Source organism: Squalius cephalus (genome assembly GCF_949319135.1).
Source record: "Squalius cephalus genome assembly, chromosome: 23".
In the NCBI taxonomy this organism is placed as follows: Eukaryota; Metazoa; Chordata; class Actinopteri; order Cypriniformes; family Leuciscidae; genus Squalius; species Squalius cephalus.
Window position 1 is genome coordinate 4,081,095 of NC_137144.1, and position 141,406 is coordinate 4,222,500.

Genomic DNA, 141,406 nt, shown 5'->3' on the forward strand with positions numbered 1-141,406 from the left:
GTAATCGACCTAAATGTTTTAGACAATTTTTAATGAGGAGAAGTAAAGCTTCTATGTAGGCTAATATTTTATTATCCTCACAGCGCGTTGGTTATGCGGTGATGCGCTATGAAATTGTTGCGTTTAATTTAATTATAATTAAATTATAATAGCCTATCAGTTTAATAATAAAAGGAGCCTTCCCTAATAATAATAATAATACAATAATACTAGCCTACTAATAATTTAATATATAAATTGGAAATGCTAAATCTTCTTGATATTGATAGCTGATGCTTGTTTTGACAATATCTCTGGATAGGCTACATGATATCGTCCATAGGCGCAACCCGGCATGAGGATTTATCGTGCTGATTCGCGCATATTTCACACGTATAGTGTGAGCAGTCAAGTCGCAGCTCGACGTTCGGACCGTACAGTGTGAGCACATAAATCCTGAGCTTTGGCTTTACATCGCATGCGATCTACTCGTTCAGTGTGAGTAGGTTCCTTGCTGAAATCGCACAGACATTGCACAGTGTATGCTCGCCTTAAGTAAAAAAAAAGTTTATCAGTATTAGAGAGGCCGATCCCATTTGTTTCCAGGAGTCTGAGTAAAGCTGAAGAAAACTATGCTCAGATTGAGCGAGAAGCGTTGAGCATTGTGTTTGGAGTGCGCAAGCTTTCTCAGCACATTTTTGGAAGAAAGTTCACGTTGCTAACAGATCATCACCCACTCACTGCAATATTTGGTCCACACCATGGCATTCCCTCTCTTACTGCCAGTTGGATGCAAAGGTGGGCTTTGTTACTATCTGCTCACACCTATGACATCAAGTACCGAAAGTCGGAATTGCACAGGAATGCGGACGGTCTGTCCAGATTGCTGCTGACTGACAGGGTAAAACTGGTAGCTGAAATTTTCTACTTCAGTCAAGTGGAAAGGACCCCAGTAACAGCCGCGCAAGTACGCAAGGACACACGCAATGACCCTGTCCTGTCCAAGGTCATGGATACCGTCATGACAGGCAGTGGTGTGAGCTATGACCTGGAGCTCAAACCGTATATCTCTCAGCATCATGAACTTTCACTGCAGTCAGGCTGTTTGCTGTGGGGAAGGAGAGTGATTATTCCACCGGCACTGTGAATCAGTGCTGAAACAGCTGGAATGATCCGCATGAAAGAGATTGCCAGGAGTTACATCTGGTGGCCAGGAGTAGATGGCCAAATTAAGTAAAAAAGCAAGGACATGTACATTATGCCACAACTGGCACACTGCACCAATGGGAATATCCTGAGAAGCCATAGCAACCAACAGCATTTTGTCCTCGACTGGGCCTGCAAAATCAACAAGAGTGCGAACTCTTGTTGATTTTGCAGGCCCAGTCGAGGACAAAATGCTGTTGGTTGTTGTTGATGCACACAGTAAGTGGCCTGAGGTGGCTATCATGAAATCAACCTCAGCTGAAAGACAATTGAGAAACTGGGAGAAATCTTTAGTAGATTTAGACACCCGTACAGTTTGTCTCAGACAATGGCCCCCAATTTACATCTCATGAGATGTCCACATTTCTACTAGCAAACGGGGTTCAACATATCACGTCAGGATGACCTTACCATCCTGCAACAATTGTGTTAGCAGAAAGGTTTGTTCAGACCATGAATCATGCTTTGAAAGCTTCGCTTGGGCAGGGCACATTTCATCAACAACTTCATGCAACAACTTCTTGCTGTGCTAGAAGCTAGAAGCAAGAAACTGTCTTATGACAAAAAGAGAATCAGGTACAGCGACAGAAGCTGCGAGCCAAAGACAGAACCTTTTTGACAGGCTCACCAGTGCTGGCCCAGAACTATGGCAGAACTATGGTTCCGGCTACTGTGGAGGCCCAGACGGGTCCAGTGTCGTATAAAGTCAAAACTGCTGGAAATCTTTCCTGGAGGACACACTGATCAGTTGCTTAGTGGAGCCAATGCATTCACAGATTTTCCCAAAGTCACTGACGTTACTGACTAAATTAGTGACAGTACACCAGCTTCAGTAGTATTCACTTCTGTGCCTACTAAGATAGCAAACTGCCCATCTGCTAAGGGACCGTCATCACCTGTTGTTCTGACAGAAAATTAAAAACAAACAGGCCACCTACAGTATATCCAGTAAGGGAGTCGCACCCACCTCAGTGTTTCTACGATTATACTTAGTCAGGGTTTACCCTTATTGCTTCAGGGCAGAATAATCCCCTAAGGCGAGCTAGGGTTTGAGGTAGGCTACTCTCATTCCCACGGAATTAGTTGTGTTCATATACATAAGGAATTCAGCATGAAGACTGAATGTTCTGAGTAATAAAAAAAAGTCTATGTTTATAGAAATGTTAATAAGAGAAATTGATTTTCATTATTCATGACAAGGTGGTAGAGTTTAATTTGTAATCTTTGTGTTATACCTCAAAGAGTAAGAGGCGCAGAAATGTTATGTATTTTGTTAAAGTTGTTTATTTAACTACATTTCCCATAATGCACACTGTTACGTGTGTTTCCGGATGTTCCGGTGTTATGTCTGACAGAGCAGTCACGCTATTGTCTGTGTGTGTCATACTTTTCTATATGAGCCGTAATATTCCCTCATAAGATACAATAATATTTATGGAAGGTCCAGTGAATTTCACATGATCGTTGATTGTTTATTATTCATTTATGTTTAGGATGGGAAATGTTTAATATCTGACAATAGTATATTTATGTCTACTTTGCATAATTTGTCATTGTTTTAGACTACACTCACCCTAAACTGATGAATATGAACAAACCTCATCTCTCCATTAGTCCAACTCTTCTGACTAATTTCAGAGAATAAAGTGTCGGACAGAGAAACTCATATTTGCATCATCAGGGTGATTGTGTTCCTCTCAGAATAGAGCAGCTCCATCAGCAGATGTCCAGCGTCCTCACAGGAGCTTCATGTTACTGGAATACACTACTTCTCTAGTTTCTGGAGATATACTGGGGTTACAAACCATCAAATAAAGTCTAATGTTTCTGTAGAAGACTACAGAATTACTGACATTCATCTCCTTTTCAAAGAACATTAACAATAATGCCATTTTGCTGAGAGTCATGAAAATCATCACTACAGTGTCATTTCCATCACATCTCAAATGTTTTGTTGTGTTTTTAATAGCATTCTGCCATGGAAATTACATTTTTATAATTTTTTTGTAATAAATGCCAACTTGGTATTGGTCTTGGCCCTTGGTCTTGCCAAAGGCTAATTCCTGTTAATATGTCATGCATCCTAAACACACACAAATAAATTATATTTTCATACTTTACCACACAGCTCAGTTGTAAATGGTGTATTCATATTCTGATATTTACTTTGACTTTTCTTTATTTTCTTCACTCATCAGATGTCTCATATTTCATCTCGAACATCTTCACTGACACTGTTGTCTTCTTGTAATTGTTCGGTGTGATGGAAATATTATATACTTTAATATTCTAAAGTCTCTTTCTGGGACAAGGGTAAAAATAATTCAATCTGCATAAAAAGAATTAAAAAATAAGCAAATTGGACCTTGTTATAACAAAAGAGGGGGAAATAAACCAATTGTTCATTCAAAAATTCTGATGTTTAAGAAACACCTGTGTATTGCTGAAATAATTCCTCAAAAGCAGGTTATAAATGGAGATGAAAGAGTTTCAGGTTTAGTGTTTGTTAACAGCGGGGTTTGTCTCTCTCTGCTGGTTTGAAGATGAACAGTCGCAGGTTTCGCGTTTGTTAACAGCGGGGTTTGTCGCCCTCTGCTGGTTTGCTGTTGAAGAGCCTCTTGAGAAAGCGGAGCTGCAGGAATCCAGCAGTGATGATGACGAGACTCTGGACAGCAGACCAGCTGTTCACATAAGTGGAGTTGGACTGAAGCAGGTAGAAATCAGCTCCTCGTCTCATTCGCTCGTAATTGTAGTGACGCCACATGTGGAAGACAAACTTCTGCAGTCTGACGCTGCTCTCCTGTATGCAGTGCAAAGCTTTATTCAGTCAGGTGTGGAAAATATATATGTGAAATAAAATACATCTCTTTATTTCTCTCAAAAACATAAAAATCTGTTGAATATTTCACATTGTTTTTAAAAATGAAATGAAAAAATGAGAAATTGAAACATAATTAAAAGCAAATCATGTTACAGTAAGGATGTGTTTGTTGAGACTGCAGTTGTTTATTACCTCAATGAAGGACAGTGTACTGTTTATCTGTTTCATATCCTCTTCTTTCTTTTTCTTCTCTTCTTCCTTTTGTTTCTCGATGTTCTCTTGTCCCTCGTAATACACACCAAAGTTCAGGAAAACCTGCATGCTCCCAAAGCGATTGTGGAAATTGCTGAAGCACATCTGATAAAAACCTGCACAAATACGCATGATTATTTATTGATTAATTTATTGTTTAATTTATCCAACTTTTATATTTTTTTTATGTTTGGAATTTGAAAGTGTGAGTTTTATTATGGCACTTTGATGTTAATTAATTTAGTATAATGTTTTTATGATAAAAACAAAACAATATACACATTTGGAACAATATGAATTATCATTTTCTGGGTGAATTATTTTGTGTCTGAAGATGAGACTCACCAGTCTCCTCAACACTGAAGCCAATCTGACCACTTGCATCATCAGCTTTGCCGACTATTAAGCTACTCGGTGCATTAACAATCACAGACAGGTGTCTATCAAGGGCCACACCGGTCACCAGCTGGACCTGAACACACACACACACTGAGCTGTAACATTCGAAGGATTCAAGTGCATACTAATATTTAAATGCAGAACAATGTCTTACCATGAAGTGTAAGTAGAAGCGCTCTCCATAGTGAGCAAAGTGCCAGAAGCACTGGAGGTCTCCGGCGCGCAGCATGATGGCGAAGTCATACTGATCCGCTCCCCAGAAAAGCTCCTGATCTGAAAGCTCTGGATGAGGGTCTTTCAACTCTCCACTGTTACTCAACCCAAACAATAACAGAAGCCAAACAAGATAAATGCCATTCTGTAACATTTCAGATTTGAAATATGACTGGCAATAAGCTAAATGAAACCGGAGACCTATTCAGTTTCAGTGCACTGAAGTTTCTGATGATGATTAACTTTGAGTCTGACGTGTGGCTCTAAAATTTGTTCAGCTCTTCACAGGTGGGAAAATCCCAGCTAGGCCACAGGTGCCCTGGAAAACATCTCTGAAGTATTTTCAAGAGACTAGAAACAAACATTTAAAAAAAAAAACAATTCTACTGTACTTAAACTTAATAAAAAAATTAATTAGTTATTTCACTGTGCTGTAACTATGTAAAATCTCAACCATTTACATACAATAATTATTACTTCAATAAAATAATAATAAATTATTATTGTTATTACACAATATATTTTACATTATAGATGCTTTATAGTTAATGTACAGTTATGTATTGTTTTTTTGTTTTTGTTTTTCATGTTAACCCTCTGGGGTCTGAGCTGTTTTCTGGCCCTGGAGGTGTTCTGACATGCTCTGACATTTGTGCTTATTTCTGTTACTTGTGACATTTTCATGGCTAAAGTCTAATTACACTGTATTCAGCACAAACTCTGCTACAATAATATATCAGCAGTATGTATGTAAAAGTTTGTAGTTTTGAGATAATGACATTTATGCGTGGTTTGTGAAAATACAAAAACAAATTGTCACTGAAATAAGGTCATGAAACCCCTACTGATTATTTCTTCACAAGACTTTTGAAAATTGTATCACGTAGCCTAGAATATTTGCTCCAAAACTATGTGAAAATCACCCTGACTGCTCATTCAGAGAAGACAATATATTGATTTAAAATTTCTAAGACGTGTTTTGTGTGAGAAAGCTTTATGCGAAAGGGGCGTGATCATCTCATTAATATGTAAGCTTTTCACACCTGAGAAAGACAAAGACACTCCCTAATGGCCCTATTTTAGGAGCTATCAGGCCCTATCATTCTGAGCAACCTTGCACAAAGAATGAGTAGATTTAAAAAAGAATGGCTTTTTGATTGTTTGGATTTATTTACAACACAACATAATCCAAATTAAAAAGCACACTAGTGAAAACAATGATCCAAAGACAGAGACCTTTGTGCCATTCCTAAATACATTGTACATACCTTTCATTTCCAAGGTGTTTGATTTTCACTTTACCATGTTCATATACAGAGTCTCATGTGAATGTTGAAGTCAGCAGGACTCAGTGGCATCTGGGCCCTGAAAAAAAAAAAAAAAAGGTGAACATACTGATATCAAGAGAAACTATAGTGAATATAGTTCTAAAATTTATTGGGAATACATTTTAGATTTTTCTGGTTAAAATTGCTTTTTAAAATTCACAGAATACACACACACACAAATGTTTCCAACAAATATATGAACACCAGGTTTGTTGTGCCTTGTAAGCATAGGCTATGCACAGTGCTGCATAAAATAATAATAACAATAACCTATAGCAGCATATAAATCTTCCAAAAGATTTCAGTAACAACTACGCTAGAGAAAAATATATTGATTATCATATGTTACTTCAAATGTTTCCATTCGTTATGATGATATGAAATGAGATAATAGTAAAAACATAAAGCCTTTGTTTGGTGCGTTTTGCTTTTCAAACGCGATCGTTTCAAACGCGATCGCGATACATTTAAAACCAGAGCTCGCTCCAAAATATTAAACATGGTTACCATATTATACATATCTACGTTTGAGCAGATATCCACAAACACAGTAACAGTAAACACGGGTCCAAATATTATAATATTCACCATATATCTAGCAACAGTTCAACTGCAATGTGAAGCAACAATAACATGAACTAATAATTAAGAATTTCTTACCTTGCATCTTTCTTGTCTTCAAATCGCATTCTTCTTCTTCTGGGGTAAATCCAATGTAAGCTCACGGCACGTCTTTCAAGCTTGAAGAAAAGCAGAGACGTGAAGTTTGTTGGTGCTTTGTTTTTGAGGTAATGAGCACGTTCGCGTTCCATGTTGAGATTTGCATGTGAATCTCTTTTGCGCGCATGGGCGTGGTCAAATAAAAAACAATTAGCAAGCTCGTGAGAAGCTGGACATCTTGTTGTTTTTTTTACAAATTACTTAAGCAGAGAATATTTGTTTTCAGTTTGAATCCGATCATTTAAAAGTACACACTTAAATGTTTATAAAGGTATATGGCTCATAAATGTGTGACAAGTATTCGCTGAGTTTTGTTTCAGTTTATAGACGTGCTCAAGAAAAAAAAGTTCACCGCGACGGAGAGGCAGAACGCACACCCTGTTTATTTTCTTTATTTTACAAAAGCACAATGTTTTGATTCGATTGTAAGTGGACACATACAAAAGTAGAAATATCACAGATTCTTTTTTCATATTTCTTTTTTCTGTATGACCATAAATGACGGAGAAATTTAAGTTTATTGTACTACTATGTGAAGAAAATCCAGCAAAACGCGCCGGCGCGTTTGTCGACCTCAGAGGGTTAAAACATGTCAGTAAAAGATGTCATTAAAGATGTTTGAAAGATGTGGTCAGTAAAGATGACCATATTTATAAGGTGTTTTCATTTTGAATCACTCTCTGTTTTCAGCTCTATTTGCAACAATCACTTGTTTTTGCAATCTGTTATTGACATGCTAGGCCCTTTTTAGGGGGGCTTCAGCACGCAAATTTGTGATTAACTGTACACTAATTTGTGATTCAAATTCGCTTCAGTCCCCTTTAAAACATATGAAACCGGCAGAGCACACGTCAGAAACTACGGTGACGCATTGCTGCCACATACATATACATAAAATTGACAGCCTATCGCGCCTTTATCACACGTTCAAAAAGCTTAAGCAAATATAGAAGCCCCCAATCATGCAAAATTAATCAATGAGGCCCTTTTTTGAAAATATATTTTATATAGGCTAGGTTTTTTTATATTTTATATATAAGTTTTTTTTAATATGATATATTATATAGGCCTAATAAGATTTATTTTTGTTAATATGCTATATCTTCATTACCTAGAGATATAATTAAACAAAAAGTAGTCAAAACACATCTAACAGAACATTGTCAGGCTTCTGGGTGGATGAAGTAGGAGACGAACACGAAGATGAAGAATTCCAAGGTTTTAATTCTCAATTATAACAGATAACACAAAAACAGGGAGCGTGTGCTCAGAACAAGACTACCTAACATGAACATTGACCGACAAGTGATGAGTGAACAGAAGGAACTTAAATACACAGACAGATGAACAAGACAGGTGATGCAGATGATGATGACGAACAGGCGGGTAATGAAGGGAGTGAGTTCAGGTGTGGAAACAAGGAGGATTCTGGGAACTGTAGTGCAGACAGGACGATGACAGACGGTGAATGTGACATTACTCCCCCCTCCCGGTAGGCGCGTCCTCGCGCCGTAGAAAGACCAAAGGGGTGGGAGGGTGGGCGCCCTGGAGGCTGACGGGGAAGACAAGGCAAGGGAGACAAGGCAGGAAGCCTCCAGGGCGGAGCAGACTGTGGGTGTGGTCACGGTGGAGCAGGCTGTGGGCGTGGCCAGGACGGAGACGACCCCTCGGGCGGCCACGGCGGTGAGGACCCTTCGGGTGGCCACGGCGGTGATGTCCCCTCAGGCGACCACGGCAGTGAGGACCCTTCGGGTGGCCATGGCGGTCCGGACCCTTCGGGTGGCCAAGGCGGAGAAGACCCTTCAGGTGGCCACGGCGGTGAAGACCCTTCAGGTGGCCACGGCGGAGAAGACCCTTCAGGTGGCCATGGCGGAGAAGACCCTTCAGGTGGCCACGGCGGTGAAGACCCTTCAGGTGGCCATGGCGGAGAAGACCCTTCAGGTGGCCATGGCGGAGAAGACCCTTCAGGTGGCCACGGCGGTGAAGACCCTTCAGGTGGCCACGGCGGAGAAGACCCTTCAGGTGGCCACGGCGGAGAAGACCCTTCAGGTGGCCATAATGGTGAGGACCCCTCAGGTGGCCATGGCCCCTCGAGTGGCCAGGACAGAGCCCTATGGCCCCCCCCCAAAAAAATACTTGGGAAAAGTCCCGGGTACCAGAGAGGGCTCGGTGCTGGGCAGTGAGGAGGGCTCGGTGCTGGGCAGATCCAGCGACGAGGGCTCGGTGCTGGGCAGATCCAGCGACGAGGGCTCGGTGCTGGGCAGATCCAGCGACGAGGGCTCGGTGCTGGGCAGATCCAGCGACGAGGGCTCGGTGCTGGGCAGATCCAGCGACGAGGGCTCGGTGCTGGGCAGATCCAGCGGTGAAGAAGGCTCAGTGCTGGACGGGACCAGCGGTGAAGAGGGCTCTGGGCTGGACGGGACCAGCGGTGAAGGCTCTGGGCTGGAAGGGACCAGCGGCGAAAAGGGCTTTAAGCTGGACGGAACCAGCTGTGAAGTGGGCTTTGAACTGGACGGAACCAGCTGTGAAGAGGGCTTTGAGCTGGACGGAACCAGCGGTGAAGAGGGCTTTGTGCTGGACGGGACCAGCGGTGAAGATGGCTTTGTGCTGGACAGGACCAGCGGCGAAGAAGGCTCTGAGCTGGGCAGGACCAGCGGCGAAGAAGGCTCTGAGCTGGGCAGGACCAGCGGCGAAGAAGGCTCTGAGCTGGGCAGGACCAGCGGCGAAGAGGGCTCTGAGCTGGGCAGGACCAGCGGCGAAGAGGGCTCTGAGCTGGGAAGGACCAGCAGCGAAGAGGACTTTGAGCTGGGCAGGACCAGCGGCGAAGAGGGCTTTGAGCTGGGCAGGACCAGCGGCGAAGAGGGCTCTGAGCTGGGCGGGACCAGCGGCGAAGAGGGCTCTGAGCTGGGCGGAACCAGCGGCGAAGAGAGCTTTGAGCTGGACGGAACCAGCGGCGAAGGGAGCTTCAAGCTCGGCGGAATAAAAGAAAAAAAAAGCTCTGCGGGCATGACGCTGTCTGTCACAGGTGCAGCGGGCATAACGCTCACAGTCTCAGGGGCGGCGGGCATGACGCATACTGCCTTGGCTTCGGCAGATCTGGCGTGAAGTGCAGGCTCGGCTGGACTGGCGTGAAGTGCTGGCTCGGCTGGACTGGCGTGAAGTGCAGGCTCGGCTGGACTGGCGTGAAGTGCTGGCTCGGCTGGACTGGCGTGAAGTGCAGGCTCGGCTGGACTGGCGCGAAGTGCAGGTTCGGCTGGACCAGCATATTTGAAGGCTTTCCTGACCGACATGAAGGCTGGGTCAAACATCTTCAAAGCTAGATCTGCGCTATTAGACACCAGCTTACGAGCTCGGGGCCAGAGGATCCCCGCAATCAATCTCCCCATAGTCTCTTTATTCTTTTGGTCGGTCAATCTGTCAGGCTTCTGGGTGGATGAAGTAGGAGAAGAACACGAAGATGAAGAATTCCAAGGTTTTAATTCTCAATTATAACAGATAACACAAAAACAGGGAGCGTGTGCTCAGAACAAGACTACCTAACATGAACATTGACCGACAAGTGATGAGTGAACAGAAGGAACTTAAATACACAGACAGATGAACAAGACAGGTGATGCAGATGATGATGACGAACAGGCGGGTAATGAAGGGAGTGAGTTCAGGTGTGGAAACAAGGAGGATTCTGGGAACTGTAGTGCAGACAGGACGATGACAGACGGTGAATGTGACAAACATAGCCTAAGTTGTTTATTTTTTACAACATTGTGTTCTTTTTGTTTAATTAACGAAATGTCAATCTTCGTCTTTATAACAGAAGATACAATACAATACAAAAATCTTCAAGATAACGGATTGTCACCTTATAAACAGTCATTTTTTAATGGAATAATACACCCTTATAATAAAGAAAAAGCTTCAGTGATAAAGAATATGAACGCAATGCATTTAATTATACATTAAGCGTTTTCCTTCCATAGAAACCCTTTATTATAAAGAAAATAGGTGGCTCTTAACGTGTCTTTCTATGGGAGGATGGCATTGCGGTGCACAGCAAATATTCAATGCATTCAATGCAAATATTCAATGGTATTCAATGCAAAACAAAAATGAAAAATACAAGTAGCCAATAAAATAAACAAATTATTGTGGCATTAATTAGCCCATAAACAATATTTATTTTAAAGCCTAAACGAATTTGTTTAAAGAAAAACACCAGCGTTGGGCATTTATCTGTATAGGCTAAGTGTTTCAGCGGCCCTTTTCAAACTGCCGCAATAAAATGCAACAGAATTTGATTAGTTAAACATGAAGAGGATTATCCATCTGGCATGGCCGCTCGCTCTAACGTTAACCTAGATAAATGTTTGCTATTATGAAGCGCATATCCAAGTGTTTGTGCGGAGTGTGGAGCGCGCACTATGACATGGATGGAGGCGCCGGTGCCATCACTCGCATTTTCCTATCAACAGTGGAAACAACTTAAAATACTCCATCATTTCTGGTCATACAGAAAATAATAATACATCAGTCCCAACTACTTTTATTTGTGTAAACTCACAACAACAAGAAAACGGTGTGCTTTTGTAAAATAAAATAAAACAAACAGGGCGCGCTTTCATGATCTCTGAATTGGAGCGCGCCTCAAAAATGAACTGAAAAACAGTGTATAGACAAGCCTCACAGACATGAGAAATATAAGTATAACGTTTAAAAAAAAAATAATGTCCACCAACGAAAAACAAATCCAATCGAAAGCAAATACGGTACCATCTGATAATGTAATCCTGTCTGTATGAAAGGCGCATCTAGGCTACATTACAGCGGAGATGTATGGAGATACAGTGCAGGCAGCCTACACTGAAAAGACTAGTTCATTAATAAACAATTAAAATGCTTCGTTATTTTTTTCAGATACATTTATTATATCATTAGCCTACTTTTGCCGGCGCTTTGCGGCAAGTTTAATGCTTGCGCTTGAGCGCGGAATATAGGCTATAGCCTACATGCACCCAGCATTGAATATAAACGTGCGATTAGTCCTAATTGCTTAAATGAATGACTACTAGTCTAGAAAAATCCTTTAGTCTATGGCAACTCTAATCAATAGCCTACAGTTAATATTTGACATTATTTCATTAGTAAATAGTATCCAGCTCTTCACATTTAATTAGTTGAGCTAGCATAATTAATATATAATAATATATTAAAAAAAACTTATAGGCCTATTTAAAATATTTTCCAAAAAGGGCCTCATTGATTCATTTTGCATGATTGGGGGCTGCTATATTTGCGCTATAAAGGCGCGATAGGCTGTCAATTTTATGTGGATAAAGGCATATTTTGTACATGACTACACGTCCTTATAAGGGCAAAAAAAGATGTCGTTTTAACGACATAACATCTCGTTATTATGAGAAAAAGATGTCGTTTTAACGGCATAACATCTCGTTATTACGAGAAAAAGATGTCGTTTTAACGACATAAGATCTCGTTATTACGAGAAAAAGATGTCGTTTTAACGACATAAGATCTCGTTATTACGAGAAAAGATGTCGTTAAAACGACATAAGATCTCGTTATTACGAGAAAAGATGTCGTTAAAACGACATAAGATCTCGTTATTACGACATAATTGATGGGAAAAAATAATATGTATGTGGCAGCAATGCGTCACCGTAAGAAACAGAGAACAGGGTGTGTGTATGTTCATCTGAGTACATACATTTTTCACTTGCCCCAAACTGGCCTCATACTGGTCTTCCCTTTTTTACTTTCTTTCAGTTGCTTTGCATATTTCTCTCCCTCCTTGTCCTATTGTTTCTATCTTTGGTGTGTCTGTTTTCTCTTCTCTTTTCACAAAACAACAAGCAGATGTTATTGCTTTTGGCTCCCTGGTTGCTAGATGATGTATTTTGCTACATTGGAAGTGTCCAACTCCACCCCCAACTAACTCTTGGTTAAAAGATTTGATGTTATTCCTTTCTCTAGAAAAACTGAAGTACACTACCCGAGGCTCAGCTGTTAAATTCTACAAAACTTGGAACTCCATTCTAAATTTCTTTGATTCTCTAACCTCACTAGATTTTGATTAAGTTTTTTACAGAGTGTGAGCATGTTAACATTTATGTACAGTACAGTACAGTATGGTTGTGTGCGCATGCACGTAGATATGGCCTACTTATGTAAGAATATTTGTGTTTTTCTGTTTTTATTATTATTATTATATACATTTCATAGAGACCTGGGGCCCGTTCTTCGTACGTTGCTTAAAACATCCGAGATCAAATGAGACATCCAAGATGATATCATCGTGGTAATCATGATCTGGCTAATTAGGTTCTTCGAACACACCTGCCGGTTATGATTAGTATAGCTGGATTGAGTTAGTGAGATAATTGCGCGTTCATGCGCTGGTTTAAAAGGGGACATGTATCGATAGTAGAAACATTGATCAGCAACGCTGCTATTGGCTGCTCACCATGGCCAAAGAGCGCGCTCAGTTTTTGACCTCAGCAGAGCAAGAATTATTACTGGAAGGGTATGCTGAGTTTGAAAAAATAATTAAAACGCCAGGGTGTCACGGTTTAGAAGGAGAGAACCCAATCGCAGACCATTTGCAGACATCTCAAGGGTTTATTACAGAAAAACAGGGAAAACAAAACCCACGAGGGGGCAAAACAAGACAGGGTAGATATTAGACAGACAAGACTAGACTAGGACTCAGACTCAGACAATAAACTAACAGCTAAGACAAGATCAACTCTTCACAAGACTTTCAACAGGTTACTCACGGTAGATATCACATTGATTGAATAACAATGAACCGGCACAGGACAGCAAACACAAGGGGATTAAATAGGGAGAAACTAATGAGGGAAACAGCAGGACTCAGTGGCATCTGGGCCCTGAAAAAAAAAAAAAAAAGGTGAACATACTGATATCAAGAGAAACTATAGTGAATATAGTTCTAAAATTTATTGGGAATACATTTTAGATTTTTCTGGTTAAAATTGCTTTTTAAAATTCACAGAATACACACACACACAAATGTTTCCAACAAATATATGAACACCAGGTTTGTTGTGCCTTGTAAGCATAGGCTATGCACAGTGCTGCATAAAATAATAATAACAATAACCTATAGCAGCATATAAATCTTCCAAAAGATTTCAGTAACAACTGGAACAGCGCTTGCAGTAGCGGGCTCTGGAACAGCGCTTGCAGTAGCGGGCTCTGGGACAGCCTGAGATGAAGAACGAGAGGCTCCCTTTCTCCTCTTCTTTCTCCTTGGCCGCGGAGCAGATGCCATGGACGGACTGGTGACAGGAGAGGGAGGTGAAGCAGGAACTGGGGAGCCCAGCACAGGCAAGGAGGACTCCGGGCAGGAAGACTCCGATGCTGACTCCCACGAACAGGTGACACAGGTGAAGCAATAATGACAAAACGAGGATAACAAGGGGGCGGGGCTGGGTGACGAGACAACACAAGCACAAGGCCCAAACAAATGGCCATGTGCTTGCACATAAAACACGGGTCTGTCATGATTCTGCCTCAAGACTAAAGAAAATCAAGGACATGAGTGCAGAATCATGACACAGGGAACACCTCAAAGTGTGCAAAAGCCAGGAGAGAGGGCTGGCAAAATGTAGCAGACAAATTAAATGCGTAAGTGTTCCATATTATGGTTATATCACTTATTACAGTATATATTCTTGTATTTTAATAATTTTATAATTGCTTGATGTCAGAGCCAGCTCAGGACACACTAGAACATGGGAACAAGTAAAAGTGAAGTACAAGAATATTCTTTAAACTGGTAATCTTTTCTACTTCTACTGTTTAGTCTCTGTTACCAAAAACATTTTAAATGATGTGTTTGTCTGTTTATAACAGCAACCAAGAAAAAGGCTGAGATGAAAAAAACAGGTGGTGGTCCTGCACCCCCACATTATACTCCGGCAGAAGAGCTGGCCCTTGGGCTAATTGAGAACCGACCCATTGTGGAGGGCATCCCTGGGGGTAGCTCTTCCTTCGACCTAAAGCCAGGGACCAGTAACAGCAACACCTTAATTACAGGTAAATGAGTTTTAAATCATCTTGCTACACTGTAAATAATTTGTTGCTGCATTAAATTAAGTATGTCTATAATCCAAATGGCTGGTACAGTCATTTCAACAGATAAATAGTGAGTCAATTGCATTAACTTGTGAAGGTGAAAACTGCATAACTTAATGTAAAAATATTTTGCAATATGTTATTGATCATATTTTTTTTCTAGTGTAGTTCATTGTAATGCCATTGAGTTCTCCTCTTTTGTGTAGTTTTACATAATACACCAACACTTTGACCTGTTCCCAAGAAAGTGGCTGAAGCATGTGCAGTAAGTGGATTTTTTTCTAAATTTACATCAAAAGGGAAGAAAGTGCAACACTTTGTAATACCCATTTTTCTTTTGCACAGGACAGTGAAGAAACCCTCTCAGATGACTGTCCTTTGGAGGAAGTACTTGTAAGTGCATAAATAACTTTATTTAATTTATAGGTGTGTATATATTATTTCTGACTGCAATATGAGTTGCAGGAGGAAAGGCCTACAGAAAGGCCTACTGCACAAAGTGATACAGAGGTGGGCAGTCTACTTTTCCTTTTTATTTCTGTTGCATGAGGCTTGTGTTTTTTTTTTGTTTTTTTTAATGGCACAGGGTGATATCCGTACCCTATATAAACAGAATCTTCAACAGAAAATTGAGTATTTTGATCTTAAAAAACAAAAATTAAGGGGAGAAATAGAACTTGACACCTTAAAGAAGAAAAAACTGACACTAGAGATTGAGTTGCTTCAAAAAGAACTTCAGAGTAAGTGCTAAAACACTATTTTTCACACAGTACTATTGCTGACCTTGCATAACAATATCTCTTATTGCAGGCAAAAGATGACCATCACTGGCTTTTCTTGAGAAACAATAATTTAAATAAAACTCAAGGAACTAAGCATGTTGTCTTGTCTATTATTCATTTAATGAAGGTTTATGTGTGTGTGTGTGTGTAAAAAAAAAAAAAAAAAAAAAAAATTGGTGTTCCACAATTCGGTCCCGTGCAGCTCTGCCACTAGGTTGGTCCAAGTGCACTGGCTGGAGGTCATCAGGCTGCACCTCCACCACAGGGGTCCTCTCCTTTCTGATGGTGGCAATATTGTGGAGGATGGCACATGCAACAATAATGTCACAGGCCCTGTCAGGTGCAACCCTCAGACCCTTCAGACACTGAAATCTTTCCTTTAGTTGCCCAAAGCTCATTTCAATGCATGCCCTTGTCCTGGCTAGAGCTGTATTGAAACGGGTTTGTGGTCCAGGGTTTGGGTCAGGGAATGGTGTCATGAAGTACTGCCTGCAGGCATAGCCCCTGTCTCCTAGCAGGATCCCATCGTAAGCACCTGAAAAATGCAGTTTTGTTAGGCTCAGAATGAAATTATGTAATACAGTGAGTTTGAAATAAAAAAATTTCCTACCACGTTCAAATAATGTGCATAAATGTGACTCTCTGAAAATCATGGAGTCATGCACAGAACCAGGCCATTTGGCTTCCACATTTGTTATGTGGAACATGGAGTCACACACCATCTAAAATATTTGTAATCAGTCAACTGCATACTTTTTGATTACTTTTTTTTATATATATATCTAATCTGGAATATTAAGAATCGTAATAGTAATTTACCTGCACATTTACACTGTGAAATCCCTTTCGGTTCACAAAATCCCCTTCATTGGGGCCAGGTGGGGCCTTGATGGGGACATGTGTGCAGTCTATGGCACCAATCACGTTAGGGAAGCCTGAGGAACAAATACTGTAAAGTCCTAGGCTACTTTTTGGCATAATCATGGTTGCATGATCTTCATTAACAATTATAATGTACCTGCAATGGCAAAAAAATTCTGCTTCACAGCCTGTGGTCTTAAGTGGCTTGGAAATACCACAAAGCCCCCTAAAAACTGTTTGAGTGCCAGATAAACTTTGCGAATGGCACGACATACAGCACTTTTCCCCAAGTTTTCTGCATCTCCAATAGTGTAAAGGAAAGTGCCACTCGCAAAGAATCTCAAAGCTATACAAACTGTTTGTGCAGTTGTTAAAGCCCGACTCCAACGAGTCGAACATTTAACGTGTGGCGCCAACAAGTTGACAATGTAGATGACACCCTCCCGAGAAAAACGATATCTCTCAATCAGTAGATTATTGCGCTGCGCTAAAGGATCCTGTCGATCTCGCAAAACGCAATTAATTCGAAAAGCTCTTCGAATTATTCTGGCACCTTCAGCAACAGGTTCCTGACGTAAAAACGGACAAGACATGGCTGCGAAAGACTTACCGTATCACCTCCGCTTATAAAGCCTGGATCTAATCCTGTTAACATGAAATAAGCCTGCTCCCGAGCAGGTTTAAGATTGCGCACCTGTTGCTATGACAGCAAGTCCAGGATGAGCGTCGAAGAACCCCAGGCTGATTAAACATCAAAATTCCGAATAAACTTCGACTATTAGTTCTTGCTCTGCTGAGGAGAAAAACTGAGCCCGCTGTTTGGCCACGCTGAGCAGCCAATAGCAGCGTTGCTGATCAATGTTTCTACTATCAATACATATCCCCTTTAAACCAGCGCATGAACGCGCAATTATCTCAGATAACTCAATCCAGCGATACTAATCATATCCGGCAAGTGTGTTCGAAGAACCGAGTTAGCCAGATCATGATTCGCACGATGACATCATCTTAGATGTGTCATTTGATCTCGGATGTAATAAGCAACGTACGAAGAACGGGCCCCAGGTGCGTACGTCGCTAACTCAGTTAGCTGGATTTGATTGTTGACGATTTGGCATGATCTTGGATTGTTTGGTTCTTCGAAGCTCATCCTAGACTTGCTGTCATAGCAACAGGTCCGTAAGCTTAAACCTGCTCGGGAGCAGGCTTATTTCATGTTAACAGGATTAGACTGCGGCTTCATAAGCGGAGCTGATACGGGAAGTCCAGCGCACTTTCTGAGATATATATTTTTCTCGTGAACTCGTGAGATTGTCGTTTACATTATTAATTTGTTGGAAACGCACATTTATTTTAGACTTGTCAGAGTCAGGCTTTAACTACAGCACAAACTGTTTGCATTGCCCTAAAATTATTTGCAAGTGGCTCTTTCCTTTACACTATTGGAGATGCGGAGAACCTGATGGAAAGTGCTGTCTGTCGTGTCATTCGGAGTTTACCTGGCGCTTTTAGGTTTAAAAAAACAGTTTTAGTTTTTTTTTTTTGTGGCATTTCCAAGCCACTTAAGACCCAATGTTGTAAAGCAGTTTTTTTAAAGCAGGTTTTTTTAGGCTATCATAATTTTTTATGAAGATCATTCAATCATGACCATGCCATATACTGTAATAGTATATGTCACTCAGGCTTCACTAACGTGATTGGTACCATAGGCTAGCTAGACCATAGACTGCCATCAAGGCCTCAATGAAGGGGATTATGTGAACAGAAAGGGGGTTCACAATGTAAATGTGCAGCCCAGTTACTATTGTGATTCTTAATATTCCAGATTAGTAATATTATATCAAATTTAAAAAAAGGCAGTTGACTAAAATCTTCCATATCACAAATGTGAAAGCAAAATGGCCAGGATCTGTGCATGACTTAAGCATTTTCAGAGATTCACATTTATGCACATTATTTGAAAGTGGTAAGGAAAGTTCCAAAATAAAATATCAAGCTCACTGTATTACATACACTTATGCTGATCCTAACAGAACTGCATTTTTTCATAGGTGATTATGACATGTTCCTGCCTGCAGACAGCTGTTTTATGACCCCATTCCCTGACCCAAACCAGTTAATATGCAGCTCTAGCCAGGACAAGGGCACACAATGAAATTAACTTTGGCTAACTAAAGGGAAGATGTCAGTGTCTGAAAAGTCTGAGGGTTGCACACCTGACAGGGCCTGTGACATTGTTGCATGTGCCATATTACACAACATTGCCACAAAAAAAAAACACTTTTCATTAAATGTTTAATATAAGACAAATATGCTTAGTTCCTTGAGTTTTATTTCAATTGTTCTTTGTAAAGAAAAGCCAGTGGTCAAGTGCCTGCAACAAGTGATATTAGACACATGCCTCATGCAACAAATAAAAAGAAAAAGTTGGCTATACACTGCCCACCTGTAGGCCTATGTCTCCTCTGTGTGTGCAGACTCTTCTGTAGGCCTTTCTGTAGATGTGGAATCCTGCAACTTATATTGCAGCCATAAAGCATACAAGTATAAATTAAGTAAAGTTATTTATGCACTTGCAGGTAGGCTAGTTCCTCCATATGACAGTCATCTGAGAGGGTTTATTCACTGTCCAGTGCAATGGAAACAAATGGACATTACAAAGTCTTATACTTTCTTTCCTTTGGAAAGTTAGAAAATGTCCACTTACTGCACATATTTCAGCCACCACTTTCTTGGGAACAGATACAAGTGTTGGTGTATTGTGTAAAATTGCACAAAAGAGGAAAACACAATGTCATTACAATAAACTATACTCTGGAAAAATGTGATCAATAACTCATGGCAAAATATTTTTACATCAACATAAGTTTATCAGTTTTCACTTTCACAAGTCAAAGCAATTCATCATTACTAAAGATTTAACAGTTGAAATGACTATACAGCCTTGATTTAATTTCTTTTTTTCTCAGCCTATTTCTTGGTTGCTTTTATAAACAGAACACCATTTATTTAACAGTGCCTTTTATAAAAGAGACTAAAATATAACAAAAAATTACCATTATGTAGAATATTTTTGTACTTCACTTTTATTTGTTCCCATGTTCTAGTGTGGTGACTCTGACATTACAATGAACAAATTATGCAATTATTAAAATACAAAAATATAGGCTGATAAGTGATAAAAACATGGCTACTTCTAACGGATTTAAATTGTCTGCTACTTTTTGCCAGCCCTCTCTCCTGGCTTTTGCAGACTTTGAGGTGTTCCCTGGCGTTTTGATTAAACATTACAATTCTGAATAAACTTCGACTATTAGTTCTTGCTCTGCTGAGGAGAAAAACTGAGCGCGCTCTTTGGCCACGCTGAGCAGCCAATAGCAGCGTTGCTGATCAATGTTTCTACTATCGATACATATCCCCTTTTAAACCAGCGCATGAATGCGCAATTATCTCAGATAACTCAATCCAGCGATACTAATCATAAACAACAGGTGTGTTCGAAGAACCCAATTAGCCGGATCATGATTAGCACGATGATATCATCTTGGATGTCTCATTTGATCTCGGATGTTTTAAGCAACGTACGAAGAACGGGCCCCAGGTTTCTGTTTAGATATTGCAGTGTCTTGTTAATCCTCCTGAGGGGTTTATGTGTGTGGGGGTGTTCTATAGTTCTTTTCTGAATTCACTCTTTTCTTTTTCTCTTCTTCCTACTGTTTTGTTTATAATCCAGAGTTAAATGTGGTGATTAAAAAAGTGCATATAATGTTCCCTTGACTGTATTGCTGTTTTTTGGGGGGGTTTTCTTTGTTTTTTTTACTGTCTGTGAAATAATAAAACTTGTGGAAATAAGAATATGGAAGCTAGTGATGAATATAATTAAAGCCCCCAAACTGTATAGATAGTCAAATTTGATGGAATTGGGCTTTTTGACCAGGATTAACTGATTCAATGTTTCTATTATTATAATTTTTTTAATGGCATAGTCAGGGTGAAATATTTATACACTGATGTAACACAACATTATGACCAGTCACAGGTGAAGTGAATACCATTGATCTATGGAAGCAGATTAGTCTCAAATATAATTCACGCAATAAACATGATTCACAAATGCGTAGACAATTTCACATGCATGAAACCTAATTCACGTGCACACAAAAAAATCCACGTGCGTGAAAAAAATATATATTCACAAAAAGCAATTCACATGCGCAAAATAAAATTATATACTCATAAAATACATTTCACAAATGCAAAACACAATTTGTAGATATACAACTGTGCACAAAAACCTTTGAATGTTTCAAATGTACGAGTGTATTCTTGCATTTGAATGTGCAAATCGTCATTCACGTACGAATCGCCTTAGATATGTGTGTGTGTGTGTTTTTGAGACTTTGCTGGCAGCATAACACTCGTAACACAGAGCAGTCGTACTCTTTAGCCAATCAGATTTAAGCTTATCAATCGACCAATCAGTATCACGTGAGGGCGGGCCTACCTATATGTTACATCATCAGCTTTCGACCAGTTCATGGCTGAGCAGAGGTAAGTGCAGTTAATCGTTCATTTCTGTGTTAACTGACGTTAATAAAGTTTGAGATCAGTTGAAGCAATAGTTTATGAACTATTAACTGATGTAAGCAAGTGTTGTTGTAATCAGATGTCCCATATCGTGTCAAAAATGAAGAAGAATGATGCTTGTTTTGTTGTATTTTAGCTGAAGGTACAGACAGCTCTCACAGCTTCAATCACGCTAATGATTGCAAAACAATCATCTGTGGCCAATACCCATCGAGATTGTTCTTTAAATAGTGAATAGACCTATTTTAATGAGCACCCAGTGTTTTTTGCCATTTGTGTATGATGTTAAATTATTATTAACACTTGTTTCCCTGCATTTTATCAGGATTACTCACCTTTGGTGTGACATCTGGATAGCAGTCACGAACATCTTAATTCATGTTGTTTCTTAATTCTCTTTTATACTTTTTTTTTTTTGTATTTATGTCTTAATTGGTAACACTTTATTAAAACGTTTCATTAGTTAACATGAACTAATAATGAACTGCACGTGAACAGCCTTTATTATTTTTTGTTAATGTTAACATTTACTAATACTTCATTAAAATCTTGTTAACATTAGTAAATGCACTGTAAACTAACAATGAACAGCTGTATTTTTAACTAACGTTAATAAAGATTAACAAACACAGCAACAAATGTATTGCTCATGGTTATTTAATACATTAACTAATGTTAACTAAGTTATTGTACCTTATTTTAGAGTGTTAGCAATATATTCAACATGCATTTCCTTATGTTTTGTGCTGTATTGTCATCGCAAGGTTTTTAAATAAGGTTTTTTATTGTCATCTTAAGGTCTAAGGACAATATTGTGAAGCATTAATTTTACTTTGCCTAGTAAAATAGGCAAATCTGATTTTATGCTGATAAGACAAAGCTGAGTATGCTGAGTACTTATCATAGAGAGGCAATTAAGATTATGCGACTAAGATTACTCAGTAAACTCTATTCAAATACCATCACTTAATTCCCCACGTCCTCTGTCTGCACCTCTTGTACTATAGGGTTTTAGTACTTTAAATATCAGGACAAAATCTTATATGTCCTAACAGAGAGGTCTACTGATGACCGGACTGAACACAATTCATTTTTTAACTTTTCACTTGATGTATTGCACTTATATTTATATACTCTAAAAGCAAAGTACACTCTGACTGGATCTCACAACTCCTGAAGAAACGTATATTTCTCTGTACTGAATATTGTGCTTCACAGTTTAGACTGTCAATTCATGATCTTCATATGTAACAGGAACATTAATCATGATCAAGTCATTTTATATATTTTATTCCCAAAGGATTCAGAAACTTTCAAATTAATAAAACGTGTACATCAAATTGAACTATGTCTGAATCTTTTAATTCTTACAAGAACATTTAATAATGCATGCATAGCAAGGCTTTATTCCTAAAGCGTGTACATATAGTCCGCAGGAGACAAATTAATACAGTAACAATGCATCACTTTCAACCACTTGTTGAAACAACTGTCAAAATGGATGGCTTGCAACATGACTGTTTTCAAAGAATTACAGTAGAAATGGTAAGATCACAGTACTGGTTGTCTGCAACTTCATACATCATCTGTCTTGGAAATCTGAAACAATAAAACTACATAATATATGCAGATCAAAACATGTCTCCTATATATGCACGTCATTACATACATTATCATAGGTTGAATGTGTGGTGGACAGGACATGAAAATCCATCAATACTAAAAATAAATGTTTATATTCACATGTGGACTAAACAGCAGTTAATAAACTATTGCTTCAAATGATCTCTAACTTCTAAACACAGAAATGAACGATTAACTGCACTTACCTCTGCTCAGCCATGAACTGGTCGAAAGCTGATGACGTAACATGTAGGTAGGCCCGCCCTCACGTGATACTGATTGGTCGATTGATAAGCTTAAATCTGATTGTCTAAAGAGTACGACTGCTCTGTGAGTGTTATGCCTGCCAGGAAAGTCTCAAAAACACACACACACATATCTAAGGCGATTCGTACGTGAATGACGATTTGCACATTCAAATGCAAGGATACACTCGTACATTTTAAACATTCAAAGGTTTTTGTGCACAGTTGTATATCTACGAATTGTGTTTTGCATTTGTGAAATGTATTTTATGAGTATATAATTTTATTTTGCGCATGTGAATTGCTTTTTGTGAATATTTTTTTTCACGCACGTGGATTTTTTTTGTGTGCACGTGAATTAGGTTTCATGCATGTGAAATTGTCTACGCATTTGTGAATCATGTTTTTTGCGTGAATTATATTTGAGACTAATCTGCTTCCATATTGATCATCTCCTAACAAGGCCACATATTAAGGACTGGGTAAATTAGACGGTAAGCACTGTTCAGTTCAGTACGAGACAATAAACAGTTTAGTTCTCATAATCAATGTGCTGGATGCAGGAGAAATGGGCAGGAATAAAGATCTGACCCAGTAACCTTGCCATAATAATTTGACCCTTGTCAGAGTATCTCTGAAACAGCAAGGCTTGTGTGTTACGGGGTTAGCTAGGCGGGGATATAAACATGCAGAAGTATAATCTTGTACGGATATATGGACACAGGAGAGGAAGATGGATGGTGAATGGTGATGTATTGATAAACAAAGGATGTGATGAGGTGAGCAGGGTAGTGGAGTCCAACGGGTGAAAGAGGAAGGTGCTGGAGACTGGAGATAAGTCCACATAACACACATGAACATGAACAATCAGGGTCGGACAAGGAACTGTGGTGAGGAGTGTCTTTAAAGTGTTGGTAGTGTTGGGTCCGAGTCCACCTTTGTCAAGTCTGAGTCGAGTCCAAGTTCTTTACAATCGAGTCCAAGTCCGAGTCCAAAGAGGGCCTTGAGTCCGAGTCCACAAAGATTTAAATGATTTAAAATTGACCTTTCACAAAGACCCGTCCCTCTTAGTTATTGTTGCTACGTCCGACAAGCCATTCCGCTCTTACTCCGCAATATATTTTTCACTGTGTGAGAACATGTGGAGCAAAGAGCTAGGCGCGTTTCCATTACAGGAAATCCATAACTATTGTCGTACAATGGAATTGCTGTAAGGACAGCGTGAGATGGCTTGAAAGAGGACCACACAATAGTGCAGCAGGCGAGGCTAGGGAGCAAGAACCCTCTTTAATACCGACCCAAGCCGGGACACAGTCACTGAGCCCGAAATGACTCTTAAACCAGAACAATGTAGAGCAGGGGTTCTCAATCCTGGTCCTCGAGGGCCACTTTCCTGCAGAGTTTAGCTCCAACCTTGATCAAACTCACCTGCCTTTAGCTCTCTAGTAAACCTGAAGAGCTTAATTAGCTGGTTCAGGTGTGTTTGATTAGGGTTGGAGCTAAACTCTGCAGGAAAGTGGCCCTCGAGGACCAGGATTGAGAACCCCTGATGTAGAGTGTATATTTGCTGCCCAGTAGTAAAATAAGAAATTAAGAAGGGCCCTCAAGCTCTGGTTTCTTAAGTATTTCTCTATGAATTCTGGCTGGTCCTTTGTTCCAAAAAAAAAGATGAGATGTGTTTTTATTTAGAGTCTTAAAAAAAGATTTTGGTATAAAAATTGGGACACATTGAAATAAATACAGAAATCTAGGTAAAACATTCATCTTCACCAAATTCACGCGTCCAGCCAATGAAAGGGGAAGGGCCGACCAGCGAGTAAAATCTTTCTGGACTTGTTGGAGGAGCGTGGTAAAATTAGCCTTGAAGAGATCTAAGCACTTACGTGTAAATATTACTCCTAAATATTTAAAACTATAGAAAGCAATTTTAAACTTTGAGGCACTCGTTGGTAAATCAGAAATTGGAAAATGTATTGGATATAACTCACTTTTATTTATATTGTATTTATAACCGGAGAAGATGCTAAAGGAATTAATAATTCTCAAATTTCGGGTAAAGAAACATCCGGATCAGAGATAGAGAGTAACACATCATCGGCATATAATGAAATTTTGTTAACAGCACCAGCTATCCTAATTCCCTGTAGGGCCTGCTCACTACGAATGGCAATTGCCAAGGGTTCAATTACCAATGCAAAAAGCAAATGTGAAAGTGGGCAGCCTTGTCTAGTGCCACATTTCAAGGGGAAAATAGAGGAGGATACTTAATTGGTCCGGACGGAACATATTGGGGAGGAATATAAAAGTTTTATCCAGGATATGATAAACCGAATTTCTGTAGCACATAGAAAAGGTAATCCCATTCCACCCGATTAAAGGCTTTCTCTGCGTCCAGAAGAGCCTCTGATGGGTGAGAATTAGAGTAATAAATTATATTCAATGCCCTTCTTATATTATGAGACAGTAGTCTGTTTTGAATAAAACCAGTTTGGTCGTTGTGTATGATTGCCGGTATAAAATCAACTCAAGACACTTTGCAAGCATTTTAGCCAGTATCTTTACATCTACGTTCAAAAGACTGATTGGTCTGTACGAACCACATTCGTGTGGGTCTTTGTCTTTTTTCAAAATCAAAGAAATACAAGAGTGACGGAGGGTTGGAGGCAGGCAGACATTATTAATGGAGTCTAATTGCAGTGAGGGTTGGGCAGGTTTAGTGGATGAACGATCTAGAGAAGGGTTCAGAGAACAATTAAAATCACCTCCCATAATAAGATAGTGTGAGTTTAGGTCAGGGAGTAGATCGAATATTTTCTGAATACAATTTTTATCATCGTAATATGGTCTGTATATATTAGCCAGAGTCACTGTTAAACTATAAAGAAGTCCTGAAACAATAACATATCTACCACCGGAATCAACTAAGGTTTGTGAAGGAGAAAACGGAATACATTTGTTGATAATAATTGCCACCCCTCTAGATTTACTGAGAAATTTAGAATGATAAACTTGTTCAATCCATTTCTTACAAAGTCTGACATGATCTGAGTTTTTTAAGTGGGTCTCTTGCAAAAAAACAATATGAGTATTTAAATGTTCTAAATGTGACAACATCTTGCAGCGTTTGATTACATTGTTTGACATTCCAACTGGTAAAATGAACACATGAACCACCGGACTGAGCATTGAGTAAGCTAGTGGTCATTGGCTGCAACAACAACAAAAAGTGTAAAAGTGTGACTTTCTTTTGTCTTGACATATCTGAGAATCTGAGATTAAGTGAAAGTACAAAGAAAGCACAAAAGGAAAGTCAAAAGGAAAGAAAAAAAGAACATGTACTACAAAAGTAGAATGAACATTACTCATTATCACACAACACAGTCTTAGTCGGAGAGAGCTCCGTAACAAATTGAATATCTTAAGAAATAGGGAACAAAACACAGTTCAAAGACCGCATATGAAATTGTAAATAATAGAAAATCAAAGTTGCATGGTCGGTAAATGTTCATAATGCAAAAAGTCAATAGTCTGATACAACGCAGAACTTTTAATGACATTACCAATCAATTACCTATACGACTGCGCTCACATAGGCCTACTGCCCCGAGTGGAACATTGTCCAAAAATAATCTGTCATTTATCTGTAACCACAGCAGCTACCTCGCTTGACTGTTTGGGTTTAACCACGGTGGTCAGGAACGTAGAAACAGCATCGGGGGTGTCAAAACTGTGCGATTTACTGTTGAATGAAAGGAGAAGTCTGCAGGGATACAGCATCATGAATTTGACACCGACTCTGTGCAGTTCAGCCTTAAGTGAACTGATCCCGTCGTTTCTTGAATTCCGCAGAGAAGTCAGGAAAGATAAAAATCTTGGAATCCTTATAGTGCAACTCTCCATGCTCGTGTGACAAACGTAAAATTTCTTCCCTGGGTTGGAAGCGAAGAAAGCGTACGATCATATGGGTCTTGGTGGTGCGTATCCCGGATCGCGGTTTGGTTGCGAGGGACCGTTGTGCACGCTCAATCTCTGGTGTCTGATGTAGTTTATCCCCGAAAAGTTCCACGAAGAACGATGTCATGAAGTGAGAGGGCTTGGACGTTTCAACATTCTCGGGGATACCTAATATACAGAGATTGTTCCGCCAGAGTTAAGAGCTGGAGTTAACCCTGCGGCCATGTTACCAGCGTCGTCAGCTTCATCAGGAGCAGAAGAAGCATGTTTAGATTTAGGCATTGCAGCGATAATGCCAAGCTCCAGCTATCAATCAAAGGTTCTTTGTAGACGTTGTCTTAAAGTATTAAGAATATTAAATGTTCCTGTTGACTATTGAAAAGAAATAACATTTACGGAGCAGCTCCCGGACGCGCCTTACTCACTCAACTGCATGCCGGAAGTCTGTCAAAAATTTCTGTTGACAATTAAATTGGAATTTCTCTATCCAGATAGCACAGAGAAAGAGTAAATATTGTTAATATACATATAACAGGTTGAAAATCTGCGAACTTACACTTTAATAAATGGGTATATATTTTCCATAATAAAAATGGGTCTGAAATGTACTCCTATCACTGACTTCGATTATCAATTTAAAATTAATATATTTAAGCAAAATGTTTTTCTAAAGATTTCAACAGGGGTGGCTGGCCAATAGTGGTCTCGTTTAAGCTGCGTGTAGGCTATATGACAGGTCTCCTGCAGATTGCTGCCTTGGCAAATCGCGCTATACTACCATTCTCGACATTACCAGTACATTACCTTTGTAAAAGTAGGGATTTAGCACTTACTAGCATGAAGAACAAATATAGACACAGGCTGTGCATGGAGATCTATATACGTAAGATTCAAACTCACTTCGATACAAGTTCCTGTGTTTAATGTTGATCACATTATATGAAGATCCACACGATTGCAAATGTGACATTGATTTTATACAACAGTTCAACAAACGAAATATTAATATTAAGTGATGTTCATTTTCAACATTTTTTACAACAAAATAATAGCTCCACAGCAGAACTGCAGCAAACAGCAGAGTTTGTGAACGAATATGTGGCTTTGAATGAATCATTAGAGTCAATGATTCAATGATTAATTCATAAATACAGCCACTTGCTTCGTTACTGAATGAACGACTCGATGACTCACCACCTACTGGCGATTTTAATTTAATACTTTTTATTTAAAGTATTATTTATTTTATAAAGGTATTTGTAAAGGTAAAAATGCATGGGGGCAAATATTGTCCCTTACTGAAAAAGGTGTGACTGAAGAGTGGGGGTACGCAGAAGGATGTTAAAAGCCTCATGGGGTACAACTCTAAAAAGTTTGAGAACCACTGGGACAGGGTTAAGGAATAGAACAAAATAAACATCAACATCAAAGCACAATACACATACCAAGAGCAGAAAGTAGGCCTAATATTCACAGGTCACTTACAAAGTTAGGTTAAAGATGCAAACAAAGAGGGATTCAAACAAATAGCATATCAATAACAATGTAGAATTTACAGACTGTGAGCTGAAGAGTAATATTCAGATAAAAAAGGTGTTTTTGAAGGAGAGAAGGGTGGATGTTTGACGGAAGTCTTGAGGAAGAGCATTCCACAACCTCGGAGCCACTACGCTAAAAGACTCCCGTGGTTACCAGACTATTGAAACCAACTGAAAATGATACAGCCCCACCTAAGATATTTTTCACCAGCCGCCACTGGATTTCGAACAGTGTGTGTGTATGATTTGTAACTTCCTTTTGATGACAATGAAAAACCATAAATTGAGCGTCAGCGTCAGTTCTGGCAGGCCAGGTAGTCAAGATGCTGCTAATGCTATTTGCTAACAACACTGTCCTGTCAGCTGATTTGCTCCAGCTGAGCTGCATTAGCTCGTTAACTCCCCTCGCTGCTCAATGGCCAAGCTCAAACAAGGCGCCCTATTTAAAGCACATTCAGTTTGATCATACATGCTTGCTGCTCGCTTCTGCTGATCTGTACGCTGGTAAAAAGCTGTTTAATTCCTTCATCTAGCTTGTTTCTCAGTCATCTCTTCATAGCGCTTACACTGTAGACTGTCAAAACAGTTCAAAGACAGATAATTCTAGGTAACAGCATGTTTTAGCAATTGCAGTCTTGAATAGTCATTTCAGTAATTAATCATTTTTACCATAATATAAATTGCTAAATTAGGGTGGCTCAGACGACACCGTTTGAGACACTCAATTTCTGTTTTGGGGGGATAGCTCATCTAGTCAAATAACGTGAGCTTGCTGCTGCTGCTTCCCCTCATGCTGATAATGCTGTCCCTATATGCGGCTGCTATCTCCTCATACTGCTGCTGTCCCCTGACTTCTGCTAATTCATGAATGGTCAGGGGACTCATCTGATCAGAAACAGACTGCTGCTGCTGTCCCCTGATTCTGCTAACTCATGGGTGGTCAGGACTCATCTGATTATAACATATTGCAAATTATCCGTATATATTCGTAGATTAATAAGCATATAAATTGTTAAAATAAAATCATCCTCTGTTCTCAGAGGATTGCCAGGTGTGGTTTTGTTTGGGGGGATATTTTAGCTCTCACAGTCCTAAACTGTGAGCGTTCCCTATGCTGCTGCTGTCCTCTGACTCTCTGCTATTTCATGGTGCTCATGAAAGGTCAGAGGACTCCCTGAACAGAGCCATACCGCCAAATTTCAATTCAGGAACATCAACTTGTTTGCAATCTATTCAATAAAAATTCTTAAATTATTTTTATTGTCTGTGTGTTCTTGACTTAATGGACCTGACAGAAATTGAGCGTCAGCGTCAGTTCTGGCAGGCCAGGTAGTCAAGATGCTGCTAATGCTATTTGCTAACAACACTGTCCTGTCAGCTGATTTGCTCCAGCTGAGCTGCATTAGCTCGTTAACTCCCCTCGCTGCTCAATGGCCAAGCTCAAACAAGGCGCCCTATTTAAAGCACATTCAGTTTGATCATACATGCTTGCTGCTCGCTTCTGCTGCCCGCCACCTCCCCAGCTCCTCCTTATGCATAATGTGGCATTTGCTTTATGTCATTTTGCCTGCTCTGTTCACAGGGGGATATTTTAGCTCTCACAGTCCTAAACTGTGAGCGTTCCCTATGCTGCTGCTGTCCTCTGACTCTCTGCTATTTCATGGTGCTCATGAAAGGTCAGAGGACTCCCTGAACAGAGCCATACCGCCAAATTTCAATTCAGGAACATCAACTTGTTTGCAATCTATTCAATAAAAATTCTTACATTATTTTTATTGTCTGTGTGTTCTTGACTTAATGGACCTGACAGAACTAGTTTAATATGTACTAATACAAATGTAATGTGAAATTTCAGGACTTTGTGTGAAAGTGGATGTTAGAAAGAGGATTTACAAGTGTGTGTGTGTGTGTGTGTGTGTGTGTGTGTGTGTGTGTGTGTGATGTAATCTGACACAGGGACACAGAGGAATCAGGATCAACTTTAAATCCAGCATAGAGGGGTTCAGTGAATGTGGTGTTGAGTGTGTGTAAGTGTGTGAATGTGTGTCTGTCAGAGATGCTGTAGAAGGACAGAATGCCGGCCGACACGTCCACATACACTCCTGCTCTTTTAGATGAACAGATGGCAGGTATATGAGTGTAGATATTATTGTGACGGACAGTGAATCTGTCATTATAGCAGCTCAGACTCCAGGATTTGTCATTGTATCCAAATTCACAGTCATCACTCTCTCCTTTCCTGCTGATTCCTTCATATGTCACTGATATTTCAGCACATCTGCTCCATTCAGCCTCCCAGTAACAGCGTTCAGTCAGACTCTCTCCACACAGAACCTGTTCATACTTCTCAAATCTCCCTGGATGATCAGCATACAGCTGATGCTCTTTCACACGTGTCACCTTCCTGTTCTCCTCAGACAGAATGAGACGACTGTTTGCTGTGTTTGGATCCAGTGTGAGATCACAGGCATCTAAACAAGAGAAGAGATACTCTATAACATAACTTAATAGTGATGTGTCTTTGTTTGTGTTTGTAGACCTACACTTTCTTAGTCCTGCTGTCATCCTGATCTCTTCTCCATGATCCACACTATAAACACACAAACACACATTAAAGATGATATGCATCATACACACTCATGTTCAGTATGTCAGTATTAGAGTTTGACTTACTTGAGTATCTGCAGTGAGCAGTTTGGATCATTCAGTTTGTCAGAGAGCAGCTTGACTCCTGAATCTCCTGGGTGATTGTAGGTCAGATCCAGCTCTCTCAGGTGTGAGGGGTTTGAACTCAGAGCTGAAGACACATAACCACAGCCTTCCTTTGTCACCATACAGCCAGACAACCTACAGATGGATCATAACAGCCTCATCATCCTCAAGACAATGACCCGCATAATGAGCTGCATAATGAGCTTTTCATTCAGGTGTGTCACTGAGAGTACCACAAGAATGTGAGGACTTATTTTGAATGCATGCAAATTGTATAATATCCAAGGTAAAGATTTCTAGTAACTATATGCAGTTAATTCTCATACTGTATATTCTGTGTCATTAATAAAAAAACAATAATAAATAATTTAATGAGAAGGTTTATATTGACCTATTAAGATGTTGCTTACATCTACCTTGTAAATATATGTTGCTATTTTATTAAACAGTTTTCACATATAAATCAACAACAATTATAATTTTAACAGTATTTCATGTGTAATCTTTTTTTTTTTTTTTTAAGTATGCATTTTATCATACGTATGTTATGGTGTAAGAAGGGTGATGAAGGGAATGAACCCAATCGCAGACAGTAGTCACAGCACACAGTTTATTATATGCAAATAATAGGGAAAACAAAGCCCACGAGGGGGCAAAACAAGACAGGACAACGAGTGACTAAACTGGACTATGACTTGACACAACTTGACTACAAACAAATAGCTAATACAGAAACAGAACTTTCTCTTGACGACACTCTTGACAGGGTACTCACAGAGATGAACAAAATCTCACAATGAATGATAGCATGTAACAAGTAACAATGGACCGGCACAAGACAGCAAACACAAGGGGATTAAATAGGGAGACTAATGATAACAACAGGTGACACAGGTAAAGCAATAATGACAAAACGAGGATAACAAGGGGGTGGGGCAAGAGAACGAGACAACACAAGCACATGGCCCAAACAAATGGCCATGTGCTTGTACACAAAACATGGGTCTGTCATGATCCTGCCTCAAGAGTTAAAGAATGACAAGGACTAGATGGCAGAATCATGACAGAACCCCTCCCTTAAGGAGCGGCTTCCAGACGCTCCTCAAGGGAACATCAAACACGGGACATAACAGACTGTGACACAGACACAAACCAACAAAACATGACAAATAACAATAAAGGTAAACAAGAATATACAACGACAGGGTCCGGGTGACATAGCAAAAATAACAAACAAGGAAGGGGAGGAGGCGGAACAAAGTTCATGGGGGGAAGTCCATGGTGGATGGGTGGAACGGAGGTCTTAGGATGACGGGATGAAGGCTGATGGCGAGGGGTCCGGGCAGACTTGGATGGGGACACATGAGGAAAAGTCTTGGGGGAAACAGTCCGGGGTTTAATGGAGACAGGGGTGACCGGGGAAACACACGGCGGCATGACAGGGGTGGAGACCACAACAGGAACAGAAACAGGGGATACAGCAGGTGACAGGACAGGAATCATGACAGGGGGTACAGCAGGCAGCTGTGGAGCAGGAACAGGAACTGGGCTCTCAGAAGCGGCTTCAGAACCAGTATTGCCCGAAGCAGACTCAGAATCTACGCTCCTCATCTCCGATTCGGTAACAGCCTCGGATTCTGGAACAGAGCTCTCTGCAGCTGGCTTGAGATCAGCGCTCTCTGCAGCTGGCCTGGGATCAGCGCTCTCTGCAGCTGGCCTGGGATCAGCGCTCTCTGCAGCAGACTTGGGCACAGGGTCTGGGAACAAGACAGGACTGACAGGGATTTCTAGAATCTTGACAAGACGGGATAAGTTCTCTGACAGGGTTCTTGCAGCAATGACGATCGGCATCTCTTGAATAGCTGAAACTGAGCGCAAAACAGCCTCAGCAGCTGAACCGGCCGCTGCCCTCTCTGCAGCACTCACGACAGCAGGCTCGGGAACAGCTCTCACTGCTGCAGACTCTGGAACCGCACCTTCAGCAGCCGATTCAGGAACAGTACCTTCGGTTGCAGCGGGCTCTGAGACCGTGCTTTCAGTTGCAGCGGGCTCTTGGACAGCACCCTCAGCAGCAGCGGACTCCGGGACAGCACCATCCATAGCAGCAGGCTCTAGGACAGCGCTTTCTGATGCAGCGGACTCTGGAACAGCGCTATTCGTAGCAGTAGACTCTGTGACAGCGCTTACAGTAGGAGCGAGCTCAGGGACAGACAGAGACAGAGGATTGGAGGCTTCCTTCCTCCTCTTTCTCCTTGGCCGCGGGGCAGAGGCCATAGCCGGACTTGTGACTGGTTGGGGAAGCTCAACAGGAGCTGTGACTGGGGCATGGAGGACAGTCTCTGACAGGGCTGATTCCTTCGCAGAGGACTCTGATGCCGACTCCCATGAGGTTCGTCTCCCTCGCTTGCCGAGGAGACTTTCGGGTACGACTGATGCCTCAGGGGGGGAAGTGGAGCCAGCTTGATTCCCCTGGGTAACCACAGCCAGGACACGACCCTCCGGGATCACTGACAGCTTAGGGTGATGGTGACGACAAGGTGGAACCCCGCGACTCCCTCTGCGACAAACAATCCACCATCTCACCAAACGGGCAGCAGACCAGCTTCTCCCGTTCTGCCAGGGGTGGAGGAGCGGTGAGACCCGCAATGAGGTAGCGGTTGAGGAGGATATCAGGTAGGAACGGCCTCCTCTCATTTGCGACCCGGGCATACTCCTTCAGGGACCGCTCTCCCTGGGGTGGAATCGGCAGCTTGCCATTCCTTGCATCAGAAATAGTCCTCAGCCACCATTGTGCAAGGTCGTCCGGGTTATGCTCAACAAAAGAGGACATACTGTCTGCTGGGTTCCTTGTTGGCCAGTTCATTCTGTTATGGTGTAGGAAGGGTGATGAAGGGAATGAACCCAATCGCAGACAGTAGTCACAGCACACGGTTTATTATATGCAAATAATAGGGAAAACAAAGCCCATGAGGGGGCAAAACAAGACAGGACAACGAGTGACTAAACTAGACTATGACTTGACATAACTTGACTACAAACAAATAGCTAATACAGAAACATAACTTTCTCTTGACGACACTCTTGACAGGGTACTCACAGAGATGAACAAAGTCTCACAATGAATGATAGCATGTAACAAGTAACAATGAACCGGCACAAGACAGCAAACACAAGGGGATTAAATAGGGAGACTAATGATAACAACAGGTGACACAGGTAAAGCAATAATGACAAAACGAGGATAACAAGGGGGTGGGGCAAGAGAACGAGACAACACAAGCACATGGCCCAAACAAATGGCCATGTGCTTGTACACAAAACATGGGTCTGTCATGATCCTGCCTCAAGAATTAAAGAATGACAAGGACTAGATGAAAATATCAAAATCGACAGAGTATTTTGAGTCTCTTTTGCACTGATAAGAAAAAAAGTGAGCAGATCACGCCGGCGTGATTGCCGACCCCAGGGGGTCAATGTTAGTCAAACAAAGGACAAATAAATTACTCACTGCTCTTGACTAAATAGGCTATCTTTTGTAACTTTACAAAAAGATCCATCTATATTTAACTTATTCAGTAATAACTATGCAGTGTTTTTTCACATTTGATTGCTTACTGTAGTTTTTGTTGTAGTATCAAAATTGGAATAAAGAATTGATATTTCACTGATATTTCAGCACTGAGCCCTGCTGGAGCAGCTCTAAATATGTGCTGTACTATTAAATGAAAGTATGTAAAATATGATATGAAAAAGTAAAAGTGAAAGTAACAATGCATTTTAGCAGGCTTAATTAAGCATGAAAATAACTGAAGGAAATATTTATTTGATGAACAAATTAAGCCAATTAATATGATTTATATTCTTTTGGTTTCTCTACCAACACATTTAAAAATTACAAATGCAGTGAACATACAGGTATCGGTTATACGGTATCAGTATCGGCGAGTATCAAAAATGAGTGTATCGGTATCGGACTTGTTCTGGAAAGTGGTATCGGTGCATCCCTATAAGCAATGCTGGCCTACTCCATACATACTTGCTAATAGCCACTTCTTAAATCCAACTTACTGAAAACTGTAGCCCCATACAGAGAAGTGAGAATATCATGTATTTTTGGCATAGGAAAGCCATCAAGGGGTGTCTTTGCGTTCAAAGTCCTATAATCAGCACAAAGGTGCATGCTTCCGTCCTTCTTCGGTACAAGTACTATCGGAGTATCCAATGGAGAAGTAGAATATCTGATAATTCCTTTGTCCAGCATTTTAGCTAATTCATCATCAACAATCTTTTGCTTATGGATGGGTATTGGATATGCTCTCTTCCTCACCAGTACTTTGTCTTTGATATTGATCTTTTGAGTAACGGCGGAAGTACATCCTAATAAATCTGTGCACACCGTGGGCCAATTGAACAACAATTGTTCCAATTGTCTTTTTTTGACTTCTTGAAACCTCCGCTGTATTCACCAACTCCTTTTACATAGTTTGACTAGCATCGTTTAGCTGTCTAGTTGGAAGTGCTACATGCAAACTAGTAAAGTAGTTATACTAGTGCAGGTAGGTATCAAGTAGGTATACTTGAGGGTGATGTAACAGCAAGCTTCAAGTCAACAGGGTTAGTAAAATACTGTAGCTACTAAAAAAATCCAACTTCACCCCAGAAAGAGTCAGAAATTCAAGTCCCACGATGAGAGGAGGTTTGGCCATACACTATACACTGAGAAATTTTACCAAGTGCATGTTGAATATGGCCATTTGCCAGGGAAAATGTTTGACCCCTACTAGGCTGTAAAACCTCCCTTTCATGCTTGATCTGAGTCCACAGAGACTAAGTACTTAAAGAATAAGTACTACCTGTATCAATAATTGCCTCCAAATGTTGGTTACAAATATCTAAAAGCAGCATCAGAGTAGACATGGATGATATACAGCAATGTTATGGCTGTTTGACCTACCTCGACTGGATTTCCCACCTTCACATAAAGTTGCTTGTTCAGCTTGCCTCTGTCTCTGGAAAATTCTCTTCTCATTCAGGTCCCATTCCACCAGTGTGCCCACACAAACTAGCTCTATTGTGGATACAGTCCTTCTCAAGATACTGGCAATGTGCGGATTGCAGTTCCTCAATATAGCTTGAAGAATCTCACGTTCCGTCATGGTTGGCTTTAATCTCAAGCACAAAGCTCTGTACTAATAGACAAAAGATCAAATGTTCTCATCCCCTGTTTTCTTTCTCTGAACTTTCTCTTTGCCTCCACCTCATGATCTTCAGGTAAAAATTATTAAAGGGGTCATAGACTGAGAATTCAAATGTTCTTTGATCCTTTGACAGTTAAGAGATCGTTATACTATAAAAATACCCTGTAGGTTTCAAAACTCAAAACTTCCTAAATCATTAATTAGGATAACTATAAATCATTAAATAGGACAACGTCCTAAATCAATAATTATTCCAAAATCTGCTTTTATTGAAACCAAGGCCAGCAAACGACAGGATCTAAAAAGTGGAGACTTGTGACGTCACAGGGCAGCTTTGGCCCCACCCACTGGAGCATTAGTGAACAGTGACATGAGAACGAGAAAAGATCTATACAGGATCAATAATACCATTACCTTCCAAACGATCCTAATGCTAGGATAGGGTTTTTTTTTTTTCCCAACGATGTGAACGCGAGTTTATCTAGACACTTGCCAAAACTCGTTGAAATCAATCATCACAAAATTATGACGCTGTTACAATGTACAGTACATCAAAGCTCTTACTGTATTTGCATCGTGTTTGCACTGTTATTTGGTGAAAGCCAGAGGTATAAAGTCCAGGTTCAGAAAGTAAAAGTCCTCCTCAGTAGTTATTGTTCCAATCACCTGGATTTGCTAATTAGCACAGTTTTTCAGTCAGGAGATAGAACTAATTAGTGAAATCAGCTGGCTGAGGTCATGGGTGGAATAAAAATATGGCAGGAGTTTTACTTTCTGACCCGTTGGATTTTACACCTCTGGTGAAACCTCTGAATTGCGTTGCAATTTTTTAATACGCGATGTAACGACTGAGACAAATTATACCCAAGTATTTGTTATAGTTTAACAAATAATATTTCAAACTCACTCTGGGATCTGTGGTCCCATCCCCCCAACAAGGGCAAGAAGGTCTTAGTTACCATGACTAAGATCAGATAAGTTGGTTTTATGGCTGTTAAAAATGTGTCACTGGTCAAGACAGAGACAATGGGGAAGACAGAAACAGACTTTAAAACAGACTTTGCTGCATTAATCTGATCTATAAATGAACATGCATCCGAGAAAATTGTGTGAATGATTTACTGTATTGTGTAGTGTTTTTAATTCTATTATTTATACTGATACTGTGTATTTTATGATAGAACCAACGGTCAATGTAACCTCACCTATACCATGATTGGTCTCTATAAATTGGTACTTTGAAGATAGAAATGATTGTGCACATGATATGCCGTTAGCTGCACAACATATTAATATTACAAGAATCTTTCTTAGTTTCTTCATCAGAAACCAATCCAGCTGCACATGCAAATGAGCATGCTTAAAACAAAGATTCATAAATCAACCACAGAGGAATTTTCCCGCTTGGAAATTCCACCCTTCTCATTGGTCAAGCAAACCCAGGTGGGTCGTTTCTCAGGCTTTATTAGAGACAAATTCACAGTGACCCTTCTCTCTCTTCTTCTGGCTCTCTACTGCTGCTTCTTCTGGGTTGACGCCTGCTTTGCTTTCTCTCTCCCAAAGGAGTCAGACTGTATTTTCTTCAAACCAACTCAGAAGAAAACTGCAACCTTACCATCACTGAATGAGTAACGATCAACTCTTGGCCTTCTCGGTACGTTCAGGGTGCCGTGCTGTCCTGCGTGGCCTCAGCAGGCCCCAGGTCAGCAGGCCTCGACTCACAACCAGCCATGTGCTCATTCTGAGAGAGAGGACTCTCACAACAGAACCAAGGACAACCTCAGCAGTTTGGCACAACGTCTTCTTTCAATGCAGAAGAAGTCCATCACAACTCCCACCATTTGCTCTGCTTGTCCTCTCCGGCCCAGGGCCGGCAGGCCATAATCTGCACTCCAGCCATGAGAACAGAGTCGAACTAACCATGCAAGTTCATCATATCTTCTTCATCCAACGGAGAAGAAAAGATTGCAACTTTAACATTTGACACTCACCAAACCATCAACATCCTTTTCAGCAACTTCAAGAATTGTGTCCACTGCAATTTAATGAGGTGCTCTGGAAATTATAAGCTGATGGTTATTTTCATAGTTAAATAGATCTTTTCCATAGTTCCATTTCCTGCTTCTGGTTCCATAGCACTCACCATTTTACCTATGCATGTATGTATGCATGTATGTTTGTTTAGTTTAGTTATGTTTGTGATTTAGTTAATAAAATATGTGCACAATATGTATTTGGTTCTGATTCTCTGCTTGCAACAAAGTCTATTTTACGATCTTGATGTTGTTACAGGCTCTAAGCGCCGTACATGCTAAGAAATAATAATTTTTCGGTGGCCATGAAAGATACGCTTTTTTTAGAATAAACTAATAATCAAAAGAGTTTGTTGGACGAACTGATTAATTGATTGTAATATTAATTTAGCTACATCAAGTTAATCCAAATAACTGACCCAAATATTAATAATTAATCATAAAAAGTTATGAGTTATTATTAATATTTCCCCTTTGAGCTAACGTTACATAAACATTCAAAATGAATGGAATTAAACAATGAATTACACATGTTAGTACGTTAATTTAGACAGCTCTACTCTGCTGCTTGTATCATAGTGTTACCCATGACAAATAAAAGTAAATATAAATTAAATTTTAGCAATGAGCTTCATCTTGAAAGTGTGTATTTGTATGTTTTTATTTTCTATTCACACTGACATGTTAAAATCTCTCTTAAATACCTCAGAATCTGCAGGTGACTGTTTGGACTCTTCAGTCCATCAGAGAACAGCTTCACTCCTGAATCACGCAGGTCATTGTTACTCAGGTCCAGCTCTATCAGGACACAGTTTGAGGATTGAAGAGCTGATGCCACAATTTCACAATGATGACCAGTGAGATTACAGATGGACAATCTATAATAACAAAAATGTGATTACACACTGATTAAAATAAGCACTGAGACAGCTGGACTGACAATTACTTAATGATTTAATTAATTAATTATCAGTTCTGACTGAAAAATATTACCCTCATTGTGTTTCCAAAATAATGTACAGTAAGTTCTGCAGTCTTTGAAACTCTTAGTTAAATGCAAAAGTTTAAATATGAATAATTTACCTTTTATTTAGTGTAATACACACACATGAATGTAAACTGCACATTTACAAAGCAAAAAAGTTTACACAAAAGACAGTTAACCTCTACAATAGAAAACGCTGTCCCTACACATGACAAGATCACATGTGGAATCAAAAGGAATCACATAACATCACATAACATTGAAAAATCCAGCATAAACCAGCATGAATTCCATGCTGGAACAGGCCAGTTTATGCTGGTTAATGCTGGTTAATGCTGGTTAGTGCTGTATAGTGCTGGTTTAGATAGTGGACCAGCATACTCATGTTGTTCTCAAGCAAACCGGAGCTGGTGAAGCTGGTTCACCAGTATGGTCTTGCGGGGTTGAGTGTGAGCAGACTAGCTGTTCGGCCGCCTATGATGTCACTACTGGTGCGAGCGTGAGTAAAAAAGGGCACCTGTGGAATACGTCATCCTCTTTCTTGTCTTCACAAGACTGTTTGTTTGTATATGAGTGAGGAGCACACCCTTTTAGCTCTTGAGGGAACTAAATGAGCGCATTGTGAGGATTCTCTATGAAAAGCTTAGTTTTTAGCTGTCCCTATTCTCGAGGGATGTGGGACGTGCATTTGGGTGGAATACTGTCTACTCTTCAAAGAAGCTGGATCTGCTTGGTATGATGCATTCACTAGACTGACTACAAGAGACAGGTAAGGAGCTTTTTCCTTTCTGCTCTCTCCTGAGGGATAGTGGTTAGCGTTTGCACAAGCGCGTTTCAGCTCTTGGGGGAGTTTAACCCAGTTTAAGAGCCACTCCTTGGATGGATTAGACGATAGTTGATATGATAAATAATAGAAACAAAGCCTTTTCAAAATATAGGAGAACGAAGGACTTATGTGATTTTGAAAAGTTTAAAGTTTCTAGAAATTTAGTACAGAAAAGGATAAAGGAAGCTAAGAGTAATTGTATTAATGATAAATTGAGAGTAAAAAATGTGGATTCAAAATCATTGTGGAATGTATTAAAGAAGATAGTAGCAATGAAAAATCTGAACCTATCTCAACTAAGATAGGATTGGATGATGATGGAGAGAGTGAATTTGATAGAAGTAAATTAGCAAATAAATTGAATGATTTGTTTACATCAATCGCTTCTAGATTAGCAGAAAAGCTCCCCTTGGCTAAGGGAAGCTATGGGAGTGAATTTGTCTGAGATTTTTATGAAAGAAAAGGTGTGTTGCCAAACTCCTTTTCTTTTAGAAAAGTTTTAGTAGAAGAGATTAAGGTAATATTAGAGCAATTATAAGTGTCTAAAGCAACTGGGCTGGATGGTATTCCAGCAAGGTTTTTAAGGGATGCAGTGATTATCATTGCACCTTCTATCACCTATATTGTGAATCTTTCAGTGGGGGAAAGGTACAGTACCGGCAGATATGAAGATTGCAAAAATTATTCCAATATATAAGAAGGGTAACAGACAGGATCCAAGTAACTATCAATCAGTTTCTATTCTGAGTGTAGCTTTTAAAATAATAGAAAAAGTTGTGTATAAACAGATTTATACAGAGCCCGGTAAGTCACCTGTGTGAGAAAAAAAAAACAATCCGTGGCGACGGTTTTGCAATCCGTCTGATCAGTTTATAAACCGTACTCACGAATTCTCAAACTGTTCCCTCGGTTTAACAAATCGTGCCCATGGATTAATAAACTGTACCCACAAGTTTCTAATCCGCGCTCTCAGATTTGTAAACAGTGCCTTCAGTTTTTGCAATCTGTACCCAAAAATTCATAAACCGTGCCCACGCTTTCGCAATCTGTTCCCACAGGTTTGTAAACTGTACTCACGGATTTGTGGTTCACCCTCATTTTAGAAGAACACGTTGTTAACTAATCTTATTGTATATTGTTTTATTGTGTATTAAGTGTAATACATCAAATTGTCTTAACTGCGTCTGCATGCTTAACCCTCTGAGGTCGACAAACGCGCCGGCGCGTTTTGCTGGATTTTCTTCACATAGTAGTACAATAAACTTAAATTTCTCCGTCATTTATGGTCATACAGAAAAAAGAAATATGAAAAAAGAATCTGTGATTTCTACTTTTGTATGTGTCCACTTACAATCAAATCAAAATGTGCTTTTGTAAAATAAAGAAAATAAACAGGGTGTGCGTTCTGAATTATTAAGAAATTCTTAATTATTAGTTCATGTTATTGTTGCATAAACTTCACACTGCAGTTGAACTGTTGCTAGATATATGGTGAATATTATATTTAGACCCGTGTTTACTGTTAAATACTGTGTTTGTGGATATCTGCTCAAACGTAGATACAGTGCTATGCATAAGTTTAGACACCCATACTAAAGTTATTTATATAAAGTTAGTTATTAGGAATAAAAAATCATCTTTTGGAAACTGAACTTAATGCCTTGATTTAAAAAATTAGGAAAAATCCAACCTTTAAGGACACCAATTTTCTTTGTGAATGAATAATGTATCGTAAATAAATAAATGTTCTTCCTTAAAATACAGGGTGCATAAGTTTGGACACCCCTATGTTAAATTCCCATAGAGGCAGGCAGATTTTTATTTTTAAAGGCCAGTTACTTCATGGATCCAGGATACTATGCATCCTGATAAAGTTCCCTTGGCCTTTGGAATTAAAATAGCCCCACATCATCACATAGCCTTCACCATACCTAGAGATTGGCATGGTTTTATTTCAGTTAGCCTAATAGCTAGTTTGATTTGCATTGAGAGATGATCTTATGGAAAGTACCCCATGCCAATCTCCAGGTATGGTGAAGGCTATGTGATGATGTGGGGCTATTTTAATTCCAAAGGCCAAGGGAACTTTATCAGGATGCATAGTATCCTAAAAAAATAATAAAAAAAAAATACTTAAAAATAAAAATCTGCCTGCCTCTATGGGAATTTAACATAGGGGTGTCCAAACTTATGCACCCTGTATTTTAAGGAAGAACATTTATTTATTTACGATACATTATTCATTCACAAAGAAAATTGGTGTCCTTAAAGGTTGGATTTTTCCTAATTTTTTAAATTAAGGCATTAAGTTCCAAAAGATGATTTTTTATTCCTCTTTTTAGTCAACTTTAGCATGGGTGTCTAAACTTATTTATAGCACTGTATGTATAATATGGTAACCATAATGTTTCATATTTTGGAGCGAGCTCTGGTTTTGAATGTATCATTTTTGGAGCGCGATCGCGTTTAAAAAAAGCAAAACGCACCAAACAAAGGCTTCATGTTTTTACTATTATCTCATTTCATATCATCATAACGAATGGAAACATTTGAAGTAACATATGATAATCAATATATTTTTCTATAGCGTAGTTGTTACTGAAATCTTTTGGAAGATTTATATGCTGCTATAGGTTATTGTTATTATTATTTTATGCAGCACTGTGCATAGCCTATGCTTACAAGGCACAACAAACCTGGTGTTCATTATATTATATATTGTTGGAAACATTTGTGTGTGTGTGTATTCTGTGAATTTTAAAAAAGCAATTTTAACCAGAAAAATCTCAAATTTATTCCCAATAAATTTTAGAACTATATTCCCTATAGTTTCTCTTGATATCAGTATGTTCACTTTTTTTTTCTTTCAGGGACCAGATGCCACTGAGTCCTGCTGACTTCAACATTCACATGAGTCTCTGTATATGAACATGGTAAAGTGAAAATCAAACACCTTGGAAATGAAAGGTATGTACAATGTTTTTAGGAATGGCACAAAGGTCTCTGTCTTTGGATCATTGTTTTCAATAGTGTGCTTTTTTGTCATTTGTTGTGTATATTTGGATTATGTTGTGTTGTAAATAAATCCAAACAATCAAAAAGCCATTATTTTTTAAATATCCTCATTCTTTGTGCAAGGTTGCTCAGAATGATAGGGCCTGATAGCTCCTAATAGGGCCATTAGGGAGTGTCTTTGTCTTTCTCAGGTGTGAAAGCCATGCATATTAATGAGATGATCACGCCCCTTTCGCATAAAGCTTTCTCACACAAAACACGTCTTAGAAATTTTAAATCAATATATTGTCCTCTCTGAATGAGCAGTCAGGATGATTTTCACATAGTTTTGGAGCAAATATTCTAGGCTACGTGATACAATTTTCAAAAGTCTTGTGAAGAAATAATCAGTAGGGGTTTCATGACCTTATTTCAGTGTAATTTTTTTTTTTGTATTTTCACAAACCACGCATAAATGTCATTATCTCAAAACTACAAACTTTTACATACATGCTGCTGATATATTATTGCAGCAGAGTTTGTGCTGAATACAGTGTAATCAGACTTTAGCCATGAAAATGTCACAAGTAACAGAAAAAAAGCACAAATGTCAGAGCATGTCAGAACACCTCCAGGACCCAGAAAACAGCGGGTACGGGGTGGAATATACGATTTAATTTGAATGACGTGCATCAAAATCTTTTGTTTATTTGCACTTTATTATTATTGTCTAACCTGTATTATGACTGATATTTGACGAATTGCTTTGTTCCTTTTTTGTACGTTTTGGACAAAAGCGTCTCTTAAGTGGGGTTACCCAAGTCTGCTTAAATGCTGTGGGAAAGGTACCAGTGTGAAGAGAGGTGTTGATGATGTGCATGAGCGCGGGTACAACTGATGAAGAAATGGCTTGAAGTAGATTAGTGGGAATAGGATCAAGCAGACAGGTAGTAGGGCAATTGGAAAGGAGAAGTTTGGAGAATTCTGCCACTGAAAGCAGAGGAATGTGTGTGTTAGCTAGTAAGATGTGCGTGTCAGTTTGTGGTTTGGTAAATTTGCCGCTGATGGTGGTTGTTTTAATTGTGAAAAATGTGGCAAAATCGTCTGCTGTTAGGGTTGATGAAGGGGGAGAAGGGGAGGGTTGAGATGAGAGGAGAAGGATTTGAAAAGCATGCGAGAGTCAGAAGAATTGTTAATTTTGTTGTGATAGTAAGTCATTTTAGCAGTAGAGATATTAGCAGAGAAGGAAGAGAGGAGGGATTGATAAGGTCAGTAAGATCTTTCAATTTGCGCCACTTCCTCTCTGAGTTTAGAACGATGTTCACGGAGAACATCAGATAACCAGGGGGCAGAGGGTGTGGCGCGGGCTGGCCTGGAGGAAAGGGGACAGAAGTTGTCCAAGCAGGATGTTAAAGTGGAGAAAAGACTATCAGTTGCACTGTTAGTATCTAGTGTTGAGAGCTGATCAGGTGGAGGAAGTGTGGATGAGACCAAAGAGGATAGGCGAGAGGGTGAGAGTGAGCGTAGGTTTCGCCAAAAGGATTAATACGATTTAGATCTAGTGGTTAAAAAAAAAAAACATTGGTTCTAAGCAGTATATGCATCTCTGCTCGGTCACGTAAATTCACTATGAGTATCTTTCTTCAAAGCAGGGCATTTATCTCTCGTCTGTTGATGCCCTAAATGCCTTAAATTAGATGATCTGCTCAATCCAGCTAGACTATAAATTACTAAGGCGAAGCTCCCTCTACCTTAAAAGCTTATACTTTTGCTTGGTCTCCGTTATTAACGCTTTGCTTTTCTTCCCAGAGTCATCTAGCTCCCAACCTGATCATGGCTGGTGGTTCCTTCCTCATCTATATTTATGGAAATCGTAATTTAAATATTTCTCCATTAGTAGATTGCACGCAGGTATTAAATTTTATGCAAGTATATCAATCACGATTTTTCAAGTCTTTTCACTGCTACTTCTGTTCGTTTATTACTCAAAGGCATAGCAAAATCCTCTAGCAATTCCCCAGATAAACGGTTGCCTTTTACTTTGCTTTATTGCAAAGATTATTCATCTCCGTTCGCAATGGTCTCTTTTCCACGTACACTCATATTCTGCTAGAAGCCGTGTTTCTAACTGCTTTACAGATTTATGCGTCAGGGGATTCACTTCAGTAACCAAACAATTCGATCCTGCCTGTAGTGTTTTTTTTCTGATTTACACTTTTCACCTAATTTCTTTACTCTCTTTCTTAAGCACTCTAATAATAACTCTCAAAGATCTAGCTTCACATTAAAGGGATACTTCACCTCTGGGAAGATGAATGTGTATTTAAAATAGGTCATTTAAGTAGCAGAAATGTGAAGAAATTTTTGAATTTGGAGCTTTCTAGACTGAGAAAAGCCAGAAAATGTATTTTTGGCTTATGTGGATGAAAGACAACAACTCCCAGAATGCACTTGCTTCGCTGCCTTAGGAGGCCACGCCTACCGGTAAGAGTGCGCACTGCAGTTGAAAACAACAAAGCTAGCCTACGTGATGAGTTTGCGAGGGATTTACAGATCGTCCAAAATGTCCGGGATTCGGCTTTTACGTTCTACAGTCGCCATTCATTCATCATGTTTACTGTGGAGAGCAGGACGAGGCTGACGGCCGCGGGAGAACGGCGCGAGGCCGGTAGCGTCATTACTGAGACGCGCCGGGTCTCGCATCTCTCACGGAGGAGCGGGAATTTTTCTTAGTAATGGTAAAACGCACATCAACCGATCACTTGTTTAGCGTTCATGTAAACACTACATTCAAATTCACCAATCGGAATGAATTCAGTTAGATTGAAAGATGTGCACGTAAACAATGAATGGCGACCGCAGAAAGCAAAAGCTGAATCCCGGACATTTTGAACGATCTCGCCCGCCGGACAAGTCCGGGAAAAGGAGGATGGTTAGCTGCTACTTACTCAGCTTTCTCCTACTATTCAGCTTTCTCCACAGAACAAGAGCCTGCTAGCTTAGCTTCCACAGAAAGACGGCTGACTGTGTGTACATTCTGTGAGTGAGATCCCACCTCTTATGGGCGGGCTAAAAACATGCGGAACAACGCCATCTACTGGCTGTAGTCTTTAGCCTCTGTCCAGAAAATCCTCCGATGACGCAAAATGACGATTTTTGCGTCATCGGAGGATTTTTTCCAGACAAAAAATACATAAATCTCTTGTCTCAGGGGGATATGAGGGTGGAAAGCACGGTAATTCGAAAATACTACAGGTTTTCTACTAATACAAAGCTTAATGCTAAATCCTGAAGTAACCCTTTAACAATTTCTAAATTAATAATATATTATGTTCCTTCTCATCTATGATAAAATCCTTAAAATCCATCGTAGATCCTCAGATCACTCCCCCTTATTTATCCTACCTAACTGAGCTCCTCTCTCTTAAGCCTGGTTCAGGACTCATCTAGCTAATATCCTCAAAAGCTGCAGTCTATCCCCTTCCCAGTATACTGGACACTCCTTCAGGATCGGGGTAGCCACTACAGTGGCTGAACGTGGTGTTTCTACTGCAGCCATCAAGATCCTGGGCAGATGGTCTTCCTCTGCATTCGAGTCATATAAGACCCTGATTTAAAAATCATCCTTGAAGCTCAGCAAGCTCTGCAGTAATGATCTAGGTAAATCACTATGCAACTACTGGTGGTGGTGTCATGCTCTATCTATCCTGTCACCAGTCTTCGCTTGAATTACTTGTCTGAGTGGCCAACATGACATTGTCTCTATGTGGCTTAGTGGCCGTTGTCTTTGTGTAACCTCATCTCTGTGTGGCCTTAAGTGGCCTTAAGTGGCTTTGTGGCATAATGTTTCCTTGTGCTTTGTGGCTTGTGGCAGTGTGGCCCTTTGGGCTTAGGTTTTGTGTGGTCTCCATGGCCTTGTGGCATATTGTTCCCTTGTCCTTTGTGCCTATCGCTGGCAGAATAGTCCTTCGGGGCTTAGGTTTTGTGTGGCCTAGGGGCCTTGTCTATGAGTGTTTTTGTTTATTTGTGGTATTAGCAGCCTTGTGGCTCAGCTGGGCCTTGTCTCTGTGTGGGTCTTTGAGGCCTTGTGGCATATCGCTGCCTTTTCCTGGATGTAAAAAATGGCCATGGTGGTCTCATGGCCCTTAGCGGCATTGGTTGTATGTGGCCTAGTGGCCGTTGTCCGTGTGGCCGAGCAGCCTTGTGGCATATAGTTGCCTTATCTATATATATATAAAAAAAAAAAAAATGCCCATGGTGGTCTTGTGGTCCATTGCGGCCTTGGTTTTGTGTGGCTTTGCGGCCTTGTCCAGTCTTACTGTCTTCTGTGTGGCATTAGAAGCCGTTGTGGCTGATCGCCAGCCTTGTCTCTGTGGTCTACCAAGGCCGTGTGGCTGTTTGCGGCCTTGTTTCTGTGGTCTATCAAGGCCGTGTGACCCAGCGTGGCACTGCTCTGTGCGGCCACTATGGCCTGCCTCTGTGGCCCAGCGTGGCCGGGCTATGTGTGGTCTATCATGGCCTTGTCTCTGTGTGGTCCATCGTGGCCTTGTCTCTGTGTGGTCCATCGTGGCCTTGTCTCTGTGTGGTCTGTTATGGCCTTGTGTCTGTGTGGTCCAAAGTGGCCTGGCTTAGTGTGGTCCATCGCGGCCATGTCTCTGTGTGGTCTGTCACAGCTTGCGGATTTCATGGCTTGTCTATATGTAGCCATGTTAGCCCTCATTTCAACTATTCCCCAGCTCTTGCTTCCCTTCAACACGTCCTTCTTGTAGCTCAAGGGGATTAGAGCGTTGGAGCTTATAACGCTAGGTCATGGGTTCATTCTCCAGGAAAAGCAAGAACTGATAAGAATGTAAATGTGTATCTTGAAATGTAATGTAAGTCGCTCTGTTTAAAAGCATCAACAAAATCATAAATCTATTCATGTAAATACAGCAGCAGAAAATATAAAAAAATGCATAAATGCATAAATACATGACTTCACATAGTACCTTTCAGGTTCACTGTTTCTCCACCTATTTTGGGGGGTCAGCTGCGCCCCTGTCTTAGTCTTTAGACAGGAAATGCAGAGTCCATACCCTTGGATTGCGAGCTACAGACGGGGCCAACGCCAAAGAACTTTATAATATTTGCTTGCTGGGCTGTTAATAAATGTATAATTGTTATAGTATTTATTCTCCCGAGGTTTCTGGTAGAACTATGAGAGGGGTACCATCCTCCGGAAAGGATGAGAGTAGCACATCAAGCTCCTCCAAGAAACTGCCAAGCTGACCTGGGGGACGATAAACAACTACAAAATGGATTTTAATAGGACTAGTGATGGTAATTGAATGTGATTCAAATGAGCTGTTTTCACACAGAGGTGGTAAGGAATCAAATTTCCAATTATTTGAGATGAGAAGACCAGTACCTCCACCCCTTCCGGTCAGGCGAAAGCCCATCAGAGAAATGAACTTGGAGCAACTCCACCACTGAAACCACTGGGCAGTTAACTGGGTCCAGCTGATGTTCTCTGAAGTGGAACACATTCCACTTTAAAGTGTAAAGTTTCCTTGTGGAAGGAGCTCTAGTGTTTAAGATGGTCTCAACAACCTTGGTTGAGAGACCAGCACTTATGAGTTGCACCTCAGAGCCCTGAGCATCACATCAGGGCCTCTTCACCGAAGCCTTCCTCGCCTGAATAACAGTCCTCAGATCTGCGTTCGGCTTAGAAGACTCGACTGATAGTGCTGTCTCGTACCCCATGCCTTTTGAGGGGGGTTCGAGAAGCAACACTCTCCTTCTGCTGCTGCAGCCCCACAAGATCTGGAACGACGGCGGGAAATTGTTTAAATGCGGCTGACTGTCGTTTTGCCTCCTGAAACCTCTAGACGACAGTATTAACGGGGTCGCAGAGGAGGCCAGAAGGCGAAATCAGGGCATCGGGGAGGAAAGCCCTGTCCTTCTCCCCAATGCCCAACAGGTTCAACCCCAAATGGATGGATGCATTTTGGACTCAAAATGGCGTCAGGCAGGTGTGGAGTACTAATCACACTTTGCATCTTCACACTATTTTATACGTTTTTATGCCATTTTAATGAAATTGAAAATCGTTTTTTTATTTTAAACAATGAAATTCAGCAATCTACCTCAGGATATAAACATCTTGGTTTTGGAAAGAACGTTATCTACACGCTGATCTATCGCCCCTGGACCACATGTTCTAGAAAATCAAGTCGCAGCCAAAGACGCGGCTATAAAAGACACTTGAGTGATTTGATAATCATTTTAATGTGTTTGCTGGTGTCGGGAGACATACATCAATGTCCAGGGCCGGGGTCATGTGAAGGTGGTGAAGGAGTTAATGCGATTTTTGTCGAGGAGAATCGTCGGAACATGGCTATGGAGAAATGTCGGCGTTCGGAAGTTGTGACTGCATGGAACCTGATGGCGGATCAGTGGAGTGATTTGCATCCTTGTCATGAAACACGAGATGTGTATCAAACGGACTATGGTGTGTCTGAGTTTTTTTCGATCACGGAGAAAGAAGGAATGAAACAATTGACTAAATCGTCTGTGAATGATGAGGAAGAGACGCTACTCAAGGATGCGAGGACGTCCTCGTTAAGAGATTACAGAATTTTAGATCAATGAAAGGTTTGCATATGGCTCACCTCAACGTTAGAAGTCTTCTTCCAAAGATAAGTGAACTACGATATTTATGTCAAGAATCTAAAGTGGCGTTGTTTAGTTGCAGCGAAACATGGCTTGATGATTCAATATTGGATGCAGAGATTCAAATGGACAATTATTGTTTGTTCAGAAGAGATCGAAATTGGAAAGGAGGTGGTGTATGTGCATATGTAAGGTCAGATTTGGTGTGTAATGAGAGAAGTGATTTTATAAACTCTACAGTGGAGGCGATTTGGCTTGAAGTTTTGTTGCCAAAGAGTAAACCGATTTTGGTTGGTATTTGTTATCGTCCTCCGGATCAAAGTGATTTTTATGAGAGTCTGGATGAGGTCTTAAATAGGTCTAATTATGTTTTAGGTCAAGAATTGCTTATTCTGGGCGATTTAAACACAGATATGTTGAAGAAAGATTCATCAGTGTTTAAGCAGTTCAGTTCATTTTGTAAATCATATGCATTGAATCAAATTATCAGTGACCCAACCAGAATTACTTCTAAAAGCAGTACAATTATTGATGTTATATTGGTTTCAGACATTTCTAGGATACATGAAAGTGGTGTTTTGGAGCTTGGTTTAAGTGATCACAATATGGTATATGTTTTTAGGAAATTAAAGAGAGAGGCTATAAGTCATCATAATACATTAAAAATTAGATCGCTTAAAAGATACAGTCCACAAGTTTTTGTTGATGAACTTAGCAAGGCTAATTGGAAAGAAGTGATGCAGATTGATGATGTGGATACAGTTTGGGACAGGTTTAAAAAGTTATTTGTGCAAGTTTTGAATAAAGTTGCACCTTGCAAAGAAATAAGAATCAAGCAAAGACCAGAACCCTGGATGACAGATAGTATTTTAAAAGATATTAAGGAACGTAATAATAGCTTAAAATTATTCAAAAAAGTTGGAAATAAAGATAATTATAACAAATTTAAACGTAAAAGAAATGAGATAAGATGCAAGATTAAAGAGGCCAAAAAAATGTTTTTGATGAATGAAATCAGTGAAGCTAAACAAGACTCTAAAAAACTATGGCGAATCTTGAGTGGTTTAGGCTATCGGCAAAAGGTTAAAAGTAAAGATTCAAAAATCAGTCTTAAAATTAATGGTCAATTGATGACAGATCAGAAAAAGGTAGCGAATTGTTTAAATGAGTTTTTTACTACGGTGGGCGATAATTTAGCAAAAGAGCTTCCAGCAAAATCAGATTTATATGATGATAATTTGGTTAAAGAATATTATGATAATTGTGGTGTTGCCTTAGGAGGTTTTTCATTTAACAAAGTAAAAGAGGTGACAGTTTCTAAGAAACTAAGTGAATTGAAGTGCAATAAAGCCACAGGGTTAGATAATATTCCGGCCAAGTTTATTAAAGATGCTGCTAATTTTATAACTCCTATGGTTACTCACATTTTAAATCTCTCTATCTGCCAGAATAAGGTACCGGCTGAATTTAAACAAGCCAAAAATTTTCCCCTTTTTAAAAAAGGGAGTAGGCTAGAGTGTAATAATTATAGGCCTGTGTCAATCCTGTCTTCGTTATCTAAAATGTTTGAAAAAATATTATTTGACCAAATTGAAGAATATTTTTCCAATTTTAGTATTTTATATGAATTTCAGTCTGGTTTTAGAAGGTTGCATTCCACAGAGTCAACTATTCTATATTTGACGGATTATATAAAGAAAGGAATAGATAAAGGTAAATTAAGTGGGATGGTACTGCTCGATTTACGAAAAGCCTTTGACACAGTTGACCATAGTATTCTGTTGCTGAAATTAAATGCTATGGGTTTTGACTCTAATTCATGTAAATGGATCAAATCTTATCTTACAAACAGGTGTCAAATGGTCGATGTAAATGGAGTGTGCTCAGACTTTTTGCCGATCTCTAGTGGAGTACCACAAGGTAGTGTATTAGGGCCCTTACTTTTTAAAATTTATATAAATGATTTAAAGATGGCCTGTTCTAGCCACTTATCATTATATGCGGATGATGCCATAATAATAGTTACTGATGAAAATAAAGAAACAATAGAAAACAAGTTAAGTAGAGAAATTGTAGAAGTGTCTAATTGGTGTTTTCAAAATAAGCTATTTTTGCACTTAGGGAAAACTGAGGTTATTTTATTCGGTTCTGCTGCAAAGTTGAAGAAATGTCCCAACTCAGAAATAAGGGTGGGAGATGCGTATTTTACTTTTAAACAAGAAGTGAAATTTTTGGGATGTATTCTTGATAACAAAATGACTGGAGATAGCATGGCAGCTGTAGCTTTATCGAAAATAAATAATCGAATAAAATTTTTAGCAAGACAGGCTGCTTATTTAGATTAACAAACAATGACAATGTTAGCTGGTGCATTAGTGCAACCTCATTTCGACTATGCAGTAACTTTTTGGTACAGTGGCTCTAAAAAACATGTTAAAAATAAATTACAGACTTCTCAGAACAGGTTGTGTAGAATCGTTCTGGGGTTGCATCCTCGTATGTATCTTAACAATAACCATTTCAGGGAATTGGGTATTTTAAAAGTGGATAAAAGAGTAATGTTTATTAAAATTATGATGGTGTACAAAATAATTCAGAGAACTGTTCCTAAATACTTGTATGACTACTATGTTTTTGTGAGAGATGTACATTGTATTTCTACAAGGGCAAGGACAAATAATATATATCTGTACCGGTTTAAAAGTGTAGTTGGGAAAAATTCGTTTTTGTACTCAAGTGCAGTTGCTTGGAACGAATTGCCTGATCATATAAAACAATTACAGGAGGCATGGCCCTTTAGAAGAGAAGTAAAAAAATGGCTTTCCAATTAGGATGCCTTAAGAATTTGTAAAGTGTGAGTTGCTTGTTATTTGATTTTATTCCCATTTGAACTGTTCGTTTCATTTTATGCAGGTAGAGGACCACAATGGAAATAAGCCTGTGGCTTTTTTGTGTATTTTATCCTCAACAAATTGTATTCAATGTATATGAACTGCCTCTGGCATGACTGTATAAGTTTATGATTATTGTTGAAATAAATCAAATCAAATCAAATCAAATCAAATCAAAATGTCTCTCCGTGACTACTAATGCTGCCATGGAGTGGCCGAGAGCACAGAGAGACAGGTCTGCTGCTCGACGTAACTCTTTAACCCCCTGGGGTCGGCGGTATCGCCGGCGATACCAGCTCGTTTTTTTTTTATCAGTGTAAAAGAGACTCAAAAATACTCTGTTGACTTTGATTTTCCATAGGAGTTTCATACATCAATCGATTCTGTTAAGTGTGTATTATTTTTGTGTATACTCACAATAAAAACAAAGTGTTGTGCTTTTTGCCAAATAAAGAAAAATAAACACGAAGCGAGTTCTGCCTTCACTCTGTCAGTTAAGTCCATTCTGAAACGCATCCGAAAATGAACCATAACTCAGCGAATACTCAGTCAAACAGTCACACAGGCACACAGGCATGAAGCTTGAATTCTCTTCTTTTAAATGAAGTAATTTTTATAAAAAACAAATATTCTCAGTTTATGTAATATGAATGAAAAGAGAGAGATGTCAGTCGTTCTCATCTCAGCTCATTATGTTTTAATTTGACTCCGCCCACGGAGAGCGCGCGCTATTCAAACGCAAATGTGAAGCGATCCTGCAATCCTGTGAAACGCCCACATCAGCTGGATAACACACACTGCGAGTTCACTTTCAGACTCATGTACTTTATGACGCTGTGAGGAATAATACTATATTGATAATAATCCTGGAAAATTTACCTCAGAAGTTCTGGAAGTTTCATTTCGAGGAGCAACGGATCCCGCTGAGGAATAGGTCAGTTCTATGCTTTGTTCTAATCGCAAGTGTCTGTACACGCAAAAAGACTGTTTAAATATGAATCGCGTTTCTGTGCGTGAATGAATGAATGAATGCACAGATGCGCGCTGTTGTGTAGCTACAACAGCTGGCACAAATACTGTTTCAAAATGAATCGCGTTTCTGTGTGTGAATGAATGAACGCACAGATGCGTGCTGTTGTGTAGCTACAACAGCTGGCACAAATACTGTTTCAAAATGAATCGCGTTTCTGTGTGTGAATGAATGAACAGCTTTTACCAAACTCTATTGCTATACTAAGATGAGTAAAAATCGACTACAAAAATTGGATAGATTATAAAGTTTTTACTGTAAAATATTGCCACATCAAATAAGCTTATAATGCTGCCAATTTCTGCTCATGTGTTAAATATATACATATGTGTAAGTATGTATGTATGTATGTGTATATATATATATATATATAGAGAGAGAGAGAGAGAGAGAGAGACCTTGCATTCTTTCCTGTGGCTCAGTGACACACCTGAATGAAAGGCTCATTATGGGTGTGAACTTCTCAGGTGTGAACCACTAAATATTCATGGTGGTGTAAGGATCGTTTACGCCCCATCCGCATATTGCCTTTCCAAACTAAAAGTGTTTCACAAAATTTAAATCAATGTATCGTTTTATGTGAGTGATTAGGCAGGATGATTTTCACATCATTTTGAAGAAAAAACTCTAGGCGACAGAGGGTTAACCCGCGAGCGCGTTTTGCTCGATTTTTTTCACATAGCAGCAAAATAAACTTAAAATACTCCGTCATTTATGGTCATACAGACTTAAGAAATATGAAAAAATAAACTGTTAAATGTCAACTTTTTTTATGTGTCCACTTACAGGCGAGAAACATTGTGTTTTTGTAAAATAAAGAAAATAAACAGGGTGTGCTTTCTGCCTGTCTGTCTCGGTGAACTTTTTTTTGGAGCAAGTCTCTAAACTTAAACAAAACTCAGCGAATACTATTCACCCAGGCATGAGCAATATATCTTTATAATCATTCAAGTGTGTACTTTTAAATTATCTAATTCAAAACTAAATCAAATATTCTCTGATTATGTAATCTGTATGAAAAGAGAGAGAGATCAGTCGTTCTCATCTCAGCTCATTATTTTTAATGTGATCCCGCCCATGGAGAGCGCGCTACTCAAACGCAAATGACTGAGGCAATCCATGCAAACTTTGAACGCCCCTATATCAGCTCGAGAAAACACATCAAGTTTAATCAGATCATTGTACTTGTTTAGACCGTCTCGCAGCGCTGTGAGGAATAATACTATCGTAATAATAATAATAATGGAAAATGTACCTCAGAAGTGCTGGTATTTCGAGGAGCAACGGATCCTGAGCTATGGAATACTGTAGTAAGTTTTTTTCATTCTCAAGTGAATCGCGTTTCTGTGTGAATGAATGAATGGCAGAGATGCGCGCTGTTTATCACAGCTCGCAAAAAGATGGTTTAAATTTGAATCGCGTTTCTGTGTGTGAATGAATGATTCGCTTTTAGCAAACTGTATTGCTATACTGAGATGAGTAAAAATCGACTGAAATATGTTGAAATAAAATGTATTTGTATAAGCAACGTATTAAACTGCAAATTAACATTTATATTCCCTATAATAAAAATGAAAGACCTATGTTACAGACATGTAAGACATGAAAGACAACATTTTGTTGACTAGTTTTGGATAGATTATAAATTTTTACTGTAAAATATCTGCCACCTCAAATAAGCTTTTGTTTGCCAATTTTTGCTCATATGTTAAATATAGTATGTTTTGTCAAAAATAAAGTAATCAAATAATATGTTATTATAGTGTTTGTTCCAATGTAGCCTAGGCTATATTCAAAGTAATGAATCCTTAACTTTGAAATATGTATGATAAAATGTATACTTTAGTTTTTACAAAGAAAGATTACACTTGAATTGTTGTTGTAATTGTAACCTTTTTAATAAAAATATATATTTACAAGGTAGATGTAAACAAACGGTAAACAATGTAAACAAAAGGTAAATATAAGCCTTTTCTTTAAATAATTTTTATTGTGTTTTATTAGTAACAAATTTGGGGAGAGGATACATATTCCAAAACTGAAAATACAGTATGAGAATTAACTGCACAATTACTAGACATGTTTTCCATGTGAAAAAAAAGAAAGAAAAAAAATTGAGATTCTACCAATTTGGTTCACAGTTGGAAGAATCTCAATTTTTTTTTCTTTCTTTTTTTTTGTCTCCATTGTCTCCTCAGGTGCGAACCACTCAATATGCACAATGGTGTTGGATCGTTGACGCATATTGCCTTTCCAAACAGAAAGTGTCTTGCAAAATTTAAATCAATGTATTGTTTTATGTGAATGATAAGGCAGGATGATTTTCAGATAATTTTGAAGAAAAAAACTCTAGGCAACAACACCCATTAGTCAAAAGTCTTGTGGACACATATTTAGTATGTGTTTTGTGGCCTTATTTCAGAAACTTTAGTTTTTTCAATAACCATGCATAAACATTATTCTCTCAAAAATACAAACATGTACAGTACATACATGTTGCTCACATATTATGGTAGCCCTGTTTGTGCTAAATAGAGTGTAATTATACCTTTGCCATTAATATGTTTATAAGCAACTGAAAAAAGCACAAATGTCAGGGCATGTCAGAACATCTCAAGGACCCCAAAAACACCTTAGACCCCCAGAGGGTTAAAGTTGTCGAGCGTGACCTCCCCACTGTCATCCATTTCTTTCAGTAGGTCGGCCTGGTATGCCTGCATGATACCCATCGTGTGCAGGCATGAACCAGCCCGACCAGCCACCATATATGCCTTGCACGCCAAAGCCGATGTTGTACGGCAGGGATTGGAGAGCAGTGCCGGAGACTTGAGGGATGACGCAGCGTCGGGTAAGATATATGATGCCAGTGTCTCTTCAACCCGCAGCATCACCCCATAGCCTCATAGGCTTATTCCACGATCTCGACAGCTCAGTGTGGAGATCAGTGAAAAAAGGAAAGATTCCGAGTCTGCAGGAAGCACTCATCGAGCTTACTTTTTTGTGCGCTTCCTGCTTTTCTGATGGCCACAGCTCTGGTCACAACTTCCAGCAGCTCCTCAAAGGCAGGAGAATGAAGTAGCGAGTCCTCTGATTCTCATGCCTTGATGCCCAAAACATCTAACTTTTCAAGGTCAGATCATTCGAGCATCGGGTCCTCATCCTGGGGGGAAGAAACCACAGCCTGTGCATGCTTCGCTCCCAAACACATCACACAGAGCGAGTGTGTGTCATCCTCGCTCATATAGAGTGGGCAAGGGAACCCATGAAAGGGGAACACGTTATGCCTGTTTTGATTTATAGTGCAAGCCGGAGGGCGGCATCACGCAGAAAGTCCAAATATCCCTCACAGAAGTATTATAACTTCCAGGAAATCCCTAATACAGCTATCGCTGTAGCTAAAAAAAAAAAAAAAAGATAGGAACGCTTTGACTTATTAAATCTGAATACAATAAGCACACCACTGCAACAATATATGGTTTATCTGTGTTCTTCAACCCATTTCATTTTCATAAGAAAAAAGTCTATGTACAATGCAATGCTAATCGACATAGCATTAGTTACAGAATAGAATACTACAAAATAATATAATGTCTGTCTCATTCTGTGATAAGCCACTTCAGATCCGAAAAAGAAGTAATTTCAAACACTTGACTGACGTTATGAAGTGAGATTGGAGTAAAAATATGTAATGTTTGGCACATTTTGCTTTAGAAATGCACATCATAAGTGATTCAAACTCAGCGGTTGCAGAGATGCAGCAGCATCTACTGAAGCGATTGAGACGCTCCTTACTATTAAACACTATTGTTTAGCACATTATAAACACCTAGGTTTAAGCAGATATTCACAAACACAGTATTTCATAGTAAACTCTGGTCTAAACATTGTAATATTAATCAAGCTACAATGTAAAAACTTATTTTACTTTTATATCATACTGTGCTTTATATTATAAAGCATAAAAACAATAGCATTGTAATAACATATATAATTCATATTATGAAATTGAATACATCCTTGTGTCATTCGACATTTATATTGAATTTAACATTTGGCAATAAAAGGTTGCTTACCTTCCTATATAGCCTATTTTATATTTCAACATGTTTCAGTTGATTTCACTCATTTTAGTCTGGCAATAGTTCAACTAGTGCAATATGTACAAGTTTATGTAACACTTAAATGTTACCTAATGTAAATAAGAATAAATTACTCAGAAAGTATATACTCTACTGGATCAAGCCACACATTACATTCTTTTTCTGATGTAAATTCAAGGCTTATTCCTCACAGCGCGTCTTCTCCCAAACTCAGTGAAAAGTAGAGGAATCTGATGACGCTTGATTCTTTGTTTATCGAGGTGATGGGAGTTCGCGCTTACAGATTTGTGTGGCTCACATGGAGGATTACCATATGAATAGCCTGCGCTGCGCGTGGGTGTGGTCACAATACAGGTAATGAGCAGAGATGGAAGAAACTGTACCTCTCGCTGGTTTCATACGTTGGTTTCATAATTACATAAACAGAAATATTTGTTTTCGATATTTCTCACGTCTATGTGGCAAATATCACTAAGTTTCGGTTCATTTTTGAGATGCGTTTCAGAAGGAAGTTCACTGACTGAGACGGCAGAAAGCGCACCTTGTTTGTTTTCTTTATTTTACAAAAGCACAAAGTTTTGTTGTAATTGTAAGTGTACAAAAAGAAAACTTTTTTTTTTTTCTATACAGTTTTGAATGATGTATTGTTTCTGTATGACAAAAAATATGTTAAGTTGATTTTGCATACTGAAAATCGATAGAATTTAATTTATTCCATATACATAATCATATCGAACACACAATGTAAACTAGATTATAGATTCACCTTTAGCTGTTCACTCTGGCTTTAAGACATTAAAGCACAATTTTTAGTAAAGCAGCTTGGAAAGCACTTGGATTGCTTAAAGCGCTATACAAATAAAATTGACTTGACATTGCTTTGTTTTCTTTCCTTTTATTTAAAAAAAAAAATACCTCAGTTTCTGCAGCTGACAGTTTGGGCTCTTCAGTCCATCAGAGATCAGCTTCAATGAATCCTGCAGGTCATTGTTACTCAGGTCTAGCTCTCTCAGGACACAATTTGAGGATTGAAGAGATGATGACAAACTCTCACAGCAATGAACAGTGAGATTACAACCAGCAAGACTGAAAGAGAGCAGAAAACATACACGTCAACAGTCAGATCTACAAACACACATAAACATTAAAACGGGCTGACTCTAAATTATATAATATACGTTCTTACATACCTCAGTATCTGCAGCTGACAGTTTGGATTCTTCAGTCCGTCAGAGATCAGCTTCACTCCTGAATCATGCAGGTGATTGTTACTCAGGTCTAGCTCTCTCATGGCACAGTTTAAGGATTGCAGAGCTGATGCCACAATTTCACAATGCTGACCAGTAAGATTACATCCAGAAAGTCTTGAAAAGATGAAATAATTACAAAATAAATAAATAAAATTAAAAACAATACTGAAATAACAGTAAAGGACGTTTCAAATATTTACACACTGAACAATTTTAAATGAAAAATGCTGCTGGAGACGAAAAAAAAAAAAAAAAAAAAATCACAGTTTTGAATCAGAGAGTATCCTCTCCACCTCATTTAGTGTAATTGTACAATTTTTCATAGATTAAATCCTTACTGCTTAATTGTTCATTTAATAAATATTTTAGCTTCCTATTATTTGCTACTTTGGTTGCATTAGCTTAAGTGATATTATCAATATCCACACATGTATCTAAGTGAGTTTAGTCTATTTCCATGTTTAGTCTCTTAAACTTCTCTTCTATGTCAGAAAAAAAGTTTTCTTAAACAGTAACTCAAAATTTCTGGTACATCTGAGGACTTTTAAGGGTTGTTTAATGCATATAGTTAAAGGGTCATGACATTAATCTTTAATATTTTGATATATTTGAGTTCACCATTTTATAAATTACTGTAAGTTTCACACCTAAAAAATTCCTCTTCACTACAAAAATAACATTTGAAACTAAGCTGTCAAAAATTCTACTTCCTCCTCATTGTGATGTTGCACTGTAGATTTGTGCATCTGACTGCCTCCAGAAGAGCACTTCAATGCCTACTTTACTGAATCTAATCTTACTCTACTGAATAATACGAATCTAAAGTTGTATTTGTAGCGAGATACCAGCGGTCACATGACAAAAGAACGAAGACTCAAACCCGAAAGACTCAATGAACTAATCATATTGGCCCTCATTTATCATTCTTGCGTAGAAACGGGTGTATATGTTGGCGTAAGATTATGCTTACACTCCTCTCACTTACACTCCCACCCCTTTGAAATCCAGGTGTACACAATAACTGCCCTTGATAAATGCCGCGGCTGAAAACGATCGTCATTAGAATAACACGCCCCTATATATTCAAGTCTCCGCTTCCCCCACACCCTCATTTTACGCCATGGACACACGGAAGACAGCAAAGAAGAGAAACTTCTCCGACGTGGAGATCGAGACCATCACCAGGGAAGTGGAAAGAAACTAAATTGATTTCTAGATTTTTATTATTAATGACGCTTATTGTTATTTAGAAGAAGAATGTCGTTATTATTATTATTATTATTATTATTATTTAAAAGAAGAATGTCATTTTTATTATTTTGTCAGTCTGAATTATTTTTTGGTCATTGAAAGCCTTTCATTAGGCCGGTGACACACTGGCTGCGTGGCGTGAGCGTGGCGTGAGCGTGGCGTTTCTGTTGCGTGTCAGCTGCGTGGCGTTTTCTATGTCTTTGCACACCAGAAACGTGTCTGACGCGGCGCTGCTGCTGCTATAGGTGACATATGATAAGCCTCATTGGTGATATATTTGACATGTGGGGAGAGAGAGTTGTGGAAGGCCTATACTTCATGTTAAACATAAATATAGCAGCAAAGACAACGTCGGCAGTACTGACACAAAATAGGCTACAGAATATTTCGTTCTGTATTGACAGGTGCAATATTTGAAAATCGATATTATTTTTTTTATTACATTTATATCTGCATTTATGTCAAAACCTAGAGACTTTCAAACATCAAAATGTTATTTATTAATATGTATTCGTGTCAAAATGACATATAAACATCTTTTCCTATTCTATTTTGCCTGGAAACGCTTCCAACACGCTTGCACTTTTTGCGCGAAAAATAGGCATCGGTTCTATTTCTAGCATGCATGCGGAGACGCGCATGTCACACAGGCAATGTGCAAGCTCTAACCTGTTAACATGGGAGCCGAAATAAAAACGGACACGCCACGCAGCTGAGACGCTCACGCCACGCATCCAGTGTGTCACCGGCCTTACTGAACCCAGGTCAGGTAAAGCGCACAGGCTCGCAACTGAAGGAATACATATGCCTACAAATCAAATGCTTTGGTAAAGTCACACAAATTAAACATTGAAGTCCATGTTGCACAAAAATAAACGCTGAAGGTTATAATTACTTTGTTGTTGTTTTTTTCAGGGGGTCATAATATATCATATCTTTTAGTTTGTCAGTGCGTTTTGTGGTGTTAGGAATTGTTTTTCTGCGCATTTCCGCACTAACTCAAAACGTGCGTACATGTACACCACCTCCTGAGCTGGCGTAGGATTTGAGCGTGCCGTGCGCCAACGTCCATATTGATAAATCTCAAAGTCACCGTGGTTTTGGGTTTACGCCAGGTATACGCTGGAAATTTGGTGTACGCACTTTTGATAAATGAGGGCCATTGTCTCTATGGAACTGACAGGAAGAAAGAAAGACTCAGACTCAGCCGAACCCGATCCAGATGAACTAATCATTTCTCTTTCCGGTACTGACAGCATAGTCTCTATGGGACTGACAGGAAGAACGAAAGACTCGGACCCGGCCGAGACGAACCCGAACTCCCGAAGACTCGAACTAATCATTTCTGTTTCATATACAGAACTATGGGATGTTGCGCGCATGCACAGTCAACACAAAATGAACCGGTACTTCAGTGCAGCTTGAAGTTCGAACCCGAAGACACGAGGTGGGGAACAGACGTGATCAATTTGAAGTTGTATAGAAAGAACGTCTCGGATCAGGAGGTGAGGTGAACTAACAGACTGCATTAGTCTGAACTTAAAAGGACAAGTTCGGTATTTTACACTTAAAGCCCTGTTTACAGATCGTATCTGATGAAATAGAACGGTTAAGATTAAATTTTGGACAAATGCTGCTGTCCCGAGAATTTTAGGTTGATTTCGCTTTCCCCCCCCACCCCCACAATGGTTGTCTAGGTGCACTGGAACATTCCTTCCTAAAACACATTAAACTTTCGTTTACAAAGACGTGAAACTCACCGAGTGGTCAGGGGTGTTCACTGGTATGCTCACTCAAAAATCGCTGAAAAAGATGCATTCCAACAGGTTTTATCGTAGTTTTTGTCCAACTCCATTGAGTTGTATTGAAAGAGCTGTGTGAGGTACGGTATTACTCCGCCGCTTCTTCTTCTGCTTCTTCTGTGTATTCAATGAAATGCCAGTGGTTTGCTTGCAATTGGCAAAGGTGCATTATCGCCACCAACTGGGCTGGAGTGTCTATTATTCAAGCTCTCAACGGAAGAATCTACGGGTGTGAGACGTTTGGAAAAATAGGTCCACAGTTTTACAACTAATGGTAAAACACCTGTTGGAATGCATCTTTTTCAGCGATTTTTGAGTGAGCATACCAGTGAACACCCCTGACCACTCGGTGAGTTTCACGTCTTTGTAAATACGATCTGTAAACAGGGCTTTAAGTGTAAAATACCGAACTTGTCCTTTAAGACCCAGCTAATCAATTAAGTAAACATTTCGGTTTCTTATAATTTGAATTTGGCTGCATTACCCTATAGTTTATTTTTATTTTTTCAAATGTAATCAACATTTTCGTAAGTACTAGATGTGTTGGGCTATTTAACATGACATTTTAATTATATTCTGCTGAAATGAACGAAATGACTCGAAAAAAAGATTCGTTCATTTTGCTGAACGAGATTCAAAGATCTGAGTCTGTAAAATTATCTGAATTTCCCACTACTAAGGCTAATAATAGGTCTTAACCATCTTTATTTAGCTAGGATCATCTTTATTTATGGTCCTAGCTTGTTGATTTGGGGTCTAGAGTATGGAGTGGGGGTTTTTGTGTGGACTTATGTTTGAACAAATCATCTTGAAGATTTATTTGTGTTTTGGTTCATTCTCAAATCCTACACCTTCTTGGAAAGAAGAACAGTCCTCTGATAAGTTTTCTCTTGCAAGGGCTTTGGGTAAAAATGTTGCTTCTACCCCCAGGCTAGTTGAGGGAGGGCTCGAGCTGCAACGCTCTTTTTGTTGTTGCTTGTAAGAGGAGCCAGGCGCAGATGGCTGGCGCTGCCCCCTGGCAACCAACTCTGAGTTAAAACTTGAACTCTGAGTTGACTTACCATGAGAATGGAAACTCTGAGTTCAGTTACAGAACAGCTGAAATGAGTTAGTTCAATCAACTCTGAGTTGACTGACTCTGAGTTAAGCACGTGCACCACATCTATAAAAAGCCATTATAAATGGAGCGCAGATATTATGAGTCACCATGGCAACAGCGCCAAACAAAAACAGGTATGTCTCTTATTATTTTATATTTTCCCCAGCAGAACTGGATGTGCTTCTGCAAGCATATGGAGAGTACGAACACATATTATTATTATTTTTGAAATACCGGCTGCAGCAGCGAAGGACAGAGAGTTAACTAGGGAGAAAATAGTTGCTCGAGTCAATGCATAAGTTTACATTTTAATTACTGTTATACAGTGATGGGTGTAATTAATTACCAAGTCATCTAAATACTGTAATTTAATTAAAGGGCTTATTCTTAGGGTGTACTCACACTAGCCAGTTTGAACCGTGCCCGAGTGCGTTTGACCACCAAAGCGCGGTTCATTTGACTAGTGTGAGTGCTCCGAACCGTGCCCGGGCGCGGCTCGATTAGCCAGCCCTGGCCCGCTTGGAAGAGGTGGGCCAGAGCACGGTTCAGTTGGACTCGGGCGCGGTTCGCATGCAGTGTGAGCGCTAACCGTGCTGGAGCACGGAACAGTACAATCGTACTCGGGCCCAGTTCATGGCAACCGTGCCTAGAGTGAGTACACCCTTAATTCTTCTGTAATTTAAAGTAAAATCTAATGTAATTGCATTAGACTATAGAACAATTCTGTATATTTAACATACATTTTTAAAAGGTATATTTTTAATGTAACCTTCTCCCTCTACACACTTTGGTCAATTCAAGAATATTTCATACAATTGTCTATTGTTTATTTGAAAGCATTAAAAGTGCAGTTTCTTGTCTCTCCTTGTATTGTTCAAGTGGTTGAGGTTGATATGGGATTTAGTAATTAGTAATAAGTAGACCAATACTTTCTAAAGATAGCCTTTATTACATTAATCTAATTACACGGTTGAAGATGTAATTTGTAGTTAGTAATTATTAACTATTTTAGAGTAACTTACCCAACTGTTATAATATCTGAGGTGAAACTGTAAGAACAGTATGTTATTCAACCTAATTTTAATTTTCATGTAGGTGCAATCCTGCTGGCATTAAAAGAACATGGCAGCAGCTAAAAATGAAATATAAAAACATAGGTAAGGTAAGGTAACATCAGGTAAGGCTTGAGCATATCATGGGTGTAGGCTAGCTGACTTTACAAACATTTGACATATTAAATAACTAAAAAGCATCCAGTGTCTAGCAGTGCAGCAGCATTTTTGGCTGAGGGAATTCCTGGAGGGACATCAGAGCCAGTCACTACCGAAGATCCAAGGGCCTTCATAAAATATAAGAGGTTTACATATGTGTTATTTTTTATATAGGCTATTTTTGATATTTCCATTTATTTTACTTTGGGTTGGGTTTTTTGTTGGTCTTTTGGAGCCTCCTGTCCCAACAGAACCCCAGGCAGTTGTAAGTAGCCTACTCAATACACCAGAAATGATGACAAATAGTGCTATAAAGTGTTCTCAACCAAATGCTCATCTTCACAAGACGATGGGGATAAAGAGTTTCTGCTGCCACAGAGAGGACTACAGAGGTAATGTTAATATTATGTGTAGGGGTGTCCCCGACTATGGATTTTCATAGTCGAATCAGAATCGTCAAGTCTTGCCTATAGTCGACTAATAGTGGAATCATGTGTATGGGGGTGGGGATGGGGGCGGGGCTTTAACATTTCAAAGTGGCGATCACACAAAGATATAGAAAAAAATGTATAAAAACATTTTGGATCAATAAAACTAAGAGATAACATAAATAACTCCTGAAAAGCCACACTGCAGACAGGATTTGCATTTCACATGCAAATCAAATTAAATCGGCTAAATTACTTGTGCGAGCAGGCTCTAAGTACAGCACAACATCGATGCACCGAAAAAATAAACAAGTAATTTACAAAATTAAATTAGAACAGAATATACCTTCCTAATAAACAAAAATACAAAACGAAATAAATCAGAATCAAGTCACAAGATGAGGAGCAAATGTGTGCAAAATGCCTAAAGTGCAGGGGAACATATATTCAAAACACAAGCCACAAATAGTTAGATTAGATAACCCTGACAGATCAATAAATAAAATAATAATAAAGAAATTATTAAAATAACAATAGTAGCCAGAATTTTCAACTTTATAAATGCTAAATTCAATAAATGCTAAACTGGAGTAGCAGTCTTTCTAGCTAAAATTGTTCACAGCATCCAAAAATCAAATTAGAACCGGCTGAAAAGTTTTGAAATCACTTGTAGCCTACCTGATCGAGAGAACAAATCCAGTCTTTCACTCTGTCTGTGTCCGTTGGAGTCTTTTTAAATTGTGCATGCAGATAAAATACATTTTAAAACGTGAAAAGCGCTTACGGCTTAATCTCCTAAAATAGTTAAATTAAAATATCAAATTATGTAAAGAAAACGCTTTACTATAGGAGGAACGCATTGCATTCATATTCTGGGTTCATCTGCACATAGTATGGTTTCTTAATAAAGTGTGTACTGTGTACATACATTAAGCCACGTTAAAGTGCCTTTTAAGCGTTTTAAAAGCTTTTTTCACGTTAAGCATTTTAGAATGTCCCGTGGAAAACCAACTTGTTAATGTTGGCCGGCAGAAGCATGGGCAGAGGTGTGATCATGGTTTTCCTGATGCTAAATCCAGCCTTGGAGAATATCCTTTCTGATGGTGTACATCCACACTTTAGATTTTCTTATCCCAGACATTGTTAAAGATTTAAATCCTTGCCGCCAAGACGCTCCTCTGTCGGTTACGGATTGAAAGTGAAACTTAAATCTGTCACGGGGTGTTTGGATTTATTCACGCACGTTAAAAAATATTTATATATAACTTTGCACATTTTTATATACAGCATTATCATAATAGGCTGAATATTAACGTATTGACAGAAAACCGGTAGTTCTATGTGAAATCAGACATTGAGCGCCCTCATATAGCCAAAGTGGCATGATCTTCGTTTCATAACACCTCTGCGAAGATTCGACCGTGAGATCGGTAGTCGAATCAGGCTCCTCCAATCGAAGCATCGAATCTTCGACTATTCGGGGTCACCCCTAATTATGTGTCTACACATCAAACAATCTACACATTCAGATTATTTTACATTTTTATGTGGAGTAGCCTATAGAATCTAAGTTTAAATCTAAGTATAAACGGGTATTCTTATCTCTCCCCGCGCCCCCAGAGTGTGGAAGAACAGCAGGAGGACGGTCCATCAACTTCTGGTGCACAGATGAACACAGTTCAGTGATTTTCAGTAAATGCCACAGTTTAATTCTGTAGAATTTGTTAAGAACTACATTATGTAACTCTATTCTACTACTGTATTTTCAGTTGCCAGTTAAGGAGTTATATAGACTTCATCTTATTTAAAAAAAAACAGCAGTAAAAACAGCAATGAATAAATGTTCTGAAAGAATGAATGAGGTGTTTAAACACTGCTTCCTCTTTAAAAAAGGGGAGGAGACCGAAAGAAACTTTGGGTTTACCAAAGAAAACCTGCTCCCGACCAGGTTAGGTTCACAGAGTTAGTTACCATGGTAACTGACTCTGAGTATAAGATACCTCTCTTTCAGAAACGGGCTTGACTTACTCTGCTTTCTCGGGTTTGACATACCTCCCATTCTGAAACAGAAAACCCAGAGTTTCCCTCATTTCAGGGTAAACATACTCAGAGTTTTCACTTAACCTCCTTTCTAAAACAGGCCCCAGGAGGCAACAGCAGGGCATCAAGGTGGAAAGACTTGTCCTCCTCCTTGATACCAGAGAGTTTCAACCAAAAGGTGTCTCTCCATAGCTGCCATTATTCAAATCCCTGAGCAGGTCGGCCTGGTACGCTTGCAAGATTGACATGGTATGTAAGCAAGCGCCCGTCTGACCTGCCGCCATATATGCCTTGCCCACCAGCGACGAAGTCATACGACATAGCTTGGTGGGCAGGGTCTGGGTTTTGAGGGACGACACAGCATCACCCCCAATTTCCACCGGCTGCGTTACGGCTCCGGCACGGCGGCGGAGTCAATAGGTTTCCATTAAAGTCAATGAGTGTATTTCCACTGAATGCGGTACAGCTGCGTTCCGACTCCGGCGATCCGCAGCCCTCCGGAGCAGATACGCAGAGCTTCTATTTTTGCCGGATGCCGGAGAGCTCCGCAGGCAATTCAGCACTTATATCAAGCGATCATACGTGAATTTGCGAGATCTCGTGGGTCCTTGTGACTTCAGCTGTCAGTCATGACCGCAGCCGTTCCACAACAAATCCGGACCTGGTGGGTATTGACGGACGACGGAACACGGAGCTGTCACGCAGCGGAGCCGTTACGCAGCCGTTACGCATCTGGTGGAAATTGGGGGTCAGGGGAGAGATAAGCAGCAAGGGTCTCTTAAACCCTGGGCATCGTCCCATAGCCATTCTAATTGAGGCCTACGATCGATGAATAGTGGTGAACCATGGGACTCAAAGGCGTGAGGTGAATGGCTTCTATTATATTTCATTAAGACACAACATCCATAAGCTCCTCGTACTGTAGAGATATGGCTGGCAAGTCACCAAAATCCCCCGCATCAATGCTGAGGACATCTAACTCCTCAGAAGCAGACAATCCCAACATTAAACTCTCACTCAGGGTTGAAGAAGCCAGAGAGCGGGCTTATGTATCCCGAGTTTAAGCAGCGGAACTAGTGAGTGAGAGCTGAGAAAGGGCAGAAGCCGTCTCAAATTCCTCCACAGGTTAAAATTTCGAGTCCCGTGAATGAAGCTGCCGTGCTGCCTTGGCAGACACGAGACCCATGGGAAGTGTGAGCCTGGCCGCTCTCTTCAAACATGGCCAGGCGGGAGTGGAGCGTTCTGAGGGAGCTCCTCACAGTGTGCACAGCTACCCCCCTCAATGGCTGGCCGAGCATGCTCCACACCCAAGCAGCACACACACAGATCGTGTGTGAACCCACCTGTGATGTAACGAGGGCAGGGATGCACACACAATCTAAACTGCTTAGAACTCGCCATTTGATAATATATATATATATATATATATAATTCAAGGGAAAGACAACACAAAATAAGACACACAGTCAAAAGGAGTGCTTACTGAAGACAGAAAGCTGATGCTGTTGTGTTGTCAGCTTCACTTTATAGCTTTTGTCTTAAACCAACACACGTCACAAGGTGACGCAGCACCAATCAAGATTTAACTTTTCATGGTGAAGGCGTTCCCCAAAGACTGGAAAATAATCATGCACAGCATGTTTGTGTAAAAAAAATAATTAAAAAAATAAAAATAATGAACATTATAAGTGAACCTCAAATAAAATATTAAAATCATAAAAAGACATGTCATGACCTCTTTAAGACTCTTTAAGATTTAGTATAAAATCTCTCATTTAGGAAATGGTTCATTTTAAAAGTGCTAGATTCATTTTTAAACATGATTATTCATTTGTTAATTATTAAACACTCACATAGCTTTAGTGCAGTTGATTACAGCTGGTATCAATCTTCTTCTACACTCATCTGAGGTGTTGAATTTCTTGAGATTCAACTCATCCAGCACCTCGTCTGACATCTGAAGCATGTATGTCACTGCTGAGCAGTGAGCAGCAGAGAGTTTATTCTCTGACTGTTTGTCTGATTTCACAAACTCCTCAATCTCTCTGGACAGAGTCAGGTCTTTCACTTCCAGCAGACAAAGGAACAGATTGATGGATTTTTCAGTGGAGAGTCCATATCCACCTTTGATCTTTTCTTTAATGTACAGTGTTGTTTCTCTGATGCTCTCTGAGCTGTTCTCTGTGTGTGTCAGTAGATCTTGTAAGAGTCTCTGATTAGACTCCAGTGAGACACCCAGAAGGAAGCGCAGGAACAGATCAAGGTGTCCATTTCTACTCTTGAGGGCTTTATCTACTGCTGATGTTAGTTTCTCACACAGGGACACTTTATTGAAACTATGCTGTTTGAATCTTTCATTCAAAGGCTGCAGAGATTCTTTTAAATAGCAGTACAATGCATAGAATGCAGCTAGAAACTCCTGAAAGCTCAGATGAATGAAGCTGTAGACTTTCCTCTGATGAATGACAGAATCCTCCTTAAAAATCTCAGTGCAAATCCCAGAATACACAGAGGCATCATTAACATTTATGCCGCTCTCTCTCAGGTCCTCCTCATAGAACATCACATTGCCCTTCATCAGCTGTTTGAAAGCCACTTCAGCAAGTTTTACAATCACTTCTCTATTGGACTGCAGGAGTTTCTCTGGATCTCTCTCTTCATACTTCTGATTCCTCATGTTGATCTGAATCAGCAGGAAGTGGATGTACATTTCAGTCAGAGTTTGAGGGATTTCTGCACTCAGATCTTCTTTCAGGTGCTTTTGAAGCACAGTGGATGAGATCCAGCAGAAGACGGGTATGTGGCACATGATGTGGAGGCTTTTTGCTCTTCTGATGTGTGAGATGATTCTGCTGGCTTGATGCTCGTTACTGATTCTCTTCCTGAAATATTCCTCCTTCTGAGGATCATTGAATCCCTGAATCTCTGTCAGACGGTGGATGTATTTGGAGGGGATCTGATTGGCTGCTGCTGGTCTGGATGTGATCCAGATGAGAGAAGAAGGAAGCAGATCTCCTTTCATGAGCTTTGACATCAACACACCCACTGATGAAGTCTCAGTCACATCAGAAACTTCCTGAACGTCTGAAAACATCAGTGGGATTCTGCTTTCATCCAGACCATCAAAGATGAACACAACTTTACACTCCTCATAAATCTTTGAGTCCAGATCTTGAAGTTCAGGATGAAAGTCCAGCAGAAGTCTGTGAAGACTGTACTGATGATCTCGGATCAAGTTCAGCTCTCGAAATGGAAGCACGAACATGAAATCTACATCCTGATTGGCTTTTCCCTCAGCCCAGTCCAGAATGAACTTCTGCACAGAGACGGTTTTCCCGATTCCAGCAATGCCTTTAGTAAGAACAGTCTTGATTCGCTCTTTCTTCTCATGTCCTGGTTCAGGTGAGGCTTTAAAGATGTCATTGCAGTCGATTGGAGTCTCTTGTGAGTGTTGTGTTCTGGCCGTTTTCTCCATCTGTAAAACCTCATGTTCTTCATTCACTCCTTCACTCTCTCCCTCTATGATGTAGAGCTGTGTGTAGATCTTGTCCAGGAGAGTTTCATTCTCTTGGAGTTTCATTCCCTCAAATAATTTATCATACGTGTTCTTCATGCTGGTTTTGTGTTGGTCTTTGACTCTCTGTAGTTCAGGAGAATCCTGCTGCAGGTCTCCAGTCTGATCATCTCTATCCACTCTGCTGAAAAAAGAGAAAAAAGAAACAGATTAAAATAATGATGTAAAATTGTCAACATTGTAACATTTTGAGTTTGTTTATGATCTGTGTTTCTGTTTTAGCCTGAGTTTCATTGTTATTCCTCTTTGCATTGTTAATCAGTTTAGTTCATCTTTCATTCCCTACCTGTTTGTCTCCTAGGTTACTAATTGATGAGTTCCTCAGTTCAGGTGCGTTGTGTTAATTATATAGTTAGTTTCTCCCTCTGTTTGCTCTATTTAAGCCCTCTGTTTCAGTTAGTCACTTGTCTTGCTTTGTTAACCCTCTGGGGACCAAAAACGCGCCTGCGCGTTTTGCTCGTTTTTTTTTTTTAGCAATGAAAATAAACACTAAATGCTCTGTTAATTTTTATCTTTCATTTTCGTGTAATACATCAATCGATCCTGTTCAGTTTCTATTTTTTTTCTGTATACTCACAATAAAAATTAAGTGTTTTGCTTTTTGACAAATAAAGAAATATTAACGTGATGCGATTTCTGCCTTCTCTCTGTCAGTAAACTCCCATTTGAAACGCGTTCGAAAATGATCTATAACTCCGCGAAAATTCAGTCAAACAGGCAAACAGACCCACGGGCATAAAGCTTGAGATCGCATCTTTTAAATGAAGTAATTTATATAAAAAACAAATATTCTCAGCTTCTGTAATCTGTACAAAAAGAGAGCGACTCCAGTCGAGCTCATTACGAGCCATTCAAAAGTAATTTGACCACTCCCCGGAGAGCGCGTGCTATTCAAATGCAAATTCTGAGAACCATTTCAGTCTGTGAAACACCCCCACATCAGCTGTAAACAAAGCGCGTCGCAATCGAGTGAGGCATAATATAGCCTAGCCTACCTTATGGAGAAAAGTTTCCTCAGAACAGTGCTGATATGAGGAGCAATATCTCCTGATATGAGGAGCAGATCCCGCTGAGGAGTGAGGTAGGCTGTTTTCTTTTCTCAAGTGTTGATGTGGAATAACGTTATGGAATAACGTTAGTGTAGGCCTATGCAAACCGCAAAAAGATGAATCGCATTTCTATAATATGACTCGCCTTTCTGTGAGATGAATGAAGGGTACATATTTGTAAAGACTGTTTAGCCTAAATATGAATCGCGCGTCTGTGTGTGAAAGAATAAACTGCTTTGCTATAGCCTACTGAGATGAGTAAAAATCGACTGGAATATGTTGAAATAAAATGTATTTGTATAAGCAACGTATTAAACTGCAAATTAGCATTTATATGCCCTAATATTTCATAAAAACAACGTTACAGTCAGTCACTTGTTGACTAGATTTGGGTACAGTTTTTAGGCTACTGTAGAATATACTGCCACATCAAATAATCTTTTGTTTAGCAATTTCTGCTCATATCTAACGTTATATATATATATATATATATATATATATATATATATAACTATATATAACTATATTATTTATATATATTATATATATCATATATATATATATATATATATATATATATATATATATATATATATATATATTTGCTATATTCAAACTAATGAATACATATGATAAAATGTAGGCCTATAATCTTTTTTCTTTTCTTTTTTTACAAAGAAAGAGTACACTTGAAATATTGTTGAAATTGTAATTATTGTTGTAATTGTAACATTTTTAATAAAATAGCAAAACATATTTACAAGATAGATGTAAGCGAAATCTTAAATGGTCAATTTAAGTCTTCTTCTAAATGCATCTTTTGTCCTTGCATTGTGGCTCAGTCAGTGTCACACCTGAATGTATGGCTCATTAGGCAGAGTCATTATGCAGAGTGGGTGGGACATTGTAATCTAAGGTGTAAACTACTTCTCCCCCTCGCATATTGGCTTTCCAAGCAAAACACCATTTTACACCATTTAAATCAATGTATTTTTTTTTGGTGAACGATAAAGCAAGACTATTTTTACATAATTTTGAAGCTAGAACTCAAAGGGACAACATCCATTAGTCAAAAGTCTTGTGGACACATATTTAATATGTGTTTTGTGGTCTTAATTCAGCAACTTTCATTTAAATTTTTTCCAATAACCACGCATAAACATTATTCTCTTAAAAATACAAACATCTACATACACGTTGCTCGCATATTATGGTAGCCCTGTTTGTGCTATATAGAGTGAATTTACACCTTTGCCATTAACATGTTTATAAATAACTGAAAAAAGCACAAATGTCAGAGCATGTCAGAACATCTCAAGGACCCCAAAAACAGCTTGGTCCCCAGAGGGTTAAAGGTATAGTTCATTTAAAAATGAAAAACCCTGTCATCATTTACTCATCCTCAAGTTGATTCAAACCTGTATGAATATCTTTCTTCTGCTGAACACAAAGAAGATATTTTGAAGAATGTCAGTAACCAGACATTTCATGGACCCAATTGACTTCCATAGTACTTTTTTCCTACTATGAAAGTCAATGGGTCCATCAACTGTCTGGTTACTGACATTCTTCAAAATATCTTCTTTGTGTTCAGCAGAAGAAAGATATTCATACAGGTTTGAATCAACTTGAGGGTGAGTAAATGATGACAGAATTTTCATTAAGTAAACTATCCCTTTAATATCTATGTTTAACATCAGGTTGTATGTGGTAGTAGCACCGGGGCTTTCCCCCTCGACTGTATTGTAAAATGGTTCATTACTTGAAGCTTTTCAACATGTTGCAAACGGTTGCAAACTATGACATATTGTGGTCAAAAGGTGGAAAAGCTGTCCCATCCATTTTTTTATTGTTTCATGTAATAAAACACTTTGTGCTCTGTAAACCTTAAAGCAATAAAATAATCCTCATAATTCATGTGTTAGTGTTGATGTAGTTCTTACACAATGTATGAACAAACATGAAAAAATAAAATAAAAATAAATGGGACAAATAAACGTGTACAGAAACAATTCTTATGAATCTGCTTTGATCAACAAATGCAGCCTTATTCACATAAACTTTAGCCTCAGTCCTAATATATATACATATAAATATATAATCAAAATAAAATAAAATTATTGTGTAATGGTGAAGTCCTTGTGAACTGAGGAGCTGACATTTTATTTTGTGGGTAATTTAAGAAATTAAAGATTTTTATTAAGGAACAGGACTTGTTCAACAGTGTGAGGGCTAAGTCTATTTCTTTTTTTATTTAATACTACCGAAGGGCATGACACTCGAAACCTGCACAAGGGGTTCGCGCTATTTTCGAATCTGATTCTGAATATGAAGCAGTCACGTGACTGTGTGTGGAAACGAAGCTTCAGACATCACAGATCACGTGGTTATGGAAAAACTAATCAAGCTCCGATACACTGCAATCAAAGAAATAAGTCATCTCTCTGTGTGCATTTAGTGTGTTTTTGATTCCCAGTTAAATTAACACTACATGTGTACACTCACCTGGGGTCAGAGGTCAGTGGTTCAACACTGAATTCAGGAGGATTACGAATGGATCTGTCACTCTTCATAGACACACAGCTGGGTTCAGGAGAAGAAGCTCTCTGTCTCTTCCTCTTGCTGGAGATACTGAGAAAACAAATAGAAATAATTATTCCCTTAGTTCTGCTCAAGGTTTAATTTATTATGAGTCAGGGGGCATTTACATGACACCGTTTTCAACTAAAAGTTAAAAACTTTTTATGCGTTTTAGCTATTTACACAACAACAGCGTTTTGGGGCTGAAAAAAAAAACTTTTGAAAACGTGTTACGTTTTTGAAATTATCATCTCTGTGTAAACTACAAAAAAACACAAATTTGTGAAAACACTGCTGTCATGTGGATTGCGTGTTCAGTTTGAGGTAATGAACATCGTAATATCAGGCACGGACATTCCAGGACGGTAAATGCATACTGCTCTTGACTGCAAAGTGGCGCTATAACCATACATTTTTACAAGTTATGGAGTGGACGTATGTATCACAGCTCGTTTTCACTAGTAGCAGTCAACCACGCTATGTGGAGATTACAAAAAAATACTATTAATAAGATTTTAAAAACCCTATTTGCATAAACAAATGTAGTAATTCAAAAAAACAAAGCATTTGCAGTTTAGAACAAATTACATTTTTTGTAAATGCAGATTGCAAAATAAAATGATAATTTTTTGCATTGTATAAAATCCATGAGAACTTAAGGTGTTTGTAGTAGTCACACACAAGTACCACCTGTGTGTGAGTCTATTATTAAACTTTTCACATTTTTGGAGCAATGGTGTGCCGACTTTTTTTTCTTTTTTAGTAGCCTACATGAACCAATCATAAAAATTGTCATAAGTGAAAGTATGAAAGAGCGGCGATTTACACCTTTGTATTGTCCTGCACCCCCACCATGAAGCTACTGAACTGTCCCAACCCCACATAACTGTTCTAAAAACAAGGAGAAGCTGCAAAGGAACAATTCAGACTTAAATCGCTACTCTATACAATAGTATAACATCATTAAAGAATAGACAATGAAGGAGTTAAATAATTTACATGTCGTAGTTGTAAATTACGTTTTCATGTTTTTTTGTTTTTTTATGATTTGTGCATTGATTAAATCTGAGGCAGACTATGTGTTGAAAAGTTTGCTGAAGGGCCATCGAATGGCTCAACCAATAAAAAATAAAGAAAATTGCAGTATTTTTCTTAGCTGAAAGTAACGACACAGCGCGTTGTACACTCACTAGTGTTTTAAAGCTGCAGAAAAGCAGAGGCTGGCAACGAGCGAAAACGGGCAGAAATATGTGTGTGCTATCAAGGTGTGAATTACAGAGAGTTTAATGGATTTCTTAAAGAATATGTATCTTCATATTTACTCACTGATTTTAAAGTGTTATTTGGCTGCCATTAGGTGAATGATACATCCTACAGATGCGCTGGGACGCATCATAAGTAATGTGTCCTGGGTTCATAGGGTGTTTAGGGTCTCACAACATCATAGACCCTCGCCCGGGCGACCCAGCCGGGGTTGATAAAGCCCAGACTTGCATCCCAGCAGCATTAGCCCATGGATCTCCCCTATTTATCCACAGCTATCTAGAAGCTCTCTCTGCTGCTTCTGTTGCAGCCCTGATGGCTGTTTTCTTTAATGCCTCCTGAATTCTTCCACAAGTTCAGTCACATCAGAAACTTCATGAATGCTTCTTCCAAACGGCCTCAGGGCACAGTCAGTTCTATCAGGGCAAGCTGTTTTGTGGCCTCTGACAGAATGATGATGTCAGGTCGCAAAGATGTCACTGCGATATGTGCCGTGAACTTGAGTTGTCTGCCTAGATCGACCATCAGCTGCCAGTCCTGTGCTGTAGTGAGCAGGCTTTCTGGGGGGGTGGTGGTGCCTGCCCTTTGTTATGGCCGAGGAGACACACTCTTCCACTACCTTCAGCACCTGGCCGTGTCGCCAGCGGCATCGGCCATCCCCCAGGGCCTTTGGGCAGCTGCTCAGGATGTGCTCCAGAGTTACTTTCCCAAAGCAGAGAGGACAGGACGCTGTGTCAGCCTTGCCCCAGAATTCGATTTTTGAGCAGTAGCCTACCAGCGTGTCTACACACGCAAGAGAGAAGCACTCTTCATTCGTCTCACTTCGCAATAGTAAAAATAATCAATGTCGTGCACCTAATTAGTTTGAGGTGATATTTCTGGTACTGACTGTTGTCACGATCCTGGTTCTGTGTCTTGTGTTGGACACTTCTTTTGAAATGTATTCCCCTTTGTTTTTGTATTCATTCCTTTGTCTTATTCCTGTTACCCTTGCTTCCTTGTTTGTTGCCTTATTTACCCTTGTTTGTCGCCATAGCTACCCTTATTTGTTTCTCTCTGCTGTGGTGGTCACCAGATTCACCATAGTGGTCACCAGCTCTTGTTTCGCCATGGTGTTCGCTCTGCTGTGGTGGTCTTCTGCTCCACTGTGGGGATCTTCAATTCCATCTGCACTGCCGTGGGGATCTTCAGGCCAATCTGCTCTGCTGTGGTGGTCTCTTTTGCTCTGCCGTGGGGATCTTCAACCCTCTGTTGTGGTGGTCTTCAATCTTCAATCCCATCTGCTCTGCTGTGGTGGTCTTCTGCTCCATCGTGGGGATCTTCAGGCCCTTCTGCTCTGGTGTGCGTGCCTCCCCCAGGGCATGGGGATCCAGTGGCTCCGCCTCCAGCTTCAGATTGTGTCATTCCAACCCGAACCGTTGCCCTGACCCCTCCACTTGCGCTCCTCCCTCCCTTGACGTCTGCAGTGACCATCGAGCTTTCGGTCTCGCTGAGCTCCCTTGGACCGTCGACTTCACCTGAGTCGGACATCGCGTCACCTTCGCTGCGGATCTGAACTTACATTTTTGCTGTAAGAACAACAATGTATTTTTGAATTTGTTCTGATTTATAGACCAAAGCACGTTCATATTATTAACGTCTTAACTGACAATAGTCCTGCATCGTCTTAATTTTACATCCTTTCACACAGGGAATACAAATACTGAACTCTGTATGCAAACTAGAGTTAATTTCGTTCGTTTCATTATTTTCGTCAACGACATTTTTCACAGATGAAAACGAGACAATAACTAAATAAAAAACAGTTTTGAATGACAAAAACTATTATGAAAATCTATTGACATTTTAGGCAACGGATAAAAACTAGATGAAAATGTTTGGTAGGGACGATTTGCGAAGAGATCCAGTCAGAACTGATGTCCTGCATTTGTGGTAGATATTGTAACGTGCTGATCTACCCCGCGGGACATGAGTTGGCATGCGCTTTGATGCATGTCTCATAAAATCTTGATGTCTGAGAGGAAGAGAGAACAGAAATATGGATAGATCTGAATAAGCGTGACGACGCAAAAGTATACTCTATTCGGTATGGTTTTCTGTGCTCACACACACACACCTGAAGCATGCAGCCATGCACATAGAAAGCTATACAGCGCGCGAGTACTGAATTGAGTGCTCTTTCGCATCTAAATGGACAGATACACACACAATATTATGTCTAAATATCAGCTTTGGAGAGTATTCACGTAAACACAGTCGGTTATGTCTTTACAGAACGTAAATAGTTGTGAGAATATCGGATGTGCATCAGTGCAATTTCCGGATGTCATTGGACATGATCCGATGTCTTAAAGTGACATTGCATAATAAACCTATTGGCGTGTGCCCTTAAATAGAATAGAAAACCTTTATTGATCCCACAATGGGGAAATTCGTTTGAGGAGAAAAATACAGCATAACATTAGGAGAGGTGAGAAGAAAAAAGGCAACCCCCAGACTATGCTCCTGTAAGGAGTACAGTTTGGGAACAGTAAAAAACACCTCAGCAACATTAGCACATATCAGTACACAACATTAACACACAAGACTTGCAACAGGGGAGGGGAGTGGGGAATGGAGGTAACCCAGCATTGGCAAGCAGCCATCCGGTCCTGCAGCCAAATTACGGCGCTGGTCAGACCCGCCTGTCAGACTGGGGGTACAAAGCGTCGAAGGCGAGGGATGGGGGGATGGGGAGGGTGATTGCATATCTGTGTATATGTAAGAGTTTGTGTATGTGTAGGCCTGGAGAGTCGCTACGCCTGACATCCTAATCTAGAAGCCTCAGTCCGCAGGATGTCATAGCGATACACAGCAGTTGCCATGGAGTCAACCTTGATCAGGTCCCAGACAGAGTCAACAATCAGCAGGTGTCAGTGGGGAGTGGGGGAAGGAACACAAGAGCGTCTCACAGCAGTGCTCTTCTGGAGGAGTTGTTGTTGCAGCAGCGGCCTCGGCCAAGGCCATTGCTGGTTGAGTGGGGCCAAAAGCAGATAAGATTGGGGTTGTTTGGTCTTGGGACGAATAGCCGCATTCAATTTACACAATTATTCCTAAAGGTAGGGTAGGTAGGATTTTTCTAAAAAACTTTTTTTCAAATTTGTTTAAACTGTCTTTATATACCAAAACATAATTAAAATGTAAGTGCTCTGAAGAAGAGAGTATAAAAATCGAGTGACTGTAGACCTTTTAATCTGCAATAAACACAGCTCATTATTTCCATCCGGGACGAAACAATTGATTGGTTTGGCCGACTGTCACTCTCTCTCGCAACCATGGCTACCACCCCTGTTGCTACAAGATCTGCCCATATGCGCGCACCCGTTTGATTTGAGGAGTGCAAGAGAGGCGCGGAACCTACGAAGAGGAAAATTATGGCAGAGAAAGAGCATTCAAAATTCAAAGCACCTGCATATGCAGTCAGCGAAGGCAAACAAGGCAAAAAACGACCTCCTCTGCTTCGCCCTCGACCCCGGACCTGTCCTCGAACCTACGATACGGTACTTGTCTCCGGAGTGTAGTCCACATCAGAGTCAACAATGTTTTCATCATGCAAACACCGTATATGTTATGAATCTTACACAAAATTCACCTTCATCACAGTGTAACTGATGGTAATGGAAAAATGTGTATCAATGCAACCTGTTTTTAGCTTTGCCTTATAAATATAGCTCGTTACCTATAAATATAGCTCGTTACCGAATCAAACAAAATATATTTTAAACTTTACCAGTATCGATATGCTAGCTTGATAGTGAGTACTAAAAGCCATCTTATTTTTTTATATTTATAGTGATAAAGTTAGGTATTTTATTACATGTGATTTTGACATGATGTCACTGCATGCACTGCGCTCCTTCCTCTCCAACCGTCTCAGGTAAATAAATGTGTCTTCCAGCCATAGACTGTAAAAAGCTTCCAGCTGAGCCTGAGCGTTTGGCGTCACGCGTTCATGTGTTTTGGGGGCGTGGCTTTGGAAGGAGCTCAGAAGGAAGGGGGTGGAGTGAATGGAAATAATTAGCTGTGTTTACAACAGTCGTGAGAGGTCTACAGACACTCGATTTTTATACTCTCTTTTTCAGAGTACTTACATTTTAATTATGTATTGGTATATAAAGACAGTGTAGACAAATTTGGAATGTTTTTTTGTGTGAAAAATTCTTCCTACCCTGCCTTTAATGATAATCAAACAACAACAAAAAAAAGAGAAAAACATTCACTGCTCTTTAATAGCTTTAATAAGGATTACTTATATTTAATTTATACTAATAAATATGTCTGCTTGAAAGAATAAAGAATGGTGAGTGCAAGTTATAAAGAATGCACATTGAAAAGAAGACCGTGTTCTGCTTTAGGAGAAATGGTTTTATTTAATTTTAAGATATTTTTTAATGTCACAGTAGTTAAATTTGTCTGTATTGCATGTTCAAACTTTAAAATCATTCATATTAACAGGTTAATAGATGTTTTCTCCAGGAATATATAATGGGTTTGGAAATTTTTGAGAAATTCTAAATTAATGCATTACAATTTTATTGTATTTCGTCAACTAAAACTAAACTAAAACAATTCAGATGACTAAAATATGACTAAAACTAAATGGCATTTTAGTCAAAAGACTATGACTAAAACTAAATTAAAATTTGCTGTCAAAATTAACACAGATGCAAACCTGAAATACTGAATAAGTTTAACTGTCCCCAGACTTTATGCATGCCTAAGTTGAAAATATTTAGGCCACTTCAAAAGTGTACAGTTGGCTTGTTCTTTGCAAGGAAAGGAATGTACCACTGATGTAAATGTACCACAACTATATACACTGAGGGATAGTTTCTTAAACAATATGTTAGTCACATATTGCTAACTCAAACACTTTTTCCATGTGCTCTTCTCTTTCCCGTCCTCCATTCTGATCATACCGGTTCTTACTCTGGATTGGCCACAATAACGCAGGTGAGTAAATAAAACATTTCCAAATAAATAAAATATAACTTAGATGTTAGACAAGAGTAAGAATTTACTCTTTTTTTTTTTTACAGAACTGAACAGAAATATAACAAAACAGTTTACAAAACAGTGTCTTAGTCTCAATTATAATCATATTTATTTTTAATCCGGGGTACACCAGGTTGCATGGATAGGCTGGGAGTTCTTGGCCAGAACAGAACCATACCGCCAATCCAAACTGTATGCTAATTGTCAATCATCTTTGATGATATGGGTCCTGAAAGAACTAGTTTTGATAAGCTAATATAGCGCATTTTTATGTTGAAGGCCAGAGCATATATATATGAGACTGTGTGTGTCTGTGTGAAAGGATTAACGTTGAGAGCAGGTGGATGGTCACTCAAGATTTCGCTTTACAGGGCCTGGGACAAGCATGACTGGGACAAACACTACCAAAGACTGGTTAGAGTACAGTTCATCAACGTTGCATGAGAGTCAGCAGAAAGAGATCTGTGACTGCTGCAGATTAGACATTTTCTCTAAGTGATCATGACAAAACCTGTACATTTGGAACTTTTATTTTGAAAGCGCGACAAAGAAGATATCCGGTTTTGCCAGCAATTCAAACCCAGAGTGATAGGTCAAACCTTCACATTTCATGCTATGTTTGAATAATCACCATTTGCCAATCACCAGCTTCATATTCTTCACTTTTCACATATGGTTGGAGCATCTGATTGGTAGAGAGAAGTTAACATTACACTAGGAACATACAAATACGTTACCGGTGCACACCAGCTTTGAACTGGAATAAGACTCGACTTTGTATGAGGTAAATTAGTCTCAGTCAAGCAGTTGAAATTAGCAAGCTTTTTAAAACTGAATTATGGATACGAGGCATATGACGATTAAATCAACAATGGAATTTTGAATGGCACGTGTGTTATGCTTTGCGAGAGGTGCTAACTAACGTTACGTTAGATAGATAGCCACACAGCTATAGATGTAGCTGGCAATCGATTTCTCTGTGTTAACCTTAGCAAAAGTAAAATGTTCTGTCATCTCACTTCAGAATAATGCCAACCCACAAAAAATGAAAACCATCATCAAAGGACATAACGTTATACTGTACAGGGGGGCTTGTACACTTTTATGTTTCCCAACTCCAATATTTGTCTAATAATAAACAGATTGGATGATTTTGTTTATTTATTTGCTGTTTGTGATTCCATACATGTTGTACCACGTCACCATACTGTATAGCCCCTTTCACACAGCGCTTTGAACCCGGGAAATTGCCGGCAAATTGCCAGAGTGCCTTCTGTGTGAACGCAAACACGACCCGGGATTGATGCCGGCATCGATGCCGGGTTGGGGACCTAGTAACATTGCCGTGTTCAGTCCCGGAACGCGCGCTGTGTGAACAAAAGCACTAATAATGCCGTGTCGTAGTGATGACGCTGAAGCTGGGATCGTTCGCCAGCTGTGAAACAGTACATAATGCGCAAGTTTATGATCGAATCAGAGTAAAAAATGCACAAGCGTGGTTTCTCGAGAGAGAAATCGCAGCTCATCAGCAAACTTAAGACGCTGCTGAGACATTACAAGTCACATCAATGTCACGTGTCTTTACGGGATTTTTACGGGTTGTGTGTGAACGCACTCTCTGATTGCGGAAAATCACTGGCAGTGTGAATGAACCAAAATCAAACGAACCCGGGTCAAATCCCGGGTCACTTTATCCGTGTTTTTTTCGGAATCTCTGTGTGAAAGGGGCTTATGTTACTATTATGGTGGTGGGATGGACGTTGATTCATAGTGGCCAATATGTGTCCCCCCCAATGTCAAAGTCATTCCTACGCCCCTGGTCTCTGTTCTCATGTCTCATCAATTCACATTAATACAGAGAAACTATGAACTTAAGTAACCATGTTTTTACATATTTTTGTATACAGAAAGGGAAGAACACAACTCTAGAATGGTGCAATACATAGTTCAACACGTGCGCTAAAGCCAATACTCAATTCAACTAACAAATCTTAAACAGAACATGACAAAACTGGATAAAACACCTGGGACAAATATGACCAAAGCCTGGTTAGAGCTACAGTTCAGCGATGTTGCATGAGAGTTTTAAATTAAATAAACAGAGGTTCGGAGTTTACAAGCAGGCTAATACACACACTCTTCGTTTTATCGTCACAAATAACACATGTTTGACTCGACAAACAGGCCTAGAAGCTGACAGACAAATGAAGTAAGCTTATTTATTTAGACATGAGTGGCCTTTTATGGAGATGCAACTACTTGTACCCTGGAATTTGTGGAGACTTTACTTCTTGTGCACAAGAAGTTTCGTGAATTTACCGTCGAGAAAGTAAACATTTCTGTCTGTGTCTGAGGGTTTATCACGTCGGTGAACGGACTGAAAAACACACAAAAGTGTTCAATTTCTGTCTGTGTCAAGAAACCAGATACACATATACTGTATGGAGACAGCCAGAATCGTGCCATTAATGGGTTTGTGCACTGACGTGAACGATCTGGAAATGTGCCTTCTCATGCAGTGCTCTTTTACTAGATTGTGTCTCACCTGGGGTCAGAGGTCAGTGGTTCAACACTGAATTCAGGAGGATTACGCTTGGATCTGTCACTCTTCATAGACACAAAGCTGGGTTCTGGATCTGAAGCTCTCTTACTGCTCCCTCTGTTCTCCATAATGAGAAACTGAATCCAGCCCTGCATATGGAAACACAGAGAACAAATCATGACATTTGAACCATTCCAGTAAGTCCAGTGATTAATACTGCACATACAATGACAGTATAGCATTCATCCCAACACTGGCATAATGAGATGTAATTGAATGTGAGCGAAAGCGAGAGAGGTGTATGTATTTCATTCAGATAAAGTCCCTCGTACCTGCATACAGATCTACATTTTAAGGTAATCATTCCTCATAGCAACACAGCTTGTTTTATTAAATTAGGAGCAGTAGCCTATACTATTAAAGTGTGAGAATTAATTTGCATGTCAATGAAAGCGCACAGCTCTGACAAAACATTAAGCGTGAACATTAGGCATCAGGCACACACAGTGTAGGCCACTGAATGTCAGCTTGCTTGTTTGCCTCAAGATAATGATTTACTAAGCCCACATGTCAGGCAAACAAGAAACTCTGCTTCTAACCACAGGCTGAGAGCTGTCGTTCAGACCACACAACTCTGCGATGCTGTTTGCGAATGTTCGTTAGAACTCTGTTTTTGGCAAACACCGACTCGTTAAACTGCTGATAATGACGGAACTTGCGAACATTGGCTAACGATGCTTCTGGCAAACGCACTGGTAAAGAAGAGGAAATAATATCATGAAAGAAATTGATCTTAGCTACTCCAAAAAACACCCGTTAACCTCGCAATTGCAAACAATTATAATTTGTAAATTAAATACCGGTAAATAAAGCTCACCTCTCTCATTTGGTAAGAATCCGAATGTTTCTGTATTTGCCATGTAACGTTTGGTAACAGTTGGATTTAATAAAGATATAAGAGAACCTCATGTTCAGTTTATGGGGTCACAGACACCAGGGACGGACTGACAATCTGTGCGTTCTGGAAAAGTCCAGAACGGCCGTCCAACCGAGGGCCGTCGGCACAAAAAACAACAACAACAAAAAAAAAAGTCTAATAAAGCAATATGAACAGCCAACAGCAGGGGCACTAATACGATCACTTATATGCTACGTGTAAAAAACATGCAACAACTGAGGAAGACGAGTCGGCCTATAGCCACTGACAGAAAGTTAGTTTTATAAGGCCGCACTTTTAAATTTACTTACATTAGCCTATATTTGAATAGTTAAGTCATCGTATAGCAGTGGTCTCCATTACGTGGTGCCTGTGAGTTGCCCGCTAAACACATTCTATAAATAGCCCAAACTTGCTGTCGGGGTTCCAGACTTCGAATGGTATCATTTTGCGACCTTTTCAACTAAACGTTTCAATTTGAACTTTTGCCTCTACAAAATTACCCAACTCTCTTTGATTATACGCTGTCATTTGCGTTGCATATGAGAAACATCAAATGCAAACATTTTGGTCAAACACTCAAAAAGCGGAACAAATCTGTTTGATCTGAGCAGCGCATTATCAGCTCGGCCCAGAAAACAGCGATCGCGGACAAAGCAGCTGTGCGGGCTGACCTCGATCACGCGAACATTATTACACAGAGCTGCGCGATCCACTGAGAAGCATTTCAATTCAGCGCAGAATTCTCGATCTCTATTATAAACCCACAAATGACTATGTGATTTAAGCTTGTAAAAAGCCAGATGAAACATTGCTGATATTCTCAACATATTGACGCAAAAAACAGGCGAAACATTGTTCCGAGAACAAACCAGCTAGAAGACATTTCATACCACAACTTATGAATTAACTTTAGTAAAACAATTTTTGGCAGAAATGGGCCTGTATTCATAAAATGCTGTTATATTAATATAGTCATGTATAAATGTAGGCTATTAAATGTAATGCAGTAATGTTTTGTTTAGAAGTTATGGCAGTTTATTTATTTTTATTTATTTATTTTTTAAATATTTATTCTAAATGTTTGGACTACTGTTTTTGATAACACATACAATAGGTTTATAGAAAATCAACAAAAAAATCAATAAATATTTTCATAATTTTTCAGGAATTGTTTTATTTTTAAACGCTTCTAAATCTGAACCAGAATATCAAGATATTTTATTATTTTGCATATGAAGGTGAAAAGTAAAAAAGCTTCACCATGTTATATGTGTAATAAATATTGGAGTATAACAAATAAAAATCCCTTCTAGATTATTTTATCCCTTGAGGTAGCCCTCGCACACAAACAGGTTGGAGACCCCTGGTATATAGTAACTATATGTTTTATAATTACAAGTTTGTGTAATTTGGGGTTTCTGTAGCCAGTGACATTTCATTATTTGAATTTTATGGAATTGTACATTTTTTGTTTTTATTTGAAGGCTGAGGCTTCATTAATAAACACAACCCCAATAATCATCATTGGTTTGAGATGTTACTTGCTGTGAATACCTTGTCTGATAGGCTAGAGTATTGTGGCATATAGTATCAAGACATCCTGACTAGTGTCTGTCCCACACGGCTAGAGGCGAATTGCCGGATGATGGGCCTATTTGGGAGAAAGTCCAGGGCTGTTTTTTAGCCCCAGTCCGTCCCTGACAGACACCCATCTATTCTAGTTTAATTTAATTTTAATGGTCGACTGAGCTTGGGTCAGGGAAATAATCTAAATGGACAAAATGCTCTCATTACAATCCTCCGCTAGATTTATATGCTGCAAAAAAATTAAATAAGACCATTCTAGAGAAATAGCAAGTAGAGAGTTTGAGTTTGTGCGCGCGCACGTAATATCTGAGCGAGAGCAGACAAGAGCCATGATGAGACTGAATAGTTGAGAACGCGCGTCCAGTTTTGCACGCGCATTACTTGGATGCGCTCTCGCCATTCATTAAAATAACTTAGTAGAAATGGCCTCGAATAAACTATAAAAAAAGGTTAAGATTTTTTAATCTTTTATTATGGGTTAAAATCAATGGAGAATATCTCGTATTTTTCCGTGGGTGCTCGACCATTTCGAGCTCGGCGCCTATGCATGCATCACAACTCCAAAATCCTCGTTAAAGTTTAAAGATTGCATTTAGGCCTAATATGATTGCGATGAGATGCAAAATCTTTGTACAATAATAAGACATGATATCATAAACCGATAAAGTGAACTTACCGAAGCGTGATGTTTAAATTGCCGTTTTAAAGTCTGCAAAATGCGCAATTTCCTTTCGACTTTACTTTCGTTTCAACAAAGGTGCATCCTCAGAAGACATCGAGCGTCAACAACAATAAACCCCGCCCATCTCTTATTTTCTCTTTTTCATTCATGCCAAATGACTTGAAATTGTATCAACAACTACACAACAAGAACAATAGAAAAATAAGACATACTGTATATAATTATAATAATAATAAAATAAATAAAATAACCAAAAGCCAAGGACCATGGGTTAAACATTGAAAGTTATTTTTGACTTTTCAAAGATGATTTGTTGTTGTTGCTGTTGTTGTTGTTTATGCCCATCAAAGACAAAATATAAGAACTATAGTCTACCATAAAAATTGACAGTAGCGGGTTCTTACCCAAAACAAAATGCATTTGTGTTTAAAAATGGCCAAGTATAATAAAAAGATTTACAAACTGATAAACACTGAATAGAAGAATGTGAGTTCTGTTAAAGAAAAATAATATTAAAAGTGTTTCTACATATTCTGACATTTGTTTCATTCTGAGAGATAGGTAGGCTACATGCAGAGCTGTCGCAAGGGCTGAGCCAACTGTGCGACCACACAAGTCCTCGCGCCTATAGGGGCCTCGCGCCAAAGTGACACTTGATGATGTATAAAGCCAATACTTAAGGTTCATGTTTTGTCGAAATACTATAATAGTTAAGAGACAGACACAGCTAAAAGTGAGACTATAGCGTGATGCGGTTTTATTCTGCTTGTTAAAAATGTAGGCTATTAGGCAATAACTTGCAACATTGCTCTGAGCGTGTGAGTGTGACTGATTCATGCGCATACATGTTAGTCAGCGCTGCATCGCAAGTCAAGTTCACACAGAGAGCTTATTGTTCAGTCAACTTTAAATTCTGATTTTGGCTCTGAAATGGGTCAAACCATAGATAGGCCTATTGCTTGAGAAGTTTAAGAAAATAGGCCTACGCTAAAAATCTGTGCTCATTCAAGGATGTGCATTTATTGCATGGACGGAGAAAGCATGGACGCCTGCAGGATTTACGCACAGGGTTTTTTATTTAACATTAAAAAGTTAAATAAGCATATATAGCCTGACTATTACGCACCTTTCGGGAGAGAATACAAAATAGGCTACTCTATCTCAAGATGTTTTAAACATTTTTAAATGTGAAAACTCCAAAAAGCAATGAAATTGTCAGACATCCATTTAGTGCATGTTCACAGAGGAAAACAACTGAAAACAGCGCTGGTTGTTCTCTCCATATTGTCATTTTGTTCTGAGAAATGGCTTCAGATCATTCAGTGAGAGCAGGGGCACAACTGCACATTTGCTGAGGGGTAGCAATGCAAGATCAGTGTTAGTGCCCCCCACTCATTACAAAAAAATAATAATAAGATGACTTTAAATTGTAATTGCTTTTGTTGTTTTACCCATGTAATCTTTTATTAAAATAAGCAACAAAATTTTAGATAGGCCTGCCCGTGACATTTTCAATACCACAGCAAAACTAGCCAAAGACTTAACTATAGTCTAACTATATAAAGTTCAAACGTTACTGAAGAAAAGCAAACATTCCGAAATAAAAAACTAAAAATTACAAGCAATGGGCAAAAATAAATTTAATAGAGATGAAACAGATTAGGCCTAATTAAACACAGGTTTAAGATTTTCAGGTAGGTCTAATAGTATTCATGTAGATATTGAATAATCAAATGTAAAATAACAGTCATTTATTCCGGAATGATTTTTGGTGGTATAAATATAATTTATTCTGAATGAATATTCTCATCAGTGTTCTATCAGCTTTTAAATCTGCATATTTGTGATATTTACCCCAGGGCGTTATTTACCTTTATAAAAAGGCAGATTTTCCCTGGGGTCATTTTGTGCCAATTTTTTTATTTATTTAAAAAAAAAAAAAAAAAAAAAAAAATATATATATATATAGTGTTCATCGGAGGGGTCCAAGACCCCAGGATTTTTGTCGCACTTGAACCACGAATACACAAAAAAGATTTATGGATTCGAGGAGTTTTCTGGTTGAAATTTAAAAAAGTAACAAATCGGGTCAATTTGACTCCCATAGGACTGAATGGAATGCGCGGAATGCTTCAGAAAAAACTAAAATGCTCAAAATTCAAACTAAAAATTCTAAAACTTCACCAATAAAATGATTTTATAATGTCTACATTATGTATCTGAATGCATACTGAAACAACTGACTTTAGGACCCAGCGGAACCGCTCATTTGCTCCATAAAGAGCTATAACGCCATCTAGTGGCAAGAGTCATGAAATATCATGTTGTATTATTTTATTTCCACAAGAGGTCGGCAAACACACTCATTGTAAGATATTTTGAGTTGAATTAAAAGGTTTATGCATGAAACTGAGTTATTTTGAATTTAAATTGAAAGAATGTGAGAAATGTGCTTAAATTACTAAATTACTATTTATTTATTGTTTATTGATCAAACCTAGTAATTCAAAGGTAATTCAAATAAAATAAAAAATTGCATAAAAAATTTCAAAAAATATTATCAAAATTAAATAAAAGAAGCTTTCTGGACAAAAAAAAAAAAAAGAAAAAAAAAAAAACATTAACAATAGGGCTTCGGTTCATTCTGACCCGCAAGGAAAGGATTTGTTACAGGACGCGAGGGAAGGATGATTCAAGTCAAGTTACATTCATTATAGCTCTGCAGGTGCTTGCCAAGGAGGCGCCGGGCACCAACGCCCAGGGGGAAGCAACACCCCGAGTGAAGTGGGGTGGGCCTATCCAGTGGGCCAACCTCTGTTTGGAGACAGCCTTTCCCTTCTGCTGACCTCCAAAGCAGACAAAGAGTTGCTCTGAGCTTCTGAAGCCACATAAACACACATGGCGCAAACGGTAGACAGCAACGCAAGGACTGGGTCTGCCTCCTAGGTCAAGGTCAAGGTCAAATTTATTTATATAGCACTTTAAAACAAGGGGGGGTGGGAACTAAAGGGAGTGGTGGGAACTTTGGGCACATATCCGGGCCGGGATCTCAGGATCATGTGAGACAGGGCCGGCCCGAACTCAAGGCACAATTTGCTGACCGAAAATGCCTGCAGGTCTCCCACCCTCTTGAAGGAAGTGAGCGCGTCTTTAGAGATTAATTAATCATTAATTACTCACCCTCAGGTCGTTCCAAACCCGTAAGCCCTTCGTTCATCTTCGGAACACAAGTTAAAGGAGAACTCCGGTCAATTTTAACATTGAGCTCATTTTTTTGTACATTTGGAGTGCTGTCAATACAGAGAACAACGACAAAAATCGGTGTTGCCTACACCGAGTTATTCTATTTTTAAAATTTGCACCCTGTTGACTTCAATAGGGCAAGTAGTAAGCCTGCTTTTAGGCTCTTAACATCCTTGATGTGTCATTACAAGTGCACAGAAAATGTGAGTGATTCCTTCCGGGTGAACACGGGTGGATCTGACTGCAGTAGATGTTAGAGATATTAATAAAAACGAAGTTAATTCAGCCAGCGCTCATACCTTTGTTTACATCCTGTTTTCGGTGGAAGGCCATAGTAATCGATTGTCGAGTTCACGCGCATAGGTTTAGTTACCAATGATCACGCGCGTGAACTCGACAATCGATTACTATGGCCTTCCACCGAAAACAGGATGTAAACAAAGGTATGAGCGCTGGCTGAATTAACTTCTTTTTTATTAATATCTCTAACATCTACTGCAGTCAGATTCACCCGTGTTCACTCGGAAGGAATCACTCACATTTTCTGTGCACTTGTAATGACACATCAAGGATGTTAAGAGGCTAAAAGCAGGTTTAGTACTTGCCCCGTTGAAGTCAACAGGGTGCAAATTTTAAAAATAGAATAACTCGGTGTAGGCAACACCGTTTTTTGTCGTTGTTCTCTGTATTGACAGCACTCCAAATGTACAAAAAAATGAGCTCAATGTTAAAATTGACCGGAGTTCTCCTTTAAGATATTTTTGATGAAATCCGAGAGCTTTCTGTCCCTCCATAGACTGCAACGTTATTACCACTTTCAAGGCCCAGAAAGGTAGTAAGACATCGTTAAAATACTATATGTGACTCCAGTGGTTCAACCTTAAAGTTTAGAAGCAACGAGAATACCTTTTGTGCACAAAAAAATGTTTTACTTTATTCAACAATTTCCTCTCTTCCCTGTCAGTCTCCTACGCTGTTTACATTGTAACCACAGTGCAGCACTTTCTATTCTACGCCAAAACGGCGGCTCAGCTTTCAAAAACTTTCAGTAGACAAAAACTCTATAAAACAGTTTTGAATGTTCTGAAGATTGAAAGTTATCTAGGATCTTTATACAGTGTGCATGCCATTGTTTTCACCCATGTATGATTCAATATGCTGTCTATTGACAAAAAATAAATAAATCTCATTCTCACAAAAAATCGAATTATTGGCACATTAATTACTAATACACAATTATAGTTGACTATCAACTCAGAACTATTTATTTATTTATTCATTCATTCATTCATTTTAGTGTGTCTATTCAACGCGGGAAAAAGTCATGGATGAACACTAGGGTGAGTGAATGATCTTTTGGGGATTCTGTAACAATAATAATCCTCCACGCTGACATTTTAAATGACGTAAACTTCTCTGACCAATTGGAGACGACTTTCGATCCGCTTAGCCCCGCCCTTCAGTGTCAACGACAATGTTTAACTCTCTTGTACAGTCTATGGTGGTCTAACTGGTTGTTCTATTTCTGTCTGTTATCCAGCAACGTTTTCACACACTGACCCAGAGCTGAGCCCAGAGCCCAGAGGAGCATTATGGGAAACGCTGAGATAAGCGGAAGTGTAAAGTGAAAGTGTCCTGACGGGTGCTCATAATCCGCGATGGACCTCAAGGAGAAGGTGATCGCGTCATTGAAGAAACACGCCAGTGGCGACGCGTTTTCCCGGTTACCGGCAGCTCTTCCTAAAGCCTCGGTGCTGATCCCGCTGATGCTGAGACACGGAGAGCTGCACGCGCTCCTGACCGTGCGATCCATCAACGTAAGAAGATCTTCATGATCTCAGAGACACCGGCACTGTGTGCTCACAATGACATATTCACACCGTATTAATGAATGTCTTATACTCTTATGAAAATAAGTGCGCTTATTTGTAGGCTATTGATGTGTGCTTGTAGTGTACTTCAAATCTTAAAAGTATATTTAAAAAAAAACTGTACTTGCAGATAATATAACTTTTAAAACTGCTCTTTGTAATATTGTCAAATTAAATTGTATGAGTTAAGTACATTTTAAATCATTGTTTTAATGATATGTTTTAAATAAGTATTTCAGTGTCTTGACTAACAAACTAAAGTACATGAATAAGTAATTGATTGTAATTTGTTCCTTGATATTACTTTTAATGTTAATATATTTTAAATGTACACAATTTAAGCTTCATCATGTGTAATTATATATATTTGAATACTTGACATGCAAGTTTCAATAGAAATGACATTGAAACTTAAAGTATATTTTAGTTTATCATAAGCACTTGTCAGTACATTCAGCAGTTCATTTTAACCATATTTCAGAGACAGTAGAAGTCATTTTGAAGTTGCATGTATTTAAAGTTCAGTTAATCACATTTAATGTAAATTTAAACTATAATATTAACATAACAGATAGTGTTAGAAATTAATTACATTCAGTTCGCACTTAATAGTTCACTTAAAAATGAAAATTCTGTCATCATTTACTCACGCTCATTTTTAAGTGAACTATTCCTTTAAGTCTTTAAGTATATTCTTTTATAGTGTATTATTTCCATAAGAGGTCCTCTTAAAAGGGATAGTTCACCCAAAAAAAACACAAAAAAAACCCTGTCATCAGTTGCTCATGTTGTTCCAAACCTGTATGAATTTAATAATGAAATTTGCTGAATACAAAAGAAGATATTTTGAAGAATGTTTGTTTCCAAACAGTTGATGGACCCATTGACTTCCACAGTATTTTTTCCATACAATGGAAGTCAATGGGTCCATCAACTGTTTGGAAACAAACATTCTTCAAAATATCTTCTTTTGTGTTCAGCAGAAGAAAGAAACTCATACCGGTTTGCAGGGGTGCCGCTAGCAATTTTGGGCCCTATGGAAGAATATGATGTTGGGCCCCCTATCGCACACAGTCCATCAATAAAATCGATCTCTGTGGGCCCCAAAAGTGCGTGGGCCCTTATAATCGTCCTAATTTTTCCCCTTAGCGGCGCCCTTGCCGGCTTGGAACAACTCGAGGGTTAGTAAATGATGACAGAGTTTTCAGTTTTGGGTGAAGTATCCCCTTAAGTGCACTTCTCTGGCACACGAGGTAGTGCTCTTGACGAAGCGTCCTCTCGACTCTCTCAGCTCAAGCATCACGCAGGAGAAGTGTGTTTCCCCGGAGGAAAGTCTGAGTCCGGCGACACGGATGAAACACACACGGCTCTGAGAGAAGCTGAGGAGGAGATCGGCCTTCCTCCACACACAGTGCAGGTCGTCTGCAAACTCTTCCCTGTCCTAAACAAGGTTCGCTTTCATTTCTGTATGTTTATGATCATTAATATTATAACTTGTGGCGACTGTAATGGCTCAATCCCTTTGCACAGGCCGGTCTTCTGATCACTCCGGTCGTGGCTTTCATCGAGAGCTCCTTCACACCCCGTCCCAACGCAGACGAGGTCAGCGAGGTCTTCACTCTTCCCCTGGAGTTCTTCACTAAAGAGGCGGATCACTCCTGCTATCCCGTGCCCAGCGTCTTCGGCCCGACCCACAGCTTCATGTACACGGACCCCCGCACCGGACACATCCATCAGATCTGGGGTCTGACCGCCGCTCTGGCCGTAACCGTCGCGGCTCTGGCCCTCGGGAAGAAGCCCGAGTTTGAGCTCGGCTTCGACCTGGACGACCCAGCGTCTGCGTTCAGAGACGTTCTTAATCGCAGATTGAGCAAGTTATGAAAGACACACATCAGATTCAGTGTTTCTGATTATTATCGGGAAAATGACTGTAATTGAGCTGTAAAGTCACTGAGGAGCAAGTTGGGATTGTTAAATTATTTTTATAATTTACAGAAGAAACTTCTTTCAATATCATAAAAAAAAGTCAAACTATTCCACACTTTTGACCAGTAGTGTATATGCAATAATATAATAGATTTAATACAGTCCACACACCCTGACATTTTAATATTTTAATCAGTGTTTCTACTGGTGACTAAAGCTAAAGCTAAAATTTAAAATATCAGTATTACATTCAAAACTTTGAATGAAAATTAAAGATGTTGCCTTGTCAACTACCTGAAATAAATGAAGTTTAGGTTAAAGTGCTAAAACTGTAAAAACACATTAAATTACTAAAAATGTAAATGAAAACTCAAAATATAAAAATAAAATATAATTAAAAATAATAAAAAAATACTATAGGCTACTAAAATAACCTCACAAAATGTCAGTAAATCGTCACATGACAGGTAAACACTTTTTTTTTTAAAAACAAGCCTGTATATTTGATTTTATTATACAAATATTTATTTTAATTTTACATTTTTTCTATTTCATTCATCAACTCCCGAAGCTCCTGCAGTTCCTCACAAACCCAAGCTGATGAAATCTTCACATTAGGCATTTCTCCATCCTGTCCACTAGAGGTCATCACTTGTGCATTCATTGAGCACAGGCATTTTAGAATTAAAAATAAAAAACTAAAATTACTTTATTAGAAATTGAATCATATCACAATGTTTTATTTACTATTCAGTTTCACTAGTAAAAAAAAATTATACTTGAATACTTTAAATCTATACTTGAATAAAAGAGAATGCACAGAATCATAAGGCAAACACTTTATTTTATTAACAAATATTACAAAATAAATAGACATCTTCATGTTTGTATGTAATCTTATAGAAGTGAATGTAACATGTGCTTGTAATGTCTGGCAGGCACTTCGTTTCTGCGGACCTGACGAGTCATTCCTTTAGTTTGGTTGTTGATCAGAGTGTGTCATTCCAGTGTGTGTGTGTGTGGCACTGCATTCATCGAGTCACAGAAGTGTGCTGAAGATACCACTATTAAAATCTACTGCTAGTACCTACTTATTTTTGCTTTTATCTGTTTCATAGTGCAGTGAATGCTATCATTAACATGTGTGTCCTATAGAAGAGTCAGATGAACAGATGTGTCCAAACTCACGGCACTGAATGTCTCTGGAACACTTCCACACACTGGACTCAGTGCTGGAGACCCGTGGGCCAGGGTTCAGGCCAGCACTGCTCTGAATATGAGCGTTTGTTATCCAACACAGTGGCTTTTATACTTTTAGAAGTGACCAAATATTTTTTAAATCCCTGTATCTTTAGAAAAGTTCTCTTTTGTACTCTTTTGGTCATTCTAGTCTGGATTGGTCTCCAGTTCTTATTTTTTGTCAAGGTGTTTGATCCATTCACTAAACACAGATGTACCAATCTTACCATCACATCATTCTATGGGAACGGCCTGGGAGTGGCCGCTGTCTGAGGCTCTCTAAACATGAAGTCCGTGATATCACATTTTTAAATATTTTTTGTACTTATTGTACTTATTCTTTTATTATCTGTCTTGTCACTGTCATTTTGAAATCCACATACTAAGAACGGACCACAGGTTACACAGCATCAGGTCTGTTGTCTTCAGAACCCATTTGTTTGTAGCACATGGCAATGATAGTGAAAATACTGACCTCTGACCTCTGTCTGCCCCGCATGTGGGGAGTTGCATGATGTAATGCCTCATGCCACATTCACGTTGACTTTGACTCGGGCTTGTGAGAAGTGGGAGGTCGCGCACGGCCATGATCACTCCGTGAGCCTTCCGTTCTGTTTCTCCCTTTTAAACATTCAAATCATACAGATGTGGAGGCATTATGTGAGCAGGGGTATGTGAATGTGAAACCACCCGCTCTAAGCGGGACTCGAAGACGGGGCCATCCGCATCCGCATGGGAAGTGGGTGCTCTTACAAGGAGGCTAAAGAACCCAGACTGTCGCTAGAGCATCTCTTGAGATCAGAGGTCACATCCGGGTCACGGCACCACTGTAGCCCCTCCGTCCGCTCTAAGTGGGACTCAAACCCATCCGCATCGGAGGCCGGCACTCTAACAAGTAGGCTAAAGCGCCTCTTGAGATCAGGGGAGTGAGGTTTACACGCACAACTCTCACTGGCCTACATCTGTTACATGAAGACGCCCCGTGAGGAAGAGATGCCTGACAGCTCTCTCTCAGAGAGTGCGGTATCCTCATTGAGGGCTCCGGTCTTACCACCTCGCGGGTCGTAGGTAAGGCGTATGTGGCAGCGGGTCATGACGGTGTTGCAGGCAAACCAAGTCAAGCTGCTTAGGGACTTGGACCGGGGCAGAGATTGTCACCTGAGGCAGTTGCTGAACGGCTCCGGGCCAGCAAGCAGACGCCACAGCCATCGGTCATTCGATGACAGCGATGGTGGTCACAGAGAAGCACCTGTGTCTTAATCTGTCAGGAATCAAAAAGAAGAAAACTTTTCTCCTAGATTCCTCGATCTCACCCACTGGACACTTCGGCTCCACTCTGCAGTGGTGAGGCATTTCAGGCCCTGTTTACACTAGAGTGTTTTTCGTTTTACAAAGCATAACCTTTGCTATGGTTATGCCCGGCGTCCACTCTACTCCAGAGCTTTCCCTTGAAAACTGAGGCTATGTTTACACAGAAATGATCTGAAGAGAAAACACAAAAGTGCCGTTGTGTTATCACTTTTTATTCTGCGTTTAGACGAGCGTTATGGGGGGGAAATCTGCGTGCATATGGTGACGCAAAAGTGTGTGAAATTCGATGTAGTATGCACTCCAGGCGGCTAGGTGGCAATGTGAAGCACTGTTACACAACAACACCAAGTCTGCGCGCCTGCGTACAACCTTCACTGTCTATTAGACTTTCGTGTTTTTATCCTTTAGACGGGAACACGACGGTGGAGCGTTTTTAAGATTTCCACTCTGGAGGGTGGTTTCACTTTGCGTTTTTAAGCCCCAAAAACGCTGTCGCCGTCTAAACGAAAGGTACATCTGATAAAATATTTTTACGTTTTCACTCCGCGAGCGTTCTCGTGTAAACGGGGCCTGAGACTTTTGGAAACACTGCAGACCCTGTTTTAGTTTGAAAACTCCAGGGTTGCGTTTCAGTGAAGACGGCCCAAAACGGAGACTTTTGAAAACGAAGGCGTGGCTGTCCACATTCGCTCCCTGATTAGGTCTTCTGGATCATTGCGTATCCTTCCCTGATTCCTCAAGCCCCATTAACAGACCAGATCCCTCTCTCTCCACGGCTGTGTAACAGACCAGCCTCGATGACTGTGCAAACAATAACATGAAGACGGGACTGCAAGCTTTGCTTATTTTGTTGTCCTCTTTAGCAGCCATTGTGCAGTTAAACTCTATTTTATAATACTGCAGCTGCCTACATGCAAGAGGCAAGAACAATCCGCAATGGTTTACACTTGTACGTGCATTCCCTTTGTGCATGAATGGTCATGTGACGTGCATTTTTGTTGTGAAGTGTGGACTAATGGTGCGTTTAAGTCTTCTCATATCCTCCTGGGACCCAAGAATAGACTTTTGTCCACTGTAGTAGACATTATATTTTAGTGAATTTCTCTGATGTCATACATGTCACATGACACAACCTGGGTGTCCTGTAAAGAGCACATTCAGGACTTTTCAGAGATACCAAATGTTTGGAGGTTTCACCATGAAAACAACTACTCCTTGGTCTTTAAAAATGTCTGACATTAATTTAGTGATCAAATGTAGTCTTCTTATGGAAATATGATAATATATTGTCATTATAATTTAAATTGGACTACTTTTCAAATAGCATTTTTCATAAAACAACATCTCAGGAAAATGTTAAGGGGTTTCAAATAAAAAAAATATTTTCTGTTCCAGAACAGGGCGTTGATTTCAAACGTGTCCACTGTAGAGGACACCAGGACTTAAATCATGTTTATCAGGCAGTTTGTGAGACACAACAAGTGAATATAGAAATAAATTATACATCAATATTCCTATGAAATATTAGATATTATTATTAAAATGTTGCCAATTATTACTCCAATTATTACACTTCTTTTTTCATTAAATGTTGCTCCAAGAACACATTAAGGTGCAAATTAGATACAGTTTATGTATACATTGCATTGAATGGGAATATTAATTTATGGACATTTTACCCACATATTGCATAATGTAAAATGGTGTATCAATTCATTCCGTTATTTCTTTCATAACATAGTTGAGAATAATATTTATACAAATTTTGGTTGAAAAAATCCTGAAACCCCCAAATTTATTGGTGATTTAAAAAAAATCCCATTGTTTTTGCCTATACATATAATTTCATGTCATTTTATTTTTTAAACAACTTAGTCCTGGCGTCCACTACAGAGGACATAGCATAACTTATGAATAAAATATTATTTTGCAAAAATGTTTTTTTTACCATTTGTTGTGATCTAAACAGTGTGATGACATGGAAAAAAACTAAATTCAAAAAACTTTTTTTTCTGGGTCCCAGGAGGATATAGATCATATTTACGAGTTGAACGCACTTGAGCGCCACCACAATGTCGTAAATACCAGTGGGGAGCTCTGGATTTTCTCTAAGCCCCGATCTTTATGAGTTGTGGGCGTCACTGAGAAACATAGCGGAATACCACAATACTTGAAGGTATTTAGCAGTGAAATTGTCAGTAAGCTAATTGCCTGGACAGACGAAAGTGACTTGAACGCACCAGCCGTCGTAAACACTTCCCACTTCCCAGGTAGACTTGAATGCAATGGAAACGTCAGTATGAATGCAGTGGAAACGTCAGTATGAATGCAATGGAAACGTCAGTATGAATGCAGTGGAAACGTCAGTATGGACAAGGATCGTTTTCATTTTAAGACGCTGTGTTAAAGCAAAAATGCCCCAGGTTGAACAGGGCCACAGGTAGAGAGAGTGCAGTCGGGTGCCGTCAGTAAGGCAAGGTCAGTAAAGACAGTAGAGGTAGATTGCCTGGAAAATGGCATCCCACTTATCTGTTGCTCACTTTGGCACAGTGCTGTCCATAACAGATCTCTGGAGATTAACTTTATAGTCAGGCTCAGACACCGGTCACTCCGAGGACGTGTCCACACCGAGACACAGCACAGTTTCAGGGAACCGGGTTGCACACGCAACATAAGACATTCCACGGAATAAAAAACATAAAAAAAGGTAATTGTGACTTTTTATCTCACAGAATTGTGATATAAGCTCACAGTTGTGAGAAAAAAACATGTTTATTTAATTGCATGTTTATATATTTTATATTATTTCTCAGAAATGTCAGAATTGTGGGATAACAAGTCGCAATTACCTTTTTTTTTATAACAAGCTTCCATCTTGCACCATAAAAATAAAAAATCACAAATTAAATGCAAATACATAAACTTTGGTCACTCCAATATGCAGTGAATATTCATCATTTCCAAACGATCACAACATTGATCATTATATGTAAGCATAGTGTTTCTGACTTCCCTCAAAACACACGCAGGGTCATTCGAACACGGCCGAGGCCAGTCCGCTTCTCCTGAAGGTCTCCGCCACGTGTCTGGAGTGCTGGATTTTGGCGGAGAGCGCCTCGAACACGTCGTTCCGGTCCAGAGCCGTAGCGGTTCTGTAGATGAACGTCCCCAGCGACTCCAGGCCTCTCATGCCCAGGTTCACACCGCAACCTTACAGATAATCAGACACATTCATAAGATAGATCACAGACAAATAGTGTCAAATATACAATCAGATATAATCTGAAAGGGAATATTACAATTAAAATAACATTTTGGCTTCATTGAAAATGTTTTTAGCAGACATACAGAGCTACAGAAGATATATACAGGTCTTTCTCATTCAATTTATTATTTTTATATTATTTTATTACTTTTTATTTAATTTTTTTCAATACATGCTTATAGCTAACTCAAAATAATTTCAACCCTGTAACAGTATCACTCAGTTTTGGTGTGCCTTGTATAAATCATATATTGTCGCTTAAATATAAATAAATAAATAAAAATAAAATATATATATATATCTGTCAAAAAAATGTCTCTGGTTTGTGTCAACTGTGTTACATTAAAAATTATATGGGGTTGAAGATCAGTGCAAAAATCTAATAATGATGTTGGATTGCAAATAAAAGTGCATTACATCACATTATAGTCAATATTCCTGAGCTTTCTGCCAAAAAACAATATATAATTAAATAAATGAATGCAACTGTAGCAAGCGGCGTTGCCATACTAGCCATTAGCATCTGCTCTGGAGTTTTGTGTTGGGTAAAACATGATACGGGATGAACATAAATCGTTCCAGCCCGATTGTAAATTAAACTTTGCTAAATGCATTATTATTATTAACTAAATAAATATTATAGTATCAATTTTACATTTTTTAAGGGGTAAATATTACACCATAACAGGGCTAGACAGAAAGTGCAGGAACATAAAAAATTCCGCATTTTCTTAGAAAATGTATGTCACAATTGCTCCGGTCCTCCTTCCCTCACGCACACTCATTTCCCAGCATCCCTCCTGGTTCTCTCCTGCACTCATTCTCCAAGACCCAGGCTGTGTCTGAAATCGCCCCTATACCCTTGAATAGGGCACTATTTGAGGGGACAGCCATTTGTAGTGGTGTCCGAAACCATAGTGGACGTTATTGAGTGCACTCATTCAATCCCACAATGCACCACAATAATGAGTGTACAACCGATGTACGCTCAACGGATAGAGAATCCCCATAATGCACTGTGAGAGTCGCGCACTGAATGAATTCCCACGTTTCTCCAGAAGATGGCGCCGCAGCTGAATCAATCATCCATCCATTTTCCGAACCGCGCTGGCAGTGTGATATCATAAAGGTATAAATTCCTTTTTAATTGATTATTAAATTATTTAATTACGGTTTATACATGCTAGTTTCATTACTACTGGAGCTCCCAGTTTGCGGTTTATTAAGAGCAAGCACAAACTATGCAAAAGTGGCAGCGCTTCCAGCGCACCCAGTGTCCGAATTCACTCTCTCATTTTCATTCACTCCTTCAAGTGGACTATATTAGTGGAGTAATGTAGTGTATTAGTGATTAACTATATTAGTGGAGTAATGTAGGGAATAGTGAATGAGGGTATAGGGGGCGATTTCGAACGCAGCAACACATAAGCACTTACCTCAGCTAACTTCATGGTCTGGTCTCGTCATTCACTTAAAGCTGCAGTCCGTAACTTTTGGCGCTCTAGCGGTTAATAAACAGAACTGCACGCGTCTTGCGGAAGAACATTGTAGCCGGAGCTACTTCTATGGCGAGTCACAGGCACTGGGCTACACCGCAGCGGTGCGACCCGAACCGGTCTAAAATATAAACACTTATTATAGGTGGGGTATAAGGATAAGACAAAAACACGGTTTGGAAAATGGATTCATGATGTACTCGCTCATTTTATAATTTTTGTACATTTTTTATTGAAAAAAAGTTACGGACAGCAGCTTTAACGTGTATGGACTTGCCTCCATTATAAAAATTTATTTTAATAAACAGCTTTTTTAAAGGGTTAATATTCATTCTGCCAAATGCATGAATGAATATAAACCCTTCAAAAACGATTTTTTATTATTATTTTAAAAAGCTTTTTTTTTTTTTTTTTTTTTTTGCATTACAAAATGTAGGTTCCATTTACTGTTTTTATCATTTAAATGATATATAATTTGTAAATAATGTAAGTTATAAATATGACTATCCATAAACACAAGTATGAAACAGTAAGTGTCTTCAGGCGATGTTCAAATGCTGCTGTTCTCACCGGTGTCAAAGTTCAGCACTCTGGCAGCTTCTCCTTCCACAGTCACGGCCACGTTGTCTCCTTCGATGTAGGCGGCGCTGACGCGTCTGTAGGACAGCATGATCTCGAACAGCCTGCGACTGCACTGCATGTGGTGCAGCGTGGGCTCACTCAGGCGAGGCTCGATGTCAGTCTTGTACGCATTGAACGACTGGTGGAAGATGTTCTTCATGATCTGAGTGAACAGAGAGGAGGTCAGGTGATTCGTTCAGTCTCCCTCTCTACATGCTTTATACTCCCTCCGCACACACACACACACACACACACACACACACACTGTGGCTGTAACCAGGTAACAGCATGTGTCTCTGTGACTTACGTATCCTCTGACGCCTGTGCCCTGATACAGCTCGTCTGTTTTCTTCTTCAACCACTCACATCTTTTGTGCTATTTCTGTTCTTTTCTTATCTGTGTTTCTGCTTTGTATTCATTAATGAAACTTTCCAAGTGAGGCAAAAGCAGAGCCAGTTTTGAAACTGCAGTCTGGCACTGATGGCTCAAGGTTTCGCTCGTCGGCCTCTGCTGGGTACTTTCATAACTAGCTGTATTGGTTTGATTGTGTGTGTCTTTAGGAGGACTAGCTGTATGTGTTTGTTTGTGTGTGTCTTTAGGAGGGTTCAGTGGTTATTGTACACCAATAGTGAATGCAGTATTGCCACCACTGACTTATCAGAATCAAATAATCTGAGATGTCAAATAAACACTTTTATTTTGTGGAAAATAATTAAACATTCTTCAAATTTTCCAACATGCTCTCCTGTCAATTTGTAGCCGTTTTGTGTTTTGATGAATTGGTGGCTAATACATAAGTTGTGCGATATCAATTATACGTTTTGAATGATATGCTTATGCCCCACTAAGGGTGGACACCTTAATGCTTGCTACTTTTTCTAAAAAAATTGTTTCCATGCAAATTACATCATATCAATTCATACTGAATCTGCATTTCATAAAATAGTCAAGCTTTCTAATCAGGTTGAAATTTCTCCTTTTGCAATTTTAACCTATAAAAAAAGTCATACAGGTTTGGAACGACTCAGCACGAATATCAATGTATTTTAGATTTAAACAGATCCTGTTATAACTTTTACAGACTGAAACATGTTAGACTGTTAGAGCTTCTAGATCTTTTGGGTCAAATGCAGTTTTAATTGTAAATACTCATTTGAAGCATGAGGATACAGGTGTGTTTTAAAGTTTTTTCTCACATCTTAAAGTTATGAGGAAAATGGAAGTATGCAAAAACCTGGGTTTTTATGGTTCATGCATGTTTGTGATATCTTGTGTTATGTCAGTTTGTGTTATGTCAGACAAATAAAGAGTACTACTACTACTGTTGGTATATGTGACTATACTGAATGTATGGATACAGTTGGACATACTTGTCTAACTTTATATAAAGAGCATTGGGATAATACAGTTACATGTTACAACAAAAATTAAAATTAGGCGGTAGTGATTTGCTATATGTGACTTTACACAAGAGTGTAAAGCAGGACGTACTATGCATCTTATTTTTAAACGCAGAATTAACCTATTTTCTGTGAATGTACGAGACTTCCGATTCAGTCACGTCATATATCTCGTAACTTCATATAACTAGAAGAATAACAAAGTGCCCTAAAAGGGTAAAACTATTTACGCTACAAAGCAGTGTGTTTATAATTAAGACAATACATTAAAATAATATGGTAAGAAATACCAGTTTGCAATATCAAACAGCATAACAAAGCTGTTACGCCACGCTGCTCTTATGTTGAAAATAAGGTAGATATCTACACCCAGGACCTGCCTATGGCCGGTGATTTAAGAAAATGTATATCAATTATTAATATTTTTTTCCAGCCATGAAACATTCAGTCAATGATTCTTTTTGTTGTTTGATTAACATTAATGACACAGACATCAGCAGGAATATTAGACTGCTGTCACTTTAAGAGCGAATGCGCGGATCCAATATACTGATACACACATTGTATTGCTCAACTGTTTAAGTTCACTTAAAGGACAAGTTCGGTATTTTACACTTAAAGCCCTGTTTTCAGATCGTTTCTGATGAAATAGAACGGTTAAGATTGAAATTTGGACAGATGCTGCTGTCCCGAGAATTTTCGGTTTCTTTCGCTTTCCCCCCCACCTCCACAATGCTGCATAGGTGCACTGGAATAATCCTTCCTAAAACGCATTAAACTTTCGTTTACAAAGACGTGAAACTCACCGAGTGGTCAGGGGTGTTCACTGATATGCTCACACAAAAATCACTGCAAAAGATGCTTTCCAACAGGTTTTATCGTAGTTTTTGTCCAACTCCATTGACTTGTATTGGATGTGCTGTGTGAGGTACGGTATTCTTTATTCTTTCTGTAGTCTTATGCAGTCGCGGTATCGTAGGCTACGCTATCCAAACATTTTTAAGACAGCGATTTTCTGCTTCTTCTGTGTATTCAATGAAATGCCAGTGGTTTGCTTGCAATTGGCAAAGGTGCATTATCGCCACCAACTGGTCTGGAGTGTCTATTATTCAAGCTCTCAACGGAAGAATCTACGGGTGTGAGGCGTTTGGAAAAATAGATCCACAGTTTTACAAAGAATGGTAAAACACCTGTTGGAAAGCATCTTTTGCAGCGATTTTTGTGTGAGCATATCATGTGGACACCCCTGACCACTCGGTGAGTTTCACGTCTTTGTAAACGAAAGTTTAATGCATTTTATGAAGTATTGTTCCAGTGCACCTATACACCCATTCTGGAGGTGGGGGGGTGCTACTACAGAAACCGAAAATTCTCGGAACAGCAGCATGTGTCCAAATTTCAGTCTTAACCGTTCTATTTCATCAGAAACGATCTGAAAACAGGGCTTTAAGTGTAAAATACCGAACTTGTCCTTTAAGATATAACTGATGGTGTTTTCAAGCATACTTGCCAAGACGGGCTTTTTGATGTTTTGTTTGAATAGATCTGTTCAAGCGCACGAAGATGTGAAAGACTGCTCAATTCACTATTAGCGCACTGTCAGAGACACGGATTTAACGCAAATTGAGTTCCCTTTCACATCATTTTGCGCTTGAATATTTCAACTGGCAAGGCATAAACCTTTGTGACGGTGCAGCACTGGCCCGTCAACTGTCCGACTGTACATTCACGTTTGTTCATGTTCTTACATCATTGCACTGCTAGAATTAAAGAAAATGTACCAATGTGCCAAATGGTAATTTACACCGTTTCACATACTCGCCGACAGCGATTTTTACTCGTATTTGACGCTTGGTGAGTGTTAATTTTAGGCTCTGTTTACAACTTTTAATATAAGTATTTTGTGAACCTTTTACAACTATTTAATAGGGGTGTGACGAGACACTTAGTTCACAAGACGAGACACGAGATTGGGACAAATCTCGAAATTCATGACTGGAAAAATAGTCTGCAGGTGCATTTTGAAATGTTTGAACTAATCATCTTCTAATGGATGTCATTTCAGTTCTACTTTCTGAATATGAATTATCATATACATTGAAAGACAACAATATACAAGCACTGTAAAAGGTGCAATAAGTTCAACCGTAATCAAAGTACTCTCTCAGTGTTCAAAGTGCAAACAGAAACCAGAGCTAATATGTGGTTACAACTACACAGCCCAGCCTGAGATAGGTCTGATGTTGGGAGACAGGATATTGTATGTAGTCTAATTTGTGTGCATCAGGGAGCTCATGTTTTACTTTTGCTTTCGAATTCGCAATCGCACGTTCTCTGCGTATAGGTAGCGGTGGTGCTGAGCGATCATTCTACAAGCTAAGACATTTATCAGATACAATATTTATCACGATATAGATCACACTTAGGCTCTGTTGCGCAACGAATCCATCTCGCCTTCCTCTCGTCATGTGATCAGTGAACTGCGACTCCTGCTGCACTGTGTGGATGAGCAGAGCAGACGTTTAGTTTACAACTGAACCAACTGTTGTCCAACTGAATTAAATGGTTTTTATTCCTATAAAAAAAGCAAAATGACAGTGGAGGTAATGTAATGTAAACGTAGCGGTGGCATATTATATGCTAATTTCATCCTCACACTCCGTCATGGCGATATCGCGAGACAGCTATCTCGTCATATTTTAATATCGCGGTCACACCCCTAATATTTTTAAACACTGTAACACCACCTGACATTATTTCAGCCAGAATGTCCGGCTGGGAAGGGAGAGCAGAACGGCCTTTTCATCTTCGGATGAACCTTTGAGAATGCATGGAATTCCCTGAACCTAAAAAAAAAATTCGAGTCAAACAGATGCATGCTGGGATGGCGACGCCTTACTGAGGAGTTGGCCGTGTGGCGCAGGAAATGCATCATCTTGGAGTCCGCCTCTGAAGTGCAGGCCAGAGCCATGTAGCGGTTCCGGAAGGTCCCGTAGATCTTCAGGTGGAACCCGGGCTTGGCTGCGGGCTGGCAGGAGCTGCGGCGATCCTTCACGGTGTCGATCCCGTACGCTGACAGGTCGAAGTACAAACTATGAGCTCGGATCTCTGGTGTGGGGACCTATAAAACACAAGCAGAACAAAGCATTACTTTCTTGCTTATGTATAATTAAAATTTCACTACACCTGGAACATATGCATATATATATATTCATAGGTCATCCTTGATATATTTAAATATTTGTTACATTGTTCATGCCCAATGATTGACAAATTAATTATTGAAAAGTAAAAAGATGAATTGCCTGTTCTATTCCCCATCTGGGACCAAACTGGAGATCTTTTAGTCTGATGACATGAGGACAGGAAATTTGATTGGACTAAACAGATTTCTAATGGGGGGCAAAATCTCCCAACAGGCACTATTACTGAAACAATTCAATAATGCTGGCCGAAGCAGAAGCATCAGGACAGGTCGTGTTCTGGCCTTCAAGGGCTTCTCGTCTGACTCCTGTCCGAACAGATATACTACGCTCACTACTGAATATTCCTGAACGAGGCAAGAGCCTTTTACTTTGAGATATGTATTAGAGTTATGTATGTCATTTGAATGAGATCACTGAAAACGGACAATGCGGGGGAATAAAAGCACAATTACAAAGTATTCAGATTGCTGTTTTAATTGTCTTGTTTTGAACTTAGTTTATATAAATGTGTGAAATCAGCTGAGGAAAAAACATGTTTAGAAGTGTCCTATTTCATACATAATAAAGGAATTTCTTAAAGGCACAGCAGCAAAAATCCCAGCCAACATTTTAACATAGTCAACAATTTTGAATATTTGAATAAATTTTGCAAATCGAATCAACATTTTGTTAACTTTTCAACAGATCTTGTTTAAAGTTCAAGTATTTTGTTAACCTTTTCACAGCCATTTAGCATTAAATGTTGTTTCAAATTTTGTTTAACATGACTTCAACCACATTTTAACGCTGAAGGTATAGGTTGCATGTCTGCTAGGATGGCCTGTTTAATTCTTCATTTTTTACACTACCATACAGCGAATGCACAGCCTTTCAAAGGATAGTGTGCGCAAACACAGACGCTCAACACATGCACACTAGGAAGTTTTTAATCTTATTCCAGTCTCTTTTATCCCCTATTGTGCCATATATCCAACGCAATCTCACGACCTCTCGACCTCACCCGTACGATTTATCTAAACCCCAGTTTCGGAACGGGGTCAGGGGTAGGTCTATAGTACGAATTCATACCAACTGGGAAACTCATAAAATGTGTACGATTTAGCAAAAATTTGTACGAGTGAGGTCCTATGAATTCGTACGAATTAGCCATCTCAAAATTCATATGAATTGCCGTGAGATCGGGTTGGTATATCCGAGCGAAACGGCTTCTTGAACAAGAACACATGTGGGCGGGGCTTGATTTTGTCCGTGGGGAATTGATTGGATGGTTGTGGTTTGCTATTGGTAGATCTCTTGTGAGTGACAGGTTGCCCCGCCCTCGTCATCAGAGAGGAGAAGAGCACATGATTAGATAATTTATAATAAACTGAGCAATGTTCCAAAAAAACACACAGAAAAAAAACAAGAATTGTCAGTTATGATTTCATGGACATTAAGGCTCATAGAGAGAATGAAAATGGTCATGGAAATCATGAATCCTCAATATGAAGAGCCAAGTTTCAGTTGCACTAATTAGACTGAAAGCCTGCTTATCTCTGAACCTTATCAAGGTTGTTAAAGCTTGTTTGATGGATTACTGTATACATAACACTGACTAACAAAACAGCCCGTCAGGGGCCGCGAGCTGAGCTGGGTTATCTGCGTTAGCTAAACCTTCTTTACCATCTGTTCAAACACAAAGCCCATTAACTAAAGCGAGAGAGAGAGAAAATCAATTATACAAGCCATCATTCTAAACCTGTGTAAAAAACAATCCAATTACAGACAGAATCACTGAAACATGTGCGGCTGATGCTGTGGGCTGGCAGCTTCTCTCTGGATCACCTGGATCACCCATGGCAGAAATAGACTCCATTATTATTCATAATGGCTTAATTTCCTCACCAGTATTCATAAAGTGAATCAGCCCAGTAGGACCCTGATGCCCTCATGAACACAGACCATCAGACTAACATTCATATTCAAGAACACAGAGAGATCTCTGAGGATAGCAGCCTGAGAGGGGGAAAGGAGATATAATGACGTGATAAGGTGTAATGCATGTGCAAATCAGTCATTTTAACATGAAAATGCTACTTAGTGAGATGACATTTAAAGGCCCTGCATGTGAGTGTGTTTCAGAAGACTGTGTGTAGCTCACCTGTCTCTGGTCCAGTCTCTCTATCGTGGCATTGGCCCCGTAAGCGTGGCACGATTCGACGATGTAGTCGGTGCTGATGCCCAGCACAGAGCAGGAGTCTCCACACGAGCCGTCAGCGACCACGATCACCCGCGGCCATTCTGCCCTGGACATCTTCCTCAGGTACTCCTCACTAAACTACAGAGCAGAACCACACACACAGGGTTCTAGTGTAATCAGATCCCAGAACAAACGTCTGGACCTATTATGCCCCCTTTCTATGTAATATAAGTCTCAGTTGTCCCCAGAATGTGTCTGGGAAGGTCCATTTTTGAGTGGAAGAAAAAACAGGCTGTTTTGTGCATGTACCTTTAAATGCAAATGAACTGCTACTCCCCGCCCCCTTTCCAGAAGAGGGCGGAGCCTTTACAGCTCGTGCCTCGGGTTACTCTGACAAAAACTAAAACATTAGTTTGGTTTTGATTATCATCTCTATCGTGGTAACCATTGCAGTTCTTCATTCTCATGAACGTTTATTATCAGCATGTGTTTTAAAGTCATATCATTCGAAACTTCTGATATATGGTTTTCTGAGCGCACACACCTGAAGCATTTGCGCAGAAAGCCGGATGTCAGACGCAGCGTCCCGTGAGTATTAAACTAAGTTCTCTTTCACGTCTTATTGTGCTTAAACTGTCAAAAACACACAAAGTTCACATAAACACAGTCGGTTATGTCTCATGGGAAAAATCACATGTTTATATTAGATCTGTGTATTAAAGTGACAGCAGCGTAATATACAGTATAGGGCTGCAACAACTAATCGATAAAATCGATAATAATCGATTATGAAAATCGTTGTCAACGAATGTCATTGTCGATTAGTTGGTCTGCTCACGTCACGGGGAGCGTTACTTTCATGACAACGCAGTCACGCGAAATTGCAGAGAGTAATCGGAGAGAAACATCAGCACGGCAAGCAAAAACTGTATATTCTCATTATATGAAGATGTGAAAATGGTGTAGTCTAGTTTAATTCAATGCTACTGTGTAAACAGCTTTGTTTACTAACTTCGGGACAGTCACACTAGATCTATTTTGTATCGAGCATCAGGTTGCGCAATCAGTTCGCTTGCAACATAAGTGATGGATTAAAATAGCGCTACCGCAGAAATAGGTTAAATTAAATGGTGTTTACAAAGTGAAGCACTAAATATAAAGGCAGTTAATAACAGCAGCAGTAAAATATTGTTTTTTAGTCACTGTAGTCAGTGGTTTTCAGCGAATGCTTGTGCAGTAATACATCATTTTTCCTGTACTTTTAATCAAGCCTGTTGTCAGCTGCGTACCTCCATTCCGCTCTCTTTTTATAGCATTTGTCTACTATGTAAGGGATAATCCCGCTTATTACATGGCTATCCACCAAATAAATCAATAATTTTACACAAAATATTGATTTAAAAAGGAGTTTATTGATTTAAAAATGATTGTATTGCTTCCGCTAAAGAAAATAGTCCGTTCCGTCTCTACGGTTAGAATCCTGCGTCCATAGCAACGCTCTGTTTTTCTGGTGTGTTATACTTCGCAGCGGTCTGTTATCAAGAAATAACAGATCGCATTCTACATTGGAATTCAAAATCTGCTGCTTAATATCTTATTACAAACATGTTTGTGTCCTAATTTCATAATGTGAAGTTTATATGAGCAGCGCAACTCAATATTTTGTTTTGTTTATTTATATTTTGGATATTTAAAGAAGTTTTACTGTTTAAAAACTGGACAAACTTTTGTGTTTGGGGTTTAAAATGTAAAAAATTAAAGATTATATTAGTAAAACTCAATGTGTGGCTTTTGCACTTTTTAAAGTACACTTTTACACATAAATACCCTGATTTAGGGTTTTATTTAATTATAAACAAAAATCAAATTGAATTAAAAAAAAAACCTATCCGATTAATCGAAAAAATAATCGTCCGATTAATCGATTATCAAAATAATCGTTAGTTGCAGCCCTAATACAGTACTAACTGCTGTATATGCTGTAAATATGAATCAAACTACAAAAGAAAAAGTTACTCATGACTGAATAACTGCTGGTGCTGTAAATGCTCTGGCGAGGAGATAAACATGGCGGACTGTGTACAGATCACTGAGGGGAGGAGCTATCCTAATAGGGCGGAGTCTGTCAGCAGTTTGTGGGCGGGGCCTGTGCAATGTGACATCACACTGCATAGAAACTGCAAATGGCTTATTCTGAAACATTGTTTATGATTTATGAGGATTAAAAAAAAAAGTGGGTGGATTATTGGGTGGTTGTGTACACACCGTCAACACACATTTATGTTTAAACACCAGGTAAAAGTGAATTTTGTATAATAGGTCCCCTTTAAATGAAACAAAAACATTTACCACACACTATAGTCCAATTCTTGAACGAATGACTCTGAACCAGTTCATTTAAGGGAATCAAAACACAGCTAGTAGAGAGATTTCTGAATAAATGCCTCTTATGTGTCTTTTTAGTGATTGATTGAAACGACAACACACACAGTGTTCTTCAGCTCTTGAACAAATGAACCAGTTCTTTTTAATCAAATGCATGCAACTGGACCAGTGTTGTCTGAATAGTAAATCTATAAGAAAAGTGAATTTAAAAGTACACATTATGAGTTTTGTTGAAGTAAGCTGTATTTTATCAAAATGTTATTTTTCGTCGTTGAGCATTTATATTTGAGATATAGTTAAGACAAACTATTGCACTGGATTCATGCCTTTATGCCGTAAAGATGAAGCGTAAGAAGAATGATTGCCGTCACTATAACAGCAGACGCCTCCTCAACAGCCCGTGTGTGTTTAGACTGTGTAAGAGCATTAATGGTTGATCTGCACACACACAGAGCGACAGCTAAAGACTCGCGTTTCTCATCCATGGCTTGTTCTCCTCGTTTGCAGGACAGTTTCGTTAAAGCACACCGACAGCTTGTCACCCAGAATAGCTGTAAATGAAATGAGACTCAAGGCTGGTTTGGTTTACTGGATGTGAGCTCATCGAGATACATCAGAGACGTGGCATGAAGAGTCCAAGGCCAGAGGAATCATTTACTCAGACTGAGCTCGTCCCTCACACACACACCACACGACAACAAACACTGCAAAGCTCGTGTGTTACACGTTCATCATGACGGATGTTTGATTCACTGAGGGGCATCCAGTTATCATTTTGGAAATAAAAGCGGTTATTTTGTACTTTTAATTAATTACAAGTAAAAAATGTAATAAATTAGTAAATAAAAGAAAAATCTTGAAAAGTTGAGAATTTAAAGAGTTAATTCACTCAAAAAGTCACAAACTTTTTCACCTTCATGTCGTTCCAAACCCATAAGACTTTGGTCAATCTTCAAAACACAAATTAAGATATTTTGAATGAATATTTTCATTTCAAATATTACTATTAAAAGTCCAGTTAAGCAGAACTTAGAAGATCCAAATCTATATGAATCAGTCCGTTTAATCCAAGGCTTCTGGAGAGATACGATCCCTTTACATGATGAACTCATTTAATTCAGGCATTTATTAACAATGATAGGCACACACACACACACACACACACACACACACAGAAGCTCATGTTGGTTGCCACATCACGCACACGTTTGAGCTTCCGTGTTTATCTTGATGTGATGTGTGATGTCATATGCGAGTGCATTGCATTGTGGGATACAGTATTCTGTGTAGTGCATTAAAGTGAGCACTTTTGTCAGAAGTTTTGATCACTGTATGCTTCATCCTGCAGATGAGACAGTGTATGCTAGAGTTGCTCAGGCAGAATAAATACCAATGATATTGATTTTCTCCAAAAGCATCTTTGCTTCAGTGACGAACAGCTCGTCCCTCGGTCAATATAAGAAGCCCAAAGAGTCCCAAACAAACCCCTGTCCGACTGGACATGAATCGCCGCGACTCAGACCAGAACGAGCACTTTATAGCAGACGATAAAGCTCTGCTGGCCTTGACAGAAGAACGAACGAGAGCAGGAGATTCCTCACTGGTTTCTATCTGCTGTGGCTTCATTAATGCCTGTTAAACATCATCACCTCTTCATTATATGACACACACACGACAGTTAGTTAGTCGGCACTAAGTGTGTGTAATGAGAAAACGTTCTAATTTCCTGATTTCCTGATGATGGAAATGCCTTGGTTTACTCCTGAGGCAGAATCTGCTCCACTAAACCTCTGAGAACAGCAGAAGCTGAGAGCAGAACACAGGTCTGAACAGGTGAAGCTCATCTTTCTGCGGCTCTGTGGTGGAGGACACACATCTCTGAGCAGAGTGAGGAATCTACTTCAGATATATGACGTGTTCATAAAGACACTGGCATCATCGCCTATTTATTCATGTCAGTTTCAGGTGACAAATAAAACATGGAGCCATTTATGTCAAAGATAATTGATAAAACTATTTAAAAATCATAGAATTTACAGGTTTGTGTAGAGAAAAAAAGTCTAACTTTTATTTAATGACTCTAAATGTCAATGGTGTAATAATTAATAATGGTTACACTTTACAGTAAGGTTCATTAGTTAATGTATTACTAACATGTACTAACAATGAGCAATACATTTGTTACAGTATTTATTAAACTTTGTTAATGTTAGTTAAAGGGGGGGTGAAATGCTCATTTTCACTCAATCTCCTGTTAATCTTGAGTACCTATAGAGTAATGTTGCATCCTTCATATCTCCAAAAAGTATTTTGTTTTATTAAATTTTTAACAGAAAGATAGGCTGTACCGAGTCTTTCCGGAAAAAACCGAGTGGCTGGGGGCGGGCCGTGTGGGCGAAGCTTAGCTGTGCTAACGCGCCAAGCTAGTGACAACACACAGAGACATTTGTTCAACAAACAGTTTTACTCACCGTCCGGTTCCAACGCACGACCGCGAACCTTTATCATTGTGACTGCTCGATCCTTAAGCATTAGACGATCTGCAAATCCGTCGATCTGGGCTTTGTTTATAAAACAATCATCGTCGAAATGCAGGGAACAACAGTCTTACACAACTCCGACATGCTCAGGAAAACAAACTCCATCCACGGGTTCCTTAACGCTGGGTTCTTTGGGAATCTGTGCAGGGTTGTCTTGCCCTGGCAACCAAAAACACACTTCTTTGGTGACATTGACTTCCCTAAAGCCGGGCAGGGCGCTTTGATGGCGAACTGCTTTCGCTCTCTCTCTCTGGTCTACGAGTGCGCGCGCGGCCGCGATCTTACCGGAGAAGTGCCCTTAGGAGGACCCATATAAGGAAATTCCGCTCTATCTTACGTAAGACAGAGCCATACTCGAAAAAAACTTTCCGAAACTTGTGACAAACCGGAAGGAGTATTTTTGGAACAAAAATACTCCTTCAAACGTACAACTTAGTTTTTGAAACTTTGTCCATGTTTAGCATGGGAATCCAACTCTTTACCAGTGTAAAAAACTCAGTATGCATGAAATAGCATTTCACCCCCCCTTTAATAATAATACAGCTGTTCATTGTTTGTTCATGTTAGTTCACAGTGCATTAACTAATATGCTAAAAATTACAACCTTTGATTTTAATAATGTATTAGTAAATGCTGAAAATAATATTAATTAAGATTAATAAATGCTGAAGAAGTATTGTTCATTCTTAGTTCATGTTCACTGAGGTAGTTAACTAATGTTAACTAATGAACCTTGTAAAGTGTTACTGTAATAACTTATTTTACTTGCACCTTTAAAACGTGAGTTTATGCATCATCCTCATCATCAACAAACATATTTATCAAGGTAAAAAAGAAAATATCTTTTGACAAATATCAAGCATTTCTGAATCATGCATATCATTATGTTTAACCATCTGACAGCATGAAATGTAAAGCTCTTAGCTAGTTTAGCTGCTCTTTATGGTTCAGTGTGATCAGGTATAGCTAACAACATTATCCCAAATCACAGCTATCAGCTATTAACGCATCATAATGTAATTATGAAAAGGTCAGGACAAGTGGGTGACTAAAATAATCAGGTGCTAACTTTAGCAAGTAGTTGTAAACGCACTCACCTTTGTTCCCAGATGGACCTCGACGTCCCCCTTCTGCCTGTTCTGCTCCAGGATGCTCAGCAGATACTCCTGAAACACGCCGATCTTGGTGAAGAAGTGCTCGTTGCGCCAGCAGCCCTCCATGTTGTCGAAGTCCACGCCGAGGTCCAGGAGGAAGCGCACGCTGCGCGGGTCCAGCGCGATCTGCTGCGGTCTGCAGAGCAACGCGCTCCGGTAGCGCGCGTCCAGCAGCGTCAGCTTCAGCACCTTCCCGGAGCGGACAGCGACCAGCGCCGCGGTGAGCCCGACCGGACCCGCGCCCACGACCAGCACCGAGACCCGCGCGCGCCACACGCGGAGCCCGGAGAGGCTCAGCTTCAGCAGCGCGTACACGAGCACTGCGAGCCCGGTGCCGAGCGCCGTGTCGAGCGCCAGAGTCCGGTACTGGTGATCCGCGGGGCTCTCCGCGCTCATTCCTCGAGCAGAAGAAGACAAGACAGCGCGCTTCACCGGTGGAGGAGATCTGCCACGGTACATGTGAACACTGAACGCTCTCTCTCTCTCTCTCTCTCTCTCTCTCTCTCTCTCTCTCTCTCTCTCTCTCTCACACACACACACATACACACGCGCACACACACACACACACACTCTCTCTCTCTCTCTCTCTCTCTCTCTCTCTCAGCTCTCTCTCGCTCTCTCTCTCTCTCTCACACACACACACACACACACATGTCTGGTGCACTATCTTTGTGAGGACTCTCCATAGACGTAATGGTTTTTATACTGTACAAACTGTATATTCTATCCCCTTACACTGCCCCTGCCCCTAAACCTACCCATCACAGGAGACATTCTGCATTTTTACATTTTCAAAAAAACTAATTCTGTATGATTTATAAGCTTTTGTACCCATGGGGACCTCAATTTAGGTCCCCACGGTGACACGAGTCCCCATGAGTCTGTGTGCATTCAGGTTTAAGTCCCCACCGGTGTAGAAAAACATGTCCACACATACACACACACACACACACACACACACACTCTCTCTCTCTCTCTCTCTCTCTCTCTCCCTCTCCCTCTCCCACTGGGGGTGGACCTTTTTTACTGTCAGTTTTCTCCAAGTATTTATCACTGTTATTTGTCCTCATAACAGAGTTTAACTTTTTGATTAATTGACAATTGATGTGTAACCATTATGTTCTGTTTAATTCATGGACTTTTAGTTTGCATTTCTTCCTGATTTCCTTGTGTCATCCGTTATATGTTCACCCTCATTATGAGTTCATCTAGATCAGCGGTGTACCCTGTGTCTCATTTGTGCTTGCCTTATAACTTGAACCCGTTCCTTCACACCTTGTCCGATCGCCATTATGTTTAGTTGTGTTTGCCATTGCCTGTCTTAGGTATTGAAATTAAACTTTGAGTTTTATGAACTGGATCTGTCTGTCTTCGTCTTCCTGCCTGAAACACAATGTGACATAATGAGGCCAAAATAAGTGAAAAACTGTTGAAGAGTACAAGAGAAACTTACCTCTGTTTACATCATGTGATCAAAACGTCTCGGTTACTAACGTAACCTCGGCTCCCTGAGAGAAGGGAACGAATATTGCATAAGCTTACGCTTATGGGAAAACTCCCTTTCTCGAGAATATTGAAGCCAAATTCTTAACACGCCGTGCAGCTGCACAGCAGACACCCAGCTGAGCGCGAAGAGCAGTCATTGGCTGTGCTGCGGCAACTGCACAAACCTATGGTGAGGCGGCTCAAACGCGTGAACCAATCAGGCCGCTTCGTGCCCTGGCGCGTCATAGCCCGCCAGAATGGGTGTGGCTTAAATCTATAAAAGAGCCCATTTTCGCCATCAAACCAGGTTAAATCGACTGAAGCGATCCCCTGATCTAAGCTCAGTAGCACGCCGGGTTACGCAATACTCATTCCCTTTATTGCGGGTTACGCAATACTCTCAGGGAACCGAGGTTATGTTCGTAACCGAGATGTTCCCTTTCGAGAGGTCTCTCATATTGCGTAAGCCTACGCTTATGGGAACCCCATTTGAAACGCTGTGCGTGCTTAAAACTTCGCTCTCCACTATAGCCCAGGGCAGAAGTCCCGATGCCCATACAAGAGTAAAGTTATGAGTCCTATAGGGGCCAAACCCATGGTGGGCTCTCTATGGGGAAAAAACAAGGAATGGGTCTCAGAGAGGGCCAATCCTTATTATATGTATGAACTAGGGCCAGAAGCATTGGCCTTATAGTCATGTGCTTACACTTATTATATTGAAAGAACCTTCGCTTGCAAAGCAGGAACTTCCAAGCCGCACAGATATCTTCAAATGGGATTCCACTCGACCATGCCCAGGATCGCCTGGTCGCCTGGTCGAGGGCGCTCTAGCTTCAGTAATAGTTTTCAACATCTCTTCTGGGAGGTCCTCGGGTACCCGTTGAGGGGCCATACATGGAGGGCCCACAAGTCGGGACGGGGATGCCAGATCCTTCCATTCGCCTGTGAGAGGAGGTCCCTCGACAGCGGAACCGGCCATGGGGCTGTTTCTAACAGCTGAGTCAACTCGGAGAACCATAGCTGGTTCTTCCAGAGGGGGGCTATCAAAAGCACAGCACACTTGGTCTCCCTGATCAGATCTATGACCTGAGGAAGCAACGAGACCGAGGGAAATGCATACAGCGGGCAGCTCGGCCAATCGTGGGCGAGCGCATCCCTGTCCTTGGAGAAAAACGTCCGGCAGTGAACATTGTCTTCTGAGGCGAAGAGGTCGACCTCTGCCTTGCCGAAGATGCTTCATACTAGCTGAACCACTCTCGGGTGAAGCGACCATTTCCCTGGGGGAACTTTGTCTCTGGATAGCATATCCGCACCCTGGTTCAGGATGCCTGGCACGTGCGCCACTCTCCGTGAGCGCAGGTTGTGCTGAGCCCATATTAAAAGGCTTTTGGCCATGGTGTACAGGTTCCCGGACCTGAGTCCACCCTGGCGATTTATGTAGGAGACCACCGACATGTTGTCTGTCCATACCAAGACGTGGTGTCCCCTCAGATATGGGAGAAAAGCTTGTAGTGACAGAGCGACTGCTCTCAGCTCTAGACAATTGATATGTAGGCTCCTCTCCGGGCTCGACCATAGGCCAGAGATGGGCCTGCCCTCGTAAACCTAGGTTTGAGGCGTCTGTTGAGATAACCTGTCTCACACCGGCTTGGTACCAGCCGACTGCTTTCCAAGGAGCCAGGGCTCTGACACAGCCGTGGTTCACTTTGATGCTTAAGTGGCCCGATCGCCACGCATGAGCTGGCACACGGGGTTTTAGTCAGTGCTGAAGCGGACGCATGTACAGTAGACCCAGCTGGAGTACTGATGATGCAGAGGCCATGAGGCCTAACATCCTCTGAAGTTTCTCTCTATCAAGAGCCGCACTCTCATTTGTATAGAGTCTATGACTGTTCCCAGGATGGAAATGTTCTGGCTGGGAGACAGTGCGCTTTTGGAAGCATTGATCCTGAGACCTAGGCATTCTAGATGGCTGAGGATCCAGGATCTCTGAGTTATTAACTGTGTTCGCGATTGTGCTATAGCCAGCCAATCGTCGAGGTAGTTCATCACTCGCACTCCCCGTTGTCTCAGGGGGGCGAGCGCTGCATCCATGCACTTCATAAATGTACGGGGTGCTAAAGATAGACCGAACGGTTGGACCGTGTACTGATAAGTCTGCCCCTCGAAAGCGAATCTCAATAATGGCCTGTGATGGTGCGTTATTTGGATGTGAAAATAAGCATCTTTCAGATCCACTGAGAAAAACCAATCCCCCGGGCGAATCTGCGCGAGGATTTGTTTGGCCGTCAACATCCTGAACGGGCGCGTCATCAGCGCTTTGTTCAGGTGTCTGAGGTCTAGGATGGGCCTGAGGCCACCATCCTTTTTTGGAACGAGAAAGTAGCGGCTGTAAAAGCCCGACTCGCTCTGTGGCGACGGGACTGGCTCTACTGCCCCCTTTGCTAACAGTTTCGACACTTCGGTGTGAAGGACGTGAGCCACGTCGCTTCTCACTATTGTCTCGAAAATGGCTCGAAATGGCACGGGGGTCTGCGAGTGAACTGTAGAGAGTAGCTATGAAGTTTTTTTACTTCATCCGAATAGTATGAAACTTGATAAATGGTCCTGAAAAAATAGTCACATTTGTATTGTTTCACGGTCTGCAACTTTTTTTAAAAAAAAAAGAGACCAAGCTGAAGTCTGTGCTCCAAAGCATTCAAGATTTATTACAGTTTAAGAGTAAATTTAATTTTCAGGTCTATGCTCAAAAAGTCAATAAATGGATTATAACTACTGCATAAATATAATTTAGTACCATAAAATCCCCTCAAAATATGATACTTACATGATAATGACAAACCAGGAATGCTCGTGATACTCAGAATAACTCTTTACTCAGGAACTGACATCATAACCCTTATATGCCCGTACTACAACAGTCCCCTTACACATAGTTCCCATAAGAGAACACAATAATTTCACTGAAGAAAAAAAAACAATACAAAAATCTGTCATTTTTGACTGAAACAAGAACAGCACCAAAGGGTTAAAACGGATAGTTCTGGTCCTTGATTCTGATTGGTTGAGCCGTGTGTCCGCAGCCATTGTAAATTACTCTACAGCCATACACCTGTGAAATATTAAAATAAATATTTTTATAACTGTTTTATAAAAGCAATAAGCCTGTGAGCTGTGCTAAATTCACTGTAAACCACGGCTTCACGAGCGTATTGCTTTATTATATCACTCCCTAATTACAATCTCATAAACATCAACGCTGGTGGTAATGGCACAGCATAACAGGGTGGAGCAGACAATGAGGAACACACATAAAATCTGCATTTTCTCATAAAATCTATGGGAAAACTACACATGAAAGCATGATATTTAAAATTCAATAAAGCAAATTTTAGAATGAATTTCTTTTTCACGTTTTATATGCAGTAGACACTTAAACTCTAATGGTGGTGAATGAGGACATTATTTCATGTAAAATAGCATTCATGTGTTATATTAACATTTATTCTGCATTAGACACTAAACAGAATTTAATACAGAGTTTAGTTCGCCGTTAATAACATCCATCAACACAGCACAGAAATGACTGCATTTCTTGTCAATGTCCCACCAGATGAATCTTTCACAAAACAAAAGAAAAAAAACATAATTAGCACACTATGTTATTGAATCAATAACATGCAAAAAGAATACACACATTATCCAGTCCAGATTTACTTGCAGTCCCAATATTATCAGCATCTTCACAGTATTTTCATGGCGAGATGTTGCTGGGTCTCTGGTTTTTGTAACCTCGGCCCACTGTAGGTTATTTTTAGAGTTCGTCGTATTCGAGACGTGATGTTATTTCCAGCTTTTATTGATTCTCGAGAGCTAAAACTGTCAAGCCGATGAAACCCAGTCTCACAGATTAAACTGTAAGAAATTACTCCTCTACCTTCCAAGCCTCCATCATAAACTGTGTATTGTGTTCTGCAGTGTTTACAGCAGTGCCGTGTTGTAAATTGCATATTTAACGGTGGAAAAAAATCTGTAATAGTCATAAACGGCAACTGCATCAATGACAGTCCCTTTAAGGCAGCGATCCTCAACCTTTTAGAGGCCAAGGCATGTGTGTTACTCTGGCACTTCTGCAGTCAGTGGAAGAAAATACACCGATTCATTTTATGATTCCAAAACTTTAAAGAACTGTTATTCAGTTGATGGGGCAAATCAATGAAATAAATGCCAGTTTCCGGTCTTTTTGGGGGGTTTCTTATGGAGGCTTGTTTCCACCAGGGAATAAAAAAAGTAATTGTGACTTTCTTTGCAAGAAGACTCAATTTGTTACTCGCTGTATGGGAAGTTTTCTGTGTGCAAACATGTGTAACGCATGTGTATCAGTACATTAGATCCATGCATTCGCTCTTAAAGTGACAGCAGCCTAATATATTCCTGCTGCCGTCTGTGTCCTTAATGTTAATCAAACAGCAAAAGAAAAAAACAATCACTGCTCTTGACTGAATAACGTTTGTAACTTTAATAAGGATTAATCTATGTTTACTTTATACCGTGAAGACTATGAAGTGTTGTTTTACATTTAATTACATTTCTGTACCAGGAAATTGTGAATTTTCACTGGTATCAAAATGTTGCTGTCATAACTGCCTGTTTTTGTTCATGGCTGGTAAAAAAAATATTTATGGCCGGTAGATTTTCTTAAGTCACCGACCATTGACAGGTGTGGCAATAAGTAAGTTTTAGACCCTGAGTATATAAAGAGTTCAGATGCAAAAGCCTCTAAGTGCCATCTGAAATTTTCTTCTAGAATGATCATTTTTATAAAGCTTGTATATTTAAGTTAAGTAATTTCACTTAAATTACAATTAATAGGTATTTTATCACTTCAAACTACCTGGACTACATTTTCATGACAGAATCTTGGATAAAAACAGGTGACCTATACTGTAAGTCCTTTTTCTGAACTGGTTCGCCCCGAGTATGAATTCTTTATGAATTCATTAATACTTCTCGGTTAAGGACTTGTGACTGTTTTTAAAAATAGTTTACACTGTTGCCCACTTTCACTAGTTATGAAGTCCAGGGAATTCATCTAACCTCTTCCTACCCTGTTTTAGTTTTATTAATATACTGTCCACCCTCATCCAACAACTTTATAAACGAGTTTGTAGACTTTCTGGGGTATGCAGTGAGATATGACCATATTTAATGCTTGGTGATTTTAATATTCATGTATGCTCTTCTGCTAACGCCCTAGCCAAGGAATCTTTACACGTATTGTCTTCTTCGTTATGAACGTTATGGCCAAACACTCGACTTAATACTGTCGTATGGTCTGTCCATGGCTGACGCTGAAACTGGTGATATTCCAGTCTCCGATCACAGACCAGTGCTCTGTTCAGCCTTTCTTCCAGATCCAGAGCTTTAGCACCTCAAGCACGTTGGTCTCGCATCTTAACTTCGCCTGATGTTTTCTGAACTGTACCTGGAGGCCAGTTACAAGCTTTTAACTATAAATGCTCTAAGATCCTAGACTCTATTGCACCTTGAAAGATTATCTATCCCAAAAACAAGTCTCAGCCGTGGAATAAACACTGATATTCGATTACTCGGACAGCAATGCCGACGATTCGAATGAAAATGGGATAAAGCTAGGCTTCGAGTATCATTTGAAATGCTGAACATCTCCCTACATAACTTTCAAAAGTCTGTCAGGGCTGCAAAGAATACATTTTTATCTGACATTATTGTAAAATATTTGTTCTAGAATGGTTTTCTCGACTGTTGACTCCCTCTTAAATCCTTCTGTCAAGTGACCTTTCTGTCAGTGTGTGACATTTTTCTTAATTTCTTCTCAAAATGAACACTATTCGAGCCCAATTTAAATTTGAGCTGGTCTCCCCTCAGGCATGCAGAGAATTCACTTTAAAATGAATAGTAATTATTATAATAATACCTTTTATTTATAGGCGCCTTTCAAGGCACTCAAGGATAATAGCAGCGTAAGAGCAAGTCCGTAAAATACAAAGCCATGCAAAAACACAGACATAAAGATCAAACACACAATCAAACAAATCAAGTCACTAAAAGCTATTCTAAACAGAAACGTTTTAATCTGAGCTTTAAGAAGGGACACAGAATCCAGCTGTGAATGTGCAATGGTGAAGGAATACATAATGTTGGCGCTGCAAAGCTGAAAGCTCTACCGCCGAATATACTCAACTTGATATTTGGACCTGTCAATAATTCTGCAAAAGAAGGTCTCAAAGAACTGAATTGAAGAAGATCTGAAAGATAAAGAGGAGCCAAATTATGAAGATCTTTGTAGGTGAGCAGTAAAAGTTTGTACTGGATGCGATAACAAACAAGAAGCCAATGTGTTTGGGATAGAATAGGAGTTGTAGACCTTCTGTAGCCCCGCCCCTTTCCAGCTCTGAGTTTTAAAATCTTCCCGGTCTACTGACATTTGCTAAGACATCTGCTTTAAACATCACAATGCTCATGATAACTTTCGTTAACTTTACATTAAGTAAATCCACTTCAAAAGCTAATTACTCCTGGACAGTGATATTCTAAAGATGGCTGCGCCCTTGTTTCTCTGTATAAGAATAGACACAAAACCAGAATCAAGGAGAAGATCGTTTGTAACTTTAACAAGAGCTGTTTTCGTGCTGTGTTTGGATCTGAAGTAGACAAAGCAGATGGCTTTGGTGGTCTATAAATCATAACAACAATAGTGGGAGTTGAACCTTAAAGTTGTACAGCCAAGATTTCAAAAGATGAGGGCTCTGTTCAGAGATCGATTTAAACTGTCGCGATAACTAGATAAAAACAGCAAGGTTTGCATATAAAGGCATATCCAGACGGTGTTGTTTGATTTAAATGAAGAAAATTGTTAGGCTTTTCCTAAGTCTCAGTAACACACATACAATTAATATTTTGGTCCACAATAAAATTAAAACCTACCTTTTGTCCTCTTGATATTCTTCCCTCTCCATTTGTAAAACAGATCTTTGATATCTTTGATACTGTTGGCTCAGTCATTTTGAATATCATTAACAACTGCCCTGTAAGCAACTACCGTGCCTGTCCCAGCCTGCTTTACATTCGCCACTGTGACTCCCACTCTTAAGAAACCCTCACTTGACTCTGCAGAATCATAGGCCTATCTCGAACTTGCCGTTCCTATCCAAAATGTTTACCAATCTGTACTAGGACGTGTTATTAGGTTTGGTCTGTTAATGGTCTGTCAACCTGGTGCGGAAACCTCACTGTGAAAACCAAAACAAAGCTATTGTATATAATACGGACTGCTATGAAACTGATAGGGCAGAGAGACTATTGTAGCAGTCAGCCTTTATGAGCAATACACATTGAAGGAAGCCAGGAGGATTTTGAGTGATTCATCCCATGTAATCCATTCTTCTACCCTCGAGGAGAAGGTACAGAATTCCTCAATGTAAACTGAACAGGTTTAACTATTAATTTGTGCCGGTATCAATTAAACGGTTATTTAAGGACTAGTCAAATTTAATAATCCTAATATATATTGCAGCAGTTACCCATGTGTGTGGTCAATGTATGTGAAAGTAAAATGATGTGTGTAATTTATGTAAAGTTTTGTGAATGTGATGTATTTTAGATGTAGAAACGTTGATTATCAAATCCACAACAAATTTCCCTATTAGGGACAATAAAGTATATTTTTAATTAAAAAAAGTTGGAAAATTCAAGTGCTTCTTGATTTGAGCTTGACTTTTGTCTTTTATTCTTTTATGTCGCCAGGAACGTTCTATCGGGATCACAGGTACGGTAGTAAAAGGGTTCCAGTCCTTCCTGTCTAATAGAAGTTTTTCCGCAAGTTTATGTGTCCACTCATCCTCGGCAACCCACCTCACTTGTGGTGTACCACAGGGATCGATCCTGGGACCGCTACTATTTTCATTATACATGCTACCTATGCGGTCAATTTTAAGTAGATTTGGTGTGTCGTACCACTGTTACGAGAACTCTACATACCTGTTAAAAGCAAGGATAATTCTGCTTATAAGAGATTGGAAGCCTGTCTTCATGAACTGTGGCTCACCAACAGTTTTATTCTACTCAACAATGACAAAACACAAATTTTTCAATTGGGGCCAAAAGATCGCAGGGATCGATCTTGGCACCCTCCCACCGCACCTTACCTCTGACGTTAAAGGGGTCATCGGATGCAAAATTCATTTTCATATGGTGTTTGCATATAAATGTGTCTTTGCAGTGTGTGGACACAACCACCATACATTGAGAAAAATCCATTCACTCCTTTTTTTTAATCCTCAAAAAGTCTAAACACTCAATAATCAGGCCGTTTGGATTTTCTGAGCACTATGATGTCATAATGCTCAAGCTCCGCCCACGACCACTGACGGACTGTCCCGTATTAGCATATTTCTGCCTCAGCCATTCGACACCCCCCATGGAAGAGGGGGGGTGGGGTGAGCAGTTGCTCATTATCATTTAAAGAGACATGCACCGAAACGGGTCGCTGTGAACAGAGCTGTTTTTCAGGAGGTGAAAGGGAGTTGTTTTACACAACCATTGAGGAATTTTAACCAAAGTATGTAACCAACTTTACATGAACACCTTAAAGAATCATACCAACTTCTGGAAAATGGGCATCCGATGACCCCTTTAAAGATTTAGGATTTTACCTAGATGGTAGTCTGAAGACAAACAAACCTTGCTCACGCTCACGGGAAGCCACAAACGAGATCATATTACACCAATCTTACGCTCTCTGCTCTGGCTGCCGGTGAGATATCGAAGCAATTTTAAAATTGTGCTATTTGTGTACAAAGCTCTCAACCATCTAGCTCTCAAATACCTTTCTGATTTAATTGTTATCCACAATCCATCCAGTTTGTTTAGATCAGGAAATTATCTCTTACTGTCTGCCTTCCCGTACAACCTGCCTCTACACATCAGAACAGACTTCACATCTTTTCTCTTGTGCTTTTAACTCTCTGTAATTCTTGTTTGAGTGTTTTTTGCTCTTATTTTTTTCTTCTATTTTTGGACAGCACTTTGTTTTAAATGTGCTTTATAAATAAATTGAATTGAATATATGGGCCTATATATGTATGAGAAAACCTAGTAAACTGAGTAAGCCTTTTTAATTGAGTAAACCTAGATCCAAACAGTTTAATTAATGATGTAGGTGTCTTGTGCTTGACTGGAGATCAGTGGCGGGTCTGTTCTCTTTGATTTCTGAGATCTGCTCTCAGGTCCATCTGAAGCTGAGCACTTCCTCTTAGCGACTGTTGCCATGGGCTCAGGCTTTCACGGTCAGCGCTTTCTTTATGGGTGCTTCAAACCGGCAACCACTGAAAGAGGCTCTCTGCCTAAAATAGGACTGAATTGAACAGTCGAGAGGTTGCAGAACTTTCTTTATCGGAGTCAGAAATAAAAGGCTCACAGTGGTTTAGCGCTACGCATCAGACACTGACGGGCTGACTGCAGGTCTATAATTATCACGCCGCAGAGTGTGGACAATTCAGCATGATTGATTAAAAGATTGTGTGTGAAGCCTTAGTAATGTGGCATGTAATCCACATACAGTACAGCACATCACGTACTATTGCAAATACAATCTCATGGCAACTCCTAACCATTATAGGTTCTGGAGAATCGGTGGCTAATTTGTATGAATCTGTACACTGATTATGAGAGACAAACGTGTTCTGGTCAACATCAGCCACCTCATGTCAAGTGCTAAATCTCACCAAATTGTGTTTCTTATATTTTCTGAAACCATGAAATCAAATGACATGTCGCATCTTTCCTCATTGGACATTCATCAGGGTAAATGTGCTGACTCTGGCTCATAGTGAAGATCAATATGTCTCACATTAGCGCTTTGACCTTTATGATAATAAGCTGGATGGCTCATGGAAGATGTGCACGCGGCTCAAACTGAATGTATCTAACATTCACTGAAGGAGGGACTCAAGCCACATCTGTACACCAGAATATCTTTTATATTGGCCCAGCAATCATACCCCAGAATACCCAATAACTGCCTAGCAATATCCTGCCAACCACACACTCCCTAGCAATCACATAGCAACATCCTAGCGACCAACTAAAATACCCTAGCAACCAGACAACAATGCCCTGGCAACCACCGAGAACACCTGACCAACTACACATCAACATGAAAAATGACTCCGACCACCAAGCAGGCTCATAGAGAAGATCTGGCAACCACCTTCAACCCCCTAGCAACGCCATAGCAACCTCCAGAACACCCTAGCAACCACATAGCAATGCCATAGCAACCTCCAGAACACCCCGGCAACCCTTGTGAAATGCCCTAGCAACCACCCATAACACATAAACATCTAAACTAAAAATGGATCAGAATAATAGCAGCTGCACTGCGAAGCCCTGTAAACCACCCAGAATGCCCTGTAAACCACATAGCAGCATGTTTACAACTCAAAAGACTTCGCAACCATGTAGCAATGCCCCGGCAACCTCCAGAACACCCTAGCAACCACATAGCAATGCCCTAGCAACCAACCAGAACACTTAGACCTCATAGAAACATGTTAAAAATAACTCAGAACATCTAGTAAATACATAGCGATGCCCTGGCAACCACCTAGCAACTATTTAGAAACCACAGAGCGACACCTTAACAACCAGCTAAAACACCTAGCAACCACACCGTGTGGTTGAGATGACAGAAAGATCATGGCATTGAGTTTTGTACAGGCTCACAATATACAATACCCAAGGAACTAGTGCTGGTTCATCCGGTTCAAACCAAATACCGGTGTTTATTTTTGTTATGCATGAATTTTTAATAACCGCAATACCGGGTATGTTGCTTTAACAGCGTTGGGAACGCGGCACGACACTGTTTGAGAGGGTCTTTTCACTGTTCACTGGTGATACACAGTGTGTCTGTGTGTGTGTTACTGTGCCTGACGGTGAAGATGGAGAGGTTAAACTATAACTGATATCTGTCAAATTATATTACAGTGTTTCCCACACATTTGTTCACAATATCAACACTGCCTTTTGGAAAAAGTCAAAACGCAGTGTTTTTATATGAATGTATCTGAAGTGAACTGACGGTCTTTAGAAAAGTTTCAATGTTATTTTCATTTAATCTTTCTTCATCTCTCCTGATAAAGCAGTGTTTATGAGCGCTGTGCTGCTTTGTGTTCGGCCGTTACCGTGGAAACCGCTGTTTCTGCCGCTCCTACAGCGCCTCCTGCTGGTGTCATACTGTGAAACCGCTATAGTTTTTGGTCATACCGCCCAGCACTACAAGGAACCATCCAGAACACCCTAGCAACCTCATAGCAACGTGCTAAAACCACTCAGAACACCTAGCAACCGTATAGTGATGCTAAAACCACTCAGAACACCTAGCAACCGTATAGTGATGCTAAAACCACTCAGAACACCTAGCAACCGTATAGCGATGCCTTGACCACCACCCATACGTCACAGCAGTGGATTCTGGGTAGGCGGACACACTCTTTTACTGGTCACGACACACTGAAAGGTCCTCATATTCTGACTGAAAGAGTTTCAGATGTCAAGGCAGTTGTACCCCCTTCAGCAAACGCTTGTCACTCTTCACGCTCCCGGCAACCAGAGCGGATTGATCCGAAGAGACTCCAGGTGTTCCTGAGACGAGGAGGCCGGCTGACATCTGCCACGTCTCTTAGCAACACCATATTACTCCTGTGATCAGTGTTTCTCACACACTGACAAGTGTTCATGCCTTCATAAATAGCCAAAATGACTAATGGTTGGCCAGTATTTCTTCAACATTGAAAATGAACCTAATCACGTTCTCATTACATGTTCCTGGTTAGCAACTATCACTAATGATAACATCTTTAGGCCAATGCTGACCAGTTGCTAAGAGATTCTGTTGTTTAAAATCTCAGTCCATTGTCCACAATGTCAGTGCTTGTCATCTGTGCTAAGATGGGTTAGATACTCATCCAGCTCTTCATGTCACAGCGGCCTCGGGTCTCATCTGACGACTGCAAACGAACACACCAGTAAAGAAACAGCACATGGTGTCCTGACGAACTCTGCAGTCGTTCTGCTTCAAAACCTCTTCTGTGACGACGTCCTGACACGCATGAGCGGATTTACACACAACTGGAACATTCGTCATTCACAAAGTGGTTTGTTTGTTAAATAATTGAGAATGCTTTTGCGTTTTACACACAAGTGGTACATTTCCCACCTATTTTTCAGACATATGTGACCCTGGATCACACAACCAGTCTCGAGTCGCACGGGTGTATTTGTGCCAATAGAGAGAGACAATTTGAGAGGCGGCTTTATGTGCGCGCCACTTGTGAAGATCAGCGGTGTGAGTCTGAAACCTGCGGGAATGAGGAAAACTCTACAATACTCACAACATTTCACAGTTTCACTCTCTTCTTTGTCTCTTTCCAAAACATTACAGCGAATATTACTAGAGTTTTATGATTTAAGAGGAACATTTTCTTTCAGTTACTGTTGTTGTTGCATTTGATTTGTATGATTTTACATAAATACATAATTAAAAGCATCAATTCATTGAACATGCTATCACTCTGTGCTATTACTTCACAATGCTTAACTTCAAAAAATAAATTATTATTATTTATTTAGATACAATAATGCCATCATTTTCCTTTATTACATTAAATGTTTAAATGTATTTATATATTTAAAAGCATACGAATCAAATTTAACAAGACAAGGCTACTCTAGTCACTCTAAATAAATATTGCACACATATCTATAGTATTATTTATTGAAATACATGGAACATATTATATCACATTAATGCATTTTTTTTCCTTTATTACATCAGTATTACTACAGTTGTTTGTTTGTTTGTTTGTTACTGTGACCCTGGATCACGTCACCAGTCTCGAGTCGCACGGGTATATCTGTGGCAATAGCCGACAACACATTGTATGGGTCAAAATTACAGATTTTTCTTTCATGTCAAAAATCATGAGGATATTAAGTAAAGATCATGTTCCTTGAAGATATTATGTACATTTCCTACTGTAAATATACAAAACATGTATTTCTGTGAGTAAATGCTGCACAATCGGCAACATAAATGGACAACTTTAAAGGAGATTTTCTCAATGTTTCGATGTTTTGCACCCTCAGATTCCAGATTCGCACATTTCTTCGAGCGGAGGGTAAATGTGTGGGCTTTGTAAGATCTTTCGATCTGATGGACAAAAAAAGCTCACACAATTTGCACAGAACTCGACCGGAGACGACAGAAAACACACAGAGAGCAGCGGTTAGTTTCTGCTTTGACAGACGCAAGACCACGAGCGCTGTGAGAGTGTGTTAGACATCAGGAGTGGAGAGAGAACATCGTGCTTGGTGTGTTTTTGATTCATCTTCAAGCTAAACTTGAGTCTCCAGCCGATAAAGTTGAAACCCCGTCTGGCTAGAGCTCTTCCCATGATGTTCACGCATGAGGTCAGGAAAGCTCAGGTCAGGCAGTGTTCTGTGGCTGTTCGAACACATGATCACATGAGCGTTCACACTATGAAAGCAATCCAGTCGAATGTGTTTTCAGCTACTTCTGGAAGTGCTCGAAAGTGGACAAACTCTAAATGTTTTAGACCCCGTTTACATTTAGCATCGTCCACTTGTGATCCGATCGACCGACACACATCTCGACACCAGCTGCAAACGGGGCCAGAGTTATATGACCTGATGAAGATGTCACATGACGTCGCACCGATGTCAGTGACGGATCCTGCTAGTCCAGGGACTGTTAGCTAGCGCTAGCGCGTACGCTATCCTGTGGGACGGTCTCTGCTTCGAAACGGTTATCTGGGTATCAGATCAGACATGTTTCAAATCACCCGTGTTGCGTAATTATTTACAGTAATACAGGCTACAGATGTCACATTAGAAAATACACTCGCATTACCTAACTAATGTAGTTTAATCCATAATGCTATATAGTGTGTTATCAAAAGGTGTGAAGTATGACACAGACATGAGGATTTGATGCCATCTGTCTCCCTTCTGTTGATGCATCTCTCTCTCTCTCTCTCTCTCTCTCTCTCTCTCTCTCTCTCTCTCTCTCTCTACCTCTCTCTCTCTCTCTCTCTCTCTCTCTCTCTCTCTCTCTACCTCTCTCGATCTCTCTCTCTCTCTCTCTCTCTCTCTCTCTCTCTCTCTCTCTCTCTCTCTCTACCTCTCTCTCTCTCTCTCTCTCTCTCTCTCCTCTCTCTCTCTCTCTCTCTACCTCTCTCACTCTCTCTCTCTCTCTCTCTCTCTCTCTCTCTCTCTCTACCTCTCTCTCTCTCTCTCTCTCTCTCTCTCTCTCTCTCTCTCTCTCTAAAGAAGTTTGATAGTAATGGCGTTATGAAAGGCTGTTACTGTGAATGAAACCTGTAGATGAAACACTTATTTTGCGTTGTGAAAAGGATACTTTGTGATTTTGTGTATTGCCGGCCTACTAACACAATTGAAAACATGCTGAAATGTTTGAAAAGTACACTTTTGATGATCTGTCTTGATATTAGTACTAAGAGTTTGGAAAATGTACACCTTACTTGTGAAAATAGTACCAAAGTGAATAAAAAAAAAACTAATAAAAGGTTATATGATCAACAAACGTAGCAATGCTAGCACTTTGCTATCTTTGTTAATTGCTAATGCCCAACAGTGCTAATTAGTCAAACAAATAGCGGGCTTTGCATCAGAGGCTGGACTCACTGTTGATTTCAATAGAGTTTAGTGTTAGCATGTTGCTAAGATAACAAGCAATTTTCTAATAAACATTAAGAATTAATTTAATAATGTTTTTTTTTTTTTTGTATTGAGTGAATGATAATCAACATTTCTTTTACTTTGTCTGCCATCTTGGAAGGATTTTTTGGAGGTTGTTGCAATGCATTCTGGGCCTAAATCCATCTCACTGGCTGCGTCTGAAATTGCACAGGTACTTCTTCTGAACAAGTAATTAGTAATTAATAAAGTTTGAATGTGTGTAGTATGAATCATGACGTACTACACTAGTCAGGTTGTCACTGTCATGTGACCATTATGGGGCAGAAGTTTCAATGTTTACAGACATTCAGAAGTAAAGTATCTGTGTGTGTTCAGTGAAATACTCTTGGGTTTGGGACTGTGTGTGTTATTACTGTAGCGATATGAGCCGTTGGAGAGGTGAAGTAATGTTGGACATGATCATGATTATTCAAACTAATAAAACAAAACTCAGCATCTTTACAGCAGAATAGAATTACAACGCCCTCTGTTGGGCTGGCTACAGGTGTGTGTGTGTGTGTGTGTGTGTGTGTGTGTGTACAAGGTCTACATGAACTGAAGTATCGCAGTAACTTTCTGTAACAGTATCAGCGGGTGCCCGTGTAACAAAATGTGCCAAGTCTTTAAAAATAACTATATAAATTATTTGAGCATTTCCTCTATTCTGTTTTTTTTTCTTGAACAGAATATTGAACAGAATCGTCCTGTTGAGTCGAATCTTTTCAGTTCAAAAAGTCGTTCTGAACGAATCATGAATCTTAATTTTTGGATTTCAATTAGACCATTCTACAGTTTTATGAGTGACTTAAAAAAGTCATGCCCAACAAAATTACATGACTAACTTCAACTTGTAAGACTATTCTTCAAGCAGTCTTAGTTTATGCAACAGACCACTGGTTCTTTAGACTGAACCGTTTGAAAGAACCGATTCCCGGAAATGAGTCAGAGACCATCGCACGCTCTTGTCCAATCAAACACCATAACGCTCAGAGGGGGCTGGGCTTCGCGTTGGCGGTTGTGTTTGTTGCAGAGAAGCAGAAGATCCAGCATTAATTCTGTCACGAATTTATCGAGCTTGTTTGTAATTATTCGAAATCGCACCACGAACAATTTTAAAGCTGGAAAAGCTGGTTTGCTGGCGACCGGACCAAGAAATCCCTCAAGCAAACCGGACGCTGTGCTCGGTAAATGTTGTTAATGTCAGATGTTGTTGGTGTGCTGTAGTTAGTTAGCAGCATTAGCAGCATGTTCATGATAACAGTGTCTGTGGTTAGTGTGTCAGAGAAAACTATGACCTGGTGGATGTTGACTTCAGATAGCCCTGATCTACACAGGTGCAGTGTGATTAGAGGACTGAAACTTTCAACAGGCGATCTAGCAGGACGAGTGTAGTTCGCACACTACCCGTACTCAGATGATCTCGCGCACTACACCTAGACTAGTGTGCGAGAGAGAGCTCTGTTCTGCTTCTCTTTAGGGGAACAGAAAGACATTTAGCGAAGGACAAAGTTAATTTTCAAAGTATGATGTAAGTGTTATATAAACAGGACCTTTTGTGTGAAGATTGGCGTGATAAAGAGGTAAATATTTATTCCCCTGTTTCTTGTTTCCCCTGTTTAAGCAGAGGTGTGCAGAGAGTTGTTTTCTCTGAGTGACATACTCAAACGTAAAGACTCATAAGGCAAGGCAAGTTTATTTATATAGCACATTTCATACACAATGGTAATTCAAAGTGCTTTACATAGAAGAAATTAAAATAATAAAAAGAAATAAGAATAATTAAAACAGTTTAGAAAAATAAAATACAGTACAGTACAGTACAGTCGGACGAACATTGGCACAGTGCTCATTCAGTAAATGCACAGCTAAACAGAAGTGTTTTGAGTCTGGATTTGAATGTGACTACAGTAGGAGCACATCAGATCTTAATAACCAAAACTCAAAAGGTAGGTATCTTTGATTTATACCCCATTTAATTACATTTTGGACATTCTCATACTGAGAAACTGCTGATAAATGACACATATATATCATTTTTTATTATAGATTTACATATTTTTCTTATTTGGCATGCAATAACTCAGCTAGGAAAGTTCCCCAACATGTGATCTGGATTACATTAGGTGGAGATGGCATAAAGTGCTAGCCTGACGTCCTCATACTCAGATCTCTGTGATTCTCCTGATGTTTGTGTTGGGTAATAAATAAGTGAGGTGTGAAGTAAGAGTTCCCCGGTCTCTGTCCTGCAGGCGGTGTGTGAAGATGGAGGACATGGAGGTGGAAGCAGCGGCCGGTGTGATCGTGGTCTCGGAGTCCGACAGCACCACAGAAGAAGAGGGTGTTCCTGCGCAGGCGGATCGGCTCCGGCATCCGGTGCATCGGCCCATCCGGAGGAGGAGGAGGAGGAGCGGGTAACACAACCACAGCTTCCCCCCCCCCACAATACAGTCTTTCTTTACAATTGCCTGGATTGCTGTGCAAATTACTCATCAAATTTAAGCTGTGATCAATAATTCCTAATTTCCTGCAATAGACATTTAACCCTGAGTGCGAGTGAACGGATAGGGGCTTTCGCACCGGGTAGCTCTAGGATCTCAGTTATCAGTGACCAGGATGATTCCCCGAGAACTAATGGTTCCCCGGAACGTTTTCCTGGTTGCGTTCGCACCGTCAGCGGGAACTCTGAAGTGACGTGAGACACGCTTGTGATTGTGACTTTTATTTTGACGGCGCTGAGAACGCCTGAGCAAACAGTGCTCACATATTCTCCGTGTTCATTAGTTTACCATCTGTAACAGTCTAAAGCCCGGGACACACCAAAACAATGCCAACGAACTAGCGCTGATGAAAGCCGACTGTGTTGGCGCCTCGAGTCGCCTGCGTTCGGGGGGAAATCTGCACTTGAACACACCGACATCAGTGATAAAAGGAAAGCTTCTCGAAGCCTTTAAAGCAGGCAACGTTATTTATTAAAGGGATAGTTCACTTTGAAATTAAATTTTGGTATGTTTTAGCTTACCTCAAGGGCATCCAAGATGTAGGAGTCTTTTTTTCCGCAGTAGTTTCAATTTTGATATTTTTAGGTCAAACCGTTCTTGTCTGTCAGTCATATAATGCAGGTCTATGGTCACTGTCTCAAAGAGCATGCACAGAGAAGCCCAAATTAAACAATTCCCCATCGTAAGTACACATTGATGGCCTAAGACACGAAACGAGCGGTTTGTGTGAGAAAACGACCAGTATTTATATCGTTTTTACCTCTTATACACAGCCACGTCCAAGTGATCTGAGGGCGCGGGCGCTTCCTGGTGTGTGACGTGTGCGCAGACTGGTGCATAGATATATATACACTAGATGTCGCATTAAAGACATTCGTTCCAATGAACTGCCGTAGACAAGGCGACATCTAGTGTATATATCTATGCATATCTATCTTACGATGGGGAATTGTTTAATTTGGACTCTGTGCATGCTCTTTGAGACAGTGACAGTGGAAAAAAAGACACCTACATCTTGGATGCCCTTGAGGTAAGCTAAAACATACCAAAATTTAATTTCAAAGTGAACTATCCCTTTAAGGTACATGTTTAAATATATAGACAATAGAATGGAACAGCAGACTGTACAGAAAACTTAGTTGTAACAAATAATGAAGAAGAGGCCGTAAAAGCCTTTCTAGTGGTATGAGGTTACGCACCGGTGTGCGGGAGTGGCTAAAGTCTTTCTCCTAGATCAACAGTTACCTTTCCATTGTTGAACATGAGAGGAATACCAACACCAAACCGACCGACAGGAAACCAGAAGATGAGGCAGATGTGTGGAGACCCAGAGGGGGGGAAGAACATTAACATCTCCTCAATGCATGTTTAAGCAGTACTACCTAGATTGTACATAGGATACTTTAATATCTCTATTAAGTTCACCAGCGTTCAGTTCAGTGTATAAGCTGTCAGATGAGACCACACATGGCATAGTTACATATTAGGCACACTAGTAATTAAACAGTATGGAGTTGAAAGCATGTCCTGTGAAGCAAATGGTACAGACGTGTCACTGAGGTGTGAACGACTCTGTCTCTGAGTGTCCCAGCAGTCCTCAATCCGCATCAGCAGTCCTCGGCATTAGCATACTGTGATGATGAAGGCCATTGTGCCACGTTTACACCTTTAAAAGGCTTTCTGAAGTGCTAGGGCAGTAAAGAGTTCCCATATTTGCTCAGTCTTGCCAAACTCTGTGAACTCCCGGCAATAGTTGCAGGAGCTGTGAGACGGTTCCTCCGGTGCGAAAGCCCCTGAGTCAGGAGAGTTTCCTTGCGTGTGAATGAGTTCATGACCTGATGTTCCTCTTCTGTCTCCCAGACTCAGCACTCGTGAAGAGCTCCAGGCGCTCATACGGGACACGGAGGAGCTGTCGGAGCGCCTGAGACGACACACAGCTGACGCTCACACACACTCCTCCAGCCAGCCCGCTGCCGTCATCACACACACGTCTCATCAGCCCAGCGCCACAGGCCCGCGGCCGGCCCTCTCCTCACACACAGGTTCCTCCGCTCTATCAGGTCATCCTCTAACGCTAGGTGTGTCCTTTAGGAGAAGAAGGAGTTGCTCTGGGGTCCTTAGAGGACGAAAATGCCTGTGTTAAAAGCTTTGGAGCACAGATTCAAGTTTGGTCTCATTTAAAAAATATCTTTGAGTAACTATTGTGTGTACCAAGTGTAAAATAGATTTTCTTAAACATTACAGTTCCAGTAAAAATACACACTTCTGCCCAAACGTGTGCAGTTGGCATTATTGTATAGTATTGGCATTAACACAGGCAAAACTCATATAATAAACCGATCTGACCTTTGAGTGTAATCTTTAGGAAGTTTAGCTCGTTTTCTCCCAAAAAACAACAACAAACAATGAATCTTCACCTGTTATTCAAACATTATTAAAAACGTGTTCGATTTTGTAATCATCATATATCAGTCGATAATCTTTAGCCAGGCTGTCATGGAAAGAGATGAACACATGCAGAAACAAGAGAGAACCAACAAAATAATTGGAAATAATTAATAACTGATTATGTTGTAGTCAATGTTTGCTTTTCCTCTTTTTTTCTGCTTTTTTTGTTGCGTATAGTAAACTAAAACCTGTAGCTGTAGTTTGTGTTTTTTGCCACATAATTTTGTCAGATAAATGCCTTATTAACCAACCTCAGTGTTTTGGTCTTCCCTTATATTTGACATATTTAACCCTCATCCTTCTCTCGCACTTTGTAACACATCTTTCACTCGCGGGAAAGCTCTAAAATTATACTTGCTCTCTTTTTTTTGGCCAGAAAGTAGGGCTGCACAATATATCAATTATCTAAGTTTCGCAAATGTATCTCGATATGCAAATCGCAACAGCTTGCTCTGCTCTCGGCTGAATAACTTTTGTAGCTTTATTAAGAATCAATATTTATATTTAATTCATACAGTGAAAACTAAGCAGTGTTTATTTGTACATTTGATAATTCACTTTCTATAACCCTGATGTAGGATAACCTGAACCCTGTGGTTTACACTGATGTTAAAATAACTCTTCTTACGCGACAGTAAAACACTGATGTTCACTGTCAGAAGTTTAGGGATGTTTTCTCGTCACAAAAAGAATGTGAAACACATGTAGGTTATATGATTTTAAATATATTTTTAAGATAATTTAAGCTTATTTTACACACTTTAAGCATTATCGCATATCGAATATCGCATTATTTAATGAGCTATGCATATCGCATTTTTTCTTCAATATCGTGCAGCCCTACCAGAAAGCTTATTTCTTTTCGTTTTAATAATATTTTTTTCTATTTTTTTAATGAATATTTTTGGGGAGATTTTTTTTTTTAATCATTTTTTTTATTTTATTCACTTTTAAGATTTAATCATTAAATAATAATTAAATAGTAATTTAAGCACATTCCTCACATTCTTTCAACTTAAATTAAAAATAACTCCATTTCATGCATAAATCTTTTAATTCAACTCAAAATATCTTACATTGGGAGTCTTTGCCGACCTCTTGTGGAAATTAAATAATCTAACATGATATTTCATGACTCTTGCCACTAGATGGCGTTATAGCTCTATATGGAGCAAATGAGCGGTTCCGCTGGGTCCTAAAGTCAGTTTCTCTTCAGGATGCATTCAGATACACATGTAGACATTGTTAAATCCGTTTTTGGTAAAATTTTAGCATTTTTAGTTTGAATTTTGAGCATCCATTGACCACTAATGAAGATGTTTGTGTAACCCACAGGGCCCAGTGTTCCTCCGGAGCCTGAAGGGGCGAGTGCAGGAGCAGAAGAGCTGAGACCAGAGGCTGAGGTGTGTGTGACTGAGAGCTTGTGTTAGTCCTGAACTCCTGCTGCTCTGTGAAGGATTGCGAGTGCAGTGTTTGACTCTCTCTCTCCAGGCTGTGCCGGAGCCGGGGGGTCCCGTAGGAGAGGTTGTGCCGGAGCCGTGGGGTCCCGCGGGAGAGGCTGTCCCGGAGCCGGGGGGTCCCGCAGGAGCTGTCCCATGTCCCGCTGGAGAGGCCGTGCCGGAGCCGGGGTGTCCCGCGGGAGCTGTCCCGTGTCCCGCAGGAGAGGCTGAGGACCGGGACGGGGAGGGCGAGATCTGCTCCATCTGCTTCGAGCCCTGGACCTCGGCCGGGGACCACCGGCTGGCCGCTCTGCGCTGCGGACACCTGTTCGGCTACATCTGCATCTCTCGCTGGCTCTCGAGTGGAGGAAACAAGTGTCCACAGGTGCGCTCCTTCTTTCACTCAACATTACAGGCCAGAGCCCGCTTGCATACGTTCTTCCCGGGAGTGTGGGACTTAAGGCGTGATTTCCCCTCAGTTAAGGGAATGACTTAAAGGGATAGTTCTCCCAAAAATGAAAATTAGCCCATCATTTACTCGCCCTGAAGTCATCCTAGTCAAGTCAAGTCATCTTCATTTATATAGCGCTTTTAACAATGTAGATTGTTCCAAAGCTGCTTTACAGTGAGTAAATCATGGTGCGTAAATTAGGTGAGTAAATCATGGGCCAATTTTCATTTTTGGGTGAACTATCCCTTCAAAGATGTTGCATATAATCCCTTAAACGGTTCTCTTAGGTAAGGGAAACCGTTAAGTGTTTACGACAGCGACCCAGGTTTTGCCGTTATAAAATTCGATTCCTGCCATGGACACATTATTTGTTAATACAGATAGCGGTAAGTTTCACAGAAAACAGCAGAACATATATAATAAAAAAAAAACAAATATGAAAGAGAAGGACCAGACGAGATGTCGGTCTAAACGCATTCAGACTTTCATTCATCTTTAGAAACAAATACAGATATGTTTAATATTCACTCATTTCTGTCCATTTATTGAAAGACATAAAAGTAATCCATATGATTCAGGCTGTTTCGGTAAGATCAAATGTGCACACAAGCGCGAGAGCCAATGAGGTTTGTTCTTGCACGTGACGCAGGCATGTTTGAGCTTCCGTTAAAGGGTAACTAAACCCCTGGTCAGAGTCTGACTCCACCCACTGGCATTATTTAAAAAATGCTAGAAAAGCAGCGGAGATAGAGGGGACGAACCGCGAGTGGGAGGGCGTGCACCTGAGTCCTGCTGTCAGACTCTCTATAATGGAGAGTGACTCACAGGGTCGCAAGATGACTTAAAGTACATGCATCTGATGAGTTTTATCGAGTTGATGTCAATAGCGAGCGCTCTCTGTAGGCATATTCATTTTTTGCCGCTATGTGAAAAATCCAGCAAAATGCGCCGGTGCGTTTGTCGACCCCAGAGCATTAATCACTCACATCAAGACGCCGCTGCGGTGGTGGAGTCCATGCAGGAGGAGCAGCGTTTGGCACTGCGTCGCTGTTCAGCGCGAGCTGTGTGGAGAAGCCCATGTCCACCTCTATTGCGTTGGAGAAGCAATCCCGCGTAAAATGCAGGTTTCACACTCACGGTCTTCCAGGCCAAGTGCATGCAACCACTGGCGCCTAATTTCCAAGTCTGCTGGAAAGCTATGCAGTTCAGCAGTGCTGTTGCAACCAGCAGCACTACACCTACGTACCCTCCTGACCACTGTACAATACAGATAAATCTACGCTAGCTCATACCAAGGCTGTGGTGAGCTGGAACCTGCTTACGTCACGCAGTACCGCAAACATCCAATAGGAAAGTTCAACTGCAGTAGCCACCGTTCAACCTGAAGAGGGCAGCACTCAGACGTTTTTACACCCTATATTGTAGAATTAAAACACTTTATACCCAAATGTCAAAAAAGTTACTCGAATCAATGAACAGCACTAATAAAGCCCCAGTCTTACAGGTCATCAACTAAAAAAAGTTGGTTTATGGTTTAGTTACCCTTTAAACATAGATGTGCTTTGTGTTTATTTGTGAAAACACGGCAAAAGTAAAATTGGTTGATCATATAAAGCGGCCGATCGCGTCTCGTTAGAAGACTTGAACTGAACCGGCTCGCTTCGAGTAACACTTAAGGTCGTTATACTCAGGAGAATGACAGTTAAGGGGCTTCATGCAACACATATCGTTTTTTAAGAGATTACTTCAGGGAAAGATAGATACTGAAGGGAAATTCTAGGGTGTATGTGTAAGTTTCACCTACAGAAATTAAATTTCTCCTTATTTTTTGCAACATCTTTAAGTTTAAGGGAAACCTAAGTGCGTTCTTCAGGGAAAATGACACTTGAGGTGCTTTATGCAGCCGGGTCTGGAAAAATGAGCGCGCTTTACACGTCTACATTTTAAATTACGAATTTGCACGCGCAAAATACGCGCTATGTGAACGGCCTCTTATGGCAACGTGACATTGGCCTAATCGAACATATTTCCATATGGGGCTCTTTCCTCCTTTCTTGTCAACAAGTGGATTCAGAGTCACCGCATTAGCAGCGCCGCCGGTCGTCATAGCTCAGTGTTTTTATAGGTGTGTGTAAGGAATATAAGTGAATGAAGTGAATGTCGTGATATTACTGATCATGTGAAGATTTTGCAGCGGCGCTGAATGCTGAATACATTGTAGGGGAAACACTGACCTTAATAATTCATTTTGATTGAATATATTTATAGATACGTGGAACTAAAGCAATAAAAAGCCTCCTGAATTCACTCATAATCTGATGAGAGTGTGTTAGTGATGAGTGTGTTCTTGTGTTCTCAGTGTAATAAACCGGCCAAGCGCGGCCACATCATCTTCCTGTACGCGCGCAGACTGAAGGCGCTCGACAATGCGGAGGAGGTGCGTCTGAAGAGGTGTGTGTTCTGCTCTCTGTGTGTGTGTGTGCAGTCGTCTGGAGCCTGTGCTGATGTGTTGTGTGTGTGTTGTGTCCTGATGAGCCTGTGCTGGTGTGTGTGTGTGTGTATATGTGTGCAGTCGTCTGGAGCCTGTGCTGATGTGTGTGTGTGTGTGTTGTGTCCTGATGAGCCTGTGCTGGTGTGTGTGTGTGTGTATATGTGTGCAGTCGTCTGGAGCCTGTGCTGATGTGTGTGTGTGTGTGTGTTGTGTCCTGATGAGCCTGTGCTGGTTTGTGTGTGTGTGTGTGTGTGTGTGTGTGTGTGTGTGTGTGTGTGTGTGTGTATATATGTGTGCAGTCGTCTGGAGCCTGTGCTGATGTGTGTGTGTGTGTGTGTGTGTGTGCAGTCGTCTGGAGCCTGTGCTGATGTGTGTGTGCAGTCGTCTGGAGCCTGTGCTGATGTGTTGTGTGTGTGTTGTGTCCTGATGAGCCTGTGCTGGTGTGTGTGTGTGTGTATATGTGTGCAGTCGTCTGGAGCCTGTGCTGATGTGTGTGTGTGTGTGTGTGTGTGTGCAGTCGTCTGGAGCCTGTGCTGATGTGTTGTGTGTGTGTTGTGTCCTGATGAGCCTGTGCTGGTGTGTGTGTGTGTGTGTGTGTGTGTATATATGTGTGCAGTCGTCTGGAGCCTGTGCTGATGTGTGTGTGTGTGTGTGTGTGTGTGTGTGTGTGTGTGTATATATGTGTGCAGTCGTCTGGAGCCTGTGCTGATGTGTGTGTGTGTGTGTGTGTGTGTGTGTGTGTGTGTGTGTGTGTGTGTGTGCAGTCGTCTGGAGCCTGTGCTGATGTGTGTGTGCAGTCGTCTGGAGCCTGTGCTGATGTGTGTGTGTGCGTGCAGTCGTCTGGAACCTTTGCTGATGTGTGTGTGTGTGTGTGTGCAGTTTTCTGGAGGTGGAGCAGGGCCTGCGTCGCATGGAGCAGCTGGAGGTCGCTCAGTGCCGTCAGCAGCTGCAGCTCGTGGCCAATGAAAACACACGACTGCGCAGAGAGGTCGAGGTGTGTGTCCTTCTGGTGTGTTGATGCCAGTTATCTGAGATGTAAAAGCAGATCTATATATTACGGCTGCACGACATCGGAGTAACATCCATCTTGCGATAGTTCCAGATCGGCACTGCTCACCAACACACAAGTGTATCCCATGATGCAGTGCTTCACCCACAGGTGAAGAGTCGAGCTTCACTCTGAAACCGGCAGCGCATAGATCTGAATGCTGGTTAACCCATCATAATAAACGCCTGATGGCTTCACGTTAAATAATACAGTTAAGACACATTATGTAAAAATCTGAATTATTATTTTATAATAGAATTATTGGTCAAATGCAGTGAGTGTGAATGTGTCCTATGTAAACTCAAGTGTAGATATATTTTTTATACTTTATTTTTTAAACTTTATGGTTATCGAAAGAGGTTTGTGTTAGTAAACCCCAAATTAAGAATTTAAAAGATGGTACACACACACACACACACACACACACACACACACACACACACACAAAAATGGTCCTCAGCAGTAAAAGATAATAATTTTCCAGATTTTTGTGTTTATTTTGCACTTCTCAACA

The 141,406-nt window shown here is 40.0% G+C and overlaps 5 protein-coding genes and 1 long non-coding RNA gene across 10 annotated transcripts in view; 3 read left to right on the forward strand and 3 right to left on the reverse strand.

Annotated features, from left to right (window-relative positions):
- Positions 1-3,376: 3,376 nt before the first annotated feature.
- On the reverse strand, positions 3,377-5,091 carry tmed6 (transmembrane p24 trafficking protein 6). Its single transcript, XM_079859040.1, has 4 exons — positions 4,812-5,091; positions 4,604-4,730; positions 4,199-4,374; positions 3,377-3,985 (listed from the first exon to the last, which is right to left on the reverse strand). The coding sequence occupies exons 1-4, from the start codon at positions 5,022-5,024 to the stop codon at positions 3,755-3,757; spliced, it is 747 nt and encodes a 248-aa protein (XP_079715166.1). The 5' UTR covers positions 5,025-5,091; the 3' UTR covers positions 3,377-3,754.
- Positions 5,092-15,378: 10,287 nt separating this feature from the next.
- On the forward strand, positions 15,379-15,765 carry LOC307151487. The gene is made up of 3 exons (XR_013819885.1): positions 15,379-15,426; positions 15,499-15,543; positions 15,620-15,765. It is a non-coding gene; the product is annotated as an uncharacterized lncRNA (long non-coding RNA).
- Positions 15,766-27,992: 12,227 nt separating this feature from the next.
- Positions 27,993-86,502, reverse strand: LOC307151149 (protein NLRC3-like). Its single transcript, XM_079859010.1, has 10 exons — positions 86,370-86,502; positions 83,170-83,315; positions 74,253-74,378; positions 68,978-70,822; positions 59,234-59,407; positions 58,959-59,129; positions 39,271-39,444; positions 31,297-31,470; positions 31,167-31,213; positions 27,993-31,094 (listed from the first exon to the last, which is right to left on the reverse strand). Exons 2-10 carry the CDS (start codon positions 83,292-83,294, stop codon positions 30,475-30,477), a joined length of 3,456 nt encoding a protein of 1,151 aa, XP_079715136.1. The 5' UTR covers positions 83,295-83,315; positions 86,370-86,502; the 3' UTR covers positions 27,993-30,474.
- A 4,534-nt stretch (positions 86,503-91,036) lies between these two features.
- On the forward strand, positions 91,037-94,761 carry nudt7 (nudix (nucleoside diphosphate linked moiety X)-type motif 7). The gene is made up of 3 exons (XM_079859042.1): positions 91,037-91,435; positions 92,781-92,939; positions 93,020-94,761. The coding sequence occupies exons 1-3, from the start codon at positions 91,277-91,279 to the stop codon at positions 93,368-93,370; spliced, it is 669 nt and encodes a 222-aa protein (XP_079715168.1). The 5' UTR covers positions 91,037-91,276; the 3' UTR covers positions 93,371-94,761.
- Positions 94,762-98,893: 4,132 nt separating this feature from the next.
- On the reverse strand, positions 98,894-114,671 carry LOC307151311 (uncharacterized protein; the record flags this gene model as incomplete). Its single annotated transcript, XM_079859258.1, has 5 exons — positions 98,894-99,175; positions 101,297-101,510; positions 105,648-105,869; positions 108,095-108,271; positions 114,156-114,671. 5 exons carry the CDS (start codon positions 114,669-114,671, stop codon positions 98,997-98,999), a joined length of 1,308 nt encoding a protein of 435 aa, XP_079715384.1. The 3' UTR covers positions 98,894-98,996.
- A 16,834-nt stretch (positions 114,672-131,505) lies between these two features.
- rfwd3 (ring finger and WD repeat domain 3) overlaps positions 131,506-141,406 on the forward strand; it is a 24,065-nt gene continuing 14,164 nt past the window's right edge. Inside the window, exons 1-8 of one of the 5 annotated variants that reach the window (XM_079859020.1) lie at positions 131,518-131,701; positions 132,767-132,928; positions 134,876-135,093; positions 136,799-136,866; positions 136,955-136,987; positions 137,021-137,287; positions 139,713-139,804; positions 140,724-140,838. In XM_079859020.1, coding sequence (XP_079715146.1) covers positions 132,780-132,928; positions 134,876-135,093; positions 136,799-136,866; positions 136,955-136,987; positions 137,021-137,287; positions 139,713-139,804; positions 140,724-140,838 — 942 coding nt within the window. In that variant the 5' untranslated portion in view covers positions 131,518-131,701; positions 132,767-132,779. Of the gene's footprint in view, positions 131,702-132,766; positions 132,929-134,875; positions 135,094-136,798; positions 136,867-136,954; positions 137,288-139,712; positions 139,805-140,723; positions 140,839-141,406 lie in introns of all 5 variants that reach the window. The other 4 variants (XM_079859018.1, XM_079859019.1, XM_079859022.1 and 1 more) reach the window with 4 other exon arrangements.

What these genes read in the sequence shown, in the direction of transcription:
- tmed6 (XM_079859040.1), bottom strand. Translation starts at nt 5,024, where the DNA reads ATGTTACAGAATGGCATTTATCTTGTTTGGCTTCTGTTATTGTTTGGG. An exon ending in CTTCAGTGTTGAGGAGACTG is followed by an intron (nt 4,375 to 4,603) that starts GTGAGTCTCATC and finishes GTATTTGTGCAG; the next exon opens with GTTTTTATCAGATGTGCTTC. An exon ending in GTACACTGTCCTTCATTGAG is followed by an intron (nt 3,986 to 4,198) that starts GTAATAAACAAC and finishes CACTGCATACAG; the next exon opens with GAGAGCAGCGTCAGACTGCA.
- nudt7 (XM_079859042.1), top strand. Translation starts at nt 91,277, where the DNA reads ATGGACCTCAAGGAGAAGGTGATCGCGTCATTGAAGAAACACGCCAGT. An exon ending in TGACCGTGCGATCCATCAAC is followed by an intron (nt 91,436 to 92,780) that starts GTAAGAAGATCT and finishes CGACTCTCTCAG; the next exon opens with CTCAAGCATCACGCAGGAGA. An exon ending in TCTTCCCTGTCCTAAACAAG is followed by an intron (nt 92,940 to 93,019) that starts GTTCGCTTTCAT and finishes CCCTTTGCACAG; the next exon opens with GCCGGTCTTCTGATCACTCC.
- LOC307151149 (XM_079859010.1), bottom strand. Translation starts at nt 83,294, where the DNA reads ATGGAGAACAGAGGGAGCAGTAAGAGAGCTTCAGATCCAGAACCCAGC. An exon ending in CCACTGACCTCTGACCCCAG is followed by an intron (nt 70,823 to 74,252) that starts GTGAGTGTACAC and finishes CTCTTTTTTCAG; the next exon opens with CAGAGTGGATAGAGATGATC. An exon ending in ATCAACTGCACTAAAGCTAT is followed by an intron (nt 59,408 to 68,977) that starts GTGAGTGTTTAA and finishes CATCTTTTCAAG; the next exon opens with ACTTTCTGGATGTAATCTTA.